The sequence below is a fragment of the Puma concolor genome, chromosome A3 (assembly GCF_028749965.1).
Source record: "Puma concolor isolate L17-30 chromosome A3, mPumCon1.1.hap2, whole genome shotgun sequence".
NCBI lineage: Eukaryota > Metazoa > Chordata > Mammalia > Carnivora > Felidae > Puma > Puma concolor.
The window spans coordinates 130,225,968-130,366,780 of NC_141669.1; the positions used below are offsets into that span (position 1 = coordinate 130,225,968).

General features: G+C 49.1%; 4 protein-coding genes across 12 annotated transcripts; 2 read left to right on the forward strand and 2 right to left on the reverse strand.

The window, feature by feature from the left end:
* The first annotated feature begins 10,406 nt into the window (after window positions 1-10,406).
* BCAS4 (breast carcinoma amplified sequence 4) lies at window positions 10,407-72,156 on the forward strand. Of its 2 annotated transcripts, XM_086702481.1 has the most exons (6): window positions 10,407-10,703; window positions 26,699-26,770; window positions 36,675-36,776; window positions 44,480-44,614; window positions 46,694-46,818; window positions 71,604-71,700. In XM_086702481.1, coding segments are annotated over exons 1-6 (615 nt in total). In that variant the 5' UTR covers window positions 10,407-10,523; the 3' UTR covers window positions 71,605-71,700. The 2 variants fall into 2 exon arrangements, with proteins under 2 accessions (XP_086558607.1, XP_025787926.2); XM_025932141.2 differs by lacking the exon at window positions 46,694-46,818 and having other exon boundaries at window positions 10,450-10,703; window positions 71,604-72,156.
* Window positions 72,157-84,102: 11,946 nt separating this feature from the next.
* Window positions 84,103-118,280, reverse strand: ADNP (activity dependent neuroprotector homeobox). Of its 7 annotated transcripts, XM_086702486.1 has the most exons (6): window positions 114,352-114,497; window positions 112,153-112,326; window positions 110,726-110,796; window positions 91,967-92,079; window positions 90,069-90,161; window positions 84,103-88,297 (listed from the first exon to the last, which is right to left on the reverse strand). In XM_086702486.1, exons 4-6 carry the CDS (start codon window positions 92,072-92,074, stop codon window positions 85,190-85,192), a joined length of 3,309 nt encoding a protein of 1,102 aa, XP_086558612.1. In that variant the 5' UTR covers window positions 92,075-92,079; window positions 110,726-110,796; window positions 112,153-112,326; window positions 114,352-114,497; the 3' UTR covers window positions 84,103-85,189. The 7 variants fall into 7 exon arrangements, with proteins under 7 accessions (XP_086558612.1, XP_086558608.1, XP_086558614.1 ...); XM_086702482.1 differs by lacking the exon at window positions 110,726-110,796; XM_086702488.1 differs by lacking the exons at window positions 110,726-110,796; window positions 112,153-112,326; window positions 114,352-114,497 and adding an exon at window positions 118,166-118,280.
* DPM1 (dolichyl-phosphate mannosyltransferase subunit 1, catalytic) lies at window positions 117,671-138,114 on the reverse strand. 2 transcript variants are annotated; one of them, XM_025931790.2, is made up of 9 exons: window positions 137,926-138,113; window positions 134,429-134,528; window positions 128,484-128,517; window positions 126,388-126,464; window positions 126,277-126,302; window positions 124,230-124,325; window positions 120,852-120,920; window positions 119,243-119,357; window positions 117,671-118,373 (listed from the first exon to the last, which is right to left on the reverse strand). In XM_025931790.2, exons 1-9 carry the CDS (start codon window positions 138,084-138,086, stop codon window positions 118,269-118,271), a joined length of 783 nt encoding a protein of 260 aa, XP_025787575.1. In that variant the 5' UTR covers window positions 138,087-138,113; the 3' UTR covers window positions 117,671-118,268. The 2 variants fall into 2 exon arrangements, with proteins under 2 accessions (XP_025787575.1, XP_086558616.1); XM_086702490.1 differs by lacking the exons at window positions 117,671-118,373; window positions 119,243-119,357; window positions 120,852-120,920 and adding an exon at window positions 123,133-123,262 and having other exon boundaries at window positions 137,926-138,114.
* A 246-nt stretch (window positions 138,115-138,360) lies between these two features.
* MOCS3 (molybdenum cofactor synthesis 3) lies at window positions 138,361-140,691 on the forward strand. The gene has a single exon (XM_025932486.2). The coding sequence runs from the start codon at window positions 138,376-138,378 to the stop codon at window positions 139,783-139,785; it is 1,410 nt and encodes a 469-aa protein (XP_025788271.1). The 5' UTR covers window positions 138,361-138,375; the 3' UTR covers window positions 139,786-140,691.
* The last annotated feature ends 122 nt before the right edge of the window (window positions 140,692-140,813 follow it).

The following is a 140,813-nucleotide window of genomic DNA, read 5'->3' on the forward strand; positions in this document are numbered from 1 at the left end:
ATATAAAGTTTCTTAGTAAAGAGCTTGCTCACTATTTGTAATTGGATAATCCTTCCAGAAGGATAATACAGTGATGATGCTTCCTCTTAGAAAAATGTTACTGGTATTTCATGATTAAGAATAACTCTCTTTCTTTCTTTCTTTCTTTCTTTCTTTCTTCCTTTTTAATTTTTTTTAATGTTTATTCATTTTTGAGAGAGGGAGAGAGAGAGAGACAGAGTGCGAGCGGGAGAGGGGCAGAGAAAGAGAGAGACACAGAATCCAAAGCAGGCTCCATCCAGGCTCTGAGCTGTCAGCCTAGAGCCCCACGCAGGGCTCGAACTCACAAGCCGTGAGATCATGACCTGAGCCAAAGTCAGACGCTCAACCGACTGAGCCACCCAGGCGCCCCTCTTTATTTTTTTAAGTTTTATTTATTGAGGTAATCTCTATACCCAACATGGGGCTCAAACTCATGTCCCTGAGATCGAGAGTAGCATGCTTCTCTGAGCCAGCCAGGAGTCCCAAGAATAACTTCCTTAAATAAGACACTTAGTTTTCTCATTGCAAAATTACTATGTTCACTGCAGGCAAAATATAGAAGAAGAAAATTTATTTATTTATTTATTTTTTTAAATTTTTTTTTTCAACGTTTATTTATTTTTGGGACACAGAGAGACACAGCATGAACGGGCGAGGGGCAGAGAGAGAGGGAGACACAGAATCGGAAACGGGCTCCAGGCTCTGAGCCATCAGCCCAGAGCCCGACGCGGGGCTCGAACTCACGGACCGCGAGATCGTGACCTGGCTGAAGTCGGACGCTTAACCGACTGCGCCACCCAGGCGCCCCTAGAAGAAGAAAATTTAAATCGCATTACCGCTACTTAGAAATGGCCACGGTTAGCATTTTGTTGTGTGTGGATACATAGAGTTTTCTCTTTTTATAAAAGTGAGATCTGACAATACAGTCCCATAACTTGCTTTTTTTTTTTTTAACTCAACATGTTGTAAACAGTTCTTGAACTTATTAAATATTCTTCTTCAACTTCTCTCTTTTTTTTTTTTTTTTTTAATTTTTTTTTTAACGTTTATTTATTTTTTTGGGACAGAGAGAGACAGAACATGAACAGGGGAGGGGCAGAGAGAGAGGGAGACACAGAATCAGAAACAGGCTCCAGGCTCTGAGCCATCAGCCCAGAGCCCGACGCGGGGCTCGAACTCACGGACCGCGAGATCGTGACCTGGCTGAAGTCGGACGCTTAACCGACTGCGCCACCCAGGCGCCCCCTTCAACTTCTCTCTTATGGCTGCACAAGGCCTATCTATATATGGGCATCGCCTGATTTATCTTATCAGTGCCCCTGTCGTTAACTATTGAAACGATTTCTAATTTTCTCCTGTTGCAGCTCTGCAAGGATTTGCACACAACCGTGATTATATTCTTAGGAGAATTGGAATTTCTGGATCTAGGGTTGTGCAAAAATTATAAAATGTTTGATACAGATTGCTAGATTTCCCTCCAGGAAAGTTGTGCTGAGTTTATATTCTGCTAGGTGGTCCAGGCACCTCTCCATATTCTGGTCAACACCAGACATCATCCTTTTGCAATCTTTTATCAGTGTGTAAAAGGCTGTTTGAAAAGCAAAAAGAAAAAAAAAAAACATTTAATATGGTGAAATTTTGATGAGTGGCAACAGATAAGACAGTAGTGGGAAGAAAGACAAACATCACTGTGGAAGACAGTCTACTAATCCTTGGTGGCCCTTAAAAAGTGATCCATAACCAGCCCGAGTGGCCATCACCTGAGGAATAAATGGCAGCCTGTGGGACATCCACGTAATGGAGTAGCTCTGGGCCACAACAAGGAATGAAGACTGGGCGTACACCATGGCGTGGAGGAAACGTGAAAACAGCATGCCAAGCAGAAGCACTCAGACACAAAAGGTCACCTACCGTAGGATATGCTCCCATGGAAGGTCCAGAACAGACAAATCCAGAGAGACAGGAAGTAGACTGGTGGTTGCCGGGAGCTGGGGGGAGGGGGCGATGGGAGGACTGGGGAGTGATGGCTAAGGAGGGTGGGGTTTCTTTCCACGCAACTCTGAATAGACTTCAGTACATGCCATTGAATCTTTAAATACATGAATTGAATGGCATGTGAGTTATAGCTCAATAAAACTATTAAATAGTGATTCACAGGGCGCCTGGGTGGCTGTGTCGGCTGAGCATCTGACTTCGGCTCAGGTCATGATCTCACTGTTCGTGAGTTTGGGCCCCGCGTCGGGCTCTGTGCTGACGGCTAGGAGCCTGGCGCCTGCTTCCGATCCTGTGTCTCCCTCTCTCTCTGCTCCTCCCCTGCTCCCGCTCTGCCTCTCCCTCCCTCTTCTATCAAAAATCAATAAACATTAAAAAAACTTTAAGATATTTAAAAAAAGGATTCTCTCCCTCTGCCCCTCTCCCCAGCTTGCACTCACTCTCTCTCAGTAAACCTCATTCATTCAAAACACATCAGCTGTGTAGCATGTGGTGGGGTCTTAGCAGTGAGCAAGAAAACACAGCCCCTGTCCTCATGGAGCTAATATTTTACCTGATACCACACTACCTCCTTGGAAAGAAAATAAAAAGAAAATGCTGGAAGGAAGACACATTTTGAGACCATCAGAAATTCTGCGGGCTTCTAATTCACGTTCCTTGGAGAGCAGCAGCCTCTGGGTCACTGAACAGACCTGCTAAGTCACCGTCTGCACTTGACCAAAATTCCCGGGTGATGTGTCATTCCCTGGTACCTTCAAGGGTGACCAGCCCTGATCTACATGGCGACCTTCTGTCTGAGCAGAAACCCTGTCTACACTACGCCCGTGTCAACCCTCTACCCAAAGCAGAAACCCCATCTACACTATCCCGAAGTGCCAAGGACAGGGACAGGCGGCTAGCAGTCCAACGGTTCGAACGGTCCCATCAGTGGGGCCTCGCTACTCGGAGAACTGTTCACTGACCGAAGTCTCACCTTCAGAAACTTCTCCCCTCACTTCCGGGCAGAGCTGGCCCCCCTTGAGTGGATGCCCCTGCACTGGATTTCTATCGTGGCATAACAAAGTCCCACCGTCTTAGAGGCTTGAAACAACACGCCTTCGTTTTCTCGCTTTCCGTGCAGTTTGAACACGACGGGTCACCTGGGTCCTTGGCTCAGCGTCTCACCAGGCTACCAGGCCGCATCGGCTGGGCCCTCTGCAGCTTGGATCCTCATCCAAGCGCGTTGAGGCTGTGCTTGCGGCAGCTGTCGGCCTGAAGCTCTGAGCTCCTAGAGGCACCTGCGGTTCCCCGCCCCGTGCCCCCCCCCCCCCCCACCCCGGGAGTGTGCAGGAGGGCTGCTTGCCTTCTTCTAGGTCAGCAGGAGCGGCTCCCTCAGACTTCTCTCACCTCTGACCTCCAAACCCTCCGTCAGTGCCCGCCTGATTAGGTCAGGCCCACCCGGGATAATCTCCCTTTGATTCACGCGAGGCCAGCTAATCGGCAACCTAATCCATCACAGGAGCGATATCCCATCACCTCCACGGATCCCAGCCACACGTGGGCATTGACACGGGGGCGCAGGCAGCACCGGCGGCCAGGGATCTTGGGGCCATCTTAGAACTCAGGCTCCCTCGGCTGCTGCTGCGCAGCGCCAACACCAGAGGGCGCCGTTCCCGCAGAGGTGTGCCAACGCTTTGCGAGGACCAGCCCGCACAGGCCTGCGGGTGGGGTTTCTCCGGCTCTTTGTCTCTGGCCGAATTCACGGCCTCCTTCCTCGTGATCTTCCTTTCGCTAATCCAGGCCTTCTCCGTGCGAAACAGCTGCAGCGCCTTCCAACTGGTGTCACGTGACAAGACTTTACACTCAGTCTGTCCCAACAGAGATCAGGCGCCTACTCGGTGAGGAGTACCTGACTTCACCTGCTGGTTTCCCCTGCCTTCCCTTGGCCACGCTCTCAGCGTGTCAATATTCCACATCTAAGGCGGTATCCATTGAGCACCGACTCTCTTCCAGACCCTTGCAGAGGTTAGCTCGTTGAATCTTTTCATCCTGTCATTCTACTGATTAGGAAAGTCAGGCACAGAGAAGTTAAGAAACTGCAGAGACGTCACACAGCTCTTCGGTGGGGAGCCAGAATTCGAAGCCGGACGGTTGGACTTCGGACTCTGTGCTATAGCGGGTGTGTTATTTCACGGCCTCAAGTGAAACTCCAGGTGAATTTTAAAATGCCTGGTGTTTGGCACGTGCGCTGCTGAAGACACGGTTTCCGGCATCGTCGTTAAGACAAATAAATGCATTTTTCTCCCCCGACGTCTCACGGCATTTACTTTTGGCCGTTATTACAACTAGAGGCCGCTCTCAGGTTTGTGTTACAACCAGAGGCTGCTCTCAGGTACAGAGCAGTATCCCCCTTATGGAGTACCTACTGTATGCACAGCACTGTACCATTTACTCCAAAGACAGAAAAGGACTTTTGAATCCTAGTGAACAGAGATACACGTTCCTGAAACAAGAAAGCAAATGTGTTCAGACATCCCAAATAGGCTAAAGAACACTGTTTTTGCCAGGGCACTTAACTTTCTGAAGTCTCCTGACACGTTCTGATCCGTCTCAACGTGATATCCTAGAAAGCCTGCGGGTCCAAAGCTTGATGCCACGTCGCCGTTACATGCGTAGGTCTGGGCTACCGAGCCTCAGTTTCCCCAAATGAGAAATAGGAAAATGGGTCCACAGTTCCTTTTTTTTTTGGTTTTTGGTTTTTTTTGATTTGGCAACTCAGGAAACTCTAAAAACCATCGGCTTTCCCGACGCCCCACCCCGATGAGGGCAGCGGACACATTGGCCAGCAGAACCTGGGCTGAATTGACCTGAGGTTTATGTAAGGCCTTATCCATATCCACTCGCCTGAGGTGAACGTTCACACGTGTTGCTGAGAAATGTCCAGTGTGATAATGGGGTGCTGCCCTCGCGTGCCCGGGAGTCGCCCTGAGATGTCGGGCGTGCTCTGTGTTAGCATCCTGAAACCCACCAATACCTCGTTCTGAAACCTGGTGGCCCCCAGCGCCCTAGCATCGGGCGGTGGAGCCGGCAGGTCCCGGGCAGCTGTGAGCCCTGGATGAGAAGTGACAGGAAGCACTAAGCTCAGCCCTCACTGACCCAAGGCCGGCGCTGCAGATCTCCTCACGTCCGGCAGCGTCTTTGTGCCCCCGCCGCCCCACGCCAGTTTAGAGGGAGGCAGAGAAAACAACCCAGGACCCACATCTCAGCAGCTGGAAGGGGGAGAAGTCCTCATTCCTCCAAACCCGTGATTCTCCTCTTACATCTCAAATCCAGGGTGGCTCTCGCTGTAGAGCTAAGTGTTGGCATGCACAGAGCAGTTGGAACCTTGACCCTTGCCTCCAAAGCTCTGAGACCCTTTGTGTAGCTCTGTTCGGGAAGGGAAGGAGATAGGAAAAAAATATATATATATCGAATTACTGCAGAGAATTTTCCAGAAGCTGTCCTTTGCCGAGAAATGTGTTGTTGCTGTTTCCTGCCACTGTAGTGTGAGAATTTCAAAACCTGGTTTTTCACTGTGCTTTTTTTTTTTAGGTTTATTTATTTTTGAGAGACAGAGTGTGAGCAGGGGAGGGGCAGAGAGAGAGAGGGAGACACAGAATGCGAAGCAGGCTCCAGGCTCCGAGCTGTCGGCACAGAGCCCGGCACGGGGCTTGAACCCACGAACTGTGAGATCATGACCTGAGTCGAAGTCTCGGACGCTTAACCCACTGAGCCACCCAGGCGCCCCTCGCTGTGCTCCTTTGAAGATGGGTGCTAAATTATTTTGCTAGCGGGGAAACAGACGTGAAGCAGGAGAGCGACTTCAAATTTTAGATAGATGTGTTTACTGAGGACTTCCTGTGTGCAAAGGCAGTCGGCTGAACACCCACAACACCGACGACAACAACAACAACAACAACAAATGCATCAGACATATCCTCTGTCCTCCAGGAACTTGCTGTCTGGAGATGGACTTCCGCCTTCGCAGAAGGGAGAAGGTATCAGAAGGCGAGCTTACAGGGCGCATGTGCTTGAGGGGCAGAAGAAGGGCCCTTGAAGGCTGGCGGAAGGCGGGGGTGGCGGTCAGGGGCAGGTGCCCCAGCTAGGGCATTGCAGACGGGAAATGCTGGACACAGACGGGGGGCCTGGCAGATATGTGACACGTTCAGGGGTCCCTGGGCTCAGGAACCTGGACACCTTCAGGGACCAACAGGTCAGTACAAGACTGGGGCCCAGTGTGGAAGACTGGCAAACCGGGACAGGTCCTTCACTGGCCAAGTATGGCCATGCCACAGTGCCGGCTCACGGTTCCCTAATCTTTCCTTTCTTTCCAAGAGAAGCCACTGAGTCTGAGTGTCCACATGAACCGTAGAAGGCTATCACATTAAAAGATATAGAGGGGCGCCTGGGGGGCTCAGTCGGTTGAGCGTCCAACTTCGGCTCGGGTCATGATCTCACGGTTCGTGGGTTCGAGCCCTGCTGACAGCTCGGAGCCTGGAGCCTGCTTCAGACTCTGTGTCTCCTTCTCTCTCTGTCCCTCCTCCACTCATGCTCTATCTCTCTCTTTCTCTCTCTCTCTCTGTCTCTCAAAAATAAACATTTAAAAAATGTTAAAAAAAAAGATATAGATACTTAAACATAATGTTATCCAAAACAAATACGTTTGTAGATGTCTCTGTCCATTCAGGCCGCTAGAACAAAATCCCATAGACTGTGACATATGAGACATACTTCTCACGGTTCTGGAGGCTGGAAAATCCAAAATCGGCATCTGGTGAGAGCCCGCTTCCAGGTTGTGGACCGTCAACTTGTCAGGGTGTCCTCACGCGGTGGAAGGGGCAAGGGAGCCCTCTGGGGTAGAAGGACGCTAATTCCATTTACAAGGGTTCCACTCTTATAACCTGATCACCTCCCGGAGGCCCCCCCACCCCCCAAACTGGGGGGGGGGGGCGAGGTTCAACGTAGGAATCTGGGGAGGGACGCACGCAGCAGGCTGTATGGCCGGGGCCAGGACTCAGGTAAGCCCAGGGCACACCTTGTGAGGAGACAGACCCTCACTTGCTGCTGTCCCTGGATAGTTTGTCCCACATGCCTCTCTGGCCTCACCCGAGGCCTGGCCCTGCTCCGTGGGCTCCCATCTGTAATTTAGGGTTCAGAGACAAAAGCCGCGAAAACAGATTGGCGAGGTAGGGCCAGGGGTATGGTCTTTGAACTTCACGCGGTGGGCACTGGGGAGCCCGTGAAGGTTTACGAGCAAGAAGGGAGATGACTAGAATGTGCTCCAGGAGGGCAGTGAAGAAGGCGGGCTGGCACAGGGGCAGGGCAGGGCAGGGCTTTCCTAACGGGCCAGGTTAGAGGGGGGAGGCTGGAGCAGGAACCAAGAGGGGTTGTCTCGCTGGAGGCAGAGTATTTGGTGTGAGTGGCTGGTGAGGAGTTGGGTCCTGGAATCAGATTGTCCAAGTGTAAATCCTGGCTCTTGCCTATACTAGTTATTGTCCTGGGCCAGCGGATGAATCTGTCTCTCTTGGTCACAGTCTCTTCATCTGTACAATGGGCATGGCAGCAGGGGCCACCTACCTCACGGGATGTGGCAGAGATTCAATGAGGCCACCTATGTGAACAGCGCCTGGCACATGGTAAGTGCCGAGGACGCAGCAGCAGTGAGGACAGTGGTGGGTGCCAAGGGACCCCAGGGTCACCAGCGCCCACAGAGTTAAGCACGCACTGGAACTAAACCTCCCCAAACCAAGGCCACACCCCATACCAATTAAATCACAATCTCTGGGGCGGGGGCTGGGCGTCAGTATGTTCTGCCAGCTTCTCAGGTGTTTCCAATGTGCAGCCAAGCTTGGGAACCATTGCTAATCTAGAACCTTGTATGCCTGAGGCCTGGGCTGGCGTTGACCTTGAAAAGACACAGACAGGCAACCATTTTGTAGCTGGAGGTGAAGCCAGATGGGGGTGGGGGGTGGGGGGTGGAAGGGTGTGTGACCTTGAGGCCCAGCCAGGCACTCCTTTTAGGGCTCCGGGGGGCCTTGCCAGCCTGCCAGCCACTGGCGCCCCCACCCTCAGGCTGGGCTGGAGCCGGCCGCCTGCACCCGCAGAGGACTCCACGCAGGAGACCAGAGCGGCAGCTGAGCCCGGCTTGGGCGCCAGAGGGAGCTCGTGGGGACGCGCCACAGCTCCATCCCTGCGGCTGGTTCAAACTGGTTTGGGCAGGGTGCGGCCCTGGCAGGCTGCATGCCAGGCCTCAGGCTTGCTGCCTCTGCCCCAGGGTCTCCCCAAGAGCTAAGGACCGGGGACAGGGCATTGGGACATAGCCAAGCGCCACTGAGAGGCTAGGAGATTTTTACACCTTCAATCCCCTTTGTTGAAAACCATTGATTTGGCCTCCCATGGGGGGATCCCTGGGTAAATGCCTGCAGCGAGGGGGAGCCCCTAAATGGGGGTCATTCTCCGACTTTGGTGTGCATCAGAATCCACTTCACAGCTGTCACAATGAAGATGTTTAACCCCCCAAAGATTCTGATTCAGCAAGTTGGGGGAGGGCTCCGGGCATCTGTATTTGTAGCACAATGTTTCTAAGGCATAATCACACATTTAGGGAGGAAAAAAAAAAAAAAAGACTGAAAACAAAGTGACTGTTGGCTACCCAACTCAGCCCAGGGTATGGATCCTTCCCCAGACGCCCCATCTCCCGGGAAAGCCGGGGCGGGGAGGTGCTGGGTAATCTGCACTTTTAAATAATATCCCAGCCTTTTTTGTTTATTCCTTTAACTTTCGATGAGTCATTTTGGGCATTCACTAGGTTTAAGTGTTACAACAAACATCAGCAGAAGAAATAAAACACTACAAATACCATGAAACCCTGTTCATAACCCTCCTGGGTTGGCCATCTCAATCCCCCTGTAACTACTTTCCTGAATGTGGCCTGCCCGGTCCCCATGCACAGTTTTATACTCTTGCTCCGTATGTCTGTATCCATACACAATACAGAGTGTGGTTTTGCATGTTTTTAAAACTTTATGGTAATGGCAGTGTGCCCTAAGTGTGCCTTCTGCAACTTGTCTTTTTTTCTTTTTTTTTTTTTCTTCTTCTTAGCATTATGTTTGTGAATCTCATTCATCAGGGGAATTCTGCTGTGCCCAGGTCTCTTCCGCTAGTCTGAAGCCAGTTCTCGGCTTTTCAGAGGGAGGACCCCCAGCCAGCCCGCCTGCAGCAGTGAGGGTCTGAGCTTGGTTCCTGCGTGTCTGTGTGATGAACTGAAGGGCTCTGAGCGCCGGGGAAATCAGGACAGTAATGAATAGCCAAGTTCAGGTTCTGCGGGTTCCTATCCAATCCCGTAACTAACCACCTGTGGCCCGAATCTTTGCCAAGATTTTTCCAGAATGCGACTCTGACCTGCAGGTCTGAATGTTTGGGCAGGGGTGTGGAGCAATGAGCGGGGGGCAGGTGTGGGAGTGACGGATTACCTCAAAGACAGATCGAGGACATGTTATGCCCCCTACCCAGGTGGTCACGTAAACTATACATTTAGATTCCACGGGGCCGGGAGGGGGACGAGGGACGTTGCGTATATTTATTTACACCCCTAAGCCCAGCTTGATTTTGTTAAACGAATGTGACATTAAAAAAAAAAAAAAGACGTCATAGGAAAAATTATATTTCTAGACTTCCCTGGACCTCTTCCCCATTTTTAGGATTTTCCTTATTAGCATTGTTTTGGGAGGATGCACCCCGCCCTCTTCGGCCTCTAGAGGGTCTCAACAAGCCTCCCAGGGGTGTGTATATTGGGGGGGGGGGCGGGCAAACAGTGAGCTTAAGAATTCCCTGGGGAGTTTATTCTACAAGCTGCCCCAGCGAGGAAAAGGACCGCTACAACCGGCTTCTCTAATTTCCAGATCTCTCCGCCGGGCACAAACAAGATGCTGGAATTAGGACGGCCCTGGGGGCGGGGACTTTGGTCTTTAAAGGAAAGGACCCCGTTCTCTATCCTGGATGCTGGAAACACCCCGGGAGCTTTAAAAAAACTACTGATGCCCAAGCCCCACCCCCAGGGATTCCGGCTGAATCCGCCGGGGTGAGGCCTGGCTTCCGGGCTTTCGAAAGCTCCCCAGGGCATTCTAAAGTGCCGTGGGGGCTGGGAGACACGGCTCCGCCCGGATTCCAATGAAAAGGGGTGGTCTACACTGGCGGTTCTCAAACTCCGCTGTCTGTAGGAATATCCAGGCGAACTTCAAAAAGTGCTGGTGCTCAGGTCCCAACCTGAGGGACCGTGTGCTGGGCCGGACTTTGGAAGTTTGAAGAGTCCCAGGTGATGACAATATGCAAGCGAGGTTGAGAATCTCTGCTTTACCAGGTGGTGCGAGGGCCGGGCGCAGTGAGCGCCGCGCGCCACTGGGTGGCGCTGCCCCCTCGGTCCGGTGCTCGGGGAGACGCGGGCCGCGTCCGGGTGCGCACCTGCCCCGCCTCCTCCAGGCGGGCCGCGGGGCATGCAGCCGGTCGGGGGCGGGGCTCCGAGGCCGGGACCCGGCCACCGGCTCTCTGGCAGCCTCCGCCAGCTGGACCCCGCCGCTCTCCTGATGCTGCTCCTGGACGCCGACCGGCCGGAGCCCGTGCGCAGCGGGGCGCGCGAGCTCGCGCTCTTCCTGACCCCCGAGCCCGCCGCCGAGGTAGGGAGCGGGGGCTGGAGGTAGGGGAGGTGGGTCGGGGGAGGGGCGGCGGTCTACGCCCTGGCACCCCGCGGGAGGAGAGGGTGGGTGCGGCCTCCGGCGCGCGGGGACCCGAACCCGAACCCTCGTCGTCCCCGCAGCATCCTCGCGCGCCCAACGCAAGGGCCCGAGGCTCCCCGCCTTGCGGAGAGATGACGGCCTGGCGCCACCCAGAGATGCGCGGCAGGTCTGGCCTCTCCCTCTTTCAGCCACAAGGCCCCCCGGGGGCCCAGAGTCGCCTCGCATCCGGACCCGGGCCCCCAGCATCGGCCGGGCTCTGGGGAGGCCGCCCCCCGCCCCCGGTCCTGCCCCCGGCCGAGCGCTCGGCCCGCTGCGCTCAGAGCCGGGTGCCAGTGGCCAGGGAGGAGGCGGGCAGCCTGCGTCTGTGCGGGGAAGTACCAGGCCTTCTCGGTCCTGCTGTTGCTAAGAGGGAAAATACCTCGTCTCTATCTGTACTTTCTATTTTAAAAGCACAGAATAAAAAGTAGATCTGAAACTAGGCCCTTCATCTTCCAGCCGAAGCCAGTCTGTTAACAGTGCCGTGAAAGTTATTTACCCAAGTGCACCAGGAGTTATTTAAGGGTTGAATTCAACTCATTCTCTTTTTAAATCTCAGAAGCAGGACAGAAATACATCAAATACAGAGGGAGCACCCCTATTCCTGCTCTCTGCACCCCGACTCCGGGTCCCCGAGATAACCATCACTAGACATGTGGTGTTGTACCTCACCCGAACCAAACGCTTAGAAAATGCATTTACAAGTGCGGGTGTGCATGTATCAATAATACTATGTATTCGTTTTTACAAAACTCTGCTTGACGTAGTAATACCGTTCTCCAAGTGGCTTTTTCCCCCCCACTCAAAATAGCATGGACAAGTGGGGAGTGACTGCTGGTGATAAAGTACAGGGCTTTTTGGGGTGACGAAAATGTTCTGGAATTAGTGGTGGTGGCTGCCCAACTTTGTGAATATACTGAAAACCACAGACCTGTGCGCTCGTAGAGGGTGACTTTTATGGTATGTGACTTACATCTCAATTTTACAAAATCGCTTTTCATGTCTGAATGTATCCGTAAGAGCCGTCCAATAGAAATATAATCTGAGCCACAAATATGAGCCACTCCTGTAATTTTAAATATTCTGGGAGCCACAAAAAAAAAAAAAAAAAAAAGGAAAAAGAAACAGGTGAAAGTAGTCTCAATATATTTAAAGTAACAGTTCCTCCAAAATATCAATCCCTCCAACATGTAAACAATGACCATGTAAAAATCTTAGTGAGATTTTTACATTCTTTTTTTTTTTTTTTTGGTACTAGGTTTTCAAAATCAGGCTTTTATATTGAACTTACAACATATCTCTCAGTTGGGACCAGCCACGTTGTGAGTGTTCAATAGTCATATGAGGCCGGCGGCCTCCATGTTGGAGACTATGCTCCATCGTTCTTTGGCTTCCCCGTACCCCACAACTAAATGATAATTACTCCTATTTCCTGGGCCTGTTCACAGACTGTGTCGTTGCTCCTGGCAGTGACCCAGGGCTAGGAGGTTGTTTGGTTAATTAAAAAAAAAAAATTGTGGGGCGCCTGGGTGGCGCAGTCGGTTAAGCGTCCGACTTCAGCCAGCTCACGATCTCGTGGTCCGGGAGTTCGAGCCCCGCGTCGGGCTCTGGGCTGATGGCTCAGAGTCTGGAGCCTGTTCCGATTCTGTGTCTCCCTCTCTCTCTGCCCCTCCCCCGTTCATGCTCTGTCTCTCTCTGTCCCAAAAAATAAATAAACGTTGAAAAAAAAAATTAAAAAAAAAATTGTTTTAATGTTTATTTTTGAGAGAGAGAGAGAGAGAGAGACCAAGCACAAGTGGGAGAGGGGCAGAGAGAGAGGGAGACACAGAATGTGAAGCAGGCTCCAGGCTCCGAGCTGTCAGCACAGAGCCCGACGCGGGGCTCGAACTCCCGAGCTGTGAGGTCACGGCCAGAGCCGAAGTCGGACGCTCAACCGTTGGAGGCACCCAGGCGCCCCTTGTTTGGTTGATTTTATAGCTGGGAAAACTGAGGCCCACACGGGATAAGTCACGTCCCGTGGAGGTACCGTAACTTATGAACCGTGCCCCCAGGAATGGGCATTTGGGTTGTCTCCGGGTTTTCACTGGTGTAAGAAGCCTGAGCGTCGTCCTCGTTCCTTCTCTCCCTTGCTCTCAGCAGAGAGATGTCGTGCCCAGCGGCTAGAACTCAGCTTCATTTTGTCTCTATTAGGGACAGCCTTCGAGAGAAACTGCATGCGTTAACTTCATTTTCTCACTCAGGGCTCTCTTTAACTCAGACGCGGGCTGGCTCACGCTCATTTGTAAGGGATGTAATGAACAGCCCAACTCCCTGCAGCTCCGCACGGCAATAAACCCACTCAGAGTGCTTGCTGAACTTTATTTACCGGAAGCAGCAGAAACTGCCGGAGCACAGTCACTTGCAGCCTCTGGTTAAGGCTCAACCCACTGGCAGCTCCCCGCGCTGAGGCTGTTTGCAGATGGGCCAGTGAGCAACCTGGAAAAGGGAGGTCTGGTTTGGGAACAGGACTGGACGGCGGGGCCCAGGAGCGGGGGAGAGCACTGAAACACGCAGGGGCCCTGCCTTCAGGACACTGGCAGACAACAGACACATAACACACAACCCCTCTAGATGGGGTGGTGAGGTAGAGGGTATCTGCGTGAGTCGGGGAGACGAGGGGTGGGGAAGGTCTCTCTGAGGAAGCTGGGACCTGTGAATGTGCAGGGAAGAGGAAGCACAGGGACGTGACTCTGTTGGGGGTGCAGTCAGGGAGGGCTTCCTTGAGGCAGCGACATTTTAGGCTGAGCCCTGAAGTGCGAATAGGAGTTGGCCAGGCAAAGCGGAGAAAAGCATCCCAGGCAGAGGGAACAAAACTTGCAAAGGCCCTGGGGTGGAACGAAGCAGAGTGCGCCTCGGACAGAAGAGCAGGTGGAAGGGGAGCAGAGGGAGGTGCAGCCGGCGAGGAGGGCGGAAGCCGAGCCCGGCACCGTGCTCTGTCTGCCGGGATCAAGGAGCTGCTACAGGGCGGAGGCGTGTTGAAGCTGGTTGGCAGGTGAGTGTTTTACTGTTTCCGGCGCCTTCGGGTATTCTGTTCAGCCAGGTTTTTTGTGTCTTACTTTCTTTTTCTGGTTTGAACTTCCTCTTTGGGGGAGGTGTCAGGGTGGCCTCCAGAAGCTGCTCCAAGATGGCAGGGAGAGGTGTTTGCCTCTTGGGTGCCCTCTGGCTCATGAGGGGAGGGAGCTCAGGGCCCTCTCGAAAGGCTGGGTGCCGATAGCCACCCACGGGTGACTTCCTGGCCAGGCTCTTTCAGAATCCTGTTTGGAACCTGTGCTGGGACACAGGATGGGCTTGGCCCACAGATGAGGTTCATGGCCTAGATGGAAGGAAGTCAAGCCAGCACTTTCTCATGCCCAGGGGCTTTGCTTGAGTGAGCAGAGGATGACAGGGGACAAAACATTTGGGTCTTTTAACCACAGGTGGATTAGATCAGGGTTTGCAAACTCGAGGCGCAGGGGTCGAATCCAACACTGATGTGATTGGATCAGTCCACATGGGGTTGTTTAAATAGGAATTTTCATGAAAAATTCTGAGTTTCTTGTTTATTTAAAACATCAATCTGTTCTTTTTTTTTTTTTTTTAACTTTTTTTATTTATTTTTGAGACAGAGAGAGAGCATGAGCAGGGGCGGGGCAGAGAGAGAGGGAGACACAGAATCGGAAACAGGCTCCAGGCTCTGAACTGTCAGCCCAGAGCCCGACGTGGGGCTTGAACTCACAGACCACGAGATTGTGACCTGAGCTGAAGTCGGACGCTCAACCGACTGAGCCACCCAGGCACCCCTGTTCTTTATTTTATTTTATTTTTTTTAAATTTTTTTTTTCAACGTTTATTTATTTTTGGGACAGAGAGAGACAGAGCATGAACGGGCGAGGGGCAGAGAGAGAGGGAGACACAGAATCGGAAACAGGCTCCAGGCTCTGAGCCATCAGCCCAGAGCCCGACGCGGGGCTCGAACTCACGGACCGCGAGATCGTGACCTGGCTGAAGTCGGATGCTTAACCGACTGCGCCACCCAGGCGCCCCTGTTCTTTTTTTTAAAGTAAGCTCTACACCCAACATGGGGCTGGAACTCACGACCCCAAGATCAAGAATCATATGTTCTACCGACTGAGCCAGTCAGGCACCCCTTAGTCGATAGAGCATGTGACTGTTGACCTTGGGGTCATGACTTCAAGCCCCACATTGGGCATAGAGCTTACTTTAAAAAATAAAACAAGGGGCACCTGGGTGGCACAGTCGGTTAAGCGTCCGACTTCAGCCAGGTCACGATCTCGCGATCTCGCGGGATCTCGCGATCTCGCGGTCCGTGAGTTCGAGCCCCACGTCAGGCTCTGGCCTGATGGCTCAGAGCCTGGAGCCTGCTTCCGGTTCTGTGTCTCCCTCTCTCTCTGCCCCTCCCCCACTTGCACACGTTCTCTCTCTCTCTCTCTCTCTCTCTCTCTCTCTCAAAAATAAACATTTAAAAATAAAAATATTAGCTGATCTGGTAAATGTAGGTCCATGTTTCCGAGTTTGGGCCCCGCTTGTCACAGTCTCCGCTCCTCCCTATTTAAAACAAAATTTTTGTAAATGATTATTTATGTATTTTGAGAGTGGGGGGAGAATACCAAGCAGGCTCTGTGCTGTTAGCACAGAGCCCGATGCAGGGCTCAATCCTGTGACCTTGGGCTCGACCCCACAGTCTTGGGATCGTGAGCTGAGCTGAAATCAAGAGTCGGACATTCAACTGACTGAGCCACCCGGGCGCCCCCCCCTCCCCATTCCTGTACTGAAGCCAGTGTCCGTTATCATTTACCCTTGTGCCTGGACTTTTGATTTTGCTGCTGTCGTATGGGGAGGAAACAGAACAGCTTCTCCCAGCCATGTGTTTCGACTAAAGAAAACCATAAACTAGCCAAAGATGCCTTGAGTTTCTTGAAAAACGTACAAGAGGCTGCTTCTTTGTGAGAGCAGTGGATACTCTGTTATGTCCAACCTGCACGCACCGCGTGTCCCGTCCTCGTGAGCTGCTGGCTTGCTTTCGGCTTTCAGGTTTGGGATGTTCAGATGCCCTGTCTCCAGAGGTAGTTCTGTATTCGTTTACTCCTCGGATCCTTATGGCGAAGCTGCTGTGTGCCAGGCACTGTGCTGGGCCCCGCGGAGAGGCCTGTGGGGCACAGGGGGTGCCTGCCCTCAAGGACTGTGGGTGCGGTCAGGGAGATGAGCAGACCAGTAACCACCAAGCGGAGCAACTACATGGTGATCGGTGCCATGAAGGAGACAGCGGGGGGGACTGTGACAGAGATGCACGGGGAGGGGTGGAAGGAACTGCCAGGCCAAGTTCCAGCGGCACGGGCATGGCCCGAGGGGGAAACATGAGAAACAGAGAGGTGCTCACGTGGGTGGACCTCAGTGGCCAAGGGCAGGAGTGGGCAGGACTAGACCGGGACCTAGGGCCACGGGGAGGACTCTGGATTTGATTCCGGGGTCCTGGCCACGAGCGGGGGTGAGTTGGCCATGAGCAGAGGAAAGACATGATCCGATTTTCAGGCTCACGGCTGCAGGGCTGGAAGGTGCTGGAAGGGCCGCAGGGAGACCACAGACGTGGCTGTCCAAGTGGACGTGGACGTGGACTGAGCTGGCCACATTCCCTGAATCAGAACCTTCCGGGGTGTGAGGAGCCCAGGCCACGGCGGGAGCGTGTTTCTCGGAAAGAAGTTCCTGCCTTTCTCCCCGCGGAGCTGCCCAGCGGTGGAAGGAGCCATCCCTGGGTCAGCCCAGAGCCTTGGCTAAAGGTTCCCTCCACACCAGCCGAGAAGCTTGAAGACAGAGAGGTTCCCAAAGATTGGGAATGACCTCAGTGCTGTCGCACAGGCTGGTGGGTGGCGATGCTTGTGCCCAGTGGACAGGTCCCGGCTGCGGAGCGAGTCAGCTCTGCACAGGAGACTCACGCGGGAGTGAGGCCAGGTGCACGGAGGTGTGCGTGTGCGTGTAACAGCTTAAAAGGCGAAGACACACGTATTTCACACCTCTGTAAATAGGCGTTGGAGCCCCTGTAAATGAAGTTGGAGCAACCACCAGGGGTTGGGTTGCAGCGAAGGCTGAGAGCTCTGTTGGAGCGCGGGGTCCCCAGACTTTGCCGAAGGTCGGGGTCATCGGGGGATCTTCCAGAAAAGATTCTGATGCCTGCGGCCTCTGCCACCCCTGCCCGCCCCCCCAGGTATTCTAATGTCACTGGTGTGGGTGCCCCCTGCCCACGGGGATTCTAAAAGCTCTCCAGCAGGGTTTTAAGCCCGGAGTGACCTGGATGGATTGGTGTGTTGGAAAATCACTGTGGTTGCTGATTGTAGGGGCACCTGCGAGCAAGGCCCGGGCCTGGGGGCCTGGCCTGGTCAACACTCCCCTGGTGATTCCGATGGCCAACCCGGTAGGGCCCACACAGCTCCTCTCTTTTGTGAATGAATGCCCTGTGTCCAGCCGCAGCCCCCGGAGGGACCCTGTCTGTCCTGTCTGCTGCTTTGTCCAGAGGCACTGAGTGACTTCGTACGTATCAGTTAAAGAAACATCCTTTATAGAGGTGCGGACTCCCCTCGTCCTCCTGCTCAGGTTGGGGGTGGGGGGGAACTGGGCCCTGAAGCGACGAGGTGTGGGGTCGGATCTCGGCCCTGTGCTCGGGGCCCCTTCCTGCCTTGTCTGCTCATCTCCCGCGGTGCTGGACGGTCGGATGAGGTGAGCTGCAGGAAACGCTTGGTGCGGGGTCCGGCCCGTAGTTAGCAGGCTGGGAACGTCAGCTACGATTGCTCACTTCCTCATTCTGCAGATGTTTATGGAGCAGGTACTGGAGGCAGACGTCGTGCCAGGCGCTGGGAGGGAGAATACGTGGGGGACACTTCTGTCCGTGGGGACAGAGCGGGTCTCACACTCACTTCTCTACAGTGTCCGGCTGTGGGGGTTTCAGCCTTTCGCCTCCACTTGTGCTGAAGGTCACAAGTTCTCACTCCCCAGCGTGGCCTCCTGCAGGCTGAGAAATCCGGGGTTAACTTCCTGACCTGTGTACATGAGGCCAGCCCTGGATGGTACTTTTTGGTTTGCAAAACACAGTTGCTGAGCCCGGGGTCCAAAGGAACCACGGTCCCCCTAACGCTGTCTTGCGTTCTGAAATTATCCCTTGGTGCAGGTGTGGTGGAAATTTGGCCTGTGGGGTCTTTTAAATTTTTTTTTTTTTTTCCAACGTTTATTTATTTTTGGGACAGAGAGAGACAGAGCATGAACGGGGGAGGGGCAGAGAGAGAGGGAGACACAGAATCGGAAACAGGCTCCAGGCTCCGAGCCATCAGCCCAGAGCCCGACACGGGGCTCGAACTCACGGACCGCGAGATCGTGACCTGGCTGAAGTCGGACGCTCAACCGACTGCGCCACCCAGGCGCCCCCTGTGGGGTCTTTTAAAATGAATTGGAGGGGCGCCTGGGTGGCTCAGTTGGTTAGGTGTCTGACTTCGGCTCAGGTCATGATCTCGCAGTCTGTGAGTTCAAGCCCCGTGTCGGGTTATGTGCTGACAGCTCGGAGCCTGGAGCCTGCTTCGGATTCTGCGTCTCGCTCTCTCTCCGTCCCTCCCCCATCATGCTCTGTCTCTCTCTCTCTGTGTCAAAAATAAACAAACATTTAAAAAAAATAAAAAAAATAAAATGAATTGGAGTTGGTTTTTCTTTTTCTTTTTTTGTAAGTTTTTTTATTTCTTTTGAGAGAGAGAGAGTATCCCAAGCAGGCTCTGCACTGTTAGCGAAATGTGCCCAGTTTTGCTTTTAAAATAAGTTTTGTGGGGCACGTGGATGGCTCAGTCAGTTAAGCATCCAACTCTTGGTCTCGGCTCAGGTCGGGATCTCATGGTTCATGGGTTCGAGCCCCACATCGGGCTCTGCATTAATGGTGATGGCACAGAGCCTGCTTGGGATTCTGTCTCTCCTTCCTCTGCCCCTCCCCTGCTTGTGCGCGCACACACACACACACACACACACACACACACTCTTTCTTTCTCTCAAAATAAATAAATTTAAAAAAATAAAGTAAGTTTTGTTTTAAAAATAAAAAGTGTCGGGGCGCCTGGGTAGCTCAGTCGGTTAAGGGTCTGACTTCAGCTCAGGTCATGATCTCACAGTTCATGGGTTCGAGCCTCACGTCGGGCTCTGTGCTGACAGCTCAGAGCCTGGAGTCTGCTTTGGATTCTGTCTCCCTCTCTCTCTCTGCCCCTCCCCTGCTTACGCTCTGTCTCTCTCAAAAATAAACTATAAAAAAATTTAAAAAATAAAGGTATATGAACATGTCACAAAATCCACAGGTCCCAGTGGCCGTGGGGTGGCACAGAACCCCCTCCTACCCAGCTCTGTTCCTGTCTCTGTCCCCTTCCAGCATGACGGGTCCTTTCCCATCCCCACCTGTTACCTCCCATTTGTGCATCCTGCTTTTTTCACTCAATATGTCTTGGAGATCTTTCCGTATGAGTACGTAGAGAGCTGCCCGATTATTTTTAGCTGCTAAACAGAATCACATTGTCTGGATTACAATTCAGGCAGCCATTCTTCTATAGATGGGCATTTGGGTTACGTGGATCCTTTTATTCTCACAAAGTCTGTTGCAGGAGGAATCTCTGTACCCCTTTTGCATTTGTGCCAACATGTCTGTAGGATAAATACCTGGGGGGGGGGGGGTCCTTCCTGGTTTGCAGTTCCCGCCAGCGCCGCCTGGAGAACCCCTTCATCTGCTCCTCCCCGGGCCTCCCCCCCACCTGCAGCAGGCCCCCGCTCCCTTCCCCCTCGCCCGCCCATTCTGTGCACAGGGTTGAGGCTGCTCTTTCTGCCTCCGGTCAGGCTGGTGGAGGGGCGGACAGCCACCTTGGAAAGACCTTTACTCCGCTGTCATCTGAAGGGGCCCCCGTGACCGCTTTTGGAGAAGAGGTGACATTCCTACTTGCGTGCCCAGGGTGAAGGCAGGCCCCACAGTCCTCGGGCCACTTCATGTTCACCCCCACCGTGTACTCGGGGACCTCAGAGGAAGCCGGGGGGGGGGGGGCGGGGGCAGGCAGCGGCGCTTGGTGTCGGCAAAAGGTGAAAAACCCGCCTGGAACTCGGCGGGGCTGCCCGTGGATGTCCTCTGGCCGGCAGGTAGTTGCCACGTTCTAAAAAGTGGGAGTCTTCTCAAAAAATCCAACGTCTGGCTTCTCTAAAAGTGTTGCTCCAGAAGGTATAGGTCTTCAGTGGCCCTGTCCGTGGCCTGGCTGAGTGGACCTTGTGGTTCCTAGGATTTCCGTGTGTGTGTGTGTGTGTGTGTGTGTGTAAACAGCATTGTGATAGAATTCATATGCCATATACAAGTCATACAATTAAAGTGTACAATTTAATGGCTTAACATTTTTTTTCAATGTTTATTTATTAGAGAGGGAGAGACAGACTGTGAGTGGGGGAGGAGCATGGAGAGAGGGAGACACAGAATCCCAAGCAGGCTCCAGGCTCCGAGCTGTCAGCACAGAGCCCGACGCGGGGCTCGAACCCACGAACCGCGAGATCATGACCCGAGCCGAAGTTGGACACTCGACTGACTGAGCCGCCCAGGCGCCCCTATATGTGCTTGTTTTAAAGATACAAGGGGCGCCTGGGTGGCGCAGTCGGTTAAGCGTCCGACTTCAGCCAGGTCACGATCTCGCAGTCCGTGAGTTCGAGCCCCGCGTCAGGCTCTGGGCGGATGGCTCGGAGCCTGGAGCCTGTTTCCGATTCTGTGTCTCCCTCTCTCTCTGCCCCTCGCCCGTTCATGCTCTGTCTCTCTCTGTCCCAAAAATAAATAAACGTTGAAAAAAAAATTAAAAAAAAACAAATAAAGATACAAATAGGCCAGAGGTGTGAAGGTCACATTCAGCCTGCAGACGGGTTTGTTTGGCCATCGTAGTGTGTTTTAATTTGGGGCGTTAGTTTTGAATTTTCAAACTGGTTTGCGCCAACTCCTGGAGCACTGTCTGTCTTGAACAAAACCGGGTTGGCACGTTTCCACCTGGCTCACTCTGCTGGGGTCAAGTAGCAGCCGCCCTTGTCCGATGGAGAAGGGGCCTCCTGTTGGCCACAGTCCCCAGCTCTCCCTGTTGTCTGTTGTCTCTCTGGCGGGAAGCTGAGTATTAACTTCCATTCATTATCCTGCTTGTGCCGCCGTGGTTCTTAGAGAAAAGTAGAAGGTCTCTTTGAAAAGGGAGAAACGGAAAGTCAACGGCGTGCAGAAAACACATTCCCGTGTGGTGTGTTCGTTTCCTGCCTCGCTTGTGTCCATTCCATTTGAGTGTGGGGACCCTGGTTGGGTCCCAGCTGCAACCGTCTTTTGTATGGGTCTGGCCCCTCACCGAGAGGAACCCAGGGAAATTACTTAGCGGACTCTCCTCCGCTTCCATCTCGAGACAGAGTCTGAGGCTCGTTTTCTCCCGATTTTCAAATGGGAAACCAGGGCACAGAGATGGTCGGAGTGTAGTTAAGACCACACAGCATGACATGCCAGGGTGGGACCGAAGAGTGGTCTAGGCTGCTCTTCTCGGGCTGCAGCTCCTCCAGGAGCTTCCTCCTTCCCTTGCTCATTTTCCCTTCCTCCCTCCCTCCCTCCCTCCCTCCCTCCCTCCCTCCCCCTTTCCTTTCCTGCAACAAATACGCCCTGGGCACCGTATTGGTCACCAAGTGCCGGGTAACAAACTACCCCAAATCTTAGAGGCTGAAAACAACTACCGTATGATGGTGCGGGATGCGTGGTTTTGCGGGTCTGCGGGGCTCGTCTGAGCGCCTCTGCTCCCACGGCACCGGCCGGGCTGAGTCACGGGGCTGCATTCGGCTGGAGGGTTTGCTGCGCTGCAACGTGGCCTCGCTCACGTCGGGCGGTTGGTGCTGGCCGGGGCGCCTCGGTTCTCCTCCACGTGGCCCTTCGTGTCCTGCGGCCTCTCCAGCCGCGTTGCCTGGACTTCTTCACACGGCTCTTGTCCTCCAAGAGGGTGACTCAGATGCCGCAGGGTCTCTTGAGGCTACAGCCGGATGTCACAAAGAGCGGTTTCCACCCATTCTGTTGGCCAAAGCAAGTCACAGGGCCAGGCCAGATTTGGGGGCAGAGTCCGATTGCCCAAAGGTATGCAGATGGGAGGGAATGGGGGGGGGGCATCTTCAGAAGCATAAGCACCCGCTATGTGCCAGGCATCGCCCTGGGCCCTGGGGATGCGGCGGTGAGTGAGAGGCACCAAAACCCCCAGAGCTTTAATTCTGGTGGCAGAAGAGGACAGGACAGGTGAAACATGTAAGATGTTAGACAGGGATGGAGGCTGAAGCCAGAAAGAAGTTGGTGCGGGACAGGGAGTGGGGGAGCCTGCAGGGCCAGGGAAGGCCTCGATGAGGAGAGACGTTTGAGCCAAGGCTGGGAGGAGGTGCGCGGTGAGCTTTGTCCGTGATGGGAGCAGCGGGCGCAAAGGCCCCGGAGTGATGACGCGGTTGATGTGGCTGGTGGGGAGCGGGCTGTAGGCGGCGAGGTCGGAGAACAGATGGAGGGTCCAGGTGGCGTAGGGCTACCGAAGCCTCCATTAGGTGTTTGCTGAGGGAGGTGGGGGGCAGGAGAGGAGTCCTGTTTTTTAATTAAGCTGTAATTCACGTAATGTAAAAAAATTACCATTTTGAAGCGTACATTCAGTGACTCTTCATAAGTTCACTGTGTTGTGCAAACATCGCCGTGACCTCATTCCAGAGCACTCCCCCCTGCCCCCACCAAGAAAGAAACCCCATGACCATTAGCACTCTCCTTCTCCCCCCCCCACCAACCCCAGCCCGTGATCTCCTTTCGGTCTCTGTGCGTTTGCTTCTTCCAAACACTGCCCAGAAAAGGAATCACGTAGTACCTGGCCTTCGTGTCTGGCCTCTTTCAATGTTTTCGAGGACCGTCCGTGTTGTAGCAGGTGTCGGGCTGGCATTCCTTTTCAGTACCGCGTAATATTCCGTACCGTGGATATGGCCCGTGTTGATGGTCCATTCATCACTTGACGGGCCTTGAGTCATTTCCACCTTTTGGCTGTCATGAATACCTCCCAAGTTTTGGTAAGAACACCATGATTTCCGTTCTCTTGGCTCTCTTGCGGGGTCGTAGGGCAACTCCGCGTGTAACGTTTTGAAAGAGCGCGGGACTGCTTTCCGGAGCCGCTGCCCCGTGTCCCATCCCTACCGGCGGCGGGGGAGGGCTCGGGTTCTGACGGGGTCTTTCGGGGGAGGAGACCGAGGGGGGGCCAAAGAGGAAGCAGGGACCGGGGGGAGAGGACAGCGCCCTGTGCCAGGGCGGTGGCACGAGGGGTGGACAGAAGCGGTCGGATTTGGGCCACATTCCGGAGGTGGAGCAGAGAGGATTGGCACACACGGTGGACGGGGTGGGCCGAGAAAGGACGACCTCGAGGATGCTCTCAGGTGTTTGGCCTGAGCAACGGGCCAGTGGCGCCTCCGCTGAGTTGGAGAAGACCACGGCGGGGGGTCTGTTTGTGGGGTTTTGCGCCCATCACTCACGGGTGGGAAGCCAGCCCCACTTTGGGTTTGGGGCCTTGCCCCGCTGGGAGGCTCGGATTGGCATCTTGGGAGACTGAGGTAAGGAAGAAGCAGAGGCCATGATTCCCGCGTGTTATCCATGCCCACCTGCTGTCCCCACCGGCGGTGCCCTGAATGTCACTCTGAGTGAGCCATTTGCTCTTCTTCCCCTGGGAGGGGGACGATTTATGCCCAGGGAGTTGCACAGCATGACGAGGGCATTCATTTTGCTTATGGGCTGGTTAAAAAGGCGTGTGGGCTGCAGCCCGCAGGACTCTCGCTTCTGAGGCCACTTAGGGGATTATCTTGAGAGAAAATTGTCCCGTGAATGATTTGCGGGCGTGGTGGGTTGGCTTATCCTGAGCTCCTTCCTGTTGGTTGGGAACGTCTCGGGGCTCGTTCCTCCTTAGCTGGCCAGTCGGCAAATGCTTTCTCTACCCTCTCCTGCGTTGGGGCACTTGCCCTTGGTACCGGGAGGTGGGGGAGAGGGGGTCGAGACCACAGCCGACAGACGGCCGTAAAGGGGACACGCTGCCCCCTCTCCAAAGAGCCTCTTGGTACTTACAGACTTCAGCTCTGGACTCAGAGTGCTCAGGGTCAGATCTGGCTTCAGTACGTATTAGCTATGTGACCTTGAGCAAGTGACATAAGCTCTCTGGTCCTCCGTTTCTCAGCCCATGGAAGAGGGGCAAGCGGCAGCACCTACTGTATGAAGTTCTCGTGAGCCTCCAATGAAATAAGCCATATATGGCGATTAGCCACCGCTTTTGTTATCTAGGGAGAGAGACACATAAAGCAGCCACTTATTATGCGCCTACTGTGTGTCAGCAGTCTGTCAAACAATTGAACCACCTTTATTACGTGAGGTTAACCTCTTGACAACCCTGCCAAGTGGTGTGGCTTACAGGTGGGCCAACCGAAATGCAGAAGGTAAGCCCTTCAATTAAGGTCTCGTGGTTGGCAAACGCGAAGGTGGCATCTGAACCCAGGGCTGACTGGCCTCCCTCCTGAACACTCGGCCATAGGTTGAGATGTACTTCCTCTCTTTGGGCCCCTCTGGAGAAGGAGGCGGCCCATCCCGCCGGGCCCTGGGCTCTCGTGTCCCTCTGCAGGTTTCGATTCGGCCTGGTGTCTGGGGTTTGTACACCTGCACTCTGGAGGGAGCCTCCGCCCCCTTCTGTGCCCCTCTCCCTCGCCTCTGCAGCAGAAGGAAAGCGACCAGCCTGCCTCTCTCCTGTCCCTGTGGCCTCTCTTGGCTCCTTCTTCCCCTCTTAGTGCCTTAAGGGCAATTTTTTACCGCGATCTTCCTTTTGGGGGGCAGAGAGAACGTCCTGTGAGTCTCTTAGTCCTCTCTCTGCTGTGGTCCCCTTCTCTGTCAAGCCTCCCCCGTTCAGGCCCAGAAATAGTCCCAGCTGTGAGATGAAGGTTCCAGAGTTTAAAATTGCAACTTGGTACTATTTTTACTCCAGCCGGAAAGATGTTTTTCTGCACATTCGTTTATGCTGTTGTGGTAGCGACAGCTCCCGCCGCAGGCAGCAGGCTGTGGCACCTGTATAAACATCTCTCGGGGGACGAGTGGGTGATAAGGGAAGCCTTCAGGTCGGGGGTGGGGGGGCAGGTACCAGGCCTGCCCAGAAATGTCTGGGGTCGCTTCCCTGGCACAGAACGATCTGGCCTGGTAAGCCATGTTCCAGATGAACTTTATTCCTAGATGCCTGGTAATTAAAAACAAATACAACAGGGGCACTTGGGTGACTCATTTGGTTAAGTGTCTGACTTCGGCTCAGGTCATGATCTCATGGTTCATGGGTTTAAGCCCGGCATCAGGCTCTGTGCTCGCAGCTTAGAGCCTGCTTCGGATTCCGTGTCTCCCTCTCTCCCGCTCGTGCTCTCTCAAAAGTGAATAAACATTAAAATAATACATACATACATACATACATACATACATACCAATTGGAATGCCCAGGTAGCTCAGGTGGTTAAGCGTCCGACTTCGGCTCAGGTCGCGATCTCACAGCTTGCGAGTTCGAGCCCCGCGTCGGGCTCTGTGCGGACAGCTTGGAGCCTGGAGCCTGCTTCCGATTCTGTGTCTCCCCCTCTCTCTGCCCCTCCCCCACTCATGCTCTGTCTCTCAAAAACGAATAAACTTTAAAAATAAATAAATAAATAAATAAAACAAACAAACAAACCCCGGCTATTTTTAAGTCACGAAAACAGTAAATACTTGAGGGGAAAAAGGGTTCAAACTAATTTTTACACGAGGGATTTAAATGGGCTTGTAAGTCGGCAGACCCTTTCACGGTCATGTTTGGCTGGGCCTGTGGAGTGTTAAAAAAATTTTTTTTTTAATTTGAGCTACCATTTAAAAATCGGGACATTTTCCAAAAAGTTACAATTTCTGGCTTCTCTTGCAAAATGGAAGGCTCTGGGAGCGCTGAGCGTGTCTACTGATGGCCGCTGGCAGCTGGCTGTTCTAGACTTGGGCAAATGCTCCTCAGATTGCCGCAAGCCCCAGCGAGCTGCCTTACGTCACTCGTTAAGTTACTGCCCAGCCCTAGTACCTCGAGTTGGGGACCCTTCAAGTCTCCCTTGTCAGACCCCACTCCCCATTTGTGCTCCCCAGGGCTAAGTAAACCCTGTTAATAGTGTTGCCAGGTAAAGTCCAGGGCACCCAGTTAAATTTGAATTTCAGATTGAATCATCGTTTAGTGTAAGTACATCCCCTGACTCTGGGCACTTCGGTCTGTGTCATTCCAGGCCTTTCTGTTAAACCGTGTACGTTGTTTGCGTGTCGTCACAAGAATAGGTTTACATTCTACGTCTTCTGCAACTTGTGTGAACCGTCCATCGTGTTTCCCAGGAGGCATTTCTCAGAGTTTGTCAAGAGCAGGCTTTGGGGCTGTGAACTCAAACCTACCGGGGAATCCTGGCCCCACCCCTTGCTAGCTGTGTGCCCTCAAGCAGGGTTACCTGTCCTCTCTGAGGCTCAGTTTCCTTATCTGAACAGCGGGATGGTAAGGGTAGCTTTGTTCTAGTCCTGCTCATATTTATTTATCTCCTCTCCTTTGAACGCTGCCTGGAGTGGATGGGCCGTGGTGGCTTTTCACCAGGCCTCTGTCCACAGGTGTCACGATTGCTGCCTGATCACCACTACCTTAAATGAGGCTATGAGACGTTTTGCAAAGGGAAAGGAGGTCTGAAGGGAACTGGGCAGATAATCCTTAGTTTGCTTAAAAAAAAAAAAATAAAGTGAAGGGCGTTTGTCTCCCTGGAAACCACTTGCTAATCTCCAGGATATTGTCTCTTTTCAGGCGAAGGAGGTGGAGGAGACCATCGAGGGGATGCTCCTCAGGCTGGAAGAGTTTTGCAGCCTGACCGACATGGTGAGTGTCTGCCCGGGAGGAGTGGGTTTAGGCCCAGGCCAGACTCCAGGTCCTTCCTGGAGTTTTCTGGGGAAGCCATTTTGGTGGCGATTTGGCGACCAGAAGGAATGGGGGCAGCAGCCGACGGTGAGAGCAGGACCAGGCGCGCGCACTCTCTCACACGGTCTCTCAACACCAAGGCTTCCTGAGGCGGCCATCTTGATAGTGCCCATCCCCCCCCAGATGGCTCTTATTCCACAGAGGAGCCAGGAGTGGGCCACCAGGTGGCACTCTCGGGCACCGATGCGGGGAGCCTTTCAGCGGGGATGCTAAGACTATATTTAACTTTCCTCAGCTCTGCGCGGTCCGCCAGGCAAACATGGAGACAGCCAGGAAATGGCTTCAGGCCTGCAAGGCCTGGGAGGAGCCTCTTGCCCAGGCTGTAGCCCGAGGCAGGGTTGGGCATCGGGTTCCTTCTCAGATCCTTTCGCCGTCTCTGCTGTTGCCTCTTACTCTGTTTTGTTGGATCAAATCCTCTTGGCTGGGTGGGGGAGATGGTGCCTTAGGCCCAGAAGACAAGGTCTCCACTACAAATTTTGCAAAAATCTCCTCCGGATCCTTGTGTCCCCAGCATTGTTGCCAACCAGGTGTGGGCCCCTGAATAGCAGTGATAGAACTTTCTGGAAGCTCCCAGCACCCTCGGTTTAAGGCCTGAAGGCCCAAAGCGTAGAGCTCCATATTGTGATCAGGACCCGTGTCTCGGCTGGACCCCGTGGGGTAGATTCGTGCGCCTGTGAAGCACGTGTCCGGAGAAGTGTTTCTGAGAGCCCAGGGGAGGAACGGTCACGGCAGCCCTCTACGTTTATTGAACACCTACTTGGTGCCAGGCACAGTGCAAAGTGCGTTTCCCGTATCAGCCCATTTCTCCTTGAAGCAGGCCAACGTGACGGGCACCCCGTCATCCCCTTCATTCAATAGGCCTCCCTTGTGCCACCCTTGGGGACACAACAGTGAACAAGACCGAAGTGTTCCCAAGAGGACCTGTGTGTGTTTCGCTCTTGAGAACCAATTTTCTAGTTTGGGTGTGGGTCCGGGTGGGAGCTGGGTAATGAGACAGACTTTGAACAGCCCGGACAGCCCTTTCTTCATCGCCGGCCATTGGACACCTGCCCCTGACTGGGTGCCGTGGTGAGCCCGAGGATGAGAAGAAAGTGGACCGTGTCTCCCTTCCCTCTGTGAGAGGAGCCCACTGTGTGTGACCAGCGCTGTCATCCAGCGTGGCAGCCCTCGCCTGAAGGTGTGTTCAAGGTGCAAAAGGAGACTGCAAAGGTTTTGAAGAGGGAGGGTCTAGAAGGAACTGGGCACGTGATCCTAAGACTTGATTTGTTTAAAAAAAAAAAGAAAAGAAAGAAGAAGAAAGAAAAGCAGAGGCGTTAGGTTCTGCCTGGGAAATTGGGAAGGCTTCGCAGAGCAGGTGGTGATTAATTCGGGGCTTTGAAGGAGGAACGGAAAGAATTCCGCCGCTGGGGAGGGTGAGTGTCCAGGCAGAGGCACCGGCCCGTGGGTATGGTGTGCTGGGCACAGTGTGGACCGGGGGGGCCCAAAGTCAAAGGGGTAGATTTGGAAGATGGGTGGACTGGTGACTCAGGGACGTTTTGTTCTCAAGTCTCAGCCACCCTCCTCCTTGAAAGGAGACCCACGATCCGCCTAAGGGGCGATCTTGGGGCAGGAGTCAGCCTGGATCGGGAGAGGGGTCGGGCCACCTTGCCTTTGAAACCATCGAGGCTTCCCGTGGTGGGGGAGCCTGTGTGTGTTGCCCAGAGGCCAAAGCGTCAGGCGGTGTGCTGACAAGACCCTCCCCTAACTGGAAGCCTGGAGATGCATTTATGCAAAGGTTTTAATACCAAGATCACACACATGACCCATGGACCCGGTCCCGCCTGCAGATATGTTGGCTGTTTCTGGAAGGAAAAGAAAAAGGAATTCGCTGCTGACATTTATAGAATGTCATGCAAAAAAAAAAAAAAAAAAAAAAAAAAATCAGGGTTTCTGGCTTCTTTTGGAAGAGCAAAGATCTGGCTCCCTTGGGTGCTTGGTCCCACCTGGCCAGCGTCGGCCGGAGTTGTATAGTGGCCGCCCCACTCTGGACAGCGTGTGAGCTCTCAGCCTGTCACTGGCCACTGCTCCTGTGGGGCCCCATGACTCCATGGCCACCTGCCAGGTACGTCTATCCCATGCGCAAATGTTTTGCGGCCGAGAGTATGTTTCTCTGTATTTGGCATCCTACCGAAAAAGGGCAAATGACACCAGACCAAGAGGGTCCTGTGTTTCAAGAAAGGGAAGAGAGTGCGTCTCCCACGGGAGTGAAGACCATTTCTTGTGTTCATACGCAAACGAGCGTGCCTGCGTTAAGAGAATGTGCCTGGTACGATGCTTTTGTGGCCCCTGCAACAGTGCGCGGAGTTACGGAGACCCTCTTGGCCCCGACACTTGATGCTTAGTTTCCCTGGTGTGCCTGCACGCGTGGCAGAGACACGTGTCCAGCTCGGGGCCTCCTTTTCTCTTTTGGTGCAAGCTAGGGATGAGTGGGGGCCTCTGGGGGGCAGGTGATGTCACCCCATGGACGTTGTCCCCAGCCCGCTGCTTTGGCCTTTGGCAACAGTGGTCGAGTTAGAGGCCCGAGAGTGGCCAGGCTCCCTGGTGCATAGCCCAGAGAGAAGCCGCGCCTCTTCCGGGAAAATCAGGCACTTAGGAATGAGAGTCCGGCTTCCTGTCTGATGCATTAAGTCCATTGCCAGCCTGCCCTTGCCCTTGATCACCCTGTGTGACTGGAATTCACCACCCTGTGCCTGCCACCCGTTTGGACCTTAGACGTAACGCTAGCTGCTGCCGCTTCAAGCTCCTGCTGCTGCGGGGTCTCGGGCACAGCAATGCCCTCTCCCTCCGTTTGGTTCTGTCCGCTGCCGCATCAGGCTACCCCAAAAGGCAGTGGGGTGAAACGACCACCCGTTTATTACGTGGGCCAGGGCAGGGCACAGGGGGGATGCGGTTCCTGCCGGGGCGGGGATGTCCGACGTGGCCCTTTCTCCCGCTTGTCTGACGTCTGGGCCGCGAGTGCCGATGGCCGGGCACCGGCTGGTGTCCCCTCTCCCCATGCAGCCTGTCCTCGGGGCTAGTTCGGGCTCCCTTGGCATGGCGTCAGGCCTCCCAGGGCAGGCATTCCGACAGATGGGAAGTGGGAGCCTCCGGGTGTCTGGACGCTTGGGTGTGCCAGTGTCACTTCTGTCCTATTTTACCGGTCAGACCAGTCCCACAGGGCACCCAGATCCAAGGGGAGAGGACACGGACCCTGCGTGCTCACGGAAGGAATGCGGAGGACTTGCGGCCCTCTTCAATCTACCGCAAATGGTACCTGTCTCCCGAGAGTTACCGTGCGGACCGGATGAGGTGGGGATACGCGCTGCCCCTCCCCTGCGGTGACCGCAGCGAAAGTGTGGGCGAGGATGTGGGGCACCGGAAACGCTCGTCGCCTTGCTGGCAGAGATGCAAGAAGGCACAGCCACTTTGGAAACAGTTCGGCAGGTTTTCAGAAAGTCAGACATGCACTGACCCTGCATCCTGGCGACTGTCATCCGAGATGATTACCCAAGAGAAGCGGAAAGCAGAGACCGCAAAGCCTCGCACCCCAATGTTCGCAGCAGCTTTATTCGCGATGCTCCCAGACCAGAAAGAACCTCGGCATCCATCGGCGGTAGAAACGAGGCAATCAGCTGTTGTTTCTTCACACCCTGGCCCTCACGGCGGCGCGAAGGAACAAACTGCACACGACATCAGGGAGGTCTCTCCCGAGCGTGAGGCCCGGGGAAAGAAGTCGGGCACAGAATGCGAGCTGGGGTGGCTTCCGTGATCCGAAGTTCAAAAATATGCAGAACGAGTCTGTGGTGTGATGGGAAGTCAGGCAGTGGTTAGCTTTGGGGGCGTGGTCACGACTGGAAAGAGGCAGGAGGGAGCCTTCCTGGGTGATGGGATGTTCCACACGGTGGCCTGGGTGGTGTTTACCCAGATGGAAACGTGCTCACAAAATACGTCCAACTGCGCACTGAAGGCCCGAGCGCTTTGCTGTACGTCGTTGCCATTCGATTAAAAATAGTTAAAAATAATTGCTGAGCAGGGTGCCGGCTCTGTATGCGGCTCTGCATAAATGGTGGCTCCTGGGGTCAACATCGTCATTACGGAAGCACCGGGAGGTGGTGACAGTGATGAGGATTTGTAAGGCCTTCAGCCCTGTGCCCTCTGGAGTTCAGGCGGCTCATCCGGGCCCTGGGAACCCCCACCCCTGGCAGGGAGCGGACTCTTTCTTCGCTCACATAGAGGGAGAAAATTCCCTGTTGGCCCTGGGCCAGCACTTGCATTTGGCATTGGTGTGTGTTCTTGGGTCAAGTGCATTTGGCTCTCCTTCCTGGGGGCCCTGAATCATCCTGGACAGCCGTCTTTGCTCGGTGATAACCCCCACATCCGCTGCCCAGACTTCTGGGCTCCGGAGGCCCGCTCTGGGGAGGTGGTGGCAGACCGGGCTGGGGGAGGGTCGGCCAGGCCAATCAACCGGGTTGGGGGTTCGTCCTGGCAGAGGCTCCGATAGGATCGATTCGTCGCCGACCTCCCTGTGTGCTTCTCGGTCGCGAACGAAACGTGCCATCTCAGGATTCCGTGATGATGCGAAGTAGGTGTGAGAAGCAGAATGTGTTGCTTTCCTTGGACTCCCCTGGAAGAAGAGAAGGGCGCAGAGTGGCCACAGACGCCCTGCTGGAGGGACTCTAGGGAGTGGTGAGAGATCACAGTTAACCAGAGGGGACAGCTGTCACAGCTCCACACGGGACATGGTCTCAGGGTGGCCCGGTCTTCCAATTTTTCACAAGGAGCTAGAAACCTGGGCTTCTAAGGGAAACCTCCTTGTTTTCAGATCTTGGCATCTCGCTCGGATGGGCTTCGGTTTTTTTAGACATGATGCGGGCTGGCTCGGCAGAACACGTCTGCAGACCTCTGCTATTAGAGGTGACCCCGGACCGACCTGGATGGTAACCTTCCATCTCCCACTTTGTAGCCTTCCGACCTTGGGCTGGCTCATTTCGTTTTTCCGTCTTGTGCAGCATCACCACCCATGAAAGGTTAAAGATAAAATCGTTTCTGATTCACAGGGTCTGTTCTCAGCACCAGGCGAAAGCCTGCAGAGTGCTGGCATCATGCCCCCCCCCCCGCCCTCATTTTCACCTTACAGTTCCCAGCACGTGGGGGATCCAAGAGGAAGCTTTGGGGGCCTTTTGGACCCCAAGGATTACTCTCTACTTTCCCCCCATGCACGCACAGACCGCCATGCGGGCAGGGGTAGACAGCCCCCCATTATCCACAGTTTCAGCAAGTGGAGAGGGGACTGCCCAGCCACAGACCCCCTCTTCCTGGGATTCCTTCGAAGCTAGAGGGAGGCAGGGACGCACGTCATCACTCTCCCCTCTGCAGTGTTCCCCTCACCCCCTCAGGGTGGGTCACTGGGACCAGGCCCTCCTGACTGCCCTTGTTCTCGCCCGATTCGTTTCTTGAGAAATGAGCAGAAAGAAAAGATCTGCGTTTGATCTACTGTGTTCCGACCTTGCCGGGAGTTATCTGCTCTTTGTTGCATTACTGAATCACAGCAATTTCTCCAGAGTTCAGCCTTGTGGAGGGATGGGTATGTCTCCAGAAGTTTGGCCTTGGGGGAGCCCAAGGGAAGATGTTGAGGGCTTTTTCCTGTCAAGGGTAACAAACGCAGGTGCCCGCGGGAGCCAGGCAGGATCTGGACAGGAGTGAAGGGGGCAGGGGCGAGGCATTAGGGAGGGGTGGTGACTGAGGACACCAGAGAGCCCATGCCCCACCTGGAGCGAGCAGCCACGGCTCAGCCCGGCCTTCGGTGCCTGGGGGACGTAGGCCCAGTGTTGCCAAAGCTGCTGACTTTCAAGACGTGTTGTAAATCCCCACTTAATCAGTTGAATATTTTAAAGCTGTATTGATGTATTTTATTTTGGAATAGTTTTAGATTTACAGGAAAAGTGAGAAGATAGTATGGAGAGTGCCCACACGCCCCTCATCCAGTTTCTCCCCCCTGTGCTAACATCCCGTGTCAGCCACAGGACCTTTGTCAAAACTAAGAAACCCGGGGGCGACTGGGTGGCTCAGTCAGTTAGGCGTCCAACTTCGGCTCAGGTCAGGATCTCGTGGTTCCTGTGTTCAAGCCCTGCATCAGGCTCTCTGCTGTCAGCACACAGGCCGCTTCAGATCCTCTGTCTCCCTCTGTGCCCCTCCCCCACTGGATCCCCCCCTCCCCACTCAAAAATACATAAACATTAACAAACCAAAAAACAAACAAAAAATCTAAGAAACCAACACGGGCGCATTGCTATTCACTACTCTCCATTGTTTGATTTTGATTTTGCCAGTTTCCCGTTAACGTCCAGGATGAACGCGATCCAGGATCATATGAGATCCCACATGGCGTTAAGTCGTCATGTCTGCTTAGTCTCCTCCTCTGTGGCAGTTTCGGTCTTTCCTTGCTTTTCACGACATTGGCAGTTTCGAGGAGCCCTGGTCAGGTACTTTGTAGAAGGTCTCTCCATTTGGGTTTGTCCGGTGTTTTTCTTATGGTGAGACGGGGGTTGTGGGTTTCTAGAGAGAATCCACACAGGTGAGGTGCCTTCTCATCACGTCATGTCTGGGGCATGTGGCACCCACATGCCCTCGCACCCACACGCCTAGCTGATGTTGCCATTTCTGCTTCCCCATCGTTTGTGGTGTTCATCTTGTGCTTTGCATTATAGTCCGATATCATATTACGTGTTTTGTTGTCCAGATTGTTCCAGATTTGACCATTCGTCTCTTTCAGGTTGGCTCCTGTGTTCCTTTGACATGCTCCATCCTTTATCTTTTTTTTTGTTTAATGTTTACTTTTGAGAGAGAGAGCAAGCGTGTGGTGGAGTGACAGAGAGAGAGAGGAGGACAGATGACCAGAAGCAGTCTCCTCGCTGACAGCACAGAGCCTGAGGCGGGGCTCGACCTCGTGAACCGTGAGATTGTGACCTGAGCTGAAGTCGGCCGCTCAACCGACTGAGCCACCCAGGCGCCCCTGTCCTATATCTTCTTAAACACTCCCTTATAGGGGTGCCTGGATGGCTTGGTCGGAGGAGCACCTAACTCATGATCTTGGGGTCGTGAGTTTGAGCCCCTCATGGGGCATAGAGATTACTTAATAAAAATAAGTTTAAATAAATAAATAAATACTCCCTTACATTCTGACACTAGAAGATTCTTCAGGCACTATGTTTTCCCTGCCCCAGCCCTAGAAACAGCCATTTCTCCTAGGAAAGTTGGAAATTAAGTCATATTAAAAAACTTGGGGTGCCTGGGTGGCTCAGTCGGTTAAGCGCCTGGCTTCCGCTCAGGTCACGATCTTGAGGTTCGTGGGTTTGAGCCCCGCGTCGGGCTCTGTGCTGACAGCTCGGAGCCTGGAGCCTGCTTCGGGTTCTGTGTCTCCCTCTCTCTCTGCCCTTCCCCTGCTCACACTCTTTCTCTCAAAAATAAACAAACATTAAAAAACTTAAAAAACAAAAAACAGAACTCACTCTGTGGGCCACATCCAGGCATAGCTGGTGTTGTTTCATCTCCAGAACATTCTTTGAAGGGAAGACCTGTGTGGTACCCATTTTATAGACAGGGAAACCGAGGCACAGGGAGGTCAGGGCAGAGACTAAAGCCACATGCCACCCTCTCGGGGCCCGTGTGTGCCCTCGTGGGGCCAGGGCATGTGGGGCAGGAGGATACCCAGGACAGTGGGCTTGGAGCCAGGCACCCAAGCAGCACGGCGGCAGCGCTGTGAACAGAGGAGGAGAAGCAGGAGGGGACAGCTTGGTCTGGGACGTTCGGGGAACGGGGTAGCATCTGAGACCTGGGGCAGGGAGGGTGGTGTCAGCCCGCAGGGCGGTGGGAGCGGGTTCCAGGAGGACCACAGGCAGGTCTCGTGTATTTGGGTAGAAAGGCGAACAGATGCGGTTTTCAGGTCACGTTTAACATGAAACTTTGTGCTGAGCTCTCTCCCTGTGTCAGTTGTCTGTTGCTGCTGAACCCGGGTCCCCAGACATGGTGACGTGAAACGACGGCCTTCCCCACCTAGCAGCACCTGTGGGTCGGGAGTGTGTGCGGCCCCGCCAGGTGGCTCCGGTGGCCCTTGCTGCACAGGCTGCCCACGGGGAGTCGGCTGGGGCCGCTCTCGTCTCGAGGTTCAGCCGGGGCAGGACCGCATCCGGCCCAGTCGGCGGGGGTCTGCCCTCCGTCCCCAGCCGCGTGGGCCTTTCTGTCGCCTCAGTTTACCGGTGGCTGAGAAGGCAGGTCGAGGAAGGTGGGGGGGAGAGGGAGCGTGCATGAGTGAGCCAATGAGAGAGAGAGAGAGAACAAACTGGAATGACAGTCCTCTGTGTGACCCTGTCCCCAGAGTGCCATCTCTCCTTTTGGCCGAGTCCCTTTCGTTAGAAGCGAATCGCCAGGGCCAGTTCACGGTCCCGGGGGGCGGGGGGGGGGGGTCACGCAGCGGCTGTGCAGGAGGCAGCGGTCACTGGGGAGCATGTCAGGAGCCGCCTGTACGAACCCTGCCAAACACCCTGCCGGACGGTCTGTCCTCACCGCCTGCCAAGGAAGCCGGAGCATTGTCACTGCTTTGCCGTCCAGATAAGCAAAGGAGGGCTCAGAGAGGTGCAGTGACTCGCCCGAGGTCACACAGCTCAGACTCCAGCCTGAGTCCAGCCTCTAGGGTGCCCACTGGTGTTCCCTGACTGCCCTCACACTCCAGCTCCAGCCTGGCCTCGGAGCTTAGCTGAAGATGCAGATTCCTGGCTGACCCCAGGCAGACTAAACCAGACATGGAGGGGCCTGGGAATCAGCATCGGACAGGTTGCCGTGGGGGATCCCGATGCTCCCTGGAGTCTGAGAGCAGCGTTTGCTCCCTCATCGTAAGGACATGATAACACGGAGATGACGTGTCTGTCTCTCACACAGTGACGGGTTAGGCGTGGTCTTTGGCTCCTGAGGACAAAAACAGAGGCAGAGGTGTCCGATTTCAGGGATCACGGGAGAGGTGTGGCTTCATTAAAGGTCATAGCCACGTTGGGAGCCCTTCCAGGCAGAAGAAATTGAAAATTAGGGGCGCCTGGGTGGCGCAGTCGGTTAAGTGTCTGACTTCGGCCAGGTCACGATCTCGCGGTCCGTGAGTTCGAGCCCCGTGTCGGGCTCTGGGCTGATGGCTCGGAGCCTGGAGCCTGTTTCCGATTCTGTGTCTCCCTCTCTCTCTGCCCCTCTCCCGTTCATGCTCTGTCTCTCTCTGTCCCAAAAATAAAAAAAAATAAAAAAAAAATAAACAACGTTGAAAAAAAAAATTAAATGAGATGGTGTGCGGGAAATGCTTAGCACGGTGTCTGCATATGGGAAGCACTTTGATACTTGGGAGCTGTGGTTTTCATTCACGTTATTAATGAATGTTAATGATCATTAACTTGTTGGTATTATTAATTTCAGGGCAGTGAAAATGTGACTTACCCCGACTTGGGTTTGCAGAAGAGATTTTGGGTCTTTCCCTTTGCTCCAGTTGAGTGGTTTAGAAAACAGATCTTATTTTGGGACTGGTGTTGGCAGGTGTTCGTGGGGGAAACGGCAGTAGACGATACGTGGGTCGGTCTGGGTCCCCACTCAGGACTCTGGGTTCTGGGTTGTCCCCGGGTCTGTCCTTGTGCAGGACGCCGCTCGACATCGTGGCCATCTGCGAGGTCCCTGCAGACCCTGGGCCACCCCAGAGGCAGGCCGGAGGCCAGGGTAACGGGGCCGAGGGCCTGACGAGCTGTTCTGTTTCTTGCAGATCAGGAGCGACACTTCACAGATCTTGGAGGAAAACATCCCACTCCTTAAGGCCAAAGTGACAGAAATGCGTGGCATCTATGCCAAAGTGGACCAGCTAGAGGTGTGTCTGAGGTGATGAGCTTTCTTTGTGAGACCTGTGGGCCTGTTCTGGTTCTTTCCTCCTCTCTTCCAAAATGCTGATTGGGCCTCCAGAGTGTCAGGCGTTAGACCCAGTACAGGGGGTTGGTGGCGAAAGAGGGCATACTTACACGGTATTGGAAAAGCTGTGACAAATATGAATTCATATAAAGTACCCCACGTAAAAGTCCAGGTATGGGGTGCCTGGGTGGCTCAGTTGGTTAAGTGTCCGACTTCAGCTCAGGTCATGATCTCACGGTTTGTGGGTTCAAGCCCTGCGTTGGGCTTTCGCTGCCCCTCCCCCACTGATTCTCTCTCTCTCTCTCTCTCTCTCTCTCTCTCTCTCTCTCTCTCAATAAATGAATAAACGTTAAACAAATTTAAAAATCAGACTTTTTAAAAAAGGTTTTTTTATTTATTTTGAGAGAGAGAGTGGGGGGGAGGGGTAGAGAAAGAGGGAGGGAGAGAGGATCCCAAGCACTGTCAGCACAGAGCCCCATATAGGGCTCGAACATACGAACCGTGAGATCATGACCTGAGCCGCAGTTGCATGCTTAACGACGGCGCCACCCAGGCGCCCCTAAAAATCTGGCTTTTAAGCTGCTTTTGGAAATTCAGAAGCTTTGATAGCACTTAGCTCACATTTCTTTAAATACTTTAATCTCCAGGTTGTATTTCTCAAGGTATAAATACATGAAGTACACACATCTTTTTTTTTTATATTTTTGAGAGAGAGAGAAAGAGAGAGACAGAGTGCAAGTGGGGGAGGGGCAGAGAGAGGGGGAGACACAGAATCGGAAGCAGGCTCCAGCCTCCGAGCCGTCAGCACAGAGCCCGACGCGGGGCTCGGACTCACCAGCTGTGAGATCACGACCTGAACCAAAGCCAGATGCTTAACAAACTGAGCCACCCAGGCGCCCCTGAAGTACACCCATCTTCCGTGTATAGTTCAGTGAATTTTTACACACATAAACTCCCATGTGAAGACGACCCGAATTGAGAAGGAGAACATTTCTAAGCCCCGGGCTGTAATTTTGTAGAGCCGGGTGGCAGCTGCCCCTCAGACAAGGCCCGTGTTCTCCAGCATACCGCAATCCCCACCACGCCCTACTGCCTCACTGCTGACTTCCCTCACCTGCCTTGTTCCTGTGTGAGCAGCAGGCTAAGCGCGTGGTAGGTCATTTTTCTCCTTGCTGCACCGTACCCTCACTGTCCCATTTCCCAGAGGAAGAGCATAAACTCCCAAGAGGTAAGCAGCGTTCCCAGGGTCACACATCTCATTCCTTGAAGCTGGGACCTCAGGCTGCGTCCCCTGGAGCCCAAGCTCTTACCCGTACTGGGGCCCTCAGCTTGGGATCCTGGCTCCTTACACAGCGAAAGCCCGGGAGGCTTGAGGGAGCTTGCAGTTAAATAGCGGTCACCTGGACGGATGGGACGTGAGCCGCTCCGAGCCACGGAGGAAGGGAGCACGGCAGTCACCACTAGAGCTGGCAGAGTTAACATTCTTGTCAGCAGAGAATGAGGCAGGAATATAATTAAAACTTTGCCCTTGGAATCGCTGATTCATTTGAATTTTATTCCACACGTTTGACCGAGGAAAGAAAGAAAATGCGAAGGTTTGGAGCCCTGGCCCGGCTCTCAAGCCCAGCGCTTCCCTTAGCAGTCAGCCCACTGAGACTTACTGAGGGCCTACTGTGTGCGCTATGGGACTCTCACGGGGAGAAAGGCAGGTGCAGCCCGCGGCCGTGTTCCAGCAGGAGGGGCCCGGCCGCAAAGCGCTCCCACAGTGGTTCCCGGTGGCCACCATAACACATGCCCACAAACTTAGGGGCGTCAAACGACATGGGTTTATATCTCACAGCTCCTGATGTTGCAAGTCCCAATGTGTCTTATAGGCTAAAAATTGAGGTGTTAGTGGGGCTCGTTCCTTCTGGAGGCTCTGGGGGGGCCTTTTCCACCTTCCAGAAGCTGCCTGCATTCCTTGGCTTGTGGCCTCTATCTCCACGTCCGCCCCACCTGTAGCGCCTTCCAGTCTCTCTTACGCTCTGACCCTCCTGCTCCCCTCTGACAGGGACCCTGGAGTCCCCCGGGTCACCCAGCATCATCTCCCCGTCCTCAGTCCCATCTGCAGAGTCCTTCTTTCCCTATAATATCTTCGCAGGTTCTGGGAATGAGGATGTGCCCTCTCTGGGGGCCGTTTTCCTGCTGACCACAGTGGCCGAGGGAAGGAGGCAGGTGCTCTGGAGGAAGGTGCTGCCCGAGGAGTGGAAAGAGCCCCTGGAGGAAGAATGGAAGGGGTGATGTTAGGTGGAGGGGGGACGGGCAGGGGGGACAGCTCGGGCAGAGGCTCAGAGGCAGGATGGTGTTGAGCTCGGGGGCAGGAGGGAGATGTTGTCAGGATTTTGGCCTCTTCATCCCAAGCGATGGGGAGCCACCGATGAGACAGGATAGTCCCCACGGCAGGGTGTTGGTGCTGTTGACGCTTCGGGCCTGACATTCTCTGTTGTGGGGCATCCTGTGACGTAGCAGCGTCCGGGTCTCTACCCACGAGATAGAGTTCCCCCTCACCCCTGGCTCTGGAGTCCTACTGCCTGGGTTCGGATCCCGATGCTGTCTCTTTCCTCGTGTGACCCCCTGGCAAATTCCAAGTCTCTGCTCCCCTGTAAAATGGAGTGACAGTAGTGAGGTTCCTGAACCCAAATCTGTTTTTCTTTTCTTTCTTTTTTTTTTTTTTTTTAGCATTTTTAATTTATTTTTGGGAGGCAGAGAGACAGAGACAGAGCATGAGCGGGACAGGAGCAGACAGAGAGGGAGACACAGAAGCCAAAGCAGGCTCCAAGCTCTGAGCTGTCAGTACAGAGCCCGACGTGGGCTCGAACTCACAAGCAGTGAGATCATGACCTGAGCTGAAGTCTGCCGCTTAACCGACTGAGCCACCCAGCTGCCCCCTTGAACCCAAATCTTACCGGTATTTACTTGGCCAACATTACTTGAACGCTCATTATGAGCTACCCTGAGATCTGGGTATGAGCGTCCTGGTCCCTTGCTAGTGGCCTGTGGGGGTGCTGGGTGAGGACCTGGGCTGGATGAGATAGGTTGGCTGTGTCAGCACCTGCAAAGCAGGGGCCTGGTCAGACCTGTAAGAGAGACCCGCTTCCTGGGGGTCTCTTCACACGAAGGACTGAGAAATGGAGGAGTAAGCCTCGGTGGGGGGGGGCGGGGAGGGGGTGGACAGCTTGTGCAGATGTCCCAAGGCTGCAAAGACCAAGGCCTTTCAGGCAGTTGTGGGTGGTGTAGATAGAGCTCAAGGTTAGGGGTGGGCACAGACTGACCGTGTTGGGACAAGTCGTGGAGTCTGGACCCCGTGGTGAGAACGACAAGACCCTTCAAAAGTGATTGCGAATACTATACTATTATTCCCTCCCCAACCCCGAGAAAATCCAAAAAGATTTTTTTGAAGCGTTCCACTCACAACCCATGGAACACCGAACACGTGCTAAGAACTGAGTGTATTTACATGGTTGTGCAATCATCACCACTACCTGATTCCAGGAAGTTTTCATCGTCCCCCGGAGAAACTCTGTAAACCACCAGCAGCCACTCCCCAGCCCCAGCCCCTGGGGGCCACACATCCACTTTCTGGCTCTATGGATCTGCCTCTTCTGGATGTTTCATACTAACGGTATTATACAGCCTGTGGCTACAACGCCTGGCTTATTTCACTCAGGATGATATTTCGGGGGTTCATCCAGGCCGTAATATGTGTCTGATCTTCATTCCTTTTTTTGGCTGAATAATATTCTAGTGCACGGATGGACACGCCACGTTTCATCTATCCTTCATCGGTTGATGGGTACTTGGGTCATTTCCCCCTTTTTGGCTCTCATGAATAATGCTACTGTGAACACGCACGTCTGCGTTTTTGTGTGAATCTGTATTTTCATTCCTCTCGGGTGGAAACCTAGGAGTGGAAATGCTAGGTCATACCAGAACTCTTTTGGGGCACTGCCAGACGTGTTCCAAAGTGACGTGACTAAGGCATTTTCCACTCGCACCAGCGATTACTACGAGTTTTAGATGGAAATGGCGCACTCAGATGCCGGCAGGATCCGGGGCTGTACTGAGTGACCAGGTGCTACACGACCAACCCCAAGGCCCCCTCCCCCATTACTTCCAACAGCTGCAGCTGAGAAGCACCCGTCCCCTTCAGTGGGCTAGGATCACCAGGCCGCCACAATCCCCACTCTGCCCTAGAGTCTCCCCAGTGTTGAGGCTGAGTGGCATTTGCCTTGTATCAGCCTCCCCTGGGCTGTTGCTTTCCTTAGAGTAGAGGTATTTCTCTGTAACCGGGTCTCTGTTAAAAGGAGGAAACACTGAGCTAGTCCAGGGGGGTCTTGGACGAGAAGCCGGTGCGAAAATACATATTTCCCACTATGAAGTGTGTGCTTTAGGAGCTTATGAGAACCTGATGTGCATTGGACCGGGACAGGTAGATTCCAGAGCCATGTGGCCCCGGCCCCAGAACTGCCCCTTGGGTAGCTCTGTCACCCTCCAGAATCTGCTTCTTCCTCTGTAAGTTGGGAATATGCCTTCCCTCCTGGCAGTCACCGTGGGGCATTAGGCCAGCAGCTGGCACTAGGTCCCTGAGGTGCTCTGTGAAGCCCAGCACTGTTCTCTGGCTGTTGCCTGTGTCTCCCTCCCTCTTTGCCCCTCCCCCACTCGTCCTCTGTCTCTCTCTCTCTCAAAAATAAATAGACCTAAAAAAATTTTTTTAATAAATAAAAAAAAAAGACTATGTACGAGTCCCCCCCTATTCCCGAGACGCAGCCACCAGAGTGGTCACCGTCCTGTCCCCCAGCCCCATCCGCTCTGGTGGCTGCATCTCTCCTGGTCTCCCCGAACCGGGTCTCTCCCGGGCTGCCCTTGGCTGGCATTTCCGACCTGCGAGCGTGCATTCCTCAACTCCCCCCCCGACTGGCGGGAACAGGGGGTGCATACAGTTGGAATCGGCTGGCGGATGGGGACTGCGGGGCCGTCTTCCATGTTTTACAAGTAGCTGTGCCGCCCAGGGAGGCCTCGGAGCCCAAGGGCCGGAGCCCTGGTCAGGGGAAGCTTCCTGGCCCCGTGGCCCCTTGTCTTCCATTCCCCCACCCCCCGTCCCCCCCCACATCTGATGTGGCTTATTCGGCCTTTCAGCTGCCAGAACCCTGGGGCCACAGTGGAGCAATGATGTGGTGTCTTTTTGCTATGGATGCGCCCATTCGTGCGTGGATTCTCAGGCACCCGCCGTCCGGGGGAACCCCGTGCAGCTCACCAGGTTCCGGTCTTGGCCTTGTGAACAACACTGACTCAGCACCTTTTCCTTCGGAACCTACGTTCTGGAGGCAGTGGACGAGAAGTTCGGAGGGCGAGGAGGGCTAAGGAGACAGGGAAAGCGGGAGTCTCCACAGTGATGGGGGCTGCGTTAGATTAGGCGGCCGGGGAAGGCCTCTCTCTGGAGGGGACTGTCAGTCCAGGCCCTGAAAGCTGGGCAACGTTCACCCCATCAAGAACAGAGAGCAGGGCCTGGCCTGGAGACAGCAGGTGGAAGGGTCCTGTGGTGAGTGGGGCCTGGCATTTCCAGGGAACCCGAAGGAGGGGAGGCCGGTGTGAGGAGGAGAGGGCAGGGCCGGATGGTGGGCACCCTGTAGGCAGTGGGGGGCCATGAACTTTGTTCCAGTGAAGGGAGGCTCCCTCCTAGTCTCCTTCCTCTTCCTGGCGACAGAAGATCTCTGCTAGCCTACTGCGGGAGCGAGGGAGGCCCACAGAGGTGTGGCTCGTCTGATGTGGCTCTGGAGTCGCTTCCTTTGGTGGCCTTCGCCTTCTGTGCTCGCGACACGCAAACATGCCCGCGCACTCGAACACACGTCCGTATAAACACACAAGCTCACATGAGCACAGGCACACGAACACGCTTAAATACACGCACGCGTGAACATGCACACACGTGAGTGCGGGAACACCCGTGTGCTGGGTGAAGGGAAAGGTGAAGATACACCACAGGCTGCAGATGAGCCGGTTCGACGTGTCTGCGCCTGCGCGGAATTTTTTTTTTTTTTTTTTTAATTGGGAATTATTGCTAACATGGGTAAAAACTCAAGGCTTTTCATAAAATCTGCAGTTTTTTTTTTTGTTTTCAAAATGATACCTGACGTTTATTGAGCTCAGTATGTGCTAAGTAAGCACTCACCTGCTTAGCAAGGTTGGTATTATTCGTATTCCATATAGTAATATCATCATTATTATCATTTACTAGATAAGGAAATTGAGGCTTGTAGAAAGTTGCATACAGCTTGTAAGGGGCAGAACTGGATTCTGATCCAGAGAGTCTGACCCAGGTTCTCTCTCTCTCTCTCTCTTTTTTTTTTTTTGAGACTGCGTATTTTGCATCAAAGGCCTGGAGCAGAGCAGCCTCTGTGGGCCTGGACCCTGCATCCTGGGTCACCCCAGTCTCCACGCAGCCCTCTTCACCTGTTTGTCACCTGTCTGCCCCTTAGCAAGCAGCCTCTGAGTTTGAGACTCTCTGATGTTGATTAACTATTAAAGTGAACGTTTTGGCAATTTTTTTTTAATGTTTATTTATTTTTGAGAGAGAGAGCACGAGCTGGAGAGGGACAGAGAGAGAGAGACACAGAATCCCAAGCAGGCTCCAGGCTCCGAGCTGTCAGCACAGAACCCGACGTGGGGCTCAAACTCACAAGCTGTGAGATCATGACCTGAGCTGAAGTCGGACGCTTAACCGACTGAGCCACTCGGGTGCCCCCATTTTGGCAATTTCTAAAAAAACCTGTTTTTAGGGGCACCTGGGCGGTTCCAGTCAGTTAAGTGTCCAACTTTGGCTCAGGTTATGATCTCACAGCTCGTGAGTTCCAGCCCCACATCGGGCTCTGTGCTGACAGCTCGGAGCCTGGAGCCTACTTGGGATTCTGTGCCTCCCTCTCTCTCTGCCCCTCCCGCCCTATGCTGTGTCTCTCTGTCTCTCTCTCTCAAAAATAAACATTAAAAAAAATTTTTTTTAGGGGCGCCTGGGTGGCTCAGTCAGTTGGGCGTCCGACTTTGGCTCAGGTCATGATCTCACGGTTCTTGGGTTCGAGCCCCGCGTTGGGCTCTGTGCTGACAGCTCGGGGCCTGGAGCCTGCTTCGGATTCTGTGTCTCCCTCTCTCTCTGCCCCTCCCCCGCTCAAGCTCTGTCTCTCTCAAAAATAAATAAACATTAAAAATATCTTTAATAAAAGTTTTTTAAGGAGCAGAACTGGATTCTAATCTAAACCCTGTTTTTAATTAAGAAGGCTTTGCAGTCTGACGGACGTGCACCCAAGTCCCTTCTCTTCCACCCACTGGCTGTGTGACTTTGGTTAGGTGACCTAACCTCTCTGAACCTCGGTTTCCCTCCTCTGCAAAATAGAGGCTAAAACCAGGGTCCCCATGGGGAGAAGGTGAGAGGTCACAAGTAGAGGCCCCGCGAAGCCCCCCGTGGGGCCGTTACTGTTATCGTCAGGGTGTCTGAAGGTGCCCCCGCTGAGCAGGCCCTGCCGGGCCTCCTCAGGAGCCCTCAGGGCAGCGGTGATGGAGGGCCGGGTGTCTACGCAAACCGTGCTCCAGTCCGTGGCCAGTGTGGCATCCCCGTCTGTCTCTTCTCTCCACTAGGCCTTCGTCAAGATGGTTGGGCACCACGTCTCCTTCCTGGAGGCCCACGTGCTTCAGGCCGAGCGGGACCACGGGGCCTTCTCACAGGCTCTGCGGAGGTGGCTGGGCTCCTCGGGGCTGCCCTCCTTCAGGAATGTGAGTATCTCCCCGCCTCCCGCCTCCTCCCAGACCCCAGAGAGGGGAGAGGGGCTCAGGAAGTGGGAGTTCAAAGGGCATGTCTCACTTCCACAGACAGGAAACGGTGGCTGGCTGGCAGGCCCAGGTGGCTGCAGTGTCTGAGTCCCTCCCTGGGGCGCCTCTTCTCGCTCTGAGCTTGGAGCTTCAGTGCTGTGGCCGCTTGTGTATTCACCCACCATTTATTTATTGAGCGCCTGCTGTTTGCTGAGCACTGTGGTCCATCTGGGGTTACCGAATTGAGCAGGGACAGCCCCTTCCCTCCTGTCCTGTCCTTGCACACATAAGGACGTGCTCAGGGTGACATTCAGAATTCAGGGTGGGTCCTTCTGGAGGCACGAGTCGGCCTCAAGTCGACCAGAGGGGCCGGGGACAGTGGAGGTCTGGGGACGGAGGGCCAGCCTGCATGTGGCCCTTTGTGACTTACAGAGGCCTCTCCTCTCCACATCTCTGCTTTCCCGGAATCCTCCCTACGACCCCAAAGGAGGGATCATTGTATCCCTTTTGCTGATGGAAAAACTGAGGCCAGACTGATCCTGCAGTGGAGACCTTCAGTGTTTAAAACACAGCCGTCTTCTCAACTTATCTGCTGGTCACCTGGTCCAGGGGACACGGGACGACGTCCAGAGACATTTTGGTTGTGACTAGATGTGAAGGGTGCTGTTGGCATCTGGTGATTAGGCACCAGGGATGCCGCTGAACACCCTACAGTGTGCAGGACAGCCCCGCTTCCCCCCCCCCCACCACGGCAGGAGATTCTCTAGTTTGAGAAACCCCGCCCTAAGCTGCGTTTGATAATTGCAGTGACGGTTTCTGCCAGGTCTGTTCGAAGTGCTTTGTGTGCTGGGTTATGTGGCATCTCATTCCCATGCCAGGCTTTGGAGGAGGGACCTTTATACCACCCCCATTCTACAGATGGGAAGGATGAGGCTCAGTGGGGTGAAGGGACTCGCCCAAGGCCACATGACCTGGTGTGACGAGGCTGGGGTGGACCCTGGTTGGCCCCTCTCTGAGGCCTCTCCCTTCACAGCTCAGCCAGCCACCCTGTCCTGCCCCCCCAGGGGTTTCTCACTGTTCCTTGTGTCTGCCCGGGAAGCCCCCCTCCCTCCCACGCCTCTGTCTGCTGCCTGCCTGCGTATTTCCACTGTGTTTACTGCGTGCCAGGCGCTGCACTGGGCATTTCGTACACGTTGACTCATTTACCTTTCCCAAACGTCATGTGCCCTGGGCATCAGCATTATTCCGATTTGATAGGAAGGGGGATGGAGACTTGGTAGATTTCAGGGGTTGCAGTCTTATCGCCCACGGACAGAATGGAGCAGGTGAACTCGTTCTATTTGGCCAGGCAGTGTTATTTGAACAGTGTGCCTTGGGATGCCTGGCTGGGCTTCGCTGTCTAGTCCCTGCCAGGACCCCACTGCTCCGTCTTCTTTTACACCTGCCCGAGGCATGTGCTTCCAAGTGAGTGACTTGCCCAGGGCCAGTAACAGCTAGACAGTGGCCTCACCTGTCTCATGGTCTAGAAACTCCTGTTGATCCTTCAGAGGCTAAGTTAATGCCACCTCTTCTCAGAAGCCCTTCAGGATTGCCCCATCTCCAGAGAAATGCTATCTTTCTGCTTTCCAACAATGATGAAGTCAGCAGCTGTTCTTTTTTTTTTTTTTGTCCTCTCCCTTGAGATATGATGACCGTTCCCGGGTAAACAGGAACCCCAGTCGCCCCCAGGAACCTCCAGAGCACCCAGTGCTCTGCCCACTGAGGGCTTAGAAGCACATCGGGGGAGGAAGATCAGAGGACCGTGGCTGCCCCTGGCCCCCAGCAAGTATCCTAACAGTGGGACCTGTCGGGCCCTTGGTCTTTGTACTTTCCAGTCTTTTTCTGTGCTCTGCAGTTGTCCCCGTGTGGTTGGCACTAGTGTCCCCATTTAGAGGCAGAGACCAGGTCTCAGAGATGGTGAGTCGTGCGTCTGAGTTCAGTGCCGGGGTTGGAGCTCAGGCCTGCAGGCCTCTGAAACTGGGGTTCCCCTGCCCACTCCCGCAGCAGGATCCCACCTGGGTGTGGCTGCGCATGCCCGAACCTGCACCCTCTCATCTCTACCAGACTCGGGGGGGCCCCAGGCCTGCCTGTGGTGACCTGTTCCAGGAAGTGTATCCCAGCCAGCTGTGGTGAGTCATTCAGCAGCCCAGCATATCAATCTTGGCCCCAGGAGGGCTTTGTCTGGGGCAGGTGGTGCAGGCGAGGGTGTGCACGCGTGTGTGTATGTGCACCTGCACCCAGGGTGTGAGCTGGAGGAGTCCTTCTAGAATAATGGTCGTTGCAACTCGGGCTAGAGCCCTGACTCGGCGGGCACCAGACATCCCGCCCTGTGAGGTGGTCGGGTCATTGTCCCTATTTTACAGATGAGGAAACTGAGGCCCCAAAGAGTCGAATTGCTTGTTCACCCAGAAGGTGGTGAAGCTGGGATTCAGATCTGTGAGGCCTGGGCCCAGGGCCGCTACGCTGCGCCTCTTGGGTCACCACTTGGCCCCGCACCCTTTCTGTGCCCCGCTCTGCTGCTGGAACCTCCATCTGGGGGGTGGGGGTTCTCCTAGAGCGTCAGGATGGATTCCCCCAAAGCCAGTCAGCTGGGCTTAAGCCCGTTCCCCTCAGTGTCTGTCTCAGGTGCACACTTCCCTCAGTGAGTCTACAAGAGGCCTCCCTTCTCCCCAGTGTGAGGCCGCCCCCGCCAGCCCCAAATTCCATCTCCCGCCCTCACCCGCCCTCCTCACGACTCTGAGGGCCCCCGAGGGTCCCCGAGGGCCCCGTGGAGTGAAGAGTGGGGCAGAGGTGTTTGGGTCTCACTTGGCCCCGTGGAAATGCTGGCAAGGGCTCCTTTCCCTGTGGGGTGAGCCTCCTACCCCTCCCCTGAAAGCCCAGCACCCATCACTGCCCCCCATGACCCTTCCGGAGTCAAGGAGGGATGGCGGCCCCCCCCATGGGGCCCAGGAGGGAGGGCCCTCTGCTTTCAGCCTGGAGCTGGGCAGGGGCCTTTGGGGGTGTGTTTCCCACCCTTCCTGCCATTCCATTAGCTGGAGCGGGATTCCTGGGGAGGGCAGGGGGGCACGGAGAGAAAACCGGTCCTTGTTTTTATTAACTTGGCCAGCCCCACCTGCCCTCCGTCCTCCCCTCCTCCCTCTCTCTCCTTCCTCAGTTTGCGTGTGTGTGGGGAGGCCCGACGAGGGTGCAGGGCAGCTGGACTGCGGTCTCCCAGCGCGTCGGGAGCAGGGCCAGGAAACAGTCCCCCCACCCCTGTGCCCAGCACCAGGGGCCTAGACCTGCCCCCTGCCCGTGTGACTTGTTGCTGGCTCGGCTGGGGCTGGCTGAGGGCGCCCGGGTGTGCCAGCCTGCGGGTACCACCTCCATCACGAGCCCCTGAACCCCAGGCCTTTTACCTCTGACCCAAGCTGCCAGGGGGCGGGGGGGTGCAGGCAGTCCGTCCACAGACTGAGGGGAGGGCTGACTGGTGCCCCGGGCCTTCCGTGCTCAGGTACAAAAACGTACACGGTCCGTGCTCCGATTTTAATGCTAATGCACGTGTTTCTATGGTCCACGGTCCTTCTCTTCATCCTGTGCTACGTGAACGTTTTCCATTAGACCTTTACATGGATTCTTACAGCGTTCCAAGATTCTGACTTGTGGATTATGAAGTGAGCATCGCGCCTCTCTTCCCCTGTGGCTAAGCCCCATCTCCGGCATCTTTTAGCCGCGTGTCCGTGGGCGAGTCGCTGTAAGCCCCAGGCCGCTCAGCTGCTGGTTCGCGGACACGGGCGTGACCACAAAAGCTCTGCTCGCTGGGAAACTGGTTTGGGTTTGATGTGAAGTGATGAGGGCCTCCACCGAAGCAGTGAGAATGGAAAGGACGAGGAAGACTGTCCGAAGGAGGGTTCTGTGGGCATTGGCAGATCTGCAAAGCCAGCGCTGCCTATAAATAATGGAGCGATTTAGGACAGACCGCCTCCTCATCCAGGGGGGCGCAGGTATCGTGGGGATGGTGACACAGAGCCGGCCCTGCAGCGGCGTGCACCATTCTCCACCTCCCACGCCGCGCAAGGCTGGAGTGCTGCTTTTAGCCCCATTGTACAGGTGAGCAAACTAAGGCACAGAGAGGGTAAGTAACCTACCCAAGGTTACACAGCTGGGCATCAGGATACGAGCCCACTTTCTTAACTCTGTCCCCTCTTGCCTGCAGAGAACACTGTGATCTCTTCCCCCAGCATGCTTGTGTCTAGGGGGAAGAGATCACAGTGACCAAATCCTAAGAAAATGCGGTATATAGTTGCCTCGAAAGGGGACCCCGGCTTGCTCTGAGGGAGTCAAGGATGGCCTCTGAGGAAGGGCCATGTAGGCTGGGGCCTGGATGGGGAGTAAGTCAGTCTGAAGACAGGAGAAAGGGTGCTCCTGGCAGAAGGCACCGTGGGCCCAAAGGCCTCAGAAGGGGCCACACGCAGTGCTGAGCCGCGGTCAGAAGTGCGGTGTGGGTCGGCTGAATGGACAAAGCAGGGAGTTGGGGGACATGAGGTTAGGGACAGATTAGACAGGGTCTCAGGCCACAGAGAGGAGTTTAACATTATTCTGAGGGCAATGGGGAGCCATGGAAGGCTTCACAGCAGGGGAGTGGCATGGTAAGCCTGCTTCACTTGGAGAACTGCCAGGGCTCCTCCTCTGCCCTGAGCGAGGGCTGGCATCCAGGGTCAGCACTGCCTTGTTGAGACCTGGATGTGAGAATTGAGTGGGGCGAAGGGTACCCTCCAAGCTCTCGGCTTCAGTTGGTAGGGGGGAGCGTCCTCAGCCTAGAAATGTCACATGTGGTGCCCTGAGCTCCCCACAATCAGAAGAGAGAACAGAGGCTCCAGGTGGGGGACCCAGGTCTCCTGGATGAGTGTCTGGGTTCCAGAGACCCCGCCCGAGGACGTGGCTGTCAGCCCAGGTCGGCACACAGGGCCCTTCACATCCGGAGATCTTTCTCGGCGTGTGTGGAAATGGAAGCGTGAGGTGGAACTGGAGCCGGGGGGGCTGGGGCCTCCGAAGGGCAAGGGAGACCATGTCGGGTGTCGCTGTTGTCCCCTTGGCCCAGGCCCGGTCGCACGGGGCCCGGTGGCCACCCCTGACGTTCTGGTGACCGCACTGGGCCTCGCTCTTCTGCACCTGTGCCTGGAGGCACAGAACCGCCTCACTCGTTTGTTTGTTTGGTTTTCTGCCGAGCCGAAACATCTTGCTCACGAGGTGTCATTCTGATTAAGTTTCCGATGGATAAGAGTGAGATGCTTTCCAAGGAAATCTCTTGGGCTAATGGCAGAACCGCTTGGGGCCTGACGCCCACACAGAGCCGGGCTGCCGGGTTAGATTGCGGCCTGGCCCGGCCTAGCCTGCCTGGCCCACCTCTTCACCCGACAGATGCCCGCCGGGCAAGCCAGTAGTGTACAGGAGGGTGTCCACCGGGTGTGGGCCAGTAAGGAAGGGTGGGAAGGGAGGCACGTGGCAGAGCCCGGGCCTCCTCTAAAGCAGGAGAGAGCGTCCGCAGCTCCCTGCACGGGAACGAAGGGGTGGCCGACCGTGGCCAGATGTTCCTATTTCAGACAAAGGTGGCCGTCGAGAGTCTTACATGAACCTTCTGACGTCAAAAAGTCAGTAAGTCATTCTTGTAAGTGTTGAGCCCTGGGGGGAAACGTGCTGCAGCTGTGAGTTGTGCCCTGCATGCTCCCGGCTCTGGGTTTTAGGCTGATGGCCTGTACCCCACAGACGTCACCTCTCCAGGGGTTTCTGGCAGCAGGGAAGAGCGAGGAGGCATCCTCTTTGCCTCTTTGCACCAGCCCCGCAGGGACCCTTCAGCCTTTTCGTAGCGGCGTGTCCGCTCTCGCTCCAACGATCACGGTTCTGTTGAGCACGTATATGAAGGGCTTTCTGTGCCTTGTCGCGGCTTCCCCATAACAAGCCTGGAGGTGGCTGTTGTTATTCCGGTTCGTGGGGAAGGGACCGGAGGTTCAGAGGGGTCTATTTACTTGCCCAGGGTCACGGAGCGTAAGTGGTAAAGCAAGGATCTAATCCAGCTTTGACCTTGTTCAGCGCGTCTCTCCCCTTGCTCCGTGCTCCTGCTAAGGGCTCAGACCTCAGCCTCAATGTCATGGTTGCACACTGAAGGTCCTTAGGTCAAATGTGTCCTACCCACGTAGGGTCTTCGCCCCACTTGGGGTGTGCGTGTCTGTGTGCGTGTGTACTCAGTTGGAATTAGTTGCCAGCCTTTTTATTTTTTTAAGTGTATTTATTTTTTTGAGAGCGATAGAGAGCAAGTGGGGGAGGTACAGAGGGGGACACAGAGGGAGACAGAATCTGAAGCAGGATCCGCACTGGCAGCACGGAGCCCAGCATAGGTCTTGAACTCATGAACCTCGAAATCATGACCTGAGCTGAAACCAAGAGTCAGACGCTTAACCGACAGAGCCCCCCAGGCGCCCTGCAGTTGCCAGCATTTAAAAAACTAATTTCACATAAGAACCTGTACTTTTTTTCTCAAGAAAGCAGAGGTCTGGGCTCCTGGGAAGCGTTCCTGCCACACCACCGTCGGCTGGAGTCGCCCACACTCAGCACCTGCCTCTGGGCGTTTGGTCTTCCTACCCAGGTGGAGCACATAGTAGGTGTTCAGTAAATATGAATCAGTGGGTGCTCGTAAGGCTTCTGTGGCCCCTGACAGCCTCCCCAGATTTCTCTAGAGGCCGTCTCCAGGCAGTGGAGAGCCCCGGGAAGAGTGTCCTGGCCTGCCCCTCTCCCCTGTAGCTCCCCTGCAGCTCCCCTGCAGCTTGGGGCCGCCTCTGGGACTTTCAAGAAGGTAATGGAGATTGTGGGCGGAGCAGCCCTGCCCAGGCTGGCCTGTAGGAGTCAGCAGTGCCAGGCTCAGTGTCTCCTCCCTTCCCCGCTCACCCTATGCACCACCCCCCAGCTCCCTCCCCACCCAGGCCTGTAGAGGGAGGGAGGCTCTGCCTGGCTGGGGCACCTCCCCCTCCCTCTGCCCAATCCCCCTGGAGGGGTGACTCCGGAAGGAGGCAAGGCTTGGCTGGGGCTTTATCTGGCGGTGGAGGCCGAGCCAGGCACCAACACAAAGGAGGCAGAGGAGATTCCAAGGCTTCTTCTCCGGGGCCCTGAACTGGCCTCTTCTTCTCCTTCTGCCCTTCATCCCTTTCGGTAGAAACGCAACATGAGCAGTTGGCAAATATTAACGCAACAGCGGAGGGCTGAGTGGCGCTTGGTCCCCAGCCCCCCTACTCACCCCCCCTCCCCACCACACCAAACTGGCCCTCGGTGAGTTACACACTCACACGGTCATGGATTTGTTTGACTCCAGATATTTGGTGGCCTGTGTGGGGAGGGACAGAGGGCTCTGAGCAGGCTGGTTTGCGAACCAGTTTTTTTTTTTTGTTTTTTTTTTTTTAAGCATTGCATTCTTGTTGAGATTTTGAAGTTGACCAAGAAAGTTCCTTTCAACAAGAAGGGGCTTCTGTTTCGGGGGGACTGTTTGCTGAAGCCTATGTGGGAGAATTCCAACTTCTCCGTGGTCAGTGGGACACAGTCCCCCCTCCCCGGCAACACAGCCACCAACTTTGGCACCCACTCCCCACATCCCTGTGACCGCAGCGTCCCCATTGGCTGGTGGATGCTGTGCCCTTTGCATATGCTGGTCCCCTGCCTAGAATACCCTTCCTGTACCCTGCCTGATAATGTTTATTCATTGCTCAAGGCCATGTTGAATGTTACCACCTCTGGGAAGCTGCCTGAATGCCCCCAGGCAACGTTCCTCTGAACTTCCATTGTCTGTTCTCCTGTTGCATAGCACCTTGGGGTGCTGTGTTTTTACGTGTTGTTTCCCCGAGACTGAGAGTTTCTCTTCCCCAAGACTGAGAGTTTCTCGGGGCTGGGGACTGTCTTATCTTTGACTTAGTAGCAGCCCGGGCCCTCTGGGCTCTTCATTGGACCAGCAAAAGCTAGCACTTTACCTGCACTGGCTGGGTTCACCTGTTGCATACGTACTGTTACCGTTTCCCCTTGACAGATGAGGAAACTGAGGCTTAAGAAAGCTGGAACGTCTCGACTTAGCCAGGGGTTGGTTCATTTGAATTCGACCCCATGTTCTTCGTGCTCCAAGGGTCAAAATCCAAACACTGGAATCAGGTCGCCCCAAGTGAGGCTCTGGGGCCGGGCAGAGACGGCCAACTGAGGAGGCAGGCGCCCTCAACTCCAGCCAGGAACAAAGGCTCAGAGTGGCCTGACCTTGGTCTTTTTTCAAAAAGAGAGGTTGGGAGTAAAGACTTTTATGTGAAATCAATTGATTTTGGAAACAAATCTGAGACTCAAAAGAAATCTCGGGGGACCTATTGGCCCACAGGCCTCCACAAGCCTGGCCAGGGGTGGGGTCCGAGCCTGTTTACTGAAGGAGTCAGACTGTCCCCCTCCAGGTAACCCTTCATAGATTCTGCCTTCCCAGTTCCCATCCCCCGCCGCCCCCCCCAGAGTGTAGACCAAACTCCCGTGGTTCTTGGAGGGGGTAGTTGAGAGCATGGGTTCAGATCAGGGTTTCACAACCTTAGCACTATTGACACGTGGGGCCAGATCGTTCTTTGCAGCCGGACGGTCCTGTGCATCATACGATGGTCTCTGGTCCCTGGTCTCTGCCCACCAGATGCCTCCAGTCAGGACCATCATTAAAGTCCAGAAATTACAAAAGTCCCTGGATGCAAAATTGCCCTGGGTTAGGAACCACTGGCCCAGACGAACGACTGTCCTCAGAACCGATGATCGTGTGTGGGACACATCATTGCCTTTGCCTTTGTGTGTCTCCTATAAATACGGACAATTCCCAAACGTTTAAAAACACATGAAAGCATGGGTTCTAGGGCCCAAGAGCCCCGGGTTTGTGCCTTGATGGAGTTGCTTGCTAGCCCCGTGGCCTCAGAACGGGGTCTCAACTTTCCCGTCTGTGAAATGGGGCAGCGGTGCTCGAACCCCGTGGAATCAGCGTGCGGGATTCCCTCTGCCCTTGGCAAACTCATGTCAGGCACCGGCTGTGACGTGAGCACTGACTTCCATCACTGGAGGAGGAGCCGGGTTTCCTGAGGACTTTCTGCACGGCGGTACCCATGCTGGGTGCCCTGGACTGAACTCGGTAGTCATTTCCTCAGTTCCTGCTTGCCGTGGGCAGGCGGGCTGCCATCACTGGCCCGTGTTAGAGAAGGGCCGCTGGGGCAGGGAGAGGTGAGGTCGCCTGCCCGCGGTCAGGGAAGAGAGCAGCCCCGGTGGCCGCAGCTGTCTGGAGCGCGTTCGGGGCGGCCTGCTGCCCCCGGAGATCGGGATTCGTGCGCGGCACTCAGCAGCTGCTCTGAGCGTGGGCCGTGGGGATCCGTCTTGTGGAAACTTCCCTTGGAGCGGCCGAGGGTTCCGCCCGCACCCCCACGAGCTTGTGCGGAGCCGCTGCCCGTCCCACCAGTGGGAGTTGAATGGGGCAGCTCGCTCTGCCCCGGAGCCACTGTCCCACCTGGGCCAGCCTCCCCCTGCTCATGCCAGGACCACCCCCGGCCTGGCAGAGGTGGCGGCTCGGAGCAGGACTCCTGGGCACAGGTCTTGCCAGAGGACATGTCCCAGGTGAGGCTGGGCCATCGGGGGACACAGGCACCGGGGGCATCTGGGGTCCCCCGTCTGAGTCCCCACCCCTTTCAACACACTGGGGGCCATACTGGCTGCCACGTGGAGATGTCAGCCCATCAGGCTCTGTGTCCATCTGGACCCCCCCTCTCCGAATTGTTCATCTGCTTGCCTCTCTCCATGCGTCTCTGTGCCTCTGTCTCCTGCGTCTCTCCTTGGCTCTCACACAAGGCGCAACGCTTCACCATGCCCCCGGCCCCCATTCCCTGTCACCTCTTCCCCCACCCAGGGGTATCACCAGGACCCCACCCTCCTCAGATGGAGAGAGGTACGGAGCGGAGGGACCACGAGGTCTGAATCTGCTTCTGCGTCCGCTGGCTGGGCTGCACCGCGGACGTCCCCTGCCGTTCTTGGGGACATAAGCGCACCCAGGGGTAGTCCTGCAGTGGCGCGTGGTGCGGGGGGAGCCGTCGGTAATAACAGCTGTGAACTGAGCCCCACAGTCTCCCCAGAAAGTAGAGCTCCCAGGCAGGTGCTCTTAGCAGGTGGATCTGAGGAGGGCTGCGTGCCTCCAGCTCCAGCACGTGACCGGAAAGGAAAGAGAGGTCAGGGGAGTGGCGTGGCCGTGGGCGAGGCCCGGCTGGCAGAGGGCGGGCAGGTTCTGAGGGACGTGACGAGTGCAGGACAGCCCTTTGTTAGCACAGGCACCTGTGTGACGCCCGCAGCCGGGGTTGGGGCTTCTGGAGGAAGCGTGACCCCTTTGATGCCTAAGGAGCCCGGGAGGCTCTTGAACTTGGCTCTGTTCACGGTCCGCTTTCTTCGCGGGAAAATAAAGCATGTCCCGTTAAGCAGTAAACTCATCCAGGTGCCTGTTCTGGCTCATACCATTGCACCTAGTGATGCGGCCAGACCTAAAGTCAAGGCCAAAGTTCCCGTTACTTGGAGAGTCCTAATAATTAACCTGGAGCCTCAGGCAGAGGGGGTAATTCCGGCTTTCGAATGCAGTGAGGAGCCGGAGCAGGGAGGGAGCTCGTTCCAGGCTGGACATCGTTGAGCACCGGAGGGGAGGTGCCCGCTGGGACCTGGGTTGGGGATCTTGGTGCTGTGGCCCTGGCACCAGCTCTTCTCGTCCTGTGTCTGGAAGCTTCTTAGCTGGTGTGGACCAGGCTCCAGAGGCCTCGGGCGATACCCCAAGGAGTGTGTGGGGGGGGGGGGGAAGGAGCGGCTCAGATGGCATCAGTCACTGGTTCGAGAGAAGTGGGAGACCACGCCGGGGGCTGCTGCTGGGGCTGGCTGCCAGAGTATTTGTGCCTGGTGTGGCCTCCTGTAACTTGTCACTGGCCAGCAGGCGTCCACTGAGTATACTCTGAGCCAGCTGCCTCGGTCGATATAGGAGCCATGCCTTTTAGCGGCTGGAGGATGTCCCAGCACTTACAATTTTTGAGGCTCCTTGTTATTAAAAATCAAGCAGTGCCCAGAATTGGCTCCCACAACTGTGATTTAGTTTAAACGTTCGTGTTTTTTTTTTTGTTTTTTTTTTTTTTCAACGTTTATTTATTTTTGGGACAGAGAGAGACAGAGCATGAATGGAGGAGGGGCAGAGAGAGAGGGAGACACAGAATCGGAAACAGGCTCCAGGCTCCGAGCCATCAGCCCAGAGCCTGACGCGGGGCTCGAACTCACGGACCGCGAGATCGTGACCTGGCTGAAGTCGGACGCTTAACCGACTGCGCCACCCAGGCGCCCCTAAACGTTCGTGTTTTGAAACTGAAATGCATTTAATGCTAAAAATGCAAAGTTATGAAATTGTACTCTCGGGCTCTTTGTAAGCGACTGACGGTGTTTAAAAAGAATATGAATTCAGGGGCCATAATAATAATGAAATTAGCCGGCATTCAGTGAGCACTTGGTATTTTCTAAGCACTTTGCAGTTCTATGGGCATAACACCCCCTGAAGTAAGAAACTGTCGTTAGTCTTGTTCACCAGGTGAGAAAACTGAGGCACAGAGAGGTTAAGTAACTTGCTAAGATCACACAGCTAGGGAGGGGGGACCACTGCCGTCTGAGAGATGTAGGAATGGGCAGCTTCCTGTGCTAGATGGAGGGACCTGATTTCAGTGCTGGCAGCTCCACGTGGGGCTTCGGAGGGCATGTCACAGTGCAGATCCAGAGCCCTTTGTGACCGCCCCCCCCCACCTCCACTCACACCCTCACTCCCCAGGCAGCATGAGCCACTTTGGAGGAAATGAGCAGATGGTAGGAAGCCCCTTAGTCTTGGCCCATAGGTCCCCCGGAGGCCCCAGGAAGTGAACTCGGCCTCCACCCAAACTGTTTCTGTTTTCTCGAAAGCATGTTGGGGGTTGGCCAGCATGGTCAGCCTGCGAGGTATTCTCCCAGGCTTCTTTCCCTAGTACCTTGGGCTCTTCCTCCTGAACACAGCCCCGCCCATCCCCCCTCTGTGCTGAGGCCCACCCTGGCCTCTTCCTCCCCCACATTCCCTGTAAGTCCTCCTTGGCTGCACCAGGACCCCAGTCCCTGGGCCGGGCTTAACTCCTTTGATGCCAAATCTCCATGGGCCTCCCCTCTGTTCTTTTGGTCATCCATACATTCACGTATTTGTTCATTCATTCAGCAAATACTTACCCACCGACCTGGATGAGCTGTTCGCTATTTTGTATCCTTGGAACCCATGGAGAACAGAAAATATTCCTGCCACCTGGCAGGTGACAGTCTAGTGTGCCCCGGGGGAGATGGAAAAGTGAAGAAGCACAGGGAGATGGGTGTCTGAGGGTAGGATGTGGTCAGGGAGGTGGCTGGTTTGCTGAAGGAGGTAGAAAGGGCATGCGCAGGGGTCCTGGGCGGCTGTGGGAGCAGTGAGACCTGAGTGGACAGCCTGTTGGAAGTCGGAGGTGAAGGGGGTGGATGGAGCAGGTGTGGGGCCAGCGCTGGGACTCAGCTCTGGAGGGTTTGAGGCGGGATCTGGCCTGCGATGGTCCAGGGAGAGATGCTGTTGGCCTGGACCAGGGCGGGTCAGGGCGGAGCTGGGGAAACAGGGTCTATTCCTCGTGTGTGCACGGGGCAGGGTATTTAATTGAAATTTTTTGCAAAAATTGTAGATTTACACGCAGTTAAGCAATAATATGGGGGGGGGGTGCCTGAGTGATGCAGTTGGTTACGTGTCCAACTTTGGCTCAGGTCGTGATCTCGCAGTTCATGGGTTCGAGCCCTGCATCGGGCTCTGTGCTGACAGCTCAGAGCCTGGAGCCTGCTTCAGATTCTGTGTCTCCTTCTCTCTCTGCCCCTTCCACTCTCTTTCTCAAAAATAAATAAGCATTAGAAAGGAAGGAAGGGCATCGCTTCTCAGCCTTTTGGCTAAGATCAAGTGTAAAAAGGGAGGGAGGGAGGGAGGGAGGAAGGAAGGAAGGAAGGAAGGAAGGAAGGAAGGAAGGAAGGATGAATGAATACAGAGAAATCTCTTGGAAGCTTACCCCTTTTCCCCCAGTGGAAACATTTTGCAAAACTTTAGTATAATAATATCATGACCAGGTATTGACATTGATACAATCAGCTGGTCTTAGGGCTCCCATTTTGCTTGTCCTCATTTGCAGGTGTTTAGGTTCTAGACAGTTGTATAAATTCTACACGTTTATATTAGTTAGCCTCCTGTCTCCACCACTAGGGTCCACACTGAACAGTTCCAATCTTGCCGGGATCTCACCCCTGCTCAATCCCCAGCAGCTACCACTCTGCCCTCCGTTTCTAAAATGTTGCTATTGGGGCGCCTGGGTGGCGCAGTCGGTTAAGCGTCCGACTTCAGCCAGGTCACGATCTCGCGGTCCGTGAGTTCGAGCCCCCCGTCGGGCTCTGGGCTGATGGCTCGGAGCCTGGAGCCTGTTTCCGATTCTGTGTCTCCCTCTCTCTCTGCCCCTCCCCCGTTCATGCTCTGTCTCTCTCTGTCCCAAAAATAAATAAACGTTGAAAAAAAATTAAAAATAAAATAAAATAAAATGTTGCTATTTCGAAAATGTTCTAGAAATGGAACCCTACACCATGTAACCTTTCAGCATTGGCTCTTTTCAGCATTATTCTCTGTAGATACATCCAAGTTGCTGCGTGACTCAAGAGTTTGTCTGGATGTGTTTGCAGGGCAGAGGCCTAGTTGGAGATGCTAGTGTGGGGTTCGGGGCTGGAGGTGTCCAGCATGGAGCCAGAAGCTGAACGAGATCACCCGAGGAGACAGAGGGGATCTAGGTCGATGACCGAGCGCGAGTCGATTAAGCATCTTAGTGTACTGGGTGCAGGGATGTGGCCAGCCCAGGGAGACAGATGATGTCCCTGCAGCTGGGGTGAGGCTGCCTCGGGGCTGGGTGTCTGCGGTGGGCGTCGAAGAAGCGGTTCACTCACCATCTCCCCCTTCCTCCCCTTTCTCTGTTTGCAGCCAGAGGGCTGGGCCCCCGTTGAGGGTTTAGACCAGGGTTTCCAGGGGTCCTGAATAAAATGGGAAAAGGGCAAAGCGCTGCCCCTAAGGTGAGATAGAGTCCCTTCAACAAAGACTGACCTGACTCCCGAGATGGCCTCCGTCCTTTGGGAAGAATATGATTTCTTTGACAAAGGGATGGGGCTGGCAGGTGGGGGCCCGGAGGGGGCGTTTCTTGTGTATCTGGTGCAGCAGCCTGGCTTGGGTTCGGAGAGGTCCTGAATGCACGGAACAGCTCGTGCACTCCTGTCACCATCCCCTCCCCTCCGGGTCCTTGTCCCCAAAGTGTCCCCACCCCTGCCACCGCCTTTCGGGGCATGCCTCCCTTTTCTTTTGGCCCCCGTGCTTCCCTGTCCTTTTCTGTCTTACTCCCTCACTCTGTCCGTCTTCATTCTCTATCTCTGTTCTCCCTCTCTCCCCGTTCACCACACATTCCCCTCCTCCTTTTCATCTAGTTCTGCTTTTTCTCAGCCCCCTTCCCCATCTCGTTCCCACATTTTCTCTTGCTCTCTCCCATTTGTGTGTGTCCGCCCCTCTTGTGTCTTTCCCTTTGTCTGCGTCTCTGACCCCGTCTCTCGTTACCTCCTGCTCTGTCCCATCCCTGCTGTCTTCATCTCGAGCTTTTCTTCTTTTTCTCACTCTCAAGTATTATTTTTCCAGACCTTGGAGATCATCCATTGCCACCCTCAGGGGGCCCAGTGGATAAAATGTCTTAATCAGACCAGGACGGCGCGGGAGGCGAGCTCCCGTAAAAGGGCTTCCCAGGGCAAGTGACAGGGTGACATCCGTGTGGTGGCCGCAGCCCGGGCCGCCCGCTGGAGGGGTTGGCGGGCCCAGACCAGAGCTCTGAGAGCACCTGCGTCTGAGGAAAGGGTGGATTGAGAGGAGACTCCCAAGGCTGCCTGGATGTCTGGGAATGGGCACAGGTGACAGTCTGGGCCTTGCCTCTGAAGCAGATTCCTTCAGCTGTCGGGAGGCGACTGCTCAGCCCTGGGGAGTCTTTCTCCAGCCCGGGCAGGGGTGGGGGGCAGGCATGTAGGCGGCTTCTTGGCACCTGCTGGTTCTGGACACGTCCAAACGGCTTGTGTATCTGATGGAGAACAGCTGCCCACACTGGGGACCCTGACAAAATGGTCAATTGAGGCTGTGTTTGCTTTCTGCTCCCCAGAGCTCTAACCGGTGCTATTTTCAACATTCTTTTGTGGAGCCAACCACCTTCAAGGCCAGGCAATGGAACCTCCAAGGATTCTACTGCTAACCGGCATCAGAGTGAGAAATGTATAGCTCCCACATGACAGTAGCCAGCTGGGGAACCTGAGCCAGCTGTTGGTTCGGGCCACGGACACTCATCTGGAGGCGGACCACCCGCCAGTGGCTGGAATCTGGACACAACCGTGCCTCCTGTGGGTCGGTGGAGAATCTGTTTGACGAGGAGGTTGCTAAGCTGAGCAGACCCCTGGGAATAGGAAGCTGCTTTGATGCTCTGGGCTGGGGAAGGATCTTCCCTTCCTTGCTCTGTGCCAGGAGTGGGTCAGTCTTGGCTCCAGACAAATCCATTCGCTGATGTCCCCCTCAGATCCACCATTGCTCCTGCTGTGCCCTTTGCCCCACGATGTCCTCTCAGCCAGGAGTGCTGGCCTCACGCTGCCCACGAAGCCATCCACTAGTGACTTTTTTTTTTAACATTGATTTATTTATCTATTTATATCCAAGTTAGTTAACATCTAGGGCAATAATGATATCAGGAGTAGATTCCAGTGTTTTCTCCCCTACATATAACACCCAGTGCTCACCCCAACAAGCGCCCTTCTTAGTGCCCCTACCCCATTTAGCCCATCCCCCCACCCACAGCCCCCTCCAGCAACCCTCAGTTTGTTCTCTGTTTTAAGAGTCTCTTATGTTTGTCCCCCTCCTTGTTTTTCTTTTGCTTCCCTTCCCTTATTTTCATCTATTTCGTATCTTAAATTCCACATGTGAGTGAAGTCATATATTTGTCTTTCTCTGACTAATTTCACTTAGCCTAATATCCTCCAGTTCCATCCACGTAGTTGCAAACGGCAAGATTTCATTCCCTTTGATTGCCGAGTAATACTCCATTGTATATATAGACCACATCTTCTTTCTCCATTCATCCATCGATGGACATTTGGGCTCTTTCCATACTTTGGCTACTGTTGATGTGCTGCCATAAACATGGGGGTGCACGTGCCCCTTCAAAACAGCACACCTGTATCCCTTGGATAAATACCTAGTAGTGCAACTGCTGAGTTGTAGGTAGTTCCATTTTCAATTTTTTGAGGAACCTCCATACTGTTTTCCAGAGCGGCTGCACCAGTGTGCATTCCCACCAACAGTGCAAAAGAGATCCTCTTTCTCCGCATCCTCACCAACATCTGTTGTTGCCTGAGTTGTTCATGTTAGCCATTCTGACAGGTGTCAGGTGGGATCTCATGGTGGTTTTGATTTGTCTTTCCCTGATGATGAGTGATACTGAGCATTTTTTCATGTGTCAGTTGGCCATCTGGATGTCTTCTTTGGAGAAGCTTCTATTCATGTCTTTTTCCCATTTCTTCACTGGATTGTTTGTTTTTTGGGTGTCGAGTTTGAGAAGTTCTTTAGAGATTTTGGATACTAACCCTTTATCTGATATGTCCTCTGCAAATATCTTCCATGAGTGACCTTTCTGAGGCATGGAGACAACCGACCCTGGGAGCCCAGAGATCTTACAACATCTGCAGGCCCTCTTGTCAAAGCTTATTAAGAATTTCAGGCCAGCGATAGAGCATCAGAGCAAGTGCGGGCCTGTGTGTCTATGTGGATGGCATGCCCCCGAGCCGGGCCCTGTCTGTCCCCTACAAGTGTCACGCCTTGAGTGAGGTCCTAAGCCTGCTGAGTCTCAGTTTCCACATCTGTGTAGCGGGATTTATAGTTACAGCCTCTGCACAGGATTGTCGTGAGCAGTAATTCAGATAACGTAAGGGTCAGTGGCTGTTATTATGACTGGTGATGTTGATATTATTATTTAGTAGCTCTTCTCTGTGCTGTTCCCTCAGTGCTTTGCATATGCTGCCATGGATGTGCTTTATTTTATTTTATTTTATTTTATTTTATTTATTTATTTATTTATTTATTTATTTATTTATTTATTTAAACATTTTTAATGTTCATTTATTTTTGAGAGAGTGTGCATGCATGTGAGCAGGGGAGGGGCAGAAGGAGAGGGAGACACAGAATGTGAGTGGGGGAGGGGCAGAAATTGGGACACAGAATCCGAAGCAGGCTCCAGGCTCCAAGCTGTCAGCAGAGAGCCCGACGCGGGGCTCAAACTCACGGACCTTGAGATCACGACCTGAGCCGAAGTCGGATGCTCAACTGACTGAGCCACCCAGGAGCCCCTAGCTTTCCATTTTTTTAAACAAGAAGCTTGAAATCCATCTTTTAAAGAGAAGAGGCATTTCACTCAAAAAGTTGGGAACACAACCAGACCAAAGGAGCAAGAGACAGCACAGTGGAGGCCAAGCGGGATGCACCTGTGGGTCTGGGTTGGGCCCATTGGTGACCTTAGTGGCAGGGCCTGAAGACAGCGGTGAAGAGTCTCATGTTATTCTCACCATCACAAGGTACTTACTGGAGGATCAAGTTTCTTTTTTTTTTTTAATGTATTCTTTATTTTTTAATTTTTATTTGTTTATTTTGAGAGAGAGAGAGGGCACAAGCTGGGGAGGGGCAGGGAGAGAGGGAGAATCCCAAGCAGCACGGAGCCCGACGTGGGTCTCGATTTCAGGAACCGTGAGATCATGACCTGAGCCAAAACTGAGGGTCAGATGCTTAACCGACTGAACCACCCAGGCTCCCCGGATCGGATTTGTTTCTTAAGACAATCCCTCAGGCTGCTGTGCGGAGAATGGGTTAAGGGCCAGAGCGGCCCCTGAGAGGTGGCACAGACAGGACACCAGTGGTGATGGGGAGAGGGGTTTGGGAGGAATTAGCAGAAGGGATTGAGGACCCGTGGGATGTGGGCGTCCAGTCTGGGCAGTGGGTGGGCCCCACAGTGAGTCTCGCGACCACTGAAAGCCTCAGTTTCCTCCTCCGTGCAAGGGCCTTCTGACACCCACGCGGAGCAGTGCTCAGTTAACAACACGTGTGTAAGTAGATGGTCATCGGACAGTTCTGTCAGTGGCTGTGTGATGATGAGCGGCGAAGGCCAAGTGACTCGGTGTCGAAACAGGACGACTCTGATGCAAACCGTGAAGTGGAGGGGGAGCCGGGGCTCCAGGAAGAGGGGCTCCGAGGGTGGAGCGGCCGGAGGGAGGAGGGGCCAAGCAGGCAACAGCGGAGCCCTGGCCATGGGGAGAGAGAGATCAGACTCTGGGTCAGGGGCTGGGCACCCCCGCCTCCTGCCCCATTCGGTCTAGTTCTGGAGGAGGCCGTGACATGACTCCTCCCGCCGGCTGTCCTGTCTCCCCTCCCAGAGTGTGTGTGAGTTTGGATTTAGGAGCCAGTATCTTGGCAGAACGTCTAGGGGCTCCTCCTCTGCTAGTTTCCATGTTAACGCTTTTCCTCCAGCTAAAAGCAGAATCCACAGGGGAGCCACGAACCTTCTAGAGCCGCTGCCCAGGGTCAGCATCACCTATAGCGAGATTTCACCAGCTGGTCCCTCCTGCGAGGGCCTTCTGGGCGGGGGCTGCGCGCCGCGGGAGCCTCCAGCCCTGTTCCTCTGCCATCAGAGCCTCAGCAGCCCCCTCCTGCCACCGGCTGCTCTGGGTCACTGGGCTGGCAGGGGTTGGGGCTGGTGGCCCAGCTGGGTGGGAGGGCTCTGCCGTCTTGCAGGCATTGTGAGCCTGGCCAGTCCAGTGCTGCAGACGGGATTGGACACGCAGGGGCTGCTTGCAGAGAAGTGGGTGGAGCTCTGCTCACAGCTGTCAGAGCCTTCTGGAAGACTGGGGGCCCTGGAGCAAACACGGAACATTGCAGGCAGAGTAGCCAGGCGTGGCCTGACGTACAGAAGGCCCCAGGCCAGGACGGAGGAGGGAGGCTGGGACCAAGGGGGACGGTCCTGTGGGCTGGCTGTGGCAGGGGGCAGTGCCCACAGCCCAGGAGAGCCCGCTCTGATTCCCAGCTTGGCCTTTCACCGTCTGTGTGACCCTGGATGTGTGACCTACCTTCTCTCCAAGCCTGCTCTTTGCTCCACAGGACGGGCACCGTCGCAGTGCCGGCCTCATGGGCTTCCGCGAGCTCCCAGGGAGACGGTGGGAAGGGCAGCGGCCGCTGGCGGTCCCCAGCCCGTGGGGCCCAGAGCAAGGGACTGGAAGCGACACCTTCTCCATCCAGGTCCTCGACAGCCCTGTGTCTCAGTGATGTGCCGTGAGCTTGGAGCCACTGCCGGCTCAGATGCCCCCCAGGGCTCGGCAGGTCCTGCGGACCAGTGAGTCAGGCCGGGTGGGGGCGGTGGTGAACCGGACAGCACATGCCCTGTCTGCAGGGGCCAGCTCACGGCACCCCACAGGAATGCGCGCTCAGAGTGGCCAGATCGCTCCCTTCAAGAGAAATAGGAACTCAGTATTTATTTGAAACATCCCAGCTCTTCCCTGTTGGCAGCTAACTCGTTTTCAAATTCGCACGAGCCAAACTGGCCGTGTCTGCGGGCCAGATGCTAAGCAAAGGCCACCAGTTTGCGATCTCCAAGTACGTTGAAGTCGGGGGCGTGGGGGCGGTTCCTGAGGTTGCTAAGGTTGGGAAGCAGGTGATAAAGGGACCTCCTGAGTCCTGCACTCAGAGCTCACCCCCCAGCCCCACTCAGTCCGGGGACTTTCTGTTGTCCTGGCTCCGTACCGGGGCTGGGGGGGTCCTGGATTCAAATCTGTCTCTGCCAGTTCCCAGCTGAATATTTGGGCAAGTACCTCTCTGGCCCTCAGTTTCCTCTTCTGCAAAATGGAATTAGGGATACCTGCCTCTGTCGGCAGCTGCGAGAACAGATAGGCTGTGAATCCATAGGGCCCATCATGGCCTGGGTGCCCAGAAAGTGCTCAACACCAGGTCGCTGTGGTTGTGGAGAGGCCGGGGGCTTGGTCTGTGCAGATAGGGCTGTTTCTTCTGTCCGTTGCTTCCCCCCCCAGCCCCCAAATACATTCTATAATTTTATTTTTTTTTTTTAATTTTTTTTCAACGTTTATTTATTTTTGGGACAGAGAGAGACAGAGCATGAACGGGGGAGGGGCAGAGAGAGAGGGAGACACAGAATCGGAAACAGGCTCCAGGCTCTGAGCCATCAGCCCAGAGCCCGACGCGGGGCTCGAACTCCCAGACCGCGAGATTGTGACCTGGCTGAAGTCGGACGCTTAACCGACTGCGCCACCCAGGCGCCCCTATAATTTTAGAATTAGTGACAGGTTTCTGTGATAACACAGAGAGTTCCCATGTACCCCTCACCCGGTTTCCCTCGTTGTTAATATCTTATTTTATTGTGGTGCAGTCACAGTCAGGAGACCGACGTCAATGGATTGCTTGCTAATAACTAAGCTGCACGGTTTATTCAGACTCTGCTAGTTTTTCCCTGGTGTCCTTTTCTGTCCCAGGATGGCATCCAAGACACAAACCGTACTCTATTTAGTCACCTTGCCTCCTCAGCTGCCTCTGGTCTATGACACCTTCTCCGACTTTCCTTGTTTTTGATGACCTGGACAGTTTTGAGGAATATGGGTTAAGTATTTTGCACAATATCCCTCTGTTAGGGCTGATCTGATGTTTTTCTTGTGGTTTGATTGGGCTTACGGGTTTGGGGAGGAAGACCACAGAGGTGAGGTGACTTCGCATCACATCCAGGGCACAAGCTGTCCACAAGATGTATCGCTGACGGTGTTGACCTTGACCCCCGGACTGAGTGGTGTTTGCCAGGTTTTTCCTGAGCAGTTATTTTTCCTCCTTTTCATATTCTGCTCTTTGAAAGCAAATGGCTGAGTGCAGCCCCATCAAGGGGAGGGCCAGCTAAGCCCAAGCTCCCGGAGGGGGGCAGTACATGCAGAAGCCAATGGGAAATCTTTGATGTCATTTGGAATTAGTTTGAGATTCGTATCTCTCCTCTGTTTGTCTTTACGTCTAGCAGTTTTCACTTTTTTTTTTTTCTTTTTTGAGATCACTGTATTTCATTGTCTGAACAACTTGGGTTGAGTCTTGTTTCCACCCATTTAACTATCTGCTTGGCCTTGAGTGACTCACTGTCAAAGGGGGTGATGATGAGAATAAGGCAGCCTGTGTCAGGCTGCGTTCGGAAGCCTGACCAAAGTGGTTTAACCAAATAGGGTTTGTGTTTTGTGACACAAAACACATGACAAGTGGTCTTCATGTGACAAGAAGCCCTGAGTGGCCAGTGGAGCCGATGGCGCTTCTCAGGGAGGCTCCTGGGGACCCAGGCTTTTCCTGGCTGCTGGTCTGCTATCCTTAGCATGTGTCTCTTATCCTCATGGTCCCAAGGTGGCTGCAGCACCTCCAGCATCACTGCTGTGCTCCAAACAGGACTCCGTGAAATCGATAGCATTATCCCCATTTTACAGAGAGGAAAGGGAGGCTCAAAAGGAGAAAGCCCTACTTAAAGAGGCTGTGAGGGTCACAGACAATGAGTGTAGCCTGGGCACAGTAGGTGTCATGATTGTTTTCTCAGTGGGAGGTACCTCTCCCAAGGCCCTCAAGCTGGGAGGGCCTGGTGACCTGGGGGGAGGAGTGTGGGCCTCTGGGCACCTGAGCTCCTGTGCAAGGTCAACCTGGGGCCTCAGCCCCCCAGGGGTTGACCAGGCTCTGGGGCTGACCCTGTGTTCCTCAGAACCCAGCCCCTGAGTGGGGATGCCATGTGGCCTGCTGCTTCTGGTGGGGTGGGGGGTAGGGGTGCGGGGATGCTGGGTGGGGTAGGACAGGCTGGAGCTGCAGTGATGGCCCAAGAACAGCCAACCAAATAGCACAGAGTTCTGGGACAGTCGGCAAGGTGGGCCTGCCCCTGAGTCCTACAGGCCGTGTGGTGACTCAGTGCCCATTGAATGGGAGCCACAGGGAAGGATTTGTTGTCCTGATCTATTGATTCAGGGGCAAACCATGACTGGGGGTCCAAATCTGGCCTGCCTCCATTTTTGTAAATAAAGTTTTATTGGCACGCAACCATGCTGTTAGTTTACATATTATCTGTGGCTGCTGTTGTGCTACAAGGGCAGAGTTGAGTAGTTGCCATAGCGACCATGTGGCTTGCAAAGCCTAAAGTATTTTCTGTCTGGCCCTTCACAGAACAAGTTTGCAGACCCTGGCCTGAACAGAAAGCAGGCCAGGATTAGGAATGTGCATTTAGGGCTTCCCAAGAGGGAGATACAAGGCGGGCCAGGACTTCCAAGGGGCTGTGGGGATTTCTGGAAACAAGTGGGCTGGTGGTAGAGGACGAGCTAAGGCCCTGGGGTGGGTGAGCTTAGCTTTAGAAGACAGTGATCTGCCCTGAACCCAGTGCTGCAGCAGCCATTTGGCAGGGGGGGTGGGGGGGGGGGCTTGTCAGAAAAGAAGCTTTCCAGGGTGGCCATCTTTGGGGTTTCTGCCGGAAGCAGCAGGATATAGAAATGGTGAAGTGGCCACGAGCGATCTGGGGCCCCGGGAGAGTGTACCCCCTGTTCCTCAGCTCAGCCACCCAGAGCCACGAGGAACTGTGGGCCCAGTGCTGCCAGATCATCTGATTTTCCGAGAGAAGCTGGCAGTCTGGTTTTCATGAGAAATCTCCTGATTTGTTACATGTTTGCAATTAATTCCTTTTTTTTTTTTTTTTTAAATCATGAAGCAGACCAAGCGCATATCCGTCTGGTGTGTGGGCTCCAGGTTTGAGAACTCTGGTGTCCAGGGTGGAAGTGAGGATTCTGGAATGTGGGTAGACTGGGGAGAGCAGGCCAGGCCCAGCGCCTTAAGCCAGCAGGCTGGAGCTCTGAGCTCCCGCTGGGGGCAGTGGGGGTTGGGGGGGGGGGGGGGACCAGGGAGGGAGACTCAGAGGGGGCGGGGCAGAGTCTTGGAGCTGCAGTGTCAGATTTCCGCATCTCCCAACCGATCCCAGGCTGGTGGAACATTCCTGCCAGCGGGCTGGGAGCTGGGGAGCCAGGAGGTGGACACTCCTCTTTGCTCACCTGGAAGCCCCCGGAGGGGAATCTTATTACCAGCTGTAGAGGGAGGGGTGGGAGGTGGAGGTCTCTGAGGTCCCCTCCGAGGACTGAGATTCTCAAGGGTTTGGGTTTGCTGCTCTGTCCCCAAAGACTTGGGTCCTGTCTGATGATGGGCAAAGGCTGGGCTTAGAACTAGACAGGCCTGGTTGGACTCCAGCTCCCTGGTCCCCTGGCTCCTGCCACTTCTGGGACATGGGGATGACCCCAGTTTTGCAGGGAATCCGGGGGGAAATGGGTGTGAGGGGCTGGGCTTCTGTGGCGTCCTGACATGCCTGTGATTGGGGGCCTGGCCTCTAGGATGTGGTCTCTTCTTCCTGGCGGCAGCTGGGGCGTCTGGCTGGCTTCAGCCTCACACTCCAGCCCTTACCTGCTGATTCAAGCCACTGGCTCCCCTGGGGGTTCCTGGTGTCAGGACACCTGGTTGCAAGTGACAACAACCCAGGTCATCTTGGCTTAAGCAAAAAAGAGGCTTCCGCGGCCCATGGACAGGAAATGTCCCAGGGAAACTGTAGCCTCAGGCAGTAACGGATTCAGGTGCCCGAATGATATCGTCAGGACCTTGTCCCAGCTCTGCTTCCCCTGCTGGCTTCGATCCCAGGCAGGTCCTGCGCTGTGGTGGCAGCGGTGGCCCTCAGGCTCACAGCCATCCACTCTGGAACTTGGGGGCCGGGAAGCAGGGAGAGCGTCCCTGTCTCAGCAGTGAAGGTCTCAAGGCTGCCGGCCGCCGGCCACAGGCTCAGCCCTCCACCAGTCACGGCTGGGGTGGGTCAGGCCTCCACCCAGCCCCCACTGGAGCCGTAGGGTGGGCAGGGGCACAAGTGACCGGCAAGAAGATCGAGACTGGGCGGTGGAGATTAGAGGGCCCGTGCCCGTTCCATGCCCCCCCTACTCTCCAAGAGTTGTGCCCTGAGCCACAGGGGGCCCCCTGGGCTCATCATAGGCCGTCCCTGTGACTTCAGGCTCAGTTCTCCAACCAGCTATGAGTCACCGTCCCACACTTGCCCACGTGCTCCAAGATGTTGGCAGGGGTTTGGTCCAGGGCTGCTGGGAGGCTCTTATGATGACTTCTCCTTGATCCTGTCTTAATTATATTGATTTTCTCCCTTTTTTGGAAGTCTGTCTCCTTGAAGGAGGAGACAGAAGCCCCATCTCTCACAGGGATGCTTTACCCATTCAGAAACACCCCCCCCCCCCTTGAATGGTAGGACTATTTCAAAAAGAATAGGGGATCAGGATGAGGCCACATGACTGGGTCAGGACACTGGCTCCGGCTCGGCCAGTGACCCCTCACGGGTCCCTTCCCTTGCCTGCGACCAGGGGGTCAGGAGAAGGGACCTCTCTCTTCATGATCACAAAATGCTCTTTGGCCCCCATGCGTCAGGTGAGGGAGCGGGTGTTTGAGCTGTCATTGTTCGCCCATTTTCTAGATACTACGATGGCCAGCGCTCAGAGGAAATGGGGTGAAGAGATTCTAAGCCTCTGGGCTATCCCCAGACTGCATCCCCCAGGCTGCGAGACGTATCTTGGGGTTCGTTTCCCAGTTGTGCTCTGGTCACAGAGCTATCCCCGAGGACTTGCTTCCCATTCAGGGGGGCAGGGGACGGCCCAGGAAGGAGCTAGAGAAAGGAGGCAGGGGATAGTCCTGGGCCCCAAGTACCCCCAAGTAGGCTGAGCCAAGAATGGCGACGCGGGGCTGCCGGACAGAATGTTCTGTTGCCCTTCTGTGAGGCTGGCCCTTGGCCAAGGTGAACTGCATTTTCCAGGTATGGTGGCACAGGGAGGGAGGTAGTCCTTACACCCCGAGCACATTCCATCTTATTGGAAATACTTTGATGGTTTCCTTCTGCAGAGAAAGAGGGTTCGGTGTGGGGGGACGTTCGGGGCTTTGGGGCTTCGACATGAGAATCTGTCCACTTCCGCCCTAAGCCTGACTGCTCACCTTTAGGGGACACTGGCCACAGCCCCCTCCCTGGTCCCCTCTTTCCCCTCATTTCTGCTCTTTCTAAAACACATACCGAACTCCACACACACATTCCCGGTTAGTGACTTAAATGGCTCCCTGGTCTCTTGGGATGAAGTTCTTGGCATGGCTTCCAAGAGCCCATGTGGTCTGGCCTTGGTTTATAGCCTCATCGCTGTCCACACCCTGACCTGGCCCCATTCCGGACTGAGCCCCTGGAGTCCCCAGGTCTGCCCCCCGCCTCCTGCCACAGCGTGTGACATGCTCTTGTCTCAGCCTGGAGGCCCCATCCTGGAAGCAGGGAGTTTCAAGCCTCTGGAAACCTCCCCGACCCCCCAGGAGGAGTTGGGCCACCTCTGGGTTCTACAGGCGCCCATGCCGTCCCACCATTAGCCATCACGCGGCGGTGGTGTTCCGTGGGTTCCTTTGTCTCTCCCGTCAGTGAGCCTGGGATGTGGGCAGAAGGGGCCTGGCTGGTGCTCGGGACGTGGTGGTGGAGTCCGGCGGACGCCTGGAGGACATGGGACCCCCTTGATCCTTGGTTTCCCCGCCTCCACGATGGGGATGGCGGTCAGGGCGTCACTGTGGGGAACAAGTGTGCGGGGAGGCTGAGTGTGCATCAGCGTGGTGCGGGGCACACGCGGGCGTTGGGCTTTGGGAGAGCTGTGGCTGGCGGGGAGCCAGAGCCCCCCACCCGCTGCCCCCGCCCCTGCACCTGCAGACCCGCCCGAGCTGGGTCTCAGCTTGGGGTCCAGGAGACCGGACGGTCCAGGGAGGTGTGGGGGGAAACCGGGAGAGTGGTGAAAGGGACCCCCGCTCCTCCCTCTGCGCCCCCGAGCCCCATGCGCCTGCCCGTCTGCCAGCGGAGCCCGGCCCCCCTCCTCCTGAGGGCTCAGAGGCCTCGTCATAGAATCAGCCCCGGCTCTGCAGGAGAGTCCTCTGGGGGGCTTGGAAATACCCCCGTGCTAGGCCACGCCCCAAACCAGTGTCATCAGACTCAGGGTGGGGGGCCCCCCAGGCAGAAGTTCTCCCAGGGGGTTCCAGCCACGTGGGGTGTGCGGCCACGTTGGAGAAGCACTGTTTGACCCGGTCCTCGGTGAAACTGGGGTTTCACCCTGAGAACGGGTCTCACCAACCAGAGCTTGGGGAGGGCTGCTTCACGGAAAATCTCTTCTCCCCTCCCTTCTCAACAAAAATCCACACCAGAAATAAGCGAGCACTTCTTAAAATGGTTTTTTTTTTTTTTTTTTTTTTTAAAGTAACACATTCATATGGCACCAGCTTGAGGCGGCACAGATGGGGACCCGGTGCAGGAATGCGCAGCCTGCCCCCCCAGTCGCCCAGCAGCAGGCCCTGGGCTGGGCTGGGCTGGGGCGGGTGGGAAGGGGGGGGTGCACCGAGCTCCTGTGCACACACGTGTGGAGGGACCCCCGCCTCGCACCAGGGACACCTGCTTTCTCGGTCACTCTCCGTCACAACCTGGCCCTGCCTGTCCGTGTCCGTGGGGGCCAGCGTTGGCTCTCACGGGCAGTGCCCCCCAAGCATCCCGGAGTCTTTGTCCCGCGGGCCACGTCCCCTGCAGGATGCATCCGGTCCCACAACTGGACCTCTCTGGTCACAGAACAAGTGCGCTGAATGGCTCACGGGGTACCCCACTTTCTGTCGTTCCAGAAGTCGTCCACGCCGGCACCCCTGCCCTTCGAGCTGCCCGCGCTGTACCGGACGGAGGACTACTTCCCCGGGGACGCGGGGGACGCGCCCAGGACCCCCAGTCGCCGCCGCCACAGGCGCGTGTGAGCTCTGCCGTCGGGTCGTCGGAAAGCGACAGCGCGTGCGTGCAGCGGCTCGGGTTTTCTGGTCTTCTCGCTGTGCATTTGTGTTTTTCAGTTTCCTCTCTCGCTTCATGTGAAACGGCGGGGTTCGGAGAAGCATCTGGAGCCCCCACGCGTGCCACGCTGAGCCGGCCGGTGGTTCCCACCTGGGTCGGGCCTGCCTGGTGTCCTGGGACGGGGCGCGTGGGTCTCGGGAGCTTCGGGGCTCCGGGACCGGGGACTCGATCTCCCTGTCGGTCTGTGCCCGGCTTTGCGTGGGCATCATGGGGGATGGGGGGGGCGCTCCTTCACCAGGGTGCGTGGCTCCAGGTCTGTCTGTGGTGGGTAGTTTGGCTGCCAAGCCCCGTGCCCACGGGCCTGTGAATCATCTCAATAAAGGTGTCAAGAGCTCATGTGTGGTCTGGGTGCAAATGTCCTCTGGAAGGGAGCACCTGCCCCCTAGGCCAGCCTGCCCCTCCCACTCTGCTCCTCAGGGAGCCCTGCCTGAGGGGAGGGGGCGGCGGTGGTCATCAGAGTCCCAGTAAGAGTGGAGAGGTCACGGGGCGCCTGGGTGGCTCAGTCGGTGAAGCGTGGGACTCTTGATTTCGGCTCAGGTCATGATCTCACTATTGGAGTTCAAGCCCTGCACAGGGCTCTGTGCTGAGGATGGGAGCCTGCTTGGGGATTCTCTGTCTCCCTTTCTCTCTGCTCCTACCCCACTTGCTCTCTCTCTCTCTCTCTCTCTCTCTCGCTCGCTCTCTCTCAAAATAAATAAACTTAAAAAACAATTTTTTTAAATTAAAAACAAAAAAGGGTGGGGCTCCTGGGTGGCTCAGTCAGTTAAGCATCGGAATCTTCGTTTCAGCTCAGATCATGATCTCAGGTTCATGAGACTGAGCCCCACGTCGGGCTCTTTGCTGATCGAGGAGTCTGCTTGGGATTCTGTCTCTCCCTCTCTCTGCCTATCCCCTGCTCATGCTTGCTTTCTCTCTCTCTCCTAAAATAAATAAACTTAAAGAAAAAAAAAGAATGCAGAGGTCAATAGGATTTCCAGGGATCTTCAAAGGTAGATTTCATGCAACTGAATTTCCTGCTCTTGTCCTGAAATTCCCGATTTCTCAGTTTGGTGATGGGTATTCTGGTTTTTCTGGATTCCTCCCAGGGCCAAGAAGACACACACACTCGCCCAGCTGAATGGCAGACCCGCATTAGAATTTCAAGGAAATCTAACCTAATCAGGAGACAGAGCAGTAGAAAAGCAAGGGGAGTGCTGCATCTTGACAATTTTAGGACAATTTTCTTGGAATTAAAGCTGTAGGCAGACATCTTATTTCAAGAAGAGCCAGCGTTTTCCTTTCGTTTTCTTCTTCTTTTTTTTTAATGTTTATTTGTTTTCGAGAGAGACAGAGAGCCTGAGCAGGGGTGGGGTTAGAGAGAGGGAGACAGAGGATCAGTAGCAGGCTCTGTGCTGACAGCAGACGGCCGGATGTGGGGCTCGAACTCATGAACCCTGACCTGAACTGAAGTCAGATGTTCAACTGACTAGGCTGCCCAGGTGCCCCGAGAAAAGCCAGTATTTTTCCGTAGAGTATATCTATATATCTATATCTATATATCACTTATATAGAGATTTTTTTTTTTTAGTAAAAACTTGTATACATTGTTTTAAATTACTGAGGTATAGTTTGTATACAGAAAAATTCACCTAGGTGTAAGGTTCACTGAATTTTCACAAACCCCACCCGGGGCTAACAGCATCCTGACATCTGTCAACGAGACAGGTGTTGCTGGTGTCTGTACTTCCTGTAGCCAGAGGACGGGTGGATGGTGTGCATGTGGTGTCGTCTCTGTGTCCGGCTTCCCTGGCTGGTACGTAGCTGCAGACTGGTCGTTCTCGTGGCTGTGCTGTATTGATCGGGACTGGTTTTAATGAAGGAGGCTCAGATACTCACTGTGCACCACTGTGTCTGCTCAGGGAAAGCATAGATTCGATGGAAAGTTAATTTTTCAGGCAAGAGGCGAGGACACCGATTTCCAGAAGGCCGAGTACTTGACTGCTGGAGCTGCCTAGGCTGCTTTCTCCTTTCAGAGCCTGGCGCAGGGGCCAGGGAGAGGTGAAAGGGAGTGCCATGTGACCAAGCCGCAGCAGCCCGAGTGTCCTAAAATAGAGACCCACAGGGCTGTGGCCAAGAGCTTATAGGCTCTGAGGTCAGCCTGCCTGGGTGGCACCATCATCTCCTGCACGCTTCAGCTGTGTGGCCCTGGGTTAGTTGCTTACCCTCTCTGAGCCGAGCTTCATCCTCTGCAAGAATGCAGAGAAGGGGGGCGCCTGGGTGGCGCAGTCGGTTAAGCGTCCGACTTCAGCCAGGTCACGATCTCGCGGTCCGTGAGTTCGAGCCCCGCGTCAGGCTCTGGGCTGATGGCTCGGAGCCTGGAGCCTGTTTCCGATTCTGTGTCTCCCTCTCTCTCTGCCCCTCCCCCCTTCATGCTCTGTCTCTCTCTGTCCCAAAAATAAATAAACGTTGAAAAAAAAAAACTTTTAAAAAAAAGAATGCAGAGAAGGATGGCACCTGCCCGTTGGGTGTTCGTGAGGGTGAAAAGAGGTGACCCGTGTGAGTGCTTGACTCAGGGCTGGCCGCAAGCACCGCAATGGGTGACGTTGTTGTGGTGATTGGCGCTGTGGGGAAAGGGCTGACTGTGTGCTTTCTCCCTCGATCACTGGCATCCAAGAGCATCAACAGCGAGTGCCTTAGGGACCGGCCTTGAATTTCAGAGTAAGAACAGGCTGTGGAAGAGTTGGCAAGGCCAACTAGCCCTCTCTGCGTTTTGCTGTCCTGGGCTTCTTTTAGGGACACCCCCCCTTTCCCCCGAGTCAGCGAGGAAGGGAGAGGTTGCATGAGAACATGTGTGGAGAAAGCTGACTAATGAACTAGGATTGGCCATTCCGAGTTTTCTGGGAGTTGCAGTGCTAAATGGAGCTTTTAGGGACACTTGGGGACACCTGGGGGGGGGTGGGGGAGGGAAGGCCAGGACACAGAGCCTGCCGGCAATTCTGACCTCAGTCCTTTGAGCTGCTGGTATTCTGGAGACACCATCCTTGGGAGAGGTGACCTGATGTCCTGTCACGTAAAGGAAAGGCTTGACTACTGGCTCCAGGAGGCCCCACAGCCCTTGCCGGGGTCATTTTGCAGCCAGGGAAGAGGTTCTGTTGTGGGACGCCAGTATAAAGGGCATTGCAAATTTTCATTAAGAGCGAGGCTCTTTGGTCAGTCACCTCCCTGCTTTCCCAGCAGACGTGAACTTCATGTCTGTCAAAGCAAGAGGTTCCAAGAAGGTGGCTCACAGGTTGGCAGAAATGTGTGGTTTGCCCTGAACTGTTTAAAAATGTTTTCATGTTGAGACAACTGGGTAACCATCTGGAAAAAATAAAGTGAGTTCCATACCTCACTCTGTACACCAGGAACATTTCCAAAATTCCAAACGGATTAAGGATGAGTTAGATGTATAAAATGAATTTATACGAGGAGGCAGAAACATTGGAGAATCATTCGAAATCCAGAAGCCTTAAAACCAGAGTTAAATCCTCTGCATGGCAAAAACAAATAAAAAATTCAACCAAAAAAAAAAAAAATCCATACAGTATGATAAATCCTAAGCAAATCTGAAAGACGAGTGACCAAAAAGACAAATGACAAATTGGGAAAGTAATATGTGCAGCACGTATTATAAAGGGATAGTCTCCCTAATATTCAACAGCTCCTACAAATAAATAAGAGAAAAAATAGAAAAATGAGCAAAGGATATGAACAGGCATTTCACAGAAAAGAAAATGTAAGAGACATTTTAATCCTATGAAGAGATACTCGATCCGTACCAGTAAGTATGAAAGAATATTGAAATTCCTCAGTTTTCACGATTTCAGGCTGGCAAACACGGAAGTTTTTGATGACACTTAGTGAAATTTTGAAGAAAGAAGCGTTCTCATGCATTGGCAGTGAGACACCGTTCTGGTGGAGGTCTCTGGACAGTCCCTGTCCGAATGACAAGTGTAGACGCCCTTGAACCTGCTAACTTCACCTCTAGGGATCTCACCTCCCAATATACACACACACAGGAGAGAAATGATAAATGCGAAAGGCTCTTCTCCACATGTGGAAGTAACACGAGATTGGAAGGAACCTAAGTGTCCATCAGAATGGGATTGGTTCAGTTCTGGTACATCTATACACACTCAGACGGCTGGAATCCCATGAAATTGTAGAAATGGATGAGTTCTTTTTTTTTTTTTAATTTTTTAAGTGTTTATTTATTTTTGATAGAGACAGAGTGTGAGTGGGGGAGGGGCAGAGAGAAAGGGACACAGAATCTGAAGCAGGCTCCAGGCTCCGAGCTGTCAGCACACAGCCTGACGTGGGGCTTGAACTCACAAATCGCGAGATCATGACCTGAGTTGAAGTCAGATGCTTAACCGACTGAGCCACCCAGGTGCCCCCAAAATGGATGAGTTCTTTATGAGGAGCGTCAGACTCTTGATTTTGGTTCAGGTCGTAATCCCAGGGTCGTGGGATTGAGCCCCAAATCATGCTCCAGGATGTGAGTGTCGAGCCTACTTAAGACTCACCTCTCTGTCTTTCTCAAAATAAATAAACTTAAAGAGGAGTTCTTTGTGAGTTGGTATGCTTCCATCTGTGTGAGAAAGGCATTAACATTCTTTGGAAGGATAAACAAAAATTTGAGAACCACAAATATGTTTTGGGTGAGAAGTAGACTTTTCCCATTTCAGTTTTTTTCTATACTTTTTTGGTGCTTACCTATTCAAAACATTTAACTAAAATCAGTCGCCAGCAATGGAAACTGAGGACAGCTGGATTTCCAGCTTCTCTTCAAAAACTGGAATATCTAGGGGCGCCTGGGTGGCTCAGTTGGTTAAGCGTCCCACTGAGCCGGTGTCGGCTCAGGTCATGATCTCAGGGTTTTGTGAGTTCGAGCCCTGCATCAGACTCCATGCTGACAGTGCAGAATCTGCTTGGGATTCTGTCTCCCTCTCTCTCTGCCCCTCCCCCACTCACTGTCTCTCAAATTAAAAAATAAAAAATAAAAAAACCCTGGAATGTCTGGCAATTCCGGGCTCACACTGTTGCTGGAAACAATGAGCTAAAGCTGAGTCGCTTTAGAGGGGCTCGTGCTCTCCAGGTTTCCCTTGTATCCATTATTGTTTCGCCAATTTATTTGATCTGCCTGGCCCCCGTGGGCAATTTGCATGTGAGAGCCTGAGAACCAGAGGCCCTCAGACCCTGGAGAATTTACTCCAAGGGTGTGTGTGTGTTGGGGGGGGGGGTCTGTGAAGAAATGCAGCTGGGGAGAAGCGACAGCTGAGTGACCATTGCAGTGCAAGCAACTGGCCTGCCAGCAACCATCTCTGTGCCCCAGTTCCGAATTCCCTGGGGCCAGAGGGTGTGGTCTTACTCTAGAAGTGTGTGCTTTCCACAGCCCTCCTTTTGGAAGTGACTGACACCAACTCGGACAAAGACACTGTAAGAAAACTGTAGACCAATATCCCTCACGAATATAGATGCAGAATTTGTCAACAAAATATCAACAGACTGAATCCAGCAACCTATAAAATGGCTGATACATGGCCGAGTGGGATCTCTCCTAGGAATGCAAGGTCGGTTTAACATCTGAAAGTCTATCAGTGTAACACCCTGTGTTAATACAGGTCAAAACCCACACGATCATCTCCGTAGGTGTGGAACAAGGCATCTGCCAAAATCTAACAGCCACTCACGATAAAAACCTCTCCTTCTTGGGGTGTGACGAGTTCTCAGAGAGCAGGGTTACAGGCTGGGTAGACACCCCCAAAGGCGTCTACTGATAGGATCACCAGCTCCCTGGAGATGCTTTGTCGACCCAGGCAGCTGGAGGCACCAGGGCATCTTCCTCCCCATCTTAGAGCAAAATCCCACTTAAGCTTTTTTTCTTCCCCTTCCGCAGAAAGCTTTATTGTTTCCAGTTGGCCCACGGCTTGAGGGAGGGCTATAAAAACCGGGTGAAAAGCGGCCTGGTGAGAGCGCTCGGTTGGCTCAGTTGGTAGAGTATGAGACTCAACTCTTGATCTTGCGGTCTTGAGTTCAAGCCCCGTGTTGGGTGTAGAGCTTACTTAAAAACAACAACAACAAGCTGCCTCACGATGGGGGAGGAGAGAGATTCAGGCAGAGAAGCTCTGATACCAGGAGGTGGCAGTGGGGCCTTCAAAGGCCGCTGGGCTCTGGGAGGCTCCTAGACGTGCTTGACCCACTCTGTCTTCCGGTCAAGAGCACAACCGTCTTGGGGTTCAAAGCGATTCTGACTCTGGACAGCTTTCACAGAATCTCTGTGAGTCCCGTGGGATCCCTGTGGACTCCAAAGCATCCAAGTTCTTATCAGCGACCATCAGCTGCACGCACTTCAGCCTTGCAGGCGGAGAACAAAGCCCTGAGGCCCGCGTCTGCCTTCCTGGCCGGGACTCGTGGCCAGCGCGCTTTCCCGGCTGCACGTGGGGCTGAGTCCGAGGAAGGCCGCAAGGAGAGGACCGCAGTGGACAGGGCGTTGGGCGGGACAGGCCTCTGGCCCCACCGCAGGGCCACGCGGGCCGGGCCAGGCTGGTGGTGGGCCCTCCCACGGGAAGGACTTGCTCATGGGTTTCCCCGGGGCCACTCTGCTGGCCAGGGAGCATGGCGTTCCGTCCCCACCGCTCTTCTGGGGAGCCAGGCCCGAGGCGGAGGAGAGGGAGCAGAGCCGGAGGAGCGCCCGGAGAACGAGGTTTGTGCCTTTGTTCCGTTGGCTCATCTGTGAGAGAGCCGAGGGTAGGGGCGGCGGCGGTGACCCCGCCTGGGGACCGGGGGCTGTCCCTTCAGGCCCAGGGGCTCCTTGTTGTCCCTCCGTGAGCCCAGGAGACACGCGTGAAATCCGGTTTCTGTCGGGGCGCCTGGCTGGCTCAGTTGGTGGAGCATGTGGCTCTTGGTCTTGGGGTTGTGGGTTCGAGCCCCGCATTGGGTGTAGAGATTACTTTTAAAAAAACCTTTAAAAAATTGGACTCAGGGCACGTGAGTGGCTCAGTCGGTTAAGCATCTGACTTCAGCTCAGGTCATGATCTCATGGTTTGTGAGTTCGAGCCCTGGGTCAGGCTCTCTGCTGTCAAGTCCACTTGTGAGCTCTGGCTCCCTCTCTCCATCCCCCCTCCCCACTTCTCTCTCTCTCTTTCAACATTAAAACATCTCTCTTTAAGCATTAAAAAAAAAAAAAATTGGTTTCTACACACACGTCGCCTGAGTGTAGAGACGGGGGTTCTTAATAAGCTGTCCGACTCATGTTTGTTGAATGGGGAGAAGTGGAATCAATGCTCTTACATAGGAAAGCCACAGGCAAGTGTATTTCTCCGGGGAAGGCTCGTGCTGTAGGCCATGTTCACGTGTATGTCTTTAAAACAGTGCTTCTCAGTCCTGGTTGCACAGGGGAATTGGCCGGACCAGCCCAGGGCCAACTACATCAGAAGCCCCGGGGGAGGGGCCAAGTTTGAGCTCCCCAGGAGATTTGGATCCGCAGCCTTGAGGCGGCTGAGCTCTGGGAGAACAGCAGTCAGGGGATTTTCAGCGATTGGCTACCTGGGTTGCAGCAACCACACCTTCTTGTTTTACATCCTGCACAAGGTTTAATTTGAAGAGTGCAGGGCCCTTGACCTCTGTCTCCCGCCTTCCTGAGTGTAATGTGGAATTGGGTTTGAGTTGGCTTCTGGTTTGTGTTGAACTGATTCCACCCCGGCTCCGGAGATGGGTACTGACTAAGCCAATCAAGGTCATCCTAACTCCCAATGGCCCACTGAGATAGCTCTGATCTAAGCCCGCCAGCCACAGGAACTAGTTCTGGAATGGTCCAATTGGCTCCAACGTCAGGATTCTTGCTCACTAGGGAGGGAGGAGAAACCCTCTCCCAGGCAAGGTGAATGGGAAGCACCCTATGGACACCAGGGTGCCTGCCTAGGATGAAGGTGACCATGTGGGAGGCAGGACAGAAGGACGGTGCACCTGAGCCTTTGCCTATGCTGCTGAGCAGTCTGCCACTCAGGCATAGTGTTACCTGCGTGTCCCCTTTATCAAACAGTCTGACTTGGAGTTTCTATTGCCTGCCAGAGAGACTCCCATTTCATAAAAAAGGAGTCTAAAGCTGGGTGAGGAGAGTTCAGTGATCATTGATGGGCAAAGACTTCCCTGGGGAACACTCTGGGCCGGAACCACCTCTTGGCTCTTGGGTGCCACTCTGCGTGCCATTAGGCAACAGAAGTCACCCCAAGACTCAAGGCTCCCCCAATTCTTTGTCTTGCCTGGGTCAAGGAAAAAGTCTCATTTTGGTGCTAGTGTGCCCTGAATCCTTGTGCTTTTCCTTGTTAACAAGCAGAGCCAACCTCAGACTCACAGCCCTCAGCAAGCAGTAACAGATGACAAAGTTTTAGCATGATGCTTTGTCTTGTATTTATTTTAAGGGATGTCTTCATTAATGGCAAATGATGCTGGTCGTCTTTTCTTGTAGAGGCAAAGTTTTCCTTTTAAAAAAGGGCAGTTGAGGAGCACCTGGGTGGCTCAGTCAGTGAAGTGTCCAATTCTTGGTTTCAGCTCAGGTCCTGATCTCAGTTCATGGGATCAAGCCCCCTGTCAGGCTCTGTACTCCTCTTCCCCAACCCCCCCCCCCCGCCAAAACACAAACAAACTTTAAAGAAAAATGAAAAGGGCAGCAGAAACCTACTAAGTACATAAAATGGTTGTTAGGCAGATGACAAAGTTGGCTGTATGAACAGGCAGTTTGGGAGACACAGTGTCTGTCGGGGAAAGTGTGACGTGTTAATGTGTTGGTTTAGAGACCAAGCTCCTGTGTCTCTGCATTCACAGCAGGGAAAAACCTTTCTTATGAGGCTGGTCTTTAGCCACGATCAAGGCTGCACGGTATGGTTGGCACGCCAGTGACCGTGGGCTCAGATGTCCTGGGTCCAAGTCAGCATCTCCCCTGTGCCAGTTGGGCTCTTGGGACAAGCTCGCTTCTCAAACCTGGAGCTAGTCTTCCTACACAGGTTTTTTGTTTTGGGTGGGGGGAGGGTGCGGTGGGGAGGGGGAGCTTGGGAGTGGATGGGTATTGGGGCACTGGAGGACTCTTCTGAGGACTCAAATTATCTTGAACTCTAGTACTCTACAACTAGTCCCAGGAACATTTCAGGGATGTTCAGAAAGTACTGGAGTACTCGCAATGTATGCTAAGCTGCGAGGAAAGGTGTAGTCATGCCCCTGGCCTGGAGGGCTCCTCGGAGGACAGGGCTGTGTTTGAGTCTCTCTTGGCTCCCTCTTCCCAGGGAACCCGATATCTAGACTTGTTGCTGGAAGCAGCCACTAGCAAGTTGTGCACGGCCTTTCCCATTAATCTCTAGGCTCTCACGTATGGCTGCTTCACATACACGGTCAGTACAACGTAGCTGTCACATTCCCTCTAGTCCAGGTCGCAGCCAGCACACTGCTTACAACTATATTGGAAAAGCCCTTTTACTTCTAGCCTTTTGCTTTCTCAGTGTCCAAAAGGTGAGCGATGGACTTATTAGGATATCCATTTTGCCTCACTTAGTAGTAAGACATTACTAAAGGTCCAGCAAGATTTCATGCAAAACGGGCCAGGCGGATGCAGTTGGTTTGCACCAGATGCAAGAACGTTGTATTCTGAAAACACACAGCTGCAACAACTCATTTAAATAGTAAAGATGCTGCCCTTTATTCCATCCACAGATCATCTGCCCTGGAAAGGACTGTGGACCTCCTTTCTGTGTCCTCTTACTCAGAGCACTTTGAAATCATGACTGTAGGATTTTCAGGATCTGGAACTTTTCACCTCTTAAGCTGGTTTTGAATACAACTCCTACTTTATTTGCAATTCCATTTAGATTTAAATTATAGTCAATGTTAAAATTATTTTACGTGGAGTATGTTGATGGGAAGTAGCCAGATGATGCAAAGGATTACTAACAGTGACTATCCTTTGGTTAACTTTGGATCGATTTTTAACGTAGTAGTTGGTAGAAATTGCCTCCTTTTCCAAGCTGACACACCAAGTTTGTCTTTTCCCAGACCACCTCATGGCGGCCCAACTGATAACTGGTATGTTGGAATGCACGATGAAGCAAGCTCTTTTATTTCCAGTCTTCTGGGGCTCAGTAGTCTTCAGATGTTCCTCCATGACACTTTGGTGAGATATGCTTGCGGTTGGGGCCAACCCAATGAGCAACAGGGTAGGTTAGAAATAAGGGTTACAATGGGTAAAAAAGACCGACCATTGCCTAAGGGGCAAGAAGGCTGACCTGATGCTCTGTGAAAACCATAGATTTAATACATCCTGCTTAATTTCATTAGTAAAGAGTGTTTTCCATCACTCAAACTGACTCTCAAGCTTTAGTGGCACAGAATCCCCTAGAGAGGATTTTGGGGGCTCCCATCTTGAGAGTTTGATGCTAGCAGTCTGGTGTCGAGGTAGGGAAGCCATCCCCGTGTATGGCACTACTCACTTGACAACAAGTTTAATGGCTTCCAGGGGTGTTTCAGAGGGGCATCCCCCATCTTTGACAGATCATTTTTCAAATCTAGCAAGGACTTGGTTTTGTTCTCTGAAAAGCGTTCATCTTTACAAATGAGCGGGCACTTAGACTGGATACACAACTATAGGGCAATCAAAGGTGTAGATCCTTTTCTGCTTAGCTCTTCAGAGAGGACACAAGCCCTTTTTACAAGAGACCAAAGATGGCACAAGAAAGTTTCTTGATGTACTGAAGAGAGAGAAATCATGCTGCTAGTCGGACTCTGGAACTCCTGGCCACTAGAAAACCTGAAGGGCAAAAAGTTTCCTGGAAAGAAAATCCACAAAATTGTTCAGTCCACAGAGACATTCTCTGATTAGAAGGTGCAGATTGCTGCAGCTTTTTACTTCCAGATTATTCCAAAAGCAAACAGTAGCAACAACATTCTTTTAAAATGGCTTTTATTGAGACACTTTTAGGACTTCTGCAACATTTCTAATTGGGGATCTTCTTTATTTCCAATTCTTAGGTGGCTAAATTCTTTTCCGAATGCCAACAATGCCCACTCCCACCACCTTAGCAAGGAAGCATGCTCTCATCTGTCTCTGCTCAAAAGTCCAACCAGGAACATACCTCCCCCCCTCCACTAGTCTATCCAAGTCTCATTAGACCTCCGAGTAGGATTCGAGTCCAGGCTAAGTCCTTCCCACCTAGTAATTTATTAGGCAGACTACTTTCAAACCAAGTGTGAGATGGCTTAAATTCAGCTGCTATTACTATCCTTAAGAGAAAACAGGCTTTATCAATGCCAGTTTTTCTGATTTGGTAATTTGTGGCATCTTAATTTGGAGACATCCTGTCCTAAATCTTATGAGCTGGGGTCTATAGAATTTATAATCTACTTGTATAACAGACTTAAAAATAACTCCATGCCAGCCCCAAATGCCCTAAAGGTTCTAGTCTATTCTTGCACTTTCTCCTGTAGTTGAGAAGCAGGACTTAACATTTTAGAAGGAAGTCGTTCCAACTTTCTTTGGTCTTGTTAATGCTTTCGTTACACCTATCTATTGGAAGGAGTCTTAGAAGTTATGGAAGCCAGCCCCTTAACTCTTTAGACCAATGGTCCCGAGAGGTAGGTACCTGCTGTGCTTCTGCCCTTTGTATGGACTGGAGCGTTCTATCATAGTTGTAATTACTGAAAATGTTGCCTAACACTGCCTCCTTGTAACTGTTCTTTAGTCCAAGTTGCTATTGGGAATCTGTAAATATGCTAGCTCCTTCCATCTTAGCCCTCCAAGTGTGTGATCTCCAAAGCCTTTTTAATAGCAAGATGGTCAAGAGAATTACAATAAAAGCTGACAGAAGTTGCCTGTTGAGTACAATTGTTCCCATTATAAGGTGAAGACCAACATTTACTTCCTTTAGAAGGAGGCCAGGGCATTAACATTCTGCTTGCACATGAATGCCAATCTGTTTACATCCTTTTATCACGGAGACATTTACACATACAAGCAGGCTCTGCTCCTTAAAAAAAAGGGGAACTGAAAAACTCAAGGATGTTTATTTTAGCAGTTAAAAAAGGAAAAAGACGAAAACAAAACCAAAAGATTTTGTAACAGGTGCCTTGAGAGAAAGCATTCTTTTATGCCAATGGCACATTGTGGTCTTTCACAAGTTTCCTCAGTGGCCGTGGCTTGTCTCTGATGAAAGTGAGCCATGGCATCAGCTGGCACAAGACATAATGGACACAGGACTGTAATGTGTAATAAAGCAAATATTTACATTAAGCACAATACAGCAATTTATTTAGATGCTTAAAATGAATACAAAGGGAAATAAAGATCACAAAATTATACATACTACAACAGTGTGTCATATATTAGATGGTATAAATGAATACACCAGGGTGGTGTTTAACTAAAGATAAAACTAAATATCCAAAAATGCAGCACTCATTGGTTTGCTGCTTCAACACAACACACTTTCATACAGATCTAAAAGGTGTCAAAATTAGTAGCTGCAAAGTCAATTCTTGCATGTGATTTTAGCTTAAAAGATTTCAGAAAACAGATCTGAAATACCAGTTTTTGTTTCTGTCAGCTGTAATGTCAAGGATATTCAGAACAAGAAAAATTCTATAATACAAGAGAGTCCAGATATATATCTTACGTGGCTGGCCTCTGTTGCAAGATTGTACAAGGTTATGTGCAAAAACTAAGTCTGTCCAAAGGTCCATACTAGCGCAGTTTCAAGCTTTTGCTAGGTAAACTAGGTATAGCGTTTATTACACAGCAAGGGCAACACTAAAAAAAAAAAAAAAAAAAAAACAAATCTATGATGGGTACACAATAACAATATCATAGGCATCACTTGAATAGGTCTAAAAGACTGTACAAATATACATTTCAACTATTCAGAATGAATACATGAAAAAAAATTGATTTTCCCCAAAGTCTACTATACACACGGGACTGGCAGCTTGTCTGTTGGCCCTGCACCACCATGCGAATCAGGAGAACGCCTCCCAAGGTCATCCAACCAAACATTTTACAGAGGGAAAAGAAATGTCGAGAAGGCAGAAAAGTAAACCTCTGCTTTTCCTCGTGTGCGTTCGTGAGCCACCAGCTTCTTGGGTTTTCACATTTATTTACCGTGTCTGTCACAGCAAGTTCTGAAGCCAGATCAGCCGATCGTGTGTCACAGACTTGGAAACCACCACCGGGCTGCAGTGGCCACGCGTCCCCACAGCCCGATGACCCAGCGCTCAGAAGGCAGTGCCAGTGAGAGTACAGCTGTGCAGTCCTGCCGCCAGGAGAGCAGAGTTCCGGGCTGCAGCAGGTCCCCGATGCCAGAGAGCCTGGCACTTAGGCCTGCTGGCTGCTCAGTTTAACTCCGGCGAGGCTGCCGTGCATCGGCTCAGCAACCCCATCAGTCATGTTGTCAAACTGCTCCCCGTCCTCACTGTCAATTGTGCTATTCTGCCACTCAATCTGTGGGTTAGATAAGCGCTCATCATTTTCAGATGCATTCTTCCACTGTGACTGGTCCTTGGACCAAAACCCTTCGACTTTTCCATAGGAACTATTCTTCCATTTCAACTGCTCTCTGTCACCTTGCACGGTAGCCTTTTTTTTGGCAGCTGGCTTACTGCTTCTTGCATCTTCACTCTGGGAAGACTCATCAGACCAGGTTCCTGGTTTCATTTCACACGCGTTGTCCTCAAAGTCTGACACTTGCTGGGAACCAGGACCACTCTCAGACGGAGAAGCACCGTCTTTCCACTCAACAACATCATCCTGGTCAACCTCACTGTCAGAAGCATCATGCATTAGTTTGGTTGGTTCCTCAGTCAAATGAATAGTTCCATACTTTGAACCATCCTCCTCTTTTTGGTCTAGCTTCTCCGATTCTAAAGCATCCTCAGAAATGACCTTCGGTATGTGTTCCTCCGGGTTATCATTAGGGAGTTTAGGCTCAACTTCAAACACAGGGTCAAAAGGGCTACCACTTCCATTGGACTCTTCTTCCAAATTTTCAAAACTGTCTGAGGAGCTGTCCTCGTCCTTCCCAAGGCTGAGCTTTTTGTCAGCAGTTTTACTAGCATTCACTCTGGAATCCTTCTCATCGTGGTTCTCAAACAGCCACTCGGCATCAAAATCCATCTCGTGCTTAACTTTGTTTAGTTCTTTCATGTTGAAGCCCAGTAACACACCGGGCTTGTACTTTTCACAGTCTCGGACACACTTCTTCCTCTTGTTGCTAAAATGGGAAGCAATGTCACTCTTCCACAACCATAAACTGGCAGCCAGCTTCTCAATTTCTCTCCGGGTGGGATAGGGCTGTTTGTTGAAATACTTCGTTAGGAAGCTTTTCCTGGCTTCGTAGGAATCATCTTCGTGACCCTTGGGGTCTAAAGCTAACACAACAGGCTCCTCGGGCTTCTCCTCAAAGAAGCTGGGCGAATCGCTATCCTCATCTAACTTTCGCTTTTTCAGCAAGGGAAATTCCACTTGCTCGTAAGTGCGCTTCACGGGTGCTAGGCCTGGTGACTGATTAAGCCGAGAGGGCGCGTTTGTCTTATCCTGGCCGTTCTGGGTCTTTCCGACACCCCTACAGTGAACGAGATGCAGAGTGATAGTCGAGGCGGTCATGTTGCTGGTATACACACCAAGGCAATGGATGCACTTGTAGGTGAGCTTTTTTTCCACGGGATGAACCGTCTGAATAACTTGGTGCCTCTCTCGTAGGTGATGTGCAAGTGCATCAGATATGGGTCCTTTTAGGATTGAAAAGCAAAGAGGGCAAAGGGTTTTCCCGACATCTTTTTTATAGGGCACTGCTGCTTGAGGTGAACTTTTAACAGGGATATCTGCCTTTTCCTGAACTTTTGGCTGTGGCTTTGGAGGGACTGGAGGGTTATTTTGGGCGTGGTAAGCAACAGATTCGGCTGGGGCATCCCTCAGGTTGTATGTGGTTACAAGGAGATGGATGTTAGTGTGGCTACCCTGCTGCAATGTCAAATCAAAACTCAAAGTAGAATCTGTTTTAGGTCCCATCTCTTCATCAATGTGAACCATCCGCATGTGTGCCGCCATCTTTTCCACATCATTGAAAGTTGAACGGCAATATGGACAAGACAGACCGTGAATTAACATATGGTTGAGCAGGGTGTCTGTGGGCAAATAGCGATTACAGTAGAGGCATTTGCTAGTAAAATTGTGAATTTTCATAATGTAGTTGGCTACTGCTGGGACTTTCTCAGCTTTATGTTCTTTTTCGAAGTGCACACTATAGACATTTTCAGGAAAAAGCTCGTTACAGATTGTACATATTTTCCACTTTTGAGTTGAGGAAGTATTGGCTGGGGGAGGGCCCGTGGCAGCTGCAGTAGGTTTGGAACTGGACTGACCTAATACTCTGGATGCCTGTGACTGGGAGAGGGAGGGAGACTTTAACTGGCCTGATGAGAGAGCAGAGGCATTAGCAGACTGCAGGGAGTATCTTGCTGGTGCCTGGGACCTCTGCTCTGACCCAAGCCCGTAAGATCTTCCATTTCCACTTGGAAGTAGCTGCTTCACAGACTGAGACTGCTGAGGGATGGAAACTGGTGCGTTGCCACCTAGACCCAGTCTCATTGACTGACCAACGCCATAGCCCTGGCCTACAGATTTGACTCCATAGTTATTCTGCTGGAGGTGAACATTAGACATCATGTTGACTCCTGTAGAATTTAAGTTAGGCTTTGGTATTGAGAGTCGATTTACCATCTGCTGTGATGGCAAAGACCGGACATTTCCAGAAGCAAGGGAACCAATTCTCGACTGGAGTCCCATGCCCTTCTTCTCTTGAGGTTTGGGAGCAATCAGCATCAAAGGTTTAGATCGGGGAACCACCACATTTGTGTGCCCAATCATGGCAGTGACCTGATAGCCTATGCGTTCGTGGTCTTCGATGACATGTTGTACCAAAGCTTCGTAGGACTTTGGCATGAAAAGGCATCGCTTGCAGTGAATACTGCTCTCTTCCCGGGCATTTGAACCTAAAGGGACTGCACCGTTGAGTGATTTTTCACCTGCCTTTGCTATGTAAGGTGCTGCCACATGCTGAAAATGTTCCCTGTAAATGTGCTTCCTAACTATTTCATAAAGAGGATCTCGGTAAGTGCACTTCTTACAGTAATAAACAGCTTGTTCTACACTGTCAGCCTGCTTAGGTTTAAGGCCATCATTTTTGCTTTTATCTTTGAAAGTGCTGAGGCTGCTACTTGGTGCGCTGGCGTTTGGAGCATGAAATATTTTAATGTGTGTTTCCAAAGTCTTTTTGTCTGCATTGAAGGTACAGTAGGGGCAATTAAGGAGAATCCTATTTTCAAAGTCTTCACTATGGACATTCCGGAAATGACTTTTGTAGGCAGAGAAAAATTTTGAAGAAAATGGACAAGCACTGCAGCAAAAAGGTTTTGTCCGGTAGTCCTAAAGAAAAGACAAAAACTAGAATGAGAATGCCACTTCAGATAGGCGCTAACAAGTTCTGGGTCTTCCCCCAGACATCCTCTATTTTTAATAGAGATATAATGATATTTTTAGAACTGAAACTCTGTAATGCATTAATTATTTTTCCTTCTGCAAAATGGATTTATAAAATATAAACCCAGATGGAAAAGCAGTTTGAAATCAAATAATTTTATTTTGTTTCCAGAGTATAAACAAAATACTCCGTTCCAGTTTTCCTCAATGTTTAGAAAAGATCAAAGTCATATTTGCTGCAAAGACAAATGGCTTCAAAGATAAACATTTTACAGTTAGACACGACAAGAATAAACCCTGTGAAATCACTTTCACTCCCTGAATCAGTAAATCACTAAAGGTTTCAGACTTACTCTTCAGTAAAACTCAGGGCCCAGAGTGCTGTGTGCAATTAGGCAGTAAGATATAAAGGTACACCTTTTATCCTTCCCATCATGGAGAATCTTCAAAAATCTCAGAACATTTTTTCCCTCTGATCGAAGTACAGTGTAGTATTCAGATTTCATTGCTGATCAAAAAGCTACTGATTTGAAGAGTCTGCTTTCTTCTAGAAGCCTTTCTTCTAGAAGCCATGCTCTCTTCTCAAGCAAGAGCAGCTTCAAAAGAAGTAATGAAGTGACAGCTGCTTTGACTCAAATTAAGAAGTTAAATAAAAATTTCTTATAGACTATGAGCAATGCATGGTGTTAAAAAGCCAACAAGTATTGCAGAATATACTGATTTCAAAGAGCAACTTCCAGAATTATGCTCATTAGCACCTGTGCAGTTTGTCCTTTGAAGACCGGTGAAACACCAGCTGGGCAAGAGATTACCTTTCCTCCGTAGAAACTTGCTTTGTTTCAGATGCTGGTTTGCAGCAATATTAAATACTCCCCCTTTTCCTTAAAGCTCAACCCTTATTTAGTGTTAGAATACGAAGCTCTGGGATTCATAAAACCGAATTAAGTGACCTGTCCCACTGGAAAGCTTTTACATTCTAAGACTTCTGGTTAATACCTTTTAGAAGAAAAAAACCAAGTAACTATACTATCAGATTTCTGACACAGAGTTGAAAAGTAGTAATTCCCTAAGTACATTCCGATGGACAAACAGATCAATAATCAGAGTTACAATCGCTACTGAAATAGGTAATGGTAAAGTCCGCAGTGACAATCACTTCTCCCTGTGGGACAGGAACCACCACCCATACCCTTTCTCTGTCACATCTTCACCTGTTGACACTTGCTGGTGCCTTGAACTACCTAATAGTGTTTTTAATTCCAATCTGTAAAAATTTAAGCTACACCTGTCACTGCCATCCTAACAAAGCCACCCTGCTCCACAGAGGTCGGATGACACCAACCTAGAAAAAAACACCCTCTCCAAAAAAATAAGAATTGTGACAGACACAAAAATAATGATGGATGACCTAGATGAACAGAATGCTGGAGGGAACATTTTAGAAACAGAAATAAAAGAGCCAAAGTACTTCTGTGAGGGAATGTTGATATACACTGGGCCTCAGGACCTTTAAGTAACAAAATTTCCTATTCTCACACTTGAAGTTTCTGTCCAATGACAAAAAAGACAAATTCTTCCTAGTTTTCCCGCCACCTAGGAAGTGGACATTTTCCACACTAGGTTGCTGCCTACAAAACGATGCATCATTACGAAAAAGCCTAGAGCTGAAAAGGGGATGTACCAAGGATGCTGTCATTAAGTCCCCTCTGCTACTTACCTGATTTTTTGTAAGTGAAGGGTCCCATAGTCCTACATCCTCCCATGTAGTGTTTTTCAAATAAAAGTCATTAGGTTCAAACTGTTTAAAATCCTAGAAAACAGTGAAAGAAGCTTACAAAAACATCATGATACCAACTCTAGCCCAACCTGACTTAAATCCCATCTCTTGGCTAGAGCTGGGGAGACACACAGAAAAACCAACCCCACCAAGAACTAAAAGTTAGGAACGATAAGGCTATTAGGAAATAGAAAAGGCATATGGAAGTTGCATTCAACATCTTCTAACAACCAAACATTCCCCTAAATGGTCAGCCAGGTTTCCAAGGAAACCAATTGAAGTTCTAATTAAGTAAAAAATTCAGCCACATATTAATACCAAAGCCCCTTTCATTAGAGTATTGTAACTCATCAATTGTAGTATTAAAATGGAATATGAACTAGCAATGTTTGCTTAAGGCACCATGGATGTGACCCTGTTTCTGCAGGAAAAAAAAAAGGGGGGGTTGGGGGGTGGGTAGAAATGGACTGGGAAGAAAACTCACGATTTCTGAACCCACAAAAGGAAGAAAGAAAGCTATTTGAAGAAAGTAAGCAGTATCGTGTTAAATTTATACTCTCCTATAAAAATTTAATGGCCCATTTTCTCCCCAGGCCAGGAAGATAGCAAAGTCTTAGGAGAAAATTCCTCTTGGCTCCTAAAAGGTTCACAGTTCCCTGTGGAAAAATCAAGTACGTATAAATTCCAGAGGATGTAATGGGCGTAGTAACAGGAGGAACACATCAAATGCAGGATAGAAAAGGTATCTTCACATTTGCGTTTATTCTTATGCAGATTACCCAACTGAGTGCAAAGTGGAAGTGGATGGACTGTTTCATTGGGCAGATCTACCTGAATTTGTGGGGTTGGAGAGGCAGTGAACTTCCAGGCTTGGGGACAACGTAACTAGAAGCCCACTTTGGAGAAGCTTTAGTCTTCATCATACACCCCTAGAGTATTACTCATGGGAATCCGGAAAAGAAAACCCGTTGTATGAAGGAAATCACTTTTTAACTTTCAATTCCATCCAAACGTTTACTGAGTGCCTATTATGTACCCAGCACTGCGCTTGGTGCTGCTTATACGTGGATGGGCAAGGTAGTTCTGGTCCCTGGCCAGTTGGAACTTAAAGGCTAGAGGGGAAAACGGCTTTAAATATTTCAACCAGAGGCTTTGACCAACTAACCAGCAAGATCTGGAGCAAGGAGATCTGGAAAAGGAGGAGACCAGCACACTGGCTATCCCACAGGGCTGTTAAAAGCTCGTAGAATAAACAGGTTAGAAAAACAGTTTGCAAAAGTCCAAACTGTTACACAAGGGGAAGATAATCGTCTATGATGGGTCAAAAGGGCCAACGACTGCTCAAATCCTAAGGAAAGAGACAACAAGCACCCAAACCACCACGCCTCAACAATCAGAAGGTCAACCAGAACACTCAGGCATATCAGAATGAGAACAGGCTCTGGAGTCCCGCAGACAGACCCTGCCATATGCTCAGCTGTGAGGTGAACCTATTTCTTTACCGGTTCTTCATCTGAAAATTGGATGAGAATTCCTACATTTCCCCCAGGGGTTGTTCTAAGGATCTGAATTTAGAGACCATTTTAAAGCACCTAGTAAAGTGTCTGACACGTATATGTCCTCAATGGTAGAACTGCTTTTGCTTCATGATGCAAAGATGAAAAAGCCCATTTTAGGGAGAAGGGAACAAGTTTAGCCAACTGAGAAAGCTCCGGGGAAGCTAATGCTGCAGTTAAAATTCAGAATCCCAGCTAAGAATTAACCATCCTGGCTGCTGACACAAAGTAATGGATCAGAAGCTGAGTCATGTTAAAATTAAAAAATGGCATGCTACTTACTTCTATGTGTTCTTTACAGTATTCCAACCCAATGTCACTAAGTATTTTTTTCACAGTTTTCCGGGCTTTTCTTAAACTGCCAAGATTGTTGACAGGAAGTTGGAACATAGTTTCTATTGGAAAAAAAAATTTAAGTCAAGTCAAAACACGTACAACTTGTAATATTTCCTAGTTCCACTGATGGCAGGACCACAAACCCTGGCCCACTGACAAAGAAGGTGAGCAGACACCCTTACCTAGTCTGTTCTGGTACTTAGAGCAGGCAGGCAAAATAAGTGCTCTCTGACCTTGTCTAACAGGACATCTTACATCACAGATGGACTAGGAATCTAATCTGGCACAATTCTAGAGCTTAACTTCATCACCAAACTGGTTTTTTTAAAGTTGAGAATTAGGTTAATAATACCAACCGATTATTTTAAAATTGAGTGTGAGTGCTTTTCTCCTTGTGATGTTGAGCCTCTGAAAATAGAAAAATGTTCACCATTCCAGCATCATCGCCACATAATTTTGAGTGCCAGGGAAGAGAAGTGTTTGTTTTCTGGGAACCGTCCTGCATGCTGCTATGATATTCTTAAAGAAATCTCCTTCAGTGTTTCCATATACTATCCCGACTACAGACACTAACGGTTGTGTAGCCTGCCCCCCAGCCAGCACCACACCTGGACAAAGGCACTCACTTATATGGTGATGGGGAAAGCTAGGCACTCAGCATCAGAGCAAGTGCTGTGTTACAGATTTTAGGGGAGCCTTTTGAAAAATGAAAAGCCTATATATGTGTGAAGGAACTGAAAAATTATTTAAATGACCTAACACATTAAAGCAGAAATTTAGATCCACTTCACCAAGTTCCTTAAAAAACAAAAGTTAAGAAAATAAAATTAGTATTTGTATGGCTTTCAACATGATCATTTATATTTTCCTATAAAATATGGTAAGAACTTATCTAGTAGTCCAAATAAATATTGTAGGATATAAAAGAGTTCCAAAACCCCAAACTAGAGGCAAACCTGAAAGCCAAAGCATCAGGAATTAAAAGTTTAATACATGCAAATCTGGTTTTCTAATTAATAAAGGCAGGTACTCTCTAATATCACTACCATTTGTAAGCACGACCATAATCAACTAATCCAAATGTAATACAGAATCGTGTTGCCTCATTTATCATTCGAATCCAAAAGTCAGTATTGTGGACTATGAAAAATGGAAGAGAGTGAAGCCTACACCAAAGCAAATAGTAACTGCTAGAATTTGGTATGTCACCAGAACTTAGAAGTTTCAAAATATTCTACATGAAGTACTGAAGTGTAATTGAGGTCAAAAAAGAAAAGCACTTCACTAAAAAAACAAAAAACAAAAAAATCAGCCTTCCCATGCTCAACACCAAACTCCTCTATCAGCTAAGAAGCAGGACTATGGTGCCCTCCACACTGTGCCATCCAATAATCAGCCTAGTGGTTAACAGGGGACTCAGAAGTCACTTTGCATACAAATTAACGTGCATTCAAGACCAAATCCATTATTCCTTGTGGAAATTTTATTGCTAAATTGTTTTTAAATCATCTCTTCGAAACTTTTTAACTAGTTGCTTAATGAAACCATTCCCCAAACTAGGTCATTTGGAGAAAGCCACCTGATAGAAATGTTTCAGAAATAACAGGAAATGTTACAGGCTAATTCTGAAGAGACCAGGCATCAAACAGATGCCCATAAGCACGCAAGTCTGAGAAGGGACATTTTTGTTTATTCAATTCCTAAACTCTGTGGGCCCAAACCCAGCAGTTCTTTCCGAACTTGCCTAGTCAGTCCTGCTTTACTTCAGAGGAGAGATGGGCCCAGAAGGCAGCCATTACTGGTCTTCCCTGCCTGCTGGACAGAAGCAGCTCAACATCTCAGCAAAACAAATGCCCAATGATCTGGAAATGTCGCCACCACCGAAGCCACCCACCTATACAGAAAACATCCAGGGGAGCTCAATTGCTGCAGAGGATAAAGGAAAACGCATTCTCCTAAGTGCCCACCATTCACAGCAAGCAAAACTGTTTTAAGACCTCCAACTGAAGCACCTCACTGTATGGTGGGTACCCAACTTATAACCCTATAGGTCTGAAAAAGTGAGTATGCTCATAAAGGAGCTTAGCTACAAGAAACTTATAATCTATAAAACTTGGTATTTCAGCCATACAGTAAATCTCAAGTTTACTTAGGCTGAATTAAACAGATATATAAATAGTGAACATTGCTTACCAGAAAATGTTGTACAAAAATGGTTTTTAATGATTAGCAACTAGGAGGAGCCTAAGTTTACACTGAAAGATACAGAATACTCGGAGTTAAGATTCCTGGCATTTTTTTGAGGGGGAGGGGGTGTCTGGGTGGCTCAGTTAAGCGTCTGGCTCTTGATTTGGGCTCAGGTCATGATCTCACAGGTCGTGGGGACTGAGCCCCGTGTCGGGCTCAGCACGGAGTGCAGAGCCTGCTTGGTATTCTCTCGCCCCTCCTCCCGGTTATGCTCATGCCCTCTCAAAATAAACAATAAACTTTAAAAAATGCCAGTTTTTTGTTTTTTTTTTTTTAATTATCTGGGGAATCCTTTCCACCCCCTTCCTCAGATGGAGGTACCCTCCATGTATCTTGCTTATGGAGATCACTTACAAGATTATGTCCATCTGGAGCGAGAATAACACATTTATTCATATGTGTTAGCACTATCAAAAACATTTACAAAGACTCTTGTTTTTTAAGTAAAACACTGCACAAAACAGGCACACAGTGTACGAATATAAGCAAAGAAGCCTCCCTCCTACTCCTGCCCTCCAGCAATGGAGCTCTCCTCCTTCCTATAGGGGCCACCGTTATGTCAAGCTTTTCTACAAGCCAAAGGTTCCAAAAGAACATTTCCAACAAACTCGTATCTGTGAATGTTAGGATTAGTATGGATGATAAGAAAAAGAACTCAAGAGCCCTACCTATGTTGTTGTTTTCCCCAGCCTGTTGCTTGCTGTTAGGAAACAACTTCAGGGTGCCTTGAGTGGCTGCGCTCTGTCTGTTAAGGTGGACTTCAGCTCAGGTCATGATCTCCCGGTTTGTGGGTTCAGGCCCCGCATCGGGCTCTGGGCTAACAGTTCAGAGCCTGGACCCTGCTTCAAATTCTGTATCTTCCCCTCTCTCTGCTCCTCTCCTGCCTCTCAAAAATAAACATCAAAAAAACAAAAAACAAAACAAAAAAACTCCAACTGCTGGCTTTAGGGTTCACCCATGTTATCTATTTGATTCATACTTTAAAAAAACTTCTATAAGAGTAACTCCTGGCCTCCTCTGCACCCCTAAAAAGCCCTTTAAATTAGAAACCTGGACAAGGGACCCATACCTTAAGTGACTGAGGGGCAGGAACAGAGTAAATAAGAAATCAACTGGGATTAAGGGCTGTTTCCTCACTTAGGTAAAAACAAAGTGTTTACAACAATTACTCTTAGGGAGGAAGATATCTTACAATGTTAAAATTGTCTGGTGATGGGCTTTCAAAGGAATGCAGGATAGTCTTCCTCTCCAGATTTGTCCCCAGGTGGCTAGTTCTTTCTCTTGAACCTCCCTGGCCGTGAGGATGGCTATTTCACCAGGTCTGCACCATTATCTCAATACCAAGGAGAGCTCCCTTCAGTCATACCATAATCCTTTCAGCTCATGGCAAAAAAAAGGGATAATATCCAATATAATAGAATGGAACCACAGTTGACCTGTTTGTCACTTCTGGAGAACCTATACTTTGTGCTCAGAAAAGGGAGATGAACAACAGGACCTAGTTGTTCCCTTCAAAAATCCATCGTGTCTAAGGGACAGGACCTATAGAGCACACAGTAGGCACTCGGGCACTGGAATAAAAAAGATGGTTGTTTTTACCTGCTAATGTTCCCCCCTGGAGCCACCCCTGGTACAGATGATGTGCCATTAGGAGGCCCTTCCTCCATTAGAGCAGAGTGTGCAGGACTCAGGTACACCAATTAAGAGTATTCTATCTCTACAGACACTGACTGGTAGAGTTAGTTGGACATGTGCCCAAACAAGACTGATAGTGATGCTGAAAAGGATTCAGGACCTACTACTACATGCAGAAAGCAGAGGGAAGAAGGACACCTGTTCGACTTTTCCTAAACAAGAGCCAAGTACATGCCCATTTCTGCTTAAGCTTAGTTCATGTCCCTTGCAACCAAAAATCTTAGTAGACCACTGGGCAGTGGGAAACAGAAGAGGAAGTGAGCAAGAGAAAAGATGAAGAACTTTATGCCAAGTAATTACATTTGTAAATTAAGTCTAGCAGGAAGAATAAGAGTTTGCCAGGAAGACAGTCATTCTGAAAGATGATGTGGCCCCTGGTTTCATTAATCAAAATAAACACTGTATGAAAAGAATCACTTTCTAAATTCTAAAAGCTCAATGACCTATTTATTTTTTATACTGATTTATTTTTTGAGAGAGCCTGTGAGTGAGGGAGGGGCAGAGAGAGAGAGACACTCAAGCAGGCTCTACAATGTCAGTGCAGAGCCCAACGCAGGGCTCAAACTCACGAACCGTGAGATCATGACCTGAGCCGAAGTCAAGAGCTGGATGCTTAACTGACTGGGCCACCCAGGCGCCCCTAAATGACCTATTAATAAGAGTTAACATTTCCAAGTATTTTATTAATGACTGAAAATAAGCAGCGTTTGGGTAAGCATATGCCATCTGATGAACTAGACTTAAAATATCAGTTTTTGAGAATGATTTAAATTCACTGCTGCTGAATGATTCAGCCACACTCCTTCCTATTGATCTTTTGAGAATTATATCCACACCTACTGATTGGGGCCAAAACATTAAAGTTTTAGTAATAATCCTGGCCAAACTCCTACTCATGCACTTTCTTAGAAAGCACCAGTCAGATGGCAGAAATGAAGATCCGAGATCTGTAGCCCTAAGCTAGAGAGGAAATGAAAACACGTATTGAAGACTCATCAAATACATACTCCTTCTGCCCCTCCATATACCAAGAACAGAAACATTTCTCTACTCCACATACCAAGAGGGTAAATGAGGCAGAGTGAGTGTGTCTCATGAGGACGAACCATCTATATAGGCTGAATCTGTACACAGGAAGGACAATACTACCTCACCGTGAACTTTCCTTAGGAGCAAAGAAGCCATTATCTGAGAAAAAGAATTATCCTTTAGGAAGCAAAATCTCTGCCGAAAGGCTTGAATCAAGCTAGGTGTCGTACTCAGGTTCTCCTGGGTTAGGAAGACGAACAGGAATCCAACAGACGGTGCTAGTTTATCTGGCTCAAGGCAAGGTTGGCAGGACCTGATGTACCAAGAGTCAATGAGGCTTGTCTATGAATGGTAAGGTCCCTCACAGAGCCATCAGATCAAGGATAGCATCCTTTAGTCTCTGTTTTTAGGGGTACAAGAAAAGCAGAAAACATAACTGTGCCCACAGAAAGTTAAATCAAAAACAAAAAACCCAACCTTAAACCTTTGACCAGGCACAGATAATCAAACAAGCCAGAAGAAAAAAAAAAGCCCCCACATCAAACTTTTCCTTCAAGTGTGGATGTAACATGGGATCTTTCAGTATTACAATTCTTCATATTTTTATGTGCATTCTTATGTTTCCCAAGTTCTTAATAAGAACATATGGTGCTAATTTAACATGCCAGAAAATACGGAAGTAAATACGACAGCATGTCCTAGTTTCCATCACCCCCAAGTACAAGTGCAACTTTCTCGTATCTGGGAACCAAAATCGAAGAAGCATATACCCGAGTGACAACTAATGCATCAATTATGTTAGTGATTATAACTTGTAATTATCTTAAGCAAATGTTTCTAACAATGCACTGAGAGCTAGCCAGAAATGGTTACTTCTTCCTGGTAACACCGAAACATAAGCTGCTTAGTCTAAAACCAGGGTTTTCAACACCCCCGACACCCCCTTTGAAGAGGAAACCCTGGTTTCTAAACAAATCTTAACTGAATTATAAAAAAGTAGAGGGACTCAGGTTGAAATGGGAAGAGAAAAAAGGAGAAGTCTGTTCCCAAGAATCTCCTTGAAATAGTTACTTGCCTAAACTGTTTCTAAAGCAAATATATATGCCAAGGTGGCAGTTGTGAAATGTAGAATCGGGACCTGGTGGGCAATCACCCAAAGCAAGAAGTTTGATGGCTACAGCAGAATTCCAGTAGTTGACTGAAAATCTCCGCCACATAAATTACAGTCTGATCAGAGTATGGTTATCAGAAGCCCACAATAAGCCTAAGGATTAAAGTACAGTTTATACTTTGATGTTGTCTTTTAAACCTTTCTACATTAAGCTGTAAAGAAAAATACACATCTGGGAAAATCTTTTACTGGGGGCTGGGGGTGGGATCAAAGGCCGGGAATTATGCTATTACTAGTGAAGAAAAATGGCAGTTGTTATTTTCTAAATTAATAAAGAATTAGGAAGACATTCAAACTACTACAATATGAACAATTACATTTTTGAAAACATCCTCAGTCCAAATTAACATGTAAGAAGAAATTCAGACCCTTGATATTAAGAAAACAAAGTATTCCAATGTTCTAAGGATTCAACTATTTATATAAAGATCTTATAACCCACACTGGGGTTTAAGGGTCAGATATATTTTAAGTTTAAATCGCAAACTAAATTTTATTTTTTAAGCACAGACGTTTTAAGATTTTCATGAAATCTTCATGCTACCTATGATGTACTTTTTTTTTTAAAAAACAGCTCTTGTGACGTCTCTGTGGAAACATTTAGGACCCATTAAAATAAAAACTAGGCAGAAAGAAAACATTTCCATATTTGTGCGCTCACTCTTCCTCTTACCACCTCCTCAGCAACATATTTGATACCAGTCGATATCACAGAGCATAAATGTGGTTATTGTAAAACACAGTTTCTTTTATAATCAGTTAAGTGCTTATCTTTCCTGATAATTCTGGGATCAGAAGCAGTGAACAGACACATCTTATTTGCTTTTAAGGGTGTCACTAAGTCCTACATTTAAACTAAACCAGTCGTAAAAAAGTTTGTATGTTTGTATTTTGAAAAAGAAACCCTGTAAAAGCCTTTCTAGAACAACCTTCCAACGAGTGACAGCGTTGAGAGCCCAGAGCCTAACATTCAGTCTGGAAGCAATCACCCTACTCAATCTTTTTTTTTTTTAAGCCACAGTCCTGAACAGAAGCAGCTAATCTTTCAATTTCCTATAAACTTGGGCAAAAGACCTTGCAGATGCCAGAGGCTCTTCATAGAAAGGCAGCTCTAATTATCATCTCTCTTTCTCAATCCCAAATACCACAGAGCATGTAACTGATAATCCAGGAGCAGAATGCTCTTCTGGATTAGCAGATAAAACTGTGCAGCATGAGAGGTAGGAAAACAAAGTTTAGGCTCCCTTCTCCTTAATTAACAGAAATTGTGAAGTAGTGTTGAGGCCGCAACAGGGGTTTATTAGGAAAGCCCAGGAGGATGAGGAAGAGAAATTACTTTGCAAATGAAGACACACTTGTACCAAAAACTAAATCTGAATAATGAATTATTTTGCTTAGGATAATCATGTTAGAACCCTGTTAATAAAGAAGCAGACAGGAAATGTAACCAATTTCTGTTTTATTCTTATCCACTAACTGCATTGACTCTTACTATTCTCTGATAATAATAAATCCCAATGGAGTTCATCTTGTCAAATACAAAACTGCCTCCAGAAAAAAAAAAGACATTTTGATGTTCTTCAAGTCTTAACCAAATCAATGATTAAATTCCTTAAGCTTTCATACTATTTTTTTGGTAAGTAGATGGCAACATGAGTGTATTTATGCAAATATAGCATCCTGTACAACGTTTGGTCATAGGAACACTTTTGGCCACTGTTGACGAACCATGGGTGAATCCCTCCCACAAGCAGCCCTGCTCTAAGATCATCTCTCTGCCTGATCACCTTGAGTGAGCACAGCACAGACCCTGCCAGGAAGCTTGTCCCACGCCGGAAAGCTCTGTCCACAAGCCTAGAGCTCTCAGTCCGGGTACAGAAATCTTTAATCCTCTAGCCACAGAGCAGCCTTCCACGTTTTTCAGACCCTTTCTCCTCCCAAATATTCCCCCTTCTCCAAGTTACCCACACTCAGCTCTTTTCACCATTGCTTCTGCTATCACAGAAGCCAATCTCCAGTGGACAGGCTCCAGTCTGTCAATGTCTTTGGTGCCCTGAATAAACTTATTCCAGATATGCTAAATCAGAAGGTCAAATGGGACAACACTTCTCTAGTTCTGGATGTTACTGGGTTTTTTTTCAAATTTAATTATTTTTTAAAAAAGTAATCTCTTTGCCCAACATGGGGCTCAAATTCATGACCCTGAGATCAAGAGTCGCATGTTCCACTCACTGGGCATGCCCTGGATATTATTTTTAAATTAATGCTCCTGAAAGGTGTTATTTGTGTTGGCGGCAGCCACCTCACATGTGACAATTAACCAAGATTTTTTTTTTTTTTAAGTATGTGCTGCGTGTTTCAGTATTAGGTGGTTCAGTTGGTGAGAAAAAAAAAAAATCTGTACTGAGTCCACGTCTGGTTTGAAGGGAAGTAATTATCAAGTCTTTAAGTATCTTTTCAAGTGAAGGGGCAAGAGTATTCTGATTCTAAAGTGGAACACTGTGAATCACTGAAAGAGCCTCAGGGTTGCCTAATCTAAACTCTTCTCATTTTACAGATTAGCAACTGAGGTGAAGCACCTGACCCAAGGGTGATCAGTTTGTCGGTGACAGAGCCGGGCCTCAAGGTCATCTTCAGATCTAGGATGCAGCCCTCCTCCCATTACCCATTTGGACCAAGGTCTGATCTCTGACACTGAAGGTAATAAACAAGAGCATGTCAAATACATACATCTCCATACGCCAAAACTTCAAAACTCAAGACTGAAATGGCCTTATACAAGCTCAACTAAACTAGCTCAAGAGGTGAAACTGTGATTAAGAATACGCACATATCTCAGGTCAGATGGCCCCGTGAGATCCAGAGAACTGAAACAAGAACTTAGTTCTGAGACCACTTGCTCTAAAGTGCCCTTACCATCACCACGAATGCCAACTCACTAAACAGTCACGCTGGAAGGATATCTAAATCGTAATAATAACTTGCAAAACGCAAACCACAACCTTTGTATCCCTAAGTAAAACGACAGCTTTTCAAAAACAGACGTATCCTATGTCTCTCTTTTACCACCTTCCAATCATCAATACTCGAACCATGCTACTCCAAAAACTGCTTGGGAAAGAAGAGGCTTTGGTGATCCTTTTTCTTTTTCTGGAGAACAGGGTTAGGCAGGAGGCTGGTCTGCTTTCAACTACCTCTTAGGCTCTTTTTGGCAAATAAAGTTCCATTCATTTTTGTTACAAAAGCAACCGGGAAATAAAAACCTACATCCACGTAAAAACCTGTACATGAAATGTTCTCACAGTAATTATTAACACCCAAGGAGAAACAACCCAAATCTCCATTAACTGTTAAATGGATAAATAAAATGTGGTATATTCACATAATGAAATGATCCAGCCATAAAAAAGTACTGATATATGCTCCAACACAGATGAAACCTGAAAACATCGTATGAAATATAATGTAAAAGAAGTCAAAGATGTCAGCTGCCAGAGGCCACTTGTTATATGATTCCATTTACACAAAAGGTGCAGAATAGGCAAATCTACAGAGACATAAAGAGTAAAGGTGCCAAAGGCTAGAGGAGTTGGGGGGAAGGTTGAAGGTGACTGCTAATGAGGACCCGGTTCTTTTGTGGGGTGATAGCTGCACAACTCTTTGAATATACAAAAAAAAAAATCATATATTTCCTGGGGCTGAATTGTATGGTGTATGAGTTACATCTCAGTAAGACTGTGACAAAAGAAAAAGGCAACTGGAGCTAATATAACAAAATGTAGAAAAGGCACGGAACACGAATAATCATACCCAAAGGCAAGGGTTAACATTGGGTATATTGATCCTTCTGGATTTTTACACACATGCAATTTTTCTTTTTTTTTTTTTTTTTAGCGTTTATTTATTTTTGGGACAGAGAGAGACAGAGCATGAACAGGGGAGGGGCAGAGAGAGAGGGAGACACAGAATCCGAAACAGGCTCCAGGCTCTGAGCGGTCAGCACAGAGCCCAACGCAGGGCTTGAACTCACGGACCGTGAGATCATGACTTGAGCCGAAGTCGGGACGCTTAACCGACTGAGCCACCAGGCGCCCCCAATTTTTCTTTTAAAATGAAATGCATCTGTGCATCTCAAGCATTTAGTCATGCAGCAAGAAAAGCAATGTTGGCTGAGATTTTTTAAATTTTTATTCTAAGAACTGTGCTTTCCTTCCAACAAGGTAAATGCTAGCACAAATGGCTATTCTTCACATAAAATGTGGTTAGCCTGAAATGAATGGAGGTATGCTTTTATTTATTTAAAAAAAAATTTTTTTATACCTTAACTAATGTCTCCACCCAACATGTGGCTCCAACTTACAACCTGAGATCTAGAGTTGCATGCTCCACCAACTGAGCCAGCCAGGCACGCCTGGAGATATGCTTTTAAATCAATTTATATTGTGTAAAAATACACGTCACAAAATTTACCATCTTAACCATTTTAAGTGTACAGTTCAGTGGTATTAAGTAGTCATAATACCATTTTACCATCACCACCACCCATCTCCGGAACTCTTTTCATGATGCAAAAGTGAAACTCTATACATTAGACAATTAACTCCCCATTTCACTCCCCTTCTGCACCAGGCGACCACAATTCTACTGTCTCCATGATTTTGACTACTAAGTATTTCATGTAAGTGGAATCACAAAGTCTTTTTGTGACTGGCTTTTCCTTTTGCACAATGTCTTCCAGGTTTGTACGTGTTAACCTGTGTCTGAATTTCCTTCTTTAAAAAAAAAAATAAAGGTTTTTTTGTTTTTTTAACGTTTATTCATTTTGAGAGACAGAGAGAGACCAAGCACAAGTGAGGGAGGAGCAGAGAGACAGGGAGACACAGAATCCGAAGCAGGCTCCAGGCTCTGAGCCGTCAGAGCCTGACGCGGGGCTCGAACTCACGAACCGTGAGATCGTGACCTGAGCTGAAGTCGGACGCTCAACCGACTAAGCCACCCAGGTGCCCCCAAATTTCCTTCCTTTTAAAGGCCGAATGATATTCCATGCTATGTACGTGCCACATTTTGCAGTTGATGGGACACCTGCGTTGCTTCCACCTTTTAGCTATTGTGAATACTGCTGTGAACATGGGTGTACAAGTATCTTTTCACACGGTAATTCTGTCTCCACAGCGGTTCTACCACTTACATTCCCATCGACAGTGCACAATGCTTCCAATTTCTCCCCATCTTCACCAACATCTGTTAACTTTTTATCACAGCCCTCTTAATGCGTATGAGGTAGTATTTCACCGTAGGTGTGATGTGCATTTCCTTAATGACCATGAAGGGTACTGAGCATCTTCATGTGCTTACTGGCCACTTGTATGTCTTCTTTGCAGAAAGGTTTATTCAAACCATTTGAGATATGCTTTCACATGTAAAATATACTTGGGATTTCCAAGACTTAGAATTAAAAAATGAAAAATATCTTGTAAGTACCTTTTCAAAAATACTCACATGTTGAAATGACCATACTTTGGACTTACCAGGTTAAAAACACATTACAATTAATTTCATTTTTAAATTAAATGTTAACATTAAATGAAATTAAAAGTTAAAATGTGGCTACTGGAAACACAGACAAACCTTGAAGGCATTAGGCTAACTGAAATAAGCTGGTCACAAAAGGACAAATACTGTGATTCTACTCACAGGAGATACTAAATGTCACTACTGGAAAATCTGAGGCAACAATGCTGAATATGGGACCAAATAAGGTTTGCTAATAATTTTATCAGCATGGATAGTCTGGTTCGAAATCAAAGGCATTTATCACTGAGGAGTCTCTGCCAAAACTGAATATTAAGCATCTGTTAAGATTTCTTTGCACAGGACAGCTCTTCTAGAGCAGGTCCTGGATGTACAGGAACGTTGAAGGCCTTTGTAAAATTCTGGACCTTTTGGACAGTATTAAATGAATGACTCTATGGTAACATACTAATGGTCCCCAACTGTTGAGTACTTAAAAAAAATCTCAGTGAAGGGGTGCCTGGGTGGCTCAGCTGGTTAAATATCCGACTCTTGATTTTGGCTCAGGTCATGATCTCATGGGTTAGTGAGATTGAGCCCCACATCTGGCTATCCACAGACAGTGCAGGCCTGCCTGGGATTCTCTCTCTGTCTCTCTGCCCCTCCCCTGCTTGTGCTCGTGCACTCGTTCTCAAAATAAATAAACTTAAAACATGTAGCAGTACAGAAAAGATTTTCAAAGATTTTCCATGTGTTAAATTTTTAAATGACTTTACATTTCTTTCAAATGGTTATAAAAGTAGAACTGCAAAAGGGGAGAGGTCCTAACAAAAATAAATCAGGAAGGCTTTTCAAAGGTGACACAGTGATGAAAATTTAAGTTTACTAAGTTTTGTTTTCTTCATGTGGTGTGTGTGGCTCATTAATATCAAACCACGAATCTAGTGGGAAATAAACAGCCCCATTCACATTATCTTCAAAATTACAATTACACTGTGACTCAAATGTTTTATTTTAAATACTCATCACAGGTGAGTTCAGATTTAGTAAAACTATGACCTGAAATTATAATTGATACAGTGTGGTAAAGAGGTAGTCATGGCTGTAAATTACAATCACTATGAATCATTTTTTAGCAGAGACTGATCTTCCTGATCTCAACTGATGGACTTAAGAACCCTTAAAATATGCAAGAAGACAAGGGTGCCATCTCAGTATCCAAAGCAAAGAAAGTCTATTGAAAAGATCTTGCTTGGTTTCTTCCCCTCTGCTAGATCTCTAGCAATCTACAATGGTGGCTGACACATAGCAGGCACTCAACACATGTCGACTGAATGAACAGTCCCTGCCGAGAAAGGACTTACAGAGATGACACCCCATAAATATACACAGGAAAAGAAGCAAAGTGTCAGATGTGTGACAAACTAAATGCACTGAGGTTTCATAAAAGGGAGAATTCATTCTCAGCAGGGGAGCTCAGGAGAAGGTGGAAATAGAGGCTAAGCTGGGGCCACTAGGTTAGTTGAGAATCTGCATTCACTGCACAAAAATAAAACAAAAACAAACAAACAAACAAAACCTTGCTGGCACACAGTTCCAGAGGTGGGAAAGCAAGTTTTAGGAAGTACTGTACAGAGTCCAGAATGGCTGATATGTCAAGCTTCTGAGTAATAATGAATGACAAGGGTTGGAAGGGTAGGTCGGGGACAGGAAAGAAGCCTTGAGTGTGAAGCTAGAGTCTGCTGCTATGTCTGGCAGGCACCAAGACGCTGCAGATACTAAAGTAGAGAAGTGATACAGTTCTAATGGCACTTTAAGAGAATCCATCTGGCCATGGTCGGCAGGTCCCATTTAAAAAAGGCCTAAAGGAGGTCTATAAAGAGTGGCATACCAGGCCTAAGCAACTGTCAGAATTGCCTGAGAGAGCTTACACCCATTTCAGATCTACGCGATCTGAAAGGTCTGCAAAATCACCAGAGCCTTAGGTACAAGGTAAGGTAAGGTAAGGTAAGGTAATACGATATTGAAGTGATAGCAAAAGGTGAAGTTCAAGGCTGAACCCTGTAGCCTACATTAAAATCTGTTTTTCAGTAAGACTATATTGTTTTTATGAACAAAAATGTAGCTGACCTATCAGCCACATGTAAAATTGTTACCTCACAGCTTCAAACTTATGTAACAAATAGGGACACAACAAAGTTTTCCTCTGCTCAAAAGAAAGATGGTACAATGTAGTGATTAAGAATACAGCTCCAGGGGCGCCTGGGTGGCTCAGTCGGTTGAGCGTCCGACTTCAGCTCAGGCCACGATCTCGCGGTCCGTGAGTTCGAGCCCCGCATCAAGCTCTGGGCTGATGGCTCAGAGCCTGGAGCCTGCTTCCGATTCTTTGTCTCCCTCTCTCTCTGCCCCTCCCCCGTTCATGCTCTGTCTCTCTCTGTCCCAAAAATAAATAAACGTTAAAAAAAATTAAAAAAAAAAAAAAAAAAAAAAAGAATACAGTTCCAGCTCCAGAGCTGGACAGATCTGTGTTCAAATCCTTACTCTTGCCACTTACTAGCTTTGTGAACTTAAAAATGTTACTCAACCTCTGGAGGTCTGTTTCCTTATGGTATAACCAGAAGGACACTATCCCCATTGTTCAAGTGCCAGAAGGATTAAATGAGATGATACCAGTTAATATTTATAGCAGTTATCATTATTATCTTAAGCCAGATCAGATACTGGAATAATCACTTTGAAAATTATGAGCTCACACCACAGTATATATAATCTTTAAAAAAAAAATATGGACTATTATTACTGAGAATCAGACGTGGTTGCCATATACCTGTCCCTATACACATTATAACGCACATTCACACACATAACAGTGCTTTCACAGAATATGTTTATGGGAGCTTTTCATGTTAAAGAGTTAGCATATTCTTAACTTCACAAACTCTGCGGCACTTAAAACGTTTATGCAATAGCGTATCTGCAGGTACCCACAATAAGCCTAGGTGACTTACAGTCACATAGAAACTTAAAGGTGTGATCTAGATTTTGCATATTTATTATTTTAAAAAGCATGTGGGTCACTTCTCTTTTAAGAAGACTTTCAGACTACAAGACTAGTGCCTATGACTGGAAACTCCCTATTACTTGGGAGTATTTAGATTTCAGATGAGATTCCTAGCTGTGACCGCCAGAATCTACAGAACACCAATGGAACCAATGGCTTTCAGGGTGCACTTCTGAGTGTGTGCTGAAACTGTTAAGATATATACGTGGATGGAAGGGGAGATGAGGCCAGAGGGACAAGATGACAGCTGAGCAACTGGAGGTACGGTCCCTAACCCTTCATTGATATTACATACTGGAGTAGACGCAATTTTATGGGACAGGGAGAAAGATGCCTCACAGCTTACCGCCCACCCCAAAAGGATGGAGACCATCTCTAACACCCTAATCTAACTTCAGAGAGTATGAGACGGGGAGGATTTCCCAATTTACTCCGTTTTAAACAGGCATTCCGGCAAGGCAGGGACACAGCGTGGGGCACGACTCCAACACTCTGGTGCCTACGTAAGAACTCCATAGCTTAGTGATGCTGCTGTCAATTTAGGTGGACAACCTGGCTTAAGAGATATGTGAACAAGGGAAATCAATTCACAAGTGGGCCTAAGAAGACATCTAGGTACATCTACTTTTAATCATTCCAGTGACATGTCCTTGTCTTTGCATCTAAATCGCCTAAGACGAAAAACCGGTTATTTTTAATCCCTTAATGATAACATGTCCATGCTCTATCAAAACTACTCAAATAATTTTCCCAGAGTAAGGGAAAGGTTAGTTTTCTCCTCATCCATGAATAAAAGAATAATTTACTTGAATCACCTCAAGTTTTTCTAAGCTACCTCCGAAGAGTCAAAGTTTAGGCAAAGCTTTCTTTGTAGCAGAAGCATTATTCTTGCAGCAGTCTTTGCCCCTTGCTGGCTCAACCCTTCCACCTTCTGCAGAGAAGTTTTTTCTTGGTGTTGTTTTTAAGCCTAACTGTTTCAGAACCAGGACTTTGAGCCCACTGTGTCACACACTTCCAGTCTCCCTTTCACGAGAGCAAGAACTCCAACTACTGACTTATGTTTACAACCCCAACTTAAAATTTTAATGAGTTTTTCTGTATTTCCACCAGACAGAAGTTTTTTCAGATATATCACATTTCAAAAGAAACCACTCACACAGGTTTCCAATTGTTGCCAGTTCCCACCAGAAAAAGATGCAGATTTTCAAGGGAAGCACAGGTTTCCACACAAAACTCTTCAACGGAGCACAGAGGGTTCAGAAAAAGGAAAGGCAGAAGGGCAAAAGCCAGCAATTATCTGTCTAAGCAAAAATAACTGCTCAGAGGAGACAAGGAATAAGACTGCCCTAAACCAAAACATTGGAAAAAGCAACAGGACCACAAACAAACTTTCTTTTTAGATCCTTGGACAGGCAACTCCAAACTAGACACACACTACTTCAACTAACCACCCCCCAGCACAATTTTCACCGGTGCTCTCTTGCCGGCCTCTTTGTGAAGCCCACTTAGGATCCTTGGGTATTCTCTGATACACAAGCACAAAACATCACCATGAAGCGTTTGTGTGTGCCCTCATCAGCCAAACAGCACATGGGAACCTATAAAAGCCTATGTTCCAGGCACAGGCCTGGCACAGACACATTCTGTAGCTCACTTCATCAGTGCATGTCGCAGTGCCTTGATTTGCCCACTTGTGAAACAAGGACAATCCTGAGAGAGTTGAGAATGGTTTCATAAAGTGCCTGGCAAATAAAACAGGCATACCATTAATATTATAATACCATAAAGGCCAGCAAAGAGGCCTTTCCACTCACAGCTCACCCTTACTAAAATCATCAACCAAGTCATGTGAAAAGTGACACATAAACAGCAACAAGCCACAGCTGAGTGACTCAATTATAACTCTATACCCTTACTGGAGAGGGAGTTAGGATGTGTAGGGATTTATTTTTAATTCTAAGGGATGGTCAAACAATGCACAAGTCTCCTACAGATCACATGCATGCTTTTGAGTTAAACCTTAACCTTAAATCTTAAACTGCAGTATATGTTCAGGGCAGTCTTCCCTTAGTAAACTCTACCAAAAGTTCTTATGCTCTCCTTAATTTCTGAACCTTCATTTCTGGAACACTGCTGACATTCTGGAGATTTCAGTATTTCTCTAGCTGCAGTGTTAGAATTAAACCAGGGATCAATAAAAGCAAGGCAGCTTGTGAGTGCACTTCAAAGACCTACAGGCAGAGGCTAGCTAATGCATACACGGAGAGGGAGAACCCAGATGGAAAGAATGAAAAGAACTTTGCATTTTACACTCATTAGAAAATGTGCGCCCTCAATCAAAATGGTTCCTTTATATAGCTGGCTCACATTTTATCTCTGACTTCCTAAGATAGACACATATATCACAATATAATCAAGTACACATATCTGTACCCCAGTTTGAGAAGCTTGATGATACGTGAGGAGAGCCTTCTTCCAGTGAAGCAGAATATGGATTCTCATTTAAGCAGACTCCTAAACTGCCAGAGAGCAAAGGTAGATCGCAACCAAAACATAGGTCTAAGGAGTACTAAGACCCTGAGAGACTGAGAGAGCACAATCAGCCTTTCCCTCACTTTGTAATTAACAGGATCAGGCTATAAAAAGCATAAAGTCACAATGGAATTGTGGCCACTCATGCTGGGCCAAACACAGATGGCCTCTTTCATAAAGTAGCTCAATGATTAAGGCAGAAAAGTGCCAATGAGTAAATAAGAAATGGCTTCTACGTTCAAAATTATCAATTCAGTTAGCGTGGGACGGTTTCTCACCAATTTTAAACGCCAAGTTTCCAAACTAACATAAAATGTATAACTGACAGTGATGCACAGCAGCAAAATATGGCCATTTGTTCCAGACTTAATGTCACAGGCTCTTAGAAAACTAGGAGAAGAAAAACTTCCTAAGTTTGTGAGGCTAAGAACATGTCAGGCTCTGTGAATCTAACTAAATTATTTACTTAGGGGAGCAAAGTTTTACTTAATGTTCACGTCTCTTAGGCAAATAAATGAAAGTTAAACTCCCCATGAAAAGTATTTTATCTTCTGGAAGACATAACAGACTTTAAAGTGAAAGTCTTTTAAAAGTCCAGGATGAACACGTGGATTATCACACAACAGTTTTGAGCATCTTGGTAAAAACTACAAATTAGCTTCTAATCTTATCCTAAAATAAAATTTTTCATTTTTTTGTACTTTTCACATTTCTTAAAAGTTTATCTAAGATTTTAACAGGTTATTAAAAAAAAAAACTACAATGTCTAATTCATTTTTTCCATAGTTAACATACTGTTTCCCAACTGCATCTCTAATGCATGGACTTTGTATTTAATAACAGGCCAGTCATTTTCAACTCTAAAAAAGCGGGTTGTATTTGAAGTGTGTATATACACATGCCCATTAATGGACTCAACCTGCCAAAGTCTATTACAACTTATGCAATTTTTGTTACTTATATATAGTTCCCAAAAGACAAAAATACTACTGAAATTCTGAGGTTTTTCTTTCAATCTCTCTCTACCCAAGTATCGATCCCTACTTGCTCCTTTTTAACAGATCAGCCACATCATCCTCGTTAAAGTGATTCCCACAATTAAACATGTAGCCAGTGTATGTACATCTTAAATATGTGAATCAATAGACTGCTAAATATCTACATTTTAAAATACTGAAAATTATATTCAGTAGATATTTTTCAAATTCTGTGGATAGTTACTAGTAAAGCGACCTTATTTAATTCTCCTTTTCATAATCAAATAAGTATGTGCATTTACATTATAACAAAAACCAAAAGCCATTTTTACTTGATAAAAGCCTCTTAGCGGGTTATTTGGTAGCAACTCCATGTTCATGGAAAAGCCTATTCTAATCAGAGACTCTTTCTGGTCTTTAAAAGCTTAGCAACTCTTCAGATTGGGTCATCAAAAAAAAAAAAACAATAATTGTGAACTTACTTGACACTTAATCTGTTCAACATGGTGACGTTTTATTTTAATATAAATAGTATTAGAACTTTTCCTGCACTCTGGTTTAAGGAAAAAAAAGAGAAATTTAAGCAAAACAAATTCACAGTGTGTATGTTTACAACCAATGACTTCCAGGATAGCCAGGGCCAGAAATCTTTAGAGATTCAAAGCCCAATCTCCTAAGTTTTCTATACAGAGACTTTAAGAACCAGAATCAAAGATTTGGTTAGTTCAATGTATAGCAGCCTCTAATAAGGTAATTTCAGTAAATTTCCAACAAGGGCCAAGATAAATTAGGAATTTCTATTAAAAGTTCAATTAAACAGAATACCCATCCCCACCCTCTGGTTTATTAATGCTTTTTTTTTTTTTCTGTACTTTTAACAAGCCCTCATAGGTTTACCTAAATTCCAGCCTTCAAGCCCAATTGTTTCACCTTTTATTTATTTATTTTGACTAGTAAAACCAGGAAACCTTGAAACTGCAAAATACATGCTTTCTAAGAGATCACAGCAAGTTTTCCTGTAGGGGAAAAATGGCTATTACCACTAAGGACATCAGTTAACACTGTATCGTATGTATAATTTGCCAAAGCAAACAAAAGCACCTTCACAAACTTCACCTCAAACATGGACTCAAGTAAGTTGTTTTCAAATTACTCATTTAAAAACTCATACAAGTATATACCAAAGACCAAGTACAGGTCAAAATTATACTTGTTTAATAAATACTGAGCAATTTTTAAAATTATAATTAATACCACTTAGATTTAGTATCTGATTCTTGAAGTCACTAAAAAATTGCAAAAGCAATACTTAATTGTCTCCAAATGGAATATCTGAACCAAACTGCCTCCTTTTCACTCACCAAAATGTTACTTGGCAGCAAATGCTCAAGGAAAATTCTCCCTTAAGCACCAACCGAATAACTGTGTCTATCAAAGAATACATCCATTCATATCCCCACAAATTTATCTTGGTGTATCTATATAAAACTTGCAACAAAGTCTTAAAGTACCCTCTGAGTATCAACTACCACTGTCAGTCATTGGTAGCAAGTTCATGTTCATGGAAAAAGTCTGTTCTGATCAGAGAATCTCCAAGGTTTATAGAAGCTTAGCAACTCTTGAGACTGGTCATCAAGATAACAGTAATTGAGAACTTAACTTTATACACAAGAGTGCAGAATGCAAACCATTAAAACAATATTAGCAACTTAAAAATTTTTCTCTTGTACAAGCCATTAAGTCATTTCTCTGTTCAGAACCCACGACTGCAACCAGCTCTAACCGGTTCCTTGAGGAATGTGGCTAGGCTGATATTTTGGAAGTGTTGGCTTTGGTGGTGACCAAGGAGGAAGAAGTCTCTGGCCTCCCTGTTGCTGCAGTTCCCACCCTCCAAAATGAATATACCCACCGGTGTGAATTGACAATGTGGTCCAAAGAGCAAGGCAGGAACGGAGTCCAGATCCTCAAAATGGTAGTACAGGGCATAACCACTAGGCCACCTATCAGTTCAGTACAAAAAGTACAACCCTGTGCATCATGGTGCAAAAGCTGGGGCCTAGGTTTCGCATTGTGCATCTCACACCTATGGAAATAACAAGAGGAGTAAAATCTATAGAAATCAACACACCCTAAGAAGGTGGGTGCTCACAGAAGACCGGTGTCAACACTTTTGCAAAGGTGGTTGGCTACTGAAGATAATGAACGGCAATTACAAGTCCAAAGTTGGAAGGCAACAAAATTTGACAATCAACTCTGTTGAGTTTGACAACGAAGAACTCAACATGGGCTCGATGTTTACCAACAAGGCTTTGCAAATCATGACACCCATCTACATGCTTATGAAAATTACTACCCCACTGAAATCTAACATCCCTCAAGAATGATTTTTAACTCTCAAAGACTTGGAAAGATTTGGGCCATGAAGAGAGGAGGTTATCAGCAATACTCCCAAACCCATTACTCTCAGGTTTTAAACTTTCCCCCTTTACCACCTGACCTTGGAAAGACATGGTGACACATTCAAAGCTTAAGGTGGAAGAATTCCAGAGAACAGGAAATCTGTGTACCAAGGATGTGCCAAGAACAAATGTGGATTGTCAGGGTCAACAGTTCTGAACAAGTCAAAAGACAGAACTTCTAAAATGCTGGGTGGATTCTTTAAAAGAAATAAAATCACCGCTCTTGAGTCACTTAATCCTTCGCCATGTTGCTGTCAGCTCACCAACTAAGAGTGCGAGAGCGTGTCTTGCTGGGTCCATTTTCCCATGGTCTGTAGAAGGCGCTGTGAAGCACATCCTGTTCTAGCTCTGGGGCCCTTCCCCCCTCTGCAGCCTTACCCAGTGCAGGGAATGCGCCCCCTACTGACTCCAACACTCATCGCCTTTAGCCGACTTGGCTGCGGTGCATTTTGGGTGGGGGCTGGTATTTTCTTCGTGGCCATAAACCAGAAGCAACAATGCAGATTTATAAAGAAACTGTATCAAGCTACCCAGGAGATTTTTTTTGTTTGTTTGTTTCCTCCTGAAGGTTCAAGACACTGGCACAAGAAACATCAGGGATAGGAATTGGGCGTGTGGGGATGGACAGCATTAAAATGGCAAACACAGGAAGCAGTTTGGTTCTTTTTCCCTCCTAAGCCTTTGTCTGAGAAATGGGGTTATGGCAAGAACTGTCCAGAGGAACTGGTGAATGCAAGAACATCAAGAAGACTCAGTGTGGACACACGTGTAACTAAAAAGGATATCAGACCTTAGTGCCTGATCTTGGGCAGAAGAGGAAGAGAAGCAATCGCGCCTTTTCCAGCAGACAGGCATCCAGGTTGGGGGGAGGGGAAGGCAGGCAGGCAGGCAGCCCAGAGGAAAAAGAGGTGAATAAAAGGGTGCTCAAAGAACTCCTCCCCATTCATTGCATTAAAAAAAAAAAATCTTTTCGCAGCTTTCTGAAATTTCCATTTTTTACCGTCTTACTGCAAAGTTGGGGCTCAGCATGCTCGGAAGAGGTCGTGCTGACCAGGCAGCTGCGACTCTGAGAAAAGGGGGTGGTGGTGGACTCCGTGGTTAGGATAGGAGGGGAGCTGGCATGTTAGGGAGGAAGGGTTGCACGGCGGAGGCACAGACTTTCCACTCCCGTGCCATGCATGCTCCCCGCCCCCCAATCTGTCCCCCCTCCCCCCAGCTAAGGGTGGGCAGACCTGGCAGAAGGCTCGTCCCAAGCACTGGGGGTGTGCGTGGGGGGCTCGTTTTGGGAGGGGGGGGGAACGGGAAGAAGGAATTAGTTCCAGGGATGGGAGCTGCTCGGTTCTTGCTGGGGGCGGGGTGGAGGGAGATGCCATCAGCGGCACGAGCTCCGGGGGCCAGGCTGGCTGCTGGCCTCGGCGGGCTCACGGGGCGGGGAAGGGGGGTCGGGCTGCAGGAGGAGGCGCCTGGACCCCGGAGCGGAGCCCGGGTAGCGGTCCGCGCCGGGGCGGGCGCTCCGTCAGCACCGGAGTAGGCGAAGGAGCGTGTGCGGCCGGAGGGCTGGCGGGGGAAACAACAATGCGCCCGCGGGGCCGGCTCGGCGGGAGCGGGGCCGGGCCGCGGGTCGGCGCGCGGCGGCCGCCGGGGCTTACCTTGACTCGGCCTCGAGGCGCGCGCGGGGCCGGCGTGCTCGGGGGCCGGGCGGCGGCGGCGGCGGCGGCGGGCGGATGGCGGCGGCACGGCGGTGGCGAGGGCGCGCCCTGGGCCTCGTCGCGCTCCGGCTCGGCGGGCTCCGGCTCGCGCCGCGGCCGCGGCTGCTGCCGGGGGGCGCGGCGGGCGCAGCAGAGCGGCGGGCGGCGGCGGCGGCGCGAGCGGCTCCCTCCAGTCCCCGCGCGGGCGGCGGCGGCAGCGTCGTCGAGCGGTGCAGACAAAGGAGGGGCGGAGGGAGGAGACGGAGGGTGTGGGAGAGGCGGCTTCACCGGCGCGGGCAGGCGGGCGGCGGCGGCGGCCGCGCTCCTCTCGCTCCTCAGCAGCGGGGACCGAGAGAGGGAGCTGTGTCTGAGGAGACGCCAAAATCCCCCTTAGCGCTGCCCGCGGGAGGGGGAGGGGGCACAAGATGGCGGCGGCCGGGGGGGGGGGCGGGAGTTCAGCTCATGGATCCCGGCGGGCGGCGGAGGGGAGACCGGGCCGGCGGAGGCGGCGGCGGCAACGGGCGGGGGAGGGGGCTGATCCCGCGTCTCCCCTCAGCAGACAATACAAGCGCCTCGGAGCGAGTCCCCGAACCTGCCCTAGCCAAAATGGCGGCCGAGAAAGAGCGGAAGTGACGTAAATACCTCATTAGCATAAGAGGACTCATTGTCCAGCTAAGTAGGGGGGGCAGTGGGGGGCTTTACCCCTTCCCCCCATGTCCCCCAGGAACAACTGTCTCACTCCCACTTGTGCTTGCACCAAACTTTTTTGGAGGGAGGGTGGCACCAGCACCCCCACCTAAGAGAAATTATATAATCCCTTCTGAGGGGGAGCTCTCGCGAGAACCAAGAGGATTTGCCATTGACCCACTAGGAGGCGCCGCGGATAATGGCCGCAGTGCGCTTCCAGGGCCCGTGTGCACGGCGGGCGCCTTCCTCCGGCCGCAGCGCCGGCGGCGGAGGCACAAGCAGCGGGCCGCAGCACGCCCTGCACTCAGTCAGGTGGCCGTGCTGGGGATCCCTGCGCGGGCCCAGCTGGGCCTGGACTACATCTGGCGGGAGGGGGCGTACGGGCAGCCCGGCGGCTCCACGTGCCGGGAGGCCCGCGCTCTCACGGGCCCGGCGGCCGCGGGAAGGGCAGGGGCACCTGGCCGACCGTGCGCGATGCCTCCTGTCTTAAATGAGGCGTGAGGGCCTCGTGCTTCACACACCGACTGGAGAGGAGACACAGGCCCTCGGAGGCCTGGCTCCGTTCTGGTGGGGTGGGCTACTCGGTGGGCAGGGGCTGCGTCTTACAGAAGGCCGGCTGCCGCCCTGGGACTGGACATTCTTCCGGGTCGGTGATGGGCTCTTCTCTTTGGCCTGAAGAAAACAAACGGGATCCCTAGCGCGTTGAGGCCACCGGACTGGTGAAGCCTGAAGATGAGAAGGGGTGTTGCCAACGGGCCTCCCCAAGATGCTCAACGACTATGCCAACTGTAGTCTCGGGGACACTTTTAGGGTGACCACAATCTGGATGGCACACGGGCAGTCTGCCTCTCGATTTAGGTCAACCCCAACCAACACATCATGTCAACGTTTCTGAACCCACCTTTCATAGCAGAGTGCATCTGAGAGTATGTATGTCCTTGGCTAAACAGCCTGGAGAGTAACGAATACCAATCATGAAGGTTTAACCAAGCCTGTTCTCTTAAGGTCTGCTCTGTAAGTACGTTGATCTTGGGCTGTTTCTCTAAATTTCAAGTTAAAATAGTTTCAAACCATACCTAACATCTCAAAAGATTCTCACGTAATTCAAAATAGTACAAATTGTGGTTATATATAGCTCAATGTTGAAGACTTCAGTTAGCGGGCTTAAACAAGCCATTTCATCCAACCCCATCTCCGAAATTGTAATAAAATATATCTTTAAAAGCCCAATCAATGTTTCAAGGGAAAACAATAGCTGGAAAAGTAAAAAAAAAAAAAAAAAAAAAAAAGGGGGCGGGGGAGGGGCGCCAAAGCATCGGATTTAGAGAAACAAAGATGAAAAACCTAATTACATGTTGCAGAATACAGGCAAAAGCTACCATCAAATAAGCAAAATAATTTTATCCCAAGTTTAGTTTTTCTTAGATATACTTAGATTTCATACAGTGACAATACAGATACAAAGGGAAAACATCTGGATTTCGTCCTTGGCCTAATTTACAAAGTAAAAAGAGATGCTAGATTGACATGTAAATGTTTAAGAATATTTTAGTGCTCATCATATTTACTAAAAAAAATGCATCTAAATAGTCCAGATTTTCTAAATAACTTCTAAGTAATGAAAAGTCTTCATTGCTCAAATACTTTCTTTACTATAAATTCCAATAGTGACAGTGTTGTAATGACTGTGGGTGTAAGAACCAAAAAGATTAAAAAGGCAAAAGATAGCTATCTACTCTAGTGAGTTCTGAGGTAGTTACTTCATCTCTGCTCCACAGACCTGACAATAAAAACTCTGGGTTTAGATGAAGTAGAAGAGATTCTAAACATTCAACCACAACAGCAAGTACGGTGTTTCATTAGCTTAAAACTAATTTTACATCCAACAGTGATGAGCTTTCTAGTTGTTATTAATGACGAAGAGACGTCACTTCCCCAAGGGAGGTGGGTCTGTAGTGTGCTGGCTGGCTACATAGCTCCGTGTAAAAGGGAAACAGAATAGTAGAGGCCCTATTGGAATGTGTCCTATGGATTCAATTATGGGAACAGGTAATGTTCAAAATGACACCAAAGGTTTTATGTCCTGGTATTAATTTCTGGTAGTATCTGTTAGAAATGCAATGGAAAAATCAGACTCTGAGTTTCTTTAGCAGCCAAATTAAGCCAGGAAAATGTAATTAGGAATACAGTTCAATAAATATGCTTGTTAAATAACTTAGAGATGTCTCTTATCTGCAAGTCAACTCGTTTCTAAGCTTATTTGCTCAAAGTATGACTTCCTGCAAACTTAAAAGATACTGTATGTTCCATAAGCTATACTACAGTTAGAAATTTCGTGTTTTTGAAACACCCAGGTTAGACAAGATAGGTACACAGAACATTCGTGCTGGCTTTCAGGAACAACTTAGCCTGCAATTTACCTGGCAGAACACTTACAGCTTAGTAAGAGTAAGATGTTTAAAAAGTGCTATAGCAGCTAAGTCTTAAAAGTCATTAAAATATCGATACCTTAATATGTCATCAGTATTCTTTTCTTACTGATAGAAGCTACTGCTCAGGATAGGGGAGAAAAAAACTATGCCATCAACTGATGTCAAGTTTCCAATTCACAGTATGTATTTTAAATAGACTTGCTTTGACAGATGTAATGCTTCATCAACACAACAGCTACAAAGGGCCAAATTCTAAAATTGTGATCTGGATATATTATTTTATCTAAGAAATTTGAGATACATTTTTTAAGAAGGGGCAGATGTGTCTACTTGTTCATTCATACAGAAACAGCCATATATATTTCATGAATAAAATTAACATTTTTCTTACTTCTGACACTATTACAAAGAGCTATGAATCCAGTTTTTATATACTTCAAAATCTTCCCCATGTAAGAAATTCTGCACTCATATTCTAATGAAAGCAATATTTTCTGGGATAAAAAAAAAAAAAAAAAAACCAAATACATTTATTTACAAGTCTTAATACAGCAAAATGCAAGTGAAAATTGAGAACACTGCTCGTTTTTCTAATTTAATTTGACATATAAAATGTAGTTTCCTCAGAAAAAAGATTGGTATGAAATTTACCTTACCTTATGATTTATGCTCTAAGAGTACATTTTATAAAAATCAGCAACCAGGCTTCTTTTATGTTTAAATGAATCAACATGATAAGTATAATGAATAACTTTCTTTTTATGTAGTAGCAAAAAGAGTCAATAATCCTTTCAAGAAAGAGACTATTTCATTTCCTCCCAACTTGGATTCACCGTAAACACGATCCACGAAAGATATTGGAACCTAGTTAAAAAAATATATATGATAAGTCAGCCTTCAAAAATATTAGAAAGGAAGTATAGCAGGCATACACCAATACAATACAAATAAAATTTAACTTCTGATAGCCAAGTCCTTCAAGTAAGTTCACAATTAGAGGATTCTTACAGCAATTGTGTGTACCTCCAAATCTTTAAACATTTCATTATGTAAAAATCGGTCATATGAACCAAATCTACAACTGTCTGAAAGCACTGATCCTGAATATTAAGCTGGTTTACCAAAGTTTCAGCCTGTACTTCAAAAAAAATTGATACTCCAAAAGTACAATTTTTCAGTAGTCCATTAAATTTATCTGTCACTATGTTAGTGTTCAGTTAAAAATCTTGGAACGTCCACACGAGAAATGGCAATCTAGTTAGCTATTTTCTTGCTATGAATACAAACATTAGTGTTAAGTGAGGAGAGCCTTCCCTGAGAGCTCACTAGCTGGATGGAAATATTCCTGTCCTTTTCATTTACTCCTCGGAAATGGCAAAAGGATTCATCATTAGGGTGGCTGCTGGCAACGGCAAGAAGAAAAGGAGCAAAGACACTCATCCCACAAGGCTGGGTGACCAGAAGAAAGGGCAAAATGAGTAAGGTACCAGTAGCTTTTAATCCTTTAAAAGAGAATGCTGCCTTCTATTAAAGTTTTACATCTTAGGTCAAATGTAGGTAGTAATTTGGCAGTGAAATGAATTTTCATCCTTTAGTGCACGGACATTCTAAACAACTGGAAGCTTTCCACATTTATTCAGTAGTTGTGCAAGTTAAACTTTTTATTATAAAAAGTGTAAACCTATTGTTCCTTTACAAGGAATACAGTGGACTATTTACCATCAGTTGCCTACCTCGCCAATAGTATAATTCAACTGCCTTGCCCGAACAATCATCTCCATCTGGAAGACATAGCCTTTGGAAACACATTTTTCTATTAATTTCTGGAGGACTTCTTTTCGGTATAACCTGTGAGAAATTAAAATATACATGAACACCTAGGTAAATACACTTGCCTACATGTAACCTGATCTTTGGAAAGTTCACTGGTATTTATAAAACCTAAAACTTTCACTAGCCATCTGTATGCAGAGAAGTGGTCACAGCTGATGATTATGACACTTGTCCTGAACCAGAATGGTCATGAAATATTTGGTAAATAATTCAGAATAATTTTGAAAATGAATTCTTAGTGTCTTTTAAGGAAGTTATAAAAATAGGGTAAAGTGAATCACTTGAAGCAGAACCACCCACTGTTTTTAGTTTTTAAATTTTCTTAAAATTTATTTTTCAGGTTGAACAAAGGGAAACTGTTCCAAATATTGCAACAATAGAGTTGACAGATGATGATGAATCCACAATATAAAGCAGAACACACTCAGTAACGAACAGGTGTTTCCTCACAAATGCCTATGACCAGTTTCTATTTCCCAAGATCTACTAAATAAATTCCCTGGGATAAACTGAAGTACCTCTAGGGGACTTAAGGGAGAGTTCCTGAAGAAAGTGACTGGGTTCACCCACAGGACTTCTTAGCTCCTCTGTCTTACTCTGTAAATTTGATGGGATCTGTTTGGCCTGCTGCCCATCTAAAGTTGGGCTGGACATCTGTCCATTATACATATCTAACTGTGACCTTAATTGGTAATAGCTGTATCTTACCAGGACTGCCTCAATCCTGTGATGCCTAAATTCCTGTCTTAACCTAGCTTAACCTAGAGTGTCAATACTAAAAAACAAAACAAAACAAAAAAAAAGAATCAACATTTAATGGAAAAGAGCAAGTATCAAGTAATATAAATTATCAACTAATGCATGAGGTTTAGGCCTTAAAGTAGAGGAACAGACATCTTCTAGCTTCAGAGACAAAAAAGTGGCAGTCTTTAGTCATTTGGCATGGTCATACGAAACAGTTCATCTACTATAGCAGTTCAAAAATTAAAAACATACCCCCCCCCCAAAACAAACAAAAATTACCCCTTCCCAGCCTGGCAGGAGGCTTTATTCCAATTAAACAAGGCTTGCTTTTTAATTGAAAGCATATGGAGAACAAGGTAACTGAAGTCTTTAAACTTTTCTGTGGACTGTGCCATAAATATTCATATAAATTGCAGAAAATTGCTGGTAGACGTGTTCTTTGGAGCACATCACCAGTGACAGCCATGTTCTGAATAAGCAGTTGAATAACCACCTTGGCCCTCTGGGGGCCCCCAAGGGGCTGAGCACCAGTGAGAATGTTAACAAACACACTAACCTAAGCCCTGCCTTGGATGCTCTTTAGAAAGTACACATTTTTCCTTAAGAAGATGCTTAGGCCTCATTAGCAACTCTGAAGGAACTTCAGTCGGCCTTTGTGTGTTCCAGAAGAAAAATGGGGTAGAAATGAAAAGCATTTCCTAAATAAGCCACTGTATAGCAAGAAAGTTTATATAGGAAATATAAAATTACAAGTTTTTACTGTACCTGAAACTTCCTGTTAAATCAGATGCTCCTGGTCTGAGCAAAATCTGAGTTATAAAATTGGCCCCACGGCTGTTAAATAAAACAATCAGATTTTCTTTATAAAATACATTTTTTAAACAAGAGAAACACATCTGAGATCAAAGTGCTAAAATTGCTACACAAATTTCATAAATACAACTGTTTCACAAAAATGTCAATTTTATAGGGGTGCCTGGGTGGCTCAATCAGTTAAGCATCTGACTTGAGCTCAGGTCATGATCTCATGGTTCATGAGCCCCACATCGGGCTCTCTGCTCTCAGTGCCAAGCCTGCTTCGGATCCTGTCTCCCTCTCTCTCTGCCCCTACCCCACTCATGCCCTCTCTTTCAAAAATAAACATTTAAAAAAATGTTAATTTTATAAAAAAGTTTAGTCAGTAAAAGATTTGACATTCTCATTTTTCAGAAAATGGGGACTTTTATTCTCAAATGTGACATGTAGAGGGAACCTATAAAACAATCATTCTTATAAATTTTAGGTAAGAAAGGTAACATTTTAAATTCAACTTGCCTATTTGCCAACAGCCATTATTTAGAATTATGAGCATCTCTCAGAGAGCAAAAGGGATCAGGGATTTGGAGTATCCTTTTCAGATTCTAATCAGCAACAAGGGATTGTGGATTTCAAGTAATGCAACAGGTCAGTCTGCATAAATATGGCTTTTTTTTTTTTTTTTTTTTTTTAAAGAAAGTATACAAGTGGGAAAGGGTTTTGGTTTTTGGCAATCTGTGGAAATTGAACAAAGGTTCATTCTGAGACTGTGTCAGTCTCCTTGGGCCACTATAACTAAATACTGCAGACTGGGTGGCTTATATTCATTTCTCACAGTTCTGAAGGCTGGGAAGTCCAAGATCAAGGTGCAGCAGACTTGGTTCCTGAGGAGGACCCTCTTCCCAGCTTAAAGGGCTGCCTTCATGCTATGTGCTGAGGGGAGGAGGCCAAGAGAAGCCAATCTCTCTGGTCTCTTCTTGAAAGGGCACTAATCCTACCATGAGTGCCCCATGGTCACTATATTTAAATTACCTCCCAAAGGCCCCACCTCCAAATACCAATGCTTTGGGGGTAAGGTACTTTAACACATGAATTTTAGCAAAGACATCCAGTCTACAACAATGACAGGATGTGTGCTTCCAACACAACCAAGTATCAGTTTCAAGCTATTACTAATAGCTATTATTAACATTTCAAAAAGACTTTACTTGCCCTTGGAAAAAGTGACTTTTTTATTGCAGCTATTTTAGTAAACTCCGATTCAGAAAAAAAAGTTTTCCGGGGCAAACTGGAAAGAACAGTTTCTCTCCAAAGCCAAGGTAACTAACTACCAAGGCCCTCCCTCGGAAAGATTATTTTTATACAAATAACATGATTAGTCATATAGCTGGGATAATGGCTAATTTCAAAAACATTTTCCCTTTCAAGATGCTTCTAATAGATAACAAAAAAATTCTAGGACACAGTTTACCTCCCCAAGATGGGTTTAATCAAAGGAAAGCATGTGTATATGTTTATGTGTGTATGTATACGTATGTACTTGCAGCTCTATTCAAGCGAATATATTTTTTTTTTAATGTTTATTTATTTATTTTTGAGAGAGGGAGAGAGAGAGAGAGCATGCACATGCAAGAGTGAGCACGCGAGTAGGGGAGGGCAGAAAGAGAGGGAGAGTCCTAAGCAGGTTCTGAGCTGTCAGCGCAGAGCCTGACATGGGGCTTGGACTCTCGAACTGAGATCATGACCTGAGCCAAAATCAGGCATTGCCGCTTAAATGACTGAGCCACCAGGGTGCCGGTCAAGATAATGTATTTTTAAATGGGGGGTTGTTTTTAAAATATGCAGCAAGGGTGAGACAGACTTGGATTCTAATTCTAATTCTGGATCACACAAATGAGACCTTGGGTAAGTGATTACATAATCTTTCTCAGGAGTTTATATACTAAGTCAGTGCAGACATTAACAAGTGATGACAAACACAACTCAATATAACTTAATGATCCAACTAAAAGCTGTAAATTGTATCTGATCGGGATTCCCTTATTTTAAATAAGAGTTCTGATGACCAAATTCAGAGGGGTCTGAGAGAGAGAGATCACTCATCTGTTGTTCTGAATGTTGGTTGTACAACAGAATCATCTGGAGAGCCTGTGGAAAATACTGATGGTTTTGCCCCACGTGTGGTGATCCATTCAAATGGTGTATATAGTGTGTGTGTGTGCACGGGAGAGAAAGAGCGAACAGGAAAAAGTAGTGTAGGATTTTTTCTCTGCTTTATCCAACCCCTTCATTTCACTGAAGGCTGGGGGTCCTACAGGTCTTAAACGACTTGCCCAAGGTTCCACATTTAAGAAGCAGAACGGAGATGAACTCAACAGAATCTTCAATAGGGATGAAAAGGGTGATAAAAAACACTAACATTAGTAAGAATTTGTATAAAATTATGTCGTCATGTGTAACATAGTAAGCTGGATAGATCCTTTATGGATTAGAATTGACCTCATCTTCCTAATAAGCACAAAAAAGTGATGTAGATTAAATATGCTCACAAATTCCTTGTGGATGAAGACCAGTAAGAAGTGGATTCTCCTTCCTCACCACTTGATTATGGGCTTGCTTTGACCAAAAAGGAATGCTGTTAGCTCCAGAGCCTAGGACTAGGAGGCCTTGCTGCTGCAGCCTTAGGACTCTTGGATGCTGCCCTTAGGATGCCATGTGAAGACACTGGCCAAGCTTTCCCGAAGGTGCAGTAGTGAGATGCCCCAGACAACAACCAGCCCCAACGACTGGATACAGGAATGAGGCCATCTTGGATCTTTCAGCCTACCTGACCCTGACCTTCCAGCTGAAGAAGCTGCAAGAATGAGCCCAGGTGAAGCTAGCAGGGGAACCATCAACCAAGTCACAGAATGAGGAGAAATAGTTGTTTTAAGTCACTCAGCTTTGACACAGTTTGTTATACAGTGATAGAAAACTGAAACAGTATGTTTCATTTCCATTTTATGATGAGGGAAGTAAGGCTAGAAAAGGTACAATATGCTATGTGACACAGGGATTAAATGACACAATCAGGATTTTAACCCAGGTCTGACTCCAAAGCCTCACTACTTTTGCTGCTTAGTAATAGCTGATCATGAAGTGTCTCATTTATTTGAAATGATTACATACATTTGAGATGACTATATATATATACACATATACATATGTACATACATACATACATATACATGAAGTTAACAATCTGGTCCCAGAAATCCCAAAGCACCATGGTGATTTAATCCAAATACCTGTTACAAACATATGTCCAGTTACAGTAAACAAGAGAGAAACCATAGCACATGTCTATACCTGATTATTTTTCTTTTCAAATCCCAGCCATATACACCTCCATTTCCTTTGTAGCGAGTTCCAGAGACAATGTCAAAATTACCCTCCTTCTGCTTCCTATAGAAAAAATCAGTTGTCAATTAGAAAAAGCTATTGAGCTTTCAATAGTTATTTTCATGAGTTATACAAAAAGAACTTTTAAGACTTGCACAGGAAATATAATGCCAAGAAAACATGAACTATATATACCACTAAGAAATCTTTTGATGTAATATTTCAATTCTGATTTTTTTCCCCTTTGTTAACTTCTAAAACTAAAAAACTAGTACTTGCTGATTGTACCATGTGAAACCATCCTAAGATGTAATCTCCCTCCTTTCTGTTCTCGGCCCCATGAAGTAAACAGTGCTAAAACAGTCTGGTAACCCTCCAGACCTTTCTCTTTGCAGAAAGATAAAGACACACAGAACTCCAGGCTTTCTGGTTGCTTTAACAAAACTGGAACCCAAAAAAGTACATTTTGCAACTGCCTTGTGTACATTAACCACATACATAATGGAACCATGGACATCCCTATAGGTCAACAGAGAATTTCCCCATTTTTTCCAATAGCTGCAAAAATGTCCCACAGAACACTGAACCTACATACTTATATGGTTGTTTTCATGGTGGGTTTCCCCACCAACAACACAACCACAATGAAGTGTGGCAATGTTTTTATAAATGTACATCCTGGTGCTTAGACGACCCAAAGTGGAACCTAACAGATTTGCCAAAATAAAGCTTAGGAGTCTTTCTAACAGGTATCACCAGAAATTACTTTCCAAAAAGGTTGTAGCAACTCCCATTTCTCCGGCAATATTTGTGTGTCCACTTCCCACCATCTTATTGGCACTAGATGTGCTGCTCTTTAAGTTTGTAATTATGACGAACTAACGGGTAATAAAATACTACCACAGTTATTTCAATTGCATTTCCCTGACAACATGCCAGGGTATCTTCTCTTGGGTTTATCAGCCATTGGGCTTTCTCCTACATATGGCCTATTTCTGTCTTTCACAAATTTTCTATTCCCCTGATTTCATTTCCTTCACAGGTCAAAGGGGCTTTTGGGTATTAAACATATAAGCAGACAAGGTATCTCTGAAGGGACTTTATGCAGAGATCAAAGGATGAGAATAGTTGGCTATGAAGGAGAAAGGAAAGAACATTTTAGGCAAAGGAGAGGGGCAGAGGGGCCAGATCACACAGCAGTTTGAAGGGCAAAAAAAGAGCCTGAAGTGATCTAAACAGGGGAGAAACGTTACCTAATTTTGTTTTAGTATATTCAGCTTACACTGAGCACAGCTTCCACATTCTTATTCTGAGAGGTTTCATGTTGTTTTGGATTTTCTAAGAATACAACTATACTACCTGCAAATAAATACAAGTTTGTATCCTTTATCAATATTTATACTACATGCTTAATATATCACTTAAAATATCCATGTATAATAACAGCTGGTATGCCTAACTTGATGCATTTATTAATGATTCAACATTTCACCAATTAGTAAGATGTTTGTGTTAGGACTGGATTTTCTTCATCAAGTTTAAGTGGTTTCCTTTTCTTTCTACTTTCAAGTTTTCATTAGAGGTGACCCAGGAAGTTTATCAAATACCTTTTAGCATCTACAGACTCAATCATGCTTTGTTAATGTGATAAATTATGTTGATGAATTCCTGATGATGAACCATCCTGGCATTCTTGGAATAAACCCTATTTGTTCATGGTGTTTCACCCTTACAATGCAGGGCTTAATTCCATTTAACAAAGTCACCTTCCATCTTTTCCCATATTCTGGAAGAATTTAGGTAACAAAGGAATTATCTGTTGCTTAGTTCCTAAAATATATCAGTCACATATCTATAGTCAAGAGCCTCAAATCGATATGTTGGTATCCATTTTGACAGCAAACAAAATAGCATGTCCGTTTTTAATTAGTAAAGAATGAAAAAAATGAAAAGAAGTCCAAAATCAACATAAATGATTTGAATTAGAATTCTTTCAAATATTAGAAATACCTACCTAATGAATTCAGGAATAAATTTTGGCTGAAATTAAAAAAAAAATAAACATGAAGTCAGTAAAACAGGCTTAACCTATCATGAATAGCTAACAAAAAAAGATACCACTTACATGGTGTGAGAGATCAGCATCCATAATTATTATGTAGTTTCCTGTGGCATGTTTCATTCCATGAATATATGCAGTTCCTAAAAACAAAAACATATCCATTAAAGAAAATCACCAGAAATGCTTAAGTATACTCGTGAACAGGCGAGAAATTAAATTAAGCATCTGAAAAGCATACAGCAGTTCTCCAGAGGTAAAACTAAACTACCGTTAAATCCTATTTATTCAGAATAAAAAACATCTCGAGTCCGTTCTTTCATCTCCAACTTCACCTTAGTCCCAGACACCATCTTCTGATACTTGGATCCTGACCTGGCGAGTATTGCCCTGCCTCTGCTCTTCCCCATCACTCCTGTCCCATCTTCATAAAAGCTACCCAGTGAATGTCTTCTACGCTATAAGCCTAATACACTAGAGCCCTGGTCTGGTGTCTGGGATCAAAGGCACAACCAGGAATTATTTAGCCACCCTCATGCCTAAAAATTCCCTATGGACCTGGCAAGTAAGGGTAAATTGGGATTTGAGGATTCCTGCATTCTCCAGGTCCAAGCCACCACAGTATCTTCTTAGTAAGGGCAAAGTCTTCTAAATATTTATGAGAGTGAGTGAGCGAGCGAGCGAGCACGGGAGTAGGGGAGGGACAGAGAGAGGACAGAGGATCGACAGAGGATCTGAAGCAGGCTCTGTGCTGAGAGCAGAGAGCCCAACACGAGGCTGGAACTCATGAACCATGAGATTATGACCTGAACTGAAGCCAGACGTTTAACCAACTGAGCCACCCAGGTGCCCCAAGGCCGAACTCAGTTCTAACTTCCTTTGCTCAAAAGTCACCATCACAGCTTTTTGGATTGCTACTGACTGGTTAGTAATTCCTGGTTGCTTTCACAGCAGTTTCCAGATTACTTCAATCCCAAAGAACTTCTGGGTTCAGATATTCAGATACTTTATGATGCCAGAGAACTAAGGGTCTTCAGGACAGCAAGTACTCGATTTTTAAGAACTGTGCTTCCAGGGCACCTGGGTGTCTCAGACGGTTAGGCATCCAACTTTGGCTCAGGTCATGATCTCACAGTGCGTGAGTTTGACCCCCAAGGGATCTGTGTTGACAGCTCAGAGCCTGGAGCCTGCTTCGGATTCTGTGTCTCCCTCTCTCTCTGCCCCTCCCCTGCTTGTGTTCTCTTGTTCTCTAAAATAAATCAAATAAACATTAAAAAACAACAAAAAAGAACTGTGCTTCCTCCATGCTCTCTCAATTTTTTAATAAAATTACTATTATTTCCCAATATAAGCAACTATAACCAAAAGAAAAGAAATAAAGGCATTCAGATATTCATCTCGGAAGGACCAAGTTCATCTGAGATTTTCTATAACCTCCTATAATTAAAAGCTGGAAAAGCTTTCTTTTTTAAAAACAAAGAGTAACTGTTTACAACTTCTAAAAAAATACTCAAAGATTTAGAGCTAAAGTGGTGTGCTGGTCCCAACACATTTGCTCTCGGACCCCTTCTCTGTTCTACACTCCATGGAACTACAGTTCCCAAGGGCTCTTGTCAACTGGCTGCCAAATCGCTTTGGGAGACACCAGGGGATAGTTGCCAGGAGAGAAAAGGAAAAGTCGAAGTGTGTCCCCACTCTTACACTGCATCCCAGCACTGACTGGGTATCCCCATGGCTCCAGCTCCTGCCAGGTAGCCCCCACTCCATTATTCCAACCCCTTCTAAATAACCTGGGGTTCCCGGGCTCCAAAAGCACCATCTCCTATTGTTGCTTCTTTCGAGGGGTGGTAGCAACCACTAGCTGTTACTAGTCTGAGTAGCATCACAGTTCCATTTGGCTTCTCAGCATTCCTTCACCTGCGTAACCAGATTCTTCGTTATTAAATTCCCTACATTGAAAGACTGACAGTGGTTTCTGCTTTCCCAACTGGGCTTTGACAGATAGAGACAACTCAAGTTAAACCATTTCAATGTCACTAAGAACATTAAAAACCATTACAGGAGGACACTGTATTTTGGCCCTGTTCCAAATTGGGAAAACACATACTGGATCACCTTACCAAGGCAAGGAGCAGGTATGAGGGGTGAGAGGTTATACTTACCCAGTCCTAACTTTTTCTCACGTGGTCTTAGAAGCTACAAGAATAAGAAACAGCATTTTAACACACACACACACACACACACACACACAAAACTATTAAAAATTATTTTTTTATAGGTACTTACCCTTTTTAACAGAAACATAGTTCCATATGTTAGACCTTATATTAGACATTAAGCAAAGTATGCTTAACATTTTTTGCCAAAGTGAAAAAGTGCTTAGTATTTAATAACAAATCAAATAGTTTAACAGCTTGGAAAATTTCACCCCAACACTGCAGGCCAAATTTTAAACATTTTTTTTTTCCTGGAGTTATCCACCAGAAAACAGTATGTAAATGGTATATTATATCTATTACTTAGCATTTTGAACAACATCTACTGGTTCCTATCCCTAGGAAAACTGAGGATTTAACCCACTTATTCCATATCTTCTTGGAATATTTGATAGCCACATTTGTTTCCCCAATTCCTTTTGTGATTTTAATGATTTAGTTTTTAGTTCTTGATTTGTTTTCCTTTTTATTTTTCTCAATTACAAAAACACAGGCTTAAGATTACAAGTTAGACAATATATGGTCATTCATTAGTTAATGGCATTCAGGTTGGTTCCAGGTATCTGCGCCACTACAAATATACCTACAACAAAGACACTTGTACATATATCCTTTTGTATAGGTCCTCTTTTTTTTTTTTTAATGTTTGTTTATTTTTGAGAGACAGCGTGAGCAGGGGAGGGACAGAGAGAGGAGACACAAAATCTGAAGCAGCCTCCAGGCTCTGAGCTGTCGGCACAGAGCCCAAAGCGGGGCTCAAACTCACTAGCTGTGAGATCATGATCTGAGCCAAAGTCGGATGCTTAACCGACTGAGCCACCCAGGCGCCCCGTTTTCTTTTTTATATAAAGTTTATTTACTTATTTTGAGAAAGAGAGTGCACCAATGAATGGAAGCGCACCACTGAGTGAAAAGGGGTGGGGAAGGGGCAGAGAGAATCCCAAGTAGGCTCCATGCTAATCAGCACTGAGCCCTAGGCAGGACTTGATCTCAGGAACCAGGAGATCATGACCTGAACAGAGATCAAGAGTCAGATGTTTAACTGACTGAGCCACCCAGGTGTCCCAAGGTCCAGTTATTTCTGCAATTAGCACCCTAAAAGTTGAATCACTGGCTGAAAGGGTATTTATACTCCTTTCTTTGAACTCCTTTTATGATCTTAAATGCTGACATCACTCCATCAACTTATCCTGACTTTATCCTTGGATGACCTCATTACATTCTCTAATGCCACAATTACATGACTTTAGGGTTATATTCCTAAATATATACACATACATACATATATATTTAATGTTTATTTTTGAGAGAGACAAAGCACATGCGGGGGAGGGGTAAGCCGAAAGGGGACAGAGGAGGATCCAGAGTGGGCTCTGTGCTGATAGGAGACAGCCCCATGTGGGGCTCGAACTCACAAACCACAAGACCATGACCTGAGCCAAAACCCAGAGTTGGATGCTTAACCACCTGAGCCACCCAGGTGCCCCTAGGGTTATATTCCTAACAAAAAAAATTGTATTTTTTCTTTTCTTACTGTTTCTTACAGGGCTCAAGCAGACTCACTACTGAGCCTATCTTGTCCCCTTCTGCATTTGCCAGTCTATAAGCAGGCTGCCTCAGACTGCAAATCTCTAAACAGAGTATTTTCAGTTCAATTCAACCAGGACAGATTGTAGTACTTTTTACTACATGCAAACTGCATGCAAGTCTTGGGGAGGAACAAAGATAAAATACACTTCTGCTTGATGAGCTCTTACAGGAGAACTAGACACTCAATCAATCATGTACAGTAATTAAAATTTACTGAACAGGGAGGGGCGCCTGGGTGGCTCAGTCAGTTAATTGTCCGACTTCAGCTCAGGTCATGATCTCATAGCTCGTGAGTTCAAGCCCCACGTCCGGCTCTGTGCTGACAGCTCAGAGCCTGGAGCCTGCTTCGGATTCTGTGTCTCCCTCTTTCTCTGCTCCTCCCCCACTCGTGCTCTGTCTCTCAAAAATAAATGAGCATTAAAAAAAATAAAATTCACCTTAGATCTTCTATAATCCTATGTTTCTGCTATTAAAGTCTTTTCTTAAGTGTTTATAAAACATAAACCACGCTGCATATGAAAGAATGCTGTGCTACAGTTAAAAGAATGAGAAAATTTAGTAATAAAAGATCTCCAAGCTATAATTACAAATCAACAGAATAATGCAGGAAGATTACATCTACGTTAAAAAAACAAAAGCACCACCTTACCCAGTTCTCCACATGTAGACCCATGCGCACACATGCACAAAGGTCTGAGGCCACCCCCACCAAACTGCTGACAGAGGTCTCCCCTGGGGAAGGGACTAGGAGGTTCATAAACGGCAACTTCAGTTTTATCAGTAACTTTTTCATTTGACAACAATGTAGTTTTTTCATTTCTTAGGTAATAAAAGTTCACACTGTTTCATTTAGTGTGCTGTACTTTCAAATCCTTAATTCCACCCCCTTCCTTTTCTGCCCCCTCACATCAGTGAGGATGGCTCAAAGCAGTAAAGGGCACAACAGAGCTTATCTCACAGCCATCAGGACAAGTGTGAACTCACAGAAAGTACGTGCAGGAGGGCTGGGCACACACTCTGATGAATGCTCACCACAACTGCTTATAAGATACTTCATGTGACCCTACGATTTGGTAAAAAACTTATTTTCTAAAAAATTTTTACTATAGAAAATCTTGACATTTTAGAAAAACCAGGATCAACAGTATTTGAGTGGACTTTTTTTTTTTTTTTTTTTACCATAATGAAAATAAATCTTCAGCTAAGAAAGGCTAATTATAGTGGCGCCTGGGTGGCTCAGTCGGTTGGGCGTCCGATTTCGGCTCAGGTCATGATCTCACGGTTTGAGTTCGAGCCCCACATTGGGCTCTGTGTGCTGACAGCTGGAAGCCTGGAGCTGCTTCAGGTTCTGTGTCTCCTTCTCTCTCTGCCCCTCCCCCACTTGTGCTCTGTCTCTCGCGCACGCGCTCTCAAAATAAACTAAAAAAAAAAAGGCTAATAATTGTACTTTCCTCCTGTTTTGCAATTCCGTACTATCAATGAGGCTCCCTTTTTTTTTTCATTTTATTTTTTCCATTTTTGGCTGTTTATATAAAGTTCTTATGAATTATGGTTTTGTACATCTCATTAGGATACTGATCTTTTTGTCAGAGGTAATATTTTGGTGTTTTTAAGTAGTCAAACCTCTCAATCCTAGTTATATTTGATGTTTTAAAAGTAATGAACATGCATTACATTATCAGAACTTGTAAAAATACTAAACTATGGAATAATATAGGTGATATAATCTGACCTCAGGTTGGAGGCTGAAACAGATGATGTAAATCAAATGTCATGTAAGCACTCGACACAGAAAGGCTGAAGCCCTCCACAACCTCAGCTCTCCCTGACCTATATAACCATCACTAACAGTTCAAGGTATGTGCTTCTACTTTTGTATGGTCCCACCTCTGCTATTTATTAGCTATATGACATTGGAAGTGACTTAACCTCTTGGCTCAGTTTCTTCACATAGAGTTAAAAAACAAACAAACTTCCTTCATTTTCTGAAACATTCATTCCAGCCAGTTTGAAAGACCAGCAAACAAAGCATCTGGTGCTTAATGTTTTGAGATATTGTAAAATAGCTTCAATAATAATCCTTCTCCATCTTCTCTCCCAAGTAAACTTGTGGCACTTGTCACTTAAAAGCAAGAAGGGCCATTATTGTTGCCTGGCATGGCCTGATATTGTTGAGGGGGAAAAAAGGGCAGTTTTTCTAGTTTAAATGATTTGAAGATCATAAAATAACAAAGGAACTATAAGAAAATCGTAATAGTGAATGCAGTTTTTTTCTCATTATTTTGAATTTTTTTTTATTTTTAAAAAAATTTTTTTTCAACGTTTTTTATTTATTTTTGGGACAGAGCAAGACAGAGCATGAACGGGGGAGGGGCAGAGAGAGAGGGAGACACAGGATCGGAAACAGGCTCCAGGCTCCGAGCCATCAGCCCAGAGCCTGACGCGGGGCTCGAACTCACGGACCATGAGATCGTGACCTGGCTGAAGTCGGACGCTTAACCGACTGCGCCACCCAGGCACCCCTCATTATTTTGAATTTTATTGGTTGATGGGAAAAATGGAACTCTTTGAGGGCCATATTGTTTTAGCATTTGAAAAGGTCAATTTAGTAGACATATCCTAAGATCAATCAATTATACCTCAAGGCTGAAGTTCTATAGCAAAAGTATTCAAAATATCGTCAGGTTGATATTCCTGGCTTAAACAGAAGTGCCTAACTCAGAGTATTCTACATGTAACATGTGATTTAGTGGCTTTGGCCCAGAACTTGTAAAAGAAAAACTGGGGGACTGTGGCCAAAAAAACGAACCTAGCATCATAAGAAGTCACTGACAGAAGGCTGGAAATCTGTCAACTTTTAATCTCTTCCTGTACATCTGGAGGAGGATTGGAAGGGTGATAGATCTTTGAGTTGCCCAGATGTGATATGGAAAGAATAACTAGCATAGGAGAGATTTACTATGTGTGTAAGAGGAACATGTTCCCCTTAAATGCTTCCCTTCCATCAACCAATATCTCCTCCAACTTGTGCACCCTGCAACAGTTTTTTTTATAATGCTTAATTGCTATTTCTTAAGATGAAAATATCAACAAAGGTTCTCCAGGAGACCTCTTTCTTTATATCTATACCAATGGTTCTCTTTTGGGAGGAGTGGACAATTTTGCCCACAAGAGGTCATTTGATGATACTCAAAGACATTTTTGGTGGCCACACTGGGGAGACGGGCTGCTAATGGCATCTAGTGGGTGGAGTCCAGGGATGATGCTAAATGTCCTGTAACATACAGGACAGTCCCCCACATCTAAGGATTATTAGGTCCAAAATGTCAATTGTTCCAAGACTGAGAAACTCTGGTCCATACAAATTCTAAAATACCCAATGCTCAGAATGTGTTTAAATCTGGATTCAACTGTCTGCTTGGACCCCAAAATTACCTAAAGTAGAGCTCACAAGTGTATTCAAACACTTATGAATAAAAACCATTATAAAAATAAACCAGTGGTCAAAAATAAAAATTATAGGGGCACTGGGCAGCTGAGTCAGTTAAGTGTCCAACTTTGGCTCATATCACGATCTCGAGCTTCCTGAGTTTGAGCCCTGCCTGTCAGGCTCTGTGCCATCAGGCTCTGTGCTGACAGCTTGGAGCCTGGAGCCTGCTTCAGATTCTCTCTGCCCCTCCCCTGCTCACACTCAGCCTCTCTCTATCCCTCAAAAATAAACATTAAAAGAAACATTTTAATAAAAAATAAAAATTATAAAGCCATTATAAAATGAATTCTACATCTAAGTTACTCCAACAGAAAAACAACACCCTTTAAAGTACAGTGGGAAACTCTATAAAGTTCAAGACTCAGAGAGTCAATCTACTCCCAGATGATTGTTCTACAAAGAAAGATGCCAAGTGCTCTGACAAATAGAAAGATGCCAACTTCACATGGAAACGATCACGTTTCCCAGCTACAAGCTTTTATAGTTGCAAAAAAGGGGAGCAAGAAAGATCATGACACATATTACTAATTGCAATCCAGTTCCATTAATATTCCTGTCAATATCATGCTTTAATTTTGCCCTTCAAGAAAACTCATCTGCAGAATAAGTTCTGAAAACAGACTTTATCCAAAGGCTCACTATTTTGCTGTAAAATTGCTACTGACCCAATTTACCAAAGACATGGAAAAACTCAAGCAAGATGTTCTTTTTCATTTCAGTTTCTAGAAAAACAGATTGACTTTAAGTATTGTCATTTCTCATCTTTCCCCTACAAACACAACTAATGTGACAGAATGTTCACGTGACTTACAATTTTGTCTGACCCATAGATCTTCTCCAACTGTTCAGCAACATCCCTTGTTCCATCTGGGCTTCCATCATCTATGATTATAATTTCATAGCTGATTCCACTAAAATAAAAAAAAAGTTTGTATTGCTTGCAGAGACAATACTCTCCAATTAAAAAATAACTTTAAAATTACTATTTCCTCACCAATATAAGTGGGAATTTATGTCATATTATTCACCAAAGAAAACTTCAATTACCAAATGAAACAAATGTCAAACATTTAGTACTTTACCTCCAAACTTGGCAGTCTATGGATAAAAACATTACAATGAAGTCCTGAGATAAAAAAAAATTCTCAAATCAAAAACACACTCTTTAGTTTAAAAACTCACAGCGATTACATATACATCTGTCCATTATATACCATAGGATATCATAAAATTTTACTTACCTACTTTGGAAGTGGTATTATAGAACCTTAGCATCAAGTCTTAGTTATAAAAAATATTTCAAAAGTACATTTAAAAGATATCTCAAGGGGCACCTGGGTGGCTCAGTCAGTTGAGCGTCTGACTTCAGCTCAGGTTATGATTTTGCGGTTCATGAGTTCGAGCCCCACGTCAGGCTCTGTGCTGACAGCTCAGAGACTGGAGCCTGCTTCAGATTCTGTGTCTTCCACTCTCTCTGCCCCTCCCCAGGCTGGCGCTTTGTCTCTGTCTCTCAAAAAAAAAAAAAAAAAAAAAAAAAGCTTCAAAAAAAAAGATATCTCAAGTTGACTGAGTTGCTGAGTTAATATTCTTTTATTTATTTTTAATGTTCTATTTGAGAGAGACAGTGTGCATTGGGGTGGAGGGGGGGGGTGGTGCTGGTGAAGCAGAGAGAAGGGAAGACAGAATCCCAAGCAGACTCCACGCACTCAGCATGGAGGCAGAGGCCCAAGCAGGCCTCTAACACACAAACCGCGAGATCATGACTTGAGCAGAAATCAAGAGTTGGCCACAACCCATTGAGCCACCTTAGACTGAATATTCTTTTCAATTTAATCCCAAATAAATTTAAATAACATAATCAGGAACAAATAGGATTTCATTTCATCTGTCAAAAAACCCTCTTTAAAATGGTGACATAATCTTTACACCACTATTTCAAATAGTTGTACCATTATCTCACGTCATTAGAAAGAGCACAGAAAATTACATAAGATTTTAATGTGCTTCAAAATTAAAATCTCTCTGCTGGCTCTCCATTAACTTTATGTTACAGTTTCTATTCTAAAGATAAGCCAACACAATACTTGGATGTACATGTGATCACTGCATCTTCCTCCACCCCCCTTTTGGATTTTTTTTGGATAACTTTATTGGGAAACTTAAGGACAAAGTAAAGGAAGCACACCAAACCCCCACAACACTGTTTCTTCTTGGTCTTAATAAACATATGTAAGGAAATCAGCAAGAAAACATTCATTCTGTTAAAAGGCTTTCAAAAGTCAGCCCCAAAATCCAAAAAGCAGGGTAAAATCAGCCCATCTGTTAAGCCTTCTCCGCTAGGTGCTTTAGTACTTAACAAGCCAAAACCTGTTAAGATGTTGATTCCAGTTGATATGCTGAAAGAGATATACTTCATAAAGAAATGAAGTCATTCATAAGCAAATTATTCCTTTCTCTCATTTCAAAGTGCCCAGAACACCTGAGGGTAAGGGTAGTTTAAAGGAATCAAGCTAAACTCCCTTTAAGTAATCTGACCATATCTGAAAATAGTTGTTTCCTTCATTAAACATCACTCAGATTAAAGTAAAAAATATTTGAGAATCAGAAGACAAAATAAACAAGATCAACTATATTAAGATAATTTCTCTAATTTGCAAAGTGGTTGTAAAAACCAAAATAAAAAATAAAGAAAAAGATATGAGTACAAAAACTGCAAGAAGCCACGTACATCAACACAGTTAGTTACAGGGCGCCTGGGTGGCTGAGTCGGTTAGCGTCTGATTCTTGATTTCGGCTTAGGTAATTTCATGATTCGTGAGTCTGAGCTCCACGTTGGGCTCTGTGCTGGCAGTGTGGGGCCTGCCTGGGATTCTCTCTCTCTCTCTCTCTCTCTCTCTCAAAATAAATAAAATAAATTTTTTTAAAAAAGCAATATTTTTCATCAATTAGCATTTTCAAAAACGTTAAGTTTGATAAAGCTCAGGTTGGCTGGTTGATAGGGAAACAGGCACTCTCCAAATAATGCTAGTCCTAAGGTGGTACGATCATTTTTTCTGCGAGCAATTTGTTGATTTTTATATTTTTGAGAGAGAGAGAGAGAGAGAGAGAGAGAGAGAGTAGGGGAGGGGCAGAGAGAGAGGGAGACAGAAGATCCAAAGTGGGCTCTGCACTGAGGGCAGGTATGGGGGTGGCAGTCAAGAGCTGCGAGATCATGACCTGGGTTGAAGTCAGATGCCCAACCGACTGAGCCACCAGGTGCCCCTAAAGCTTTTTTAGTTTTTTTAGTTGTTTTTTTTTTTTTTTTGAGAGAGAGCAAGGGTGACCATGCAAGCAGGAGAGGGAATAACTGTCCATTTTAAGCACATCAGTTGACCCAGTAATTCCATCCTGAAGACTTTATCCCCAGTACACTAGTAAAAGTATGAGCATGTTTGCTGTAACAGTCATTTAATAAAGGAGCATTCAGTGTGTGTCAAGCGCTCTTCTAAATGCTGGACAATATGGTGTGAACAAAGTACCTGTTTTCATTCGTAAAACAAAAGTCAAAAAAGAAAAACAAGAAAGCTCTAGAAATAATCTGTGTTCACGGAGATGACCTGGTTAAATTATAACACAGCCATATAGAAAGTTACTTAATTTTCGAAGTTTGTATGTGTTGATACAGAAAGATCTTCATCTATACGCGATCCCACTGGATCTAAAACAAGCTACTTCATACTGATACCAGGATCTTCCGAAATCTTAAAAACATTGTATAACACTTTCAAATTCAAACTCTAAAAACCCCAGTTTCTAGCAACCACACCAAACATCCACTAGTGACCAACGAAGTTGCCCAGGCCAGCAGCAGCTCCCTAACCCACAGAGATCAAACCTCATGCTTACATAAGCACTCAGCACGGGGGCGGGAGTGAGCGTGCTCGGTTAGTCTCCCGGCTCCTGCCGCATCCTGACCACCCAGAAGTAGGAGTGAGGTCAAGCTTTCAACCTCGCTCCGACTGAAAAGGTGGACAACGCTACTAAGAAAAAGACAACCAGGGGCGTGGGGTGGGGTTGGGGGACAGAGGATGGGAGTGTACAATAAAAGGAACGTCTCATAAAACCCAAGGGCAAGAATGAGAACCCGAGACACAGAATGAACCCCAGAAGTATCCGCCGCCTCTTTCTCGCAGGGTGGCCTTCTCCCCGAGGCTTCCCTCAAGAGCCGAAGGGAGGCCTGCAGGGACTCCTCGCGCAGCCAACTGCCGACACCCAGGCCGGCGAAGCCAGCTCATCTCATTCCTCAGGGAGGGCGGCAGGGCACGCTACCTCTCGGAGAAGCTTTTCACCAGCAGCCACACGATGAGCGGTAGGTTCTCGCGCTCGTTGTAAGTGGGCAAAAGCACCGAATACTTGTCCTGTCGCAGGACGCGCCCCTCCGGCTCCCGCCGAGACCTACGAGGGCTACCGCTCGCTTCCTCGGAGGCCATGGCGGAACTGCGCGAGACGCCGGAAACGGAATGACGTCACGTGGCGCGGGAAGGGGCGGGTCGGACCGTACCAAATTCGGGAAGAGGGAGACAGTCCATGTGGCCAGGTTCTAGTTCTCCTAAGGCCCTCCTCATGGTTCCGTTGGAAATATCCAGGAGCTATAAATCTTTAAACTTGAATCTTAGGGTTTCTTCAGGAAGTGCATGTCTAGTTTTCGCTTTTTTCCCCAGCTCCGTAAAATTATTTAGTTTATTCCAGTCGCTAGGAGACGGCAAGCCGGAAGCGGAAATGCTCTTCAGGACAACTTCCGGGAGGGGCGCCATGGCTTCCAGGGCGGAGGTACTCGCCTTGCAGGCTCAAGTTGCCCAGCGCGAGGAGGAGCTGAGTTTCCTGAAGCAGAAGCTGGCGGCGGCTATTTTGGCGGAGCAGGAGCCAGAGCGGCTGGTTTCGGTATCACCCCTGCCGCCGAAGGCCTCCCTGTCTCGAGATGAGATTTTGCGCTATAGCCGGCAGTTGGTGCTTCCTGAGCTGGGCGTGCAGGGACAGCTGCGCCTGGCCGCTGCATCGGTGCTAGTAGTGGGCTGCGGTGGGCTCGGCTGCCCACTGGCGCAGTACCTGGCAGCGGCCGGCGTAGGCCGCCTTGGCCTTGTGGACTACGACGTAGTAGAAATGAGCAACTTGGCCCGCCAGGTGCTGCATGGCGAGGCACTGGCCGGGCAGGCCAAGGTCTTTTCGGCCGCCGCCTCGCTGCGCCGCCTCAATTCGGCGGTGGAGTGCGTGCCTTATGCAGAGGCGCTTACGCCAGCCACGGCGCTAGACTTAGTCCGCCGCTATGACGTGGTGGCTGACTGCTCTGACAACGTGCCCACTCGCTACCTGGTTAGTGACGCATGTGTGCTAGCCGGCCGGCCTCTCGTGTCAGCCAGCGCCCTGCGCTTTGAGGGCCAAATCACGGTCTACCACTATGACGGCGGGCCTTGCTACCGCTGCGTATTCCCTCAGCCACCTCCAGCGGAGACGGTGACCAACTGCGCGGATGGCGGGGTGCTCGGTGTCGTAACCGGGGTCTTGGGCTGCTTGCAGGCGCTGGAAGTATTGAAGATCGCAGCAGGCCTGGGCCCGTCTTACAGCGGCAGCCTGTTGATCTTTGATGCGCTCAGAGGCCATTTTCGTTGTATTCAGCTTCGGGGCCGCAGGCCTGACTGTGCAGCTTGTGGGGAGCGGCCCACAGTGACTGCCCTGCAGGACTACGAAGCCTTCTGTGGCTCCTCAGCCACTGATAAGTGCCGCTCTCTGCAGTTGCTGAGCCCAGAGGAGCGAGTTTCGGTCACCGACTATAAGCGACTTCTGGATTCAGGCTCACCCCACCTGTTGCTGGACGTTAGGCCTCAAGTGGAGGTGGACATCTGTCGTTTGCCTCATGCCTTACACATCCCTTTGAAACGTTTGGAACGGAGGGATGCAGAGAGCCTGGAACTCTTAGGAGAAGCTATCCGGGAAGGGAAGCAGGGCACACAGGAAGGGGCAGCTTTCCCGGTTTATGTGATTTGCAAACTGGGCAATGACTCCCAGAAAGCCGTGAAGATCCTGCAGTCCTTGACAGCAGTCCGGGAGTTAGAATCTTACACAGTTCAAGATGTTGTGGGGGGCCTTATGGCCTGGGCTGCCAAAATCGATGGAGCATTTCCACAGTACTGAGGTGGAAGGGAGAGTCTGACCCGAGGAAGATGGCTGTGTTACCCAAAAGATACATTTATTTGCATTTTTTTCCCAGGAATGTATGGAAGAGCCTGAATACCTCAACTCCTTTATATAAGGGGCTTTGTTGTCGTAACGTATTGGATGCTGTCATTTTCAGTCATATTACTGTTTCTGAGATCTGTCTTGTGTTTTTAGCACTCGGATGAGGTCTTGAACGTGTGACTTATAATGTTAAGTGACAGGGCTTTGCGTTTTGATAGATCGTGTGTCCTTTTTTGTCCACCTCCCTCAATCAAAAAGTACTTTAAATCGTCCGTTTTGATGCTTGGAAAAGTGTTGTAAACGTAGTTTTACTAAATTGATCACAGATGATATACTTAAGGTCAGTTTGATGTTTGCTAAGACATTGTTTGGGTCTTTTTTCTGCTTCAAAGGATAGACTGTATTGCTACCGAAGTAAGTGTTTAAAATGTAAATTATTTTAATTATGTGGGGAAGGGTCATTCTATTAAACATTTCGGATTAATATCAAAGTGACATATTTGTAGTTTAGCAAGATAAAACTTTGTAGTCTGTCAGTTTCTCTTACAAATTGATGATTTAGAAAAAACGTTTCTTATAGTGTTGTATACATGATATACTGCGGTTTGGCTTGCTTTGATATCTTCAAGCTTAAGTCCCAACCTTCTGCCCTCCCCTGTCCTTTTTTCCTTATCCAACCTGTTATTTTTCTTTCTTGCTTTACCGGCCAAGGACCCCAAATACAATACTGAATTAAAGTGGAATAGTGAGCATTCTTATCTCCTTCACAATCAGGTGAAAAACTTGACTATTTGACCAGTATTACTTGTTATTGCTTTACTGGAGATTCCCTTTATCAGATTAAAGAATTTTCCTTCCGTGTATAGTTTGCTAAGCTTTGGTTGAATTCGTCAAGTGCTTTTTCTGCATTATTATGTGCTGCTTTTTTTTCACTTCGGTTAATGCAGTAAACGACATTGATTCTTTTTATGGTGGCAAAACAC

What these genes read in the sequence shown, in the direction of transcription:
- DPM1 (XM_025931790.2), bottom strand. Translation starts at nt 138,086, where the DNA reads ATGGCCTCCGAGGAAGCGAGCGGTAGCCCTCGTAGGTCTCGGCGGGAG. An exon ending in TCTATGGGTCAGACAAAATT is followed by an intron (nt 128,518 to 134,428) that starts GTAAGTCACGTG and finishes TTATTCTTGTAG; the next exon opens with CTTCTAAGACCACGTGAGAA. An exon ending in TTGAAAAGAAAAATAATCAG is followed by an intron (nt 120,921 to 124,229) that starts GTATAGACATGT and finishes TTTATTTAACAG; the next exon opens with CCGTGGGGCCAATTTTATAA.
- BCAS4 (XM_086702481.1), top strand. Translation starts at nt 10,524, where the DNA reads ATGCAGCCGGTCGGGGGCGGGGCTCCGAGGCCGGGACCCGGCCACCGG. An exon ending in TTTGCAGCCTGACCGACATG is followed by an intron (nt 26,771 to 36,674) that starts GTGAGTGTCTGC and finishes TGTTTCTTGCAG; the next exon opens with ATCAGGAGCGACACTTCACA. An exon ending in CCAAAGTGGACCAGCTAGAG is followed by an intron (nt 36,777 to 44,479) that starts GTGTGTCTGAGG and finishes TCTCTCCACTAG; the next exon opens with GCCTTCGTCAAGATGGTTGG.
- MOCS3 (XM_025932486.2), top strand. Translation starts at nt 138,376, where the DNA reads ATGCTCTTCAGGACAACTTCCGGGAGGGGCGCCATGGCTTCCAGGGCG.
- ADNP (XM_086702488.1), bottom strand. Translation starts at nt 92,074, where the DNA reads ATGTTCCAACTTCCTGTCAACAATCTTGGCAGTTTAAGAAAAGCCCGG. An exon ending in ACTGTAAAGAACACATAGAA is followed by an intron (nt 90,162 to 91,966) that starts GTAAGTAGCATG and finishes ACTGTTTTCTAG; the next exon opens with GATTTTAAACAGTTTGAACC. An exon ending in CTTCACTTACAAAAAATCAG is followed by an intron (nt 88,298 to 90,068) that starts GTAAGTAGCAGA and finishes TCTTTTCTTTAG; the next exon opens with GACTACCGGACAAAACCTTT.